General features: G+C 34.4%; 12 protein-coding genes, 4 non-coding genes and 4 pseudogenes across 19 annotated transcripts; 11 read left to right on the top strand and 9 right to left on the bottom strand.

Moving 5' to 3' along the window:
• Positions 1 to 3,219: 3,219 nt before the first annotated feature.
• LOC145624473 (rho GTPase-activating protein 1-like) lies at positions 3,220 to 8,144 on the top strand. The gene is made up of 5 exons (XM_081677515.1): positions 3,220 to 3,954; positions 5,345 to 5,465; positions 5,687 to 5,806; positions 6,297 to 6,527; positions 7,164 to 8,144. The coding sequence occupies exons 1-5, from the start codon at positions 3,509 to 3,511 to the stop codon at positions 7,665 to 7,667; spliced, it is 1,422 nt and encodes a 473-aa protein (XP_081533641.1). The 5' UTR covers positions 3,220 to 3,508; the 3' UTR covers positions 7,668 to 8,144.
• Positions 8,145 to 17,866: 9,722 nt separating this feature from the next.
• Positions 17,867 to 23,076, bottom strand: LOC145624472 (N-carbamoylputrescine amidase-like). The gene is made up of 9 exons (XM_081677514.1): positions 22,921 to 23,076; positions 20,657 to 20,705; positions 20,387 to 20,478; positions 19,974 to 20,125; positions 19,783 to 19,829; positions 19,222 to 19,255; positions 18,910 to 19,076; positions 18,303 to 18,399; positions 17,867 to 18,214 (listed from the first exon to the last, which is right to left on the bottom strand). The coding sequence occupies exons 1-9, from the start codon at positions 23,001 to 23,003 to the stop codon at positions 18,039 to 18,041; spliced, it is 897 nt and encodes a 298-aa protein (XP_081533640.1). The 5' UTR covers positions 23,004 to 23,076; the 3' UTR covers positions 17,867 to 18,038.
• A 1,048-nt stretch (positions 23,077 to 24,124) lies between these two features.
• On the bottom strand, positions 24,125 to 27,924 carry LOC145624471 (uncharacterized protein At2g27730, mitochondrial-like). Its single transcript, XM_081677513.1, has 4 exons — positions 27,781 to 27,924; positions 25,732 to 25,872; positions 25,089 to 25,127; positions 24,125 to 24,579 (listed from the first exon to the last, which is right to left on the bottom strand). The coding sequence occupies exons 2-4, from the start codon at positions 25,831 to 25,833 to the stop codon at positions 24,370 to 24,372; spliced, it is 351 nt and encodes a 116-aa protein (XP_081533639.1). The 5' UTR covers positions 25,834 to 25,872; positions 27,781 to 27,924; the 3' UTR covers positions 24,125 to 24,369.
• Positions 27,925 to 29,917: 1,993 nt separating this feature from the next.
• LOC145626089 (small nucleolar RNA Z159/U59) lies at positions 29,918 to 30,003 on the top strand. Its single transcript, XR_014110956.1, has one exon. It is a non-coding gene; the product is annotated as a small nucleolar RNA Z159/U59 (small nucleolar RNA).
• Positions 30,004 to 30,691: 688 nt separating this feature from the next.
• On the top strand, positions 30,692 to 30,775 carry LOC145626087 (small nucleolar RNA Z159/U59). The gene has a single exon (XR_014110954.1). It is a non-coding gene; the product is annotated as a small nucleolar RNA Z159/U59 (small nucleolar RNA).
• A 234-nt stretch (positions 30,776 to 31,009) lies between these two features.
• On the top strand, positions 31,010 to 31,092 carry LOC145626088 (small nucleolar RNA Z159/U59). Its single transcript, XR_014110955.1, has one exon. It is a non-coding gene; the product is annotated as a small nucleolar RNA Z159/U59 (small nucleolar RNA).
• A 203-nt stretch (positions 31,093 to 31,295) lies between these two features.
• LOC145626090 (small nucleolar RNA Z159/U59) lies at positions 31,296 to 31,371 on the top strand (annotated as a pseudogene).
• Positions 31,372 to 31,685: 314 nt separating this feature from the next.
• Positions 31,686 to 31,765, top strand: LOC145626091 (small nucleolar RNA Z159/U59). Its single transcript, XR_014110957.1, has one exon. It is a non-coding gene; the product is annotated as a small nucleolar RNA Z159/U59 (small nucleolar RNA).
• A 9,638-nt stretch (positions 31,766 to 41,403) lies between these two features.
• Positions 41,404 to 49,456, top strand: LOC145619461 (protein transport protein SEC23 D-like). The gene is made up of 14 exons (XM_081674153.1): positions 41,404 to 41,831; positions 42,902 to 42,967; positions 43,678 to 43,731; positions 43,805 to 43,977; positions 44,104 to 44,290; positions 44,413 to 44,558; positions 44,634 to 44,788; positions 44,947 to 45,028; positions 45,147 to 45,262; positions 45,669 to 45,767; positions 47,132 to 47,255; positions 47,342 to 47,622; positions 48,536 to 48,750; positions 48,835 to 49,456. Exons 1-14 carry the CDS (start codon positions 41,504 to 41,506, stop codon positions 49,044 to 49,046), a joined length of 2,238 nt encoding a protein of 745 aa, XP_081530279.1. The 5' UTR covers positions 41,404 to 41,503; the 3' UTR covers positions 49,047 to 49,456.
• A 2,331-nt stretch (positions 49,457 to 51,787) lies between these two features.
• Positions 51,788 to 54,166, bottom strand: LOC145619451 (uncharacterized). Its single transcript, XM_081674143.1, has 3 exons — positions 53,922 to 54,166; positions 53,218 to 53,336; positions 51,788 to 52,347 (listed from the first exon to the last, which is right to left on the bottom strand). Exons 1-3 carry the CDS (start codon positions 54,149 to 54,151, stop codon positions 52,079 to 52,081), a joined length of 618 nt encoding a protein of 205 aa, XP_081530269.1. The 5' UTR covers positions 54,152 to 54,166; the 3' UTR covers positions 51,788 to 52,078.
• Positions 54,167 to 55,519: 1,353 nt separating this feature from the next.
• On the top strand, positions 55,520 to 57,743 carry LOC145619440 (putative calcium-binding protein CML48). The gene is made up of 5 exons (XM_081674131.1): positions 55,520 to 56,073; positions 56,254 to 56,300; positions 56,945 to 57,120; positions 57,213 to 57,231; positions 57,446 to 57,743. The coding sequence occupies exons 1-5, from the start codon at positions 55,650 to 55,652 to the stop codon at positions 57,554 to 57,556; spliced, it is 777 nt and encodes a 258-aa protein (XP_081530257.1). The 5' UTR covers positions 55,520 to 55,649; the 3' UTR covers positions 57,557 to 57,743.
• A 446-nt stretch (positions 57,744 to 58,189) lies between these two features.
• On the bottom strand, positions 58,190 to 59,471 carry LOC145625501 (aspartyl protease family protein At5g10770-like). The gene is made up of 2 exons (XM_081678524.1): positions 59,069 to 59,471; positions 58,190 to 58,812 (listed from the first exon to the last, which is right to left on the bottom strand). Exons 1-2 carry the CDS (start codon positions 59,469 to 59,471, stop codon positions 58,190 to 58,192), a joined length of 1,026 nt encoding a protein of 341 aa, XP_081534650.1.
• Positions 59,472 to 60,480: 1,009 nt separating this feature from the next.
• On the bottom strand, positions 60,481 to 61,908 carry LOC145625499 (aspartyl protease UND-like). The gene has a single exon (XM_081678523.1). The coding sequence runs from the start codon at positions 61,774 to 61,776 to the stop codon at positions 60,481 to 60,483; it is 1,296 nt and encodes a 431-aa protein (XP_081534649.1). The 5' UTR covers positions 61,777 to 61,908.
• A 1,574-nt stretch (positions 61,909 to 63,482) lies between these two features.
• On the bottom strand, positions 63,483 to 69,548 carry LOC145624470 (glucan endo-1,3-beta-glucosidase 14-like). The gene is made up of 4 exons (XM_081677512.1): positions 69,084 to 69,548; positions 67,003 to 68,051; positions 66,433 to 66,552; positions 63,483 to 63,847 (listed from the first exon to the last, which is right to left on the bottom strand). Exons 1-3 carry the CDS (start codon positions 69,151 to 69,153, stop codon positions 66,493 to 66,495), a joined length of 1,179 nt encoding a protein of 392 aa, XP_081533638.1. The 5' UTR covers positions 69,154 to 69,548; the 3' UTR covers positions 63,483 to 63,847; positions 66,433 to 66,492.
• Positions 69,549 to 76,417: 6,869 nt separating this feature from the next.
• LOC145624469 (ferredoxin, root R-B2 pseudogene) lies at positions 76,418 to 78,877 on the bottom strand (annotated as a pseudogene). The gene is made up of 2 exons (XR_014110434.1): positions 78,719 to 78,877; positions 76,418 to 77,146 (listed from the first exon to the last, which is right to left on the bottom strand). The product of XR_014110434.1 is annotated as a ferredoxin, root R-B2 pseudogene (transcript).
• A 9,184-nt stretch (positions 78,878 to 88,061) lies between these two features.
• LOC145624464 (uncharacterized) lies at positions 88,062 to 101,464 on the top strand (annotated as a pseudogene).
• On the bottom strand, positions 93,049 to 95,891 carry LOC145624468 (large ribosomal subunit protein uL1-like). Its single transcript, XM_081677510.1, has 6 exons — positions 95,784 to 95,891; positions 95,651 to 95,687; positions 94,502 to 94,721; positions 93,890 to 94,055; positions 93,463 to 93,668; positions 93,049 to 93,253 (listed from the first exon to the last, which is right to left on the bottom strand). The coding sequence occupies exons 2-6, from the start codon at positions 95,653 to 95,655 to the stop codon at positions 93,200 to 93,202; spliced, it is 651 nt and encodes a 216-aa protein (XP_081533636.1). The 5' UTR covers positions 95,656 to 95,687; positions 95,784 to 95,891; the 3' UTR covers positions 93,049 to 93,199.
• A 1,520-nt stretch (positions 101,465 to 102,984) lies between the features above and the next one.
• On the top strand, positions 102,985 to 104,429 carry LOC145625498 (UDP-glycosyltransferase 90A1 pseudogene; annotated as a pseudogene).
• A 1,310-nt stretch (positions 104,430 to 105,739) lies between these two features.
• On the top strand, positions 105,740 to 107,293 carry LOC145624467 (uncharacterized). Its single transcript, XM_081677509.1, has one exon. The coding sequence runs from the start codon at positions 105,797 to 105,799 to the stop codon at positions 107,102 to 107,104; it is 1,308 nt and encodes a 435-aa protein (XP_081533635.1). The 5' UTR covers positions 105,740 to 105,796; the 3' UTR covers positions 107,105 to 107,293.
• Positions 107,294 to 109,077: 1,784 nt separating this feature from the next.
• Positions 109,078 to 116,134, bottom strand: LOC145624465 (transmembrane 9 superfamily member 5-like). Of its 3 annotated transcripts, none has more exons than XR_014110432.1 (8): positions 115,856 to 116,134; positions 115,311 to 115,351; positions 113,925 to 114,513; positions 113,679 to 113,807; positions 113,302 to 113,458; positions 112,446 to 112,927; positions 111,693 to 112,061; positions 109,078 to 109,320 (listed from the first exon to the last, which is right to left on the bottom strand). XR_014110432.1 is itself a non-coding variant. In XM_081677508.1 (7 exons), exons 1-7 carry the CDS (start codon positions 115,996 to 115,998, stop codon positions 111,845 to 111,847), a joined length of 1,758 nt encoding a protein of 585 aa, XP_081533634.1. In that variant the 5' UTR covers positions 115,999 to 116,134; the 3' UTR covers positions 111,322 to 111,844. The 3 variants fall into 3 exon arrangements, 1 of the variants encoding a protein (XP_081533634.1); XR_014110433.1 differs by lacking the exon at positions 115,856 to 116,134 and adding an exon at positions 115,495 to 115,581 and having other exon boundaries at positions 109,079 to 109,320; XM_081677508.1 differs by lacking the exon at positions 109,078 to 109,320 and having other exon boundaries at positions 111,322 to 112,061.
• Between the last annotated feature and the right edge of the window lie 614 nt (positions 116,135 to 116,748).

The following is a 116,748-nucleotide window of genomic DNA, read 5'->3' as shown; positions in this document are numbered from 1 at the left end:
ACACATTTTGTTTTTATTTTTGACGGATTACATGAAAGTGACATTTTTAGATCATTATTTACATAATCTTTTGGTACTAATCACAAATTAATAAAGAGGAAATTATAATTATTCTTTAATTTTCTTCTTTATTATGAGTGTAATCTCATGGCAGTGGCAACATAATAATGATGTTCCAAATTTAGCTAAACCATAGCCAATTATAAAACCAGATAGTAGTTGAAAAAACATTATTAATTTTTCTAAGGTGGTATGATTTTTGCTTTTGAATCTTGATGACCTAATTTTCTTTTTATAATTAGATCTTAGTCTCCTCGTGTAATGATAGCATGGTACATGCATGCGTGATGATAGTTTGAAAGTTGAAACTAAGTAGGGTGACATGTTTTCAAGCTCCCTTAGATATATTACTTGACAGACCACCAAGTAACACAAATATAGCACACAACACAGTACATGATTTGTGATAGTATCATGGTATATTTGTATGTGCTTATGTGCTATACTACCAACTAGAAAGACCTACATAATTGTCGGGAGATTAAGGTGTTGTCGATTCATTTTATTTTCACTTATAAAAAATAAAAGAAGTTCATAATAAAAAAAGAAAGTTCAGTAAAATAAATTTCGTTGATGGTTAATAGCAAGTTATGTTAATTTACAGCTAAATTAAGCTATAATAATGTTTAATAAGTTTATTTAATTTTAGACAATGCCTTATTATAAATTATTAGTATGTTCATGGGTAAAACTGTAGTATATTATTTCACTTTGTCTTGTTATTTTGAATATACAATGATGTGGGAGGCAAGAAGGGAGCGGAGATATAGAGTAGACTGCAACAATGGAAAGTAAGATAAAGTTAGGGTTAAGGCATTTGATTGTTAATACAATAAAAAAGTACCAACTTATGGTTTTTAGTATAAAAGTTATGATAATTATTAGAGTTAAGTATAACATTAGGGTCTAAGTTTTTTATTTTTTCACCTTTTGGGACCTTAGTTTTTTTTTTTTTTCACCTTTTGGGACCTATAGTCCAATTTCCGGCCAAAAGTAACTAAAGGTGAGTAAAAAAACATAGTCGCTTAGTTAAAAACTTAGTCCCTTCATTTATTACTCTCTCTCATATGTGGTTAATTACAAGGCTAAAGTTTGCTATTAATTTTTATATTTTCTTTCCTTTAACTTCAACACTAATTATTAAAAGATTTTTCTTCTCTTATAAAATTTAATGTTGTTCATAACGGTAGTGCACGTACAATAACATATTAACAATTAGAGAGATTAGTAGCTTAGTGTGGATTGATGGTGTACAACAAAACTGTAATTAACTCATTATATACAATAATTAGAAAACATTATGAATGATAAACAATTGCAAGCACGCTAACTAAACACACAATAATAAACCAAAATAAGCTTGTAAATATATTGTTAAAACAGTGAATTTCCCGTCAAAAAAAAAAGTATAGTTCAATTTATATACTTGTAATTATACGTAAAAATAAATAAATAAATAAAAACTTATCTCAACTTATGCTTCATATTAAAAGATGACAATTTATATATTTTTAGGAAGTAACCCTTTTTAACTTGATAATAATAGAAAAAGAAAACTTCAACTTATACATACGTAGTATATAGTTTATAGTCAGGTTATCATTTTTTAAATAGGTAATTAATTAGTCACATATCATGACTATCGGTCGCCATCTATAGAGCCACTGATTATTGATAATAGGTTATGCTATGCTTTTCCGTATTTGATATGTATATATTAGATATCAAGTTAAGCGAGGTCTCAATATATTAATGTTGAAGTCACACATAAAAAGTAAGTAATTAGTAGGTAAAAGTATACGAAATCTACACGCATGCCGAATTATATAAATATAGAATTAAGCATGTCACGAGTAGAGAGTATCGTGCCTTGTAAAAAATATAATCCCTTAGTTAAAAACTTAGTCCCTTCATTTATTTTTATTTATTTCAGATTTTTAAGGACTAAGGACCTATGTTTTTTGGGAATTTGGCAAGTAACTAATGGGAAGGACCTATGTTTTTACTCCGATGGGTTTAAGTGTAGTTAGTTGGCCGGAATGTTAACTCTAGGTCCCAAAAGGTGAAAAAAAAACATTGAGGTCCCAAAAGGTGAAAAATCTAAAAACTTAGTCCCCATCTTTATACTTAACTCATAATTATTACTTTAAATGTGAGATGTAAAACCCTAGCTTTGGAGTGATATAGTGACAAGTATTAATTCGAGTCACTAAATGGGGTAAGATCAAGCTTAATTAGTCGAATGTGATTCCTATGTGTCCATGCTCATCAAATCTTGGATAAGATTACATTAGAGTTAGATCAGGTCACATATAAGTCGGATTTTTTTTTTCTAGCTCAAAACTTTATACTTCATATATATAAACTAGCAATAATACCATTTTTTAATAAAAATGTAACATTTTGTGTAGAACTTTTAAATTTGCTCTTGTGACGAAAAACCACTATTTTTAAAAGTCAAGTCTTACTTCAATAGATACTTTTGTATATGTATATGAGAATCTTCAAATTTTACTTATCTAGTTGTCAACATAAATATATATCGTAAATGAAAATTCGATTTAATGCACTGTTGCACATACTATAGTAAGTATCGAGATAAGGGCCTGTTCTCATACGTTTATTTTCAGTCCAGTTCAGCTCCTAATTTCCTTGTCTTATAAAATATCCATTTTAGTTCAGTTCAGTTCAGTTCAGTTCAACTCAACTTAGTTCAGCTCAACTTAGTTCAGTTCAGTTCAGCTCAATTTAGTTCAATTCAGTTCAGTTTAGTTCAGCTGATTTCAATCTATTAGAACATGCTCTAAGAATGACAATTTCAGATAATGTGGTTTAAGTTTTGATTTACTTCTAGCCCTCCAATTTTTAAGGGTCGAAACATAACCGAAAAACTTATCCAAATTTACTTCTATTCTAGTAGATTTCTTTTCCAAACACATGTAAATATGAACCCCAAATTGTCCATATATAGACAACAACACGTTTTGGAGGGAAGACACATACTTGTATTTTTGATTTGAAGAACAAACACATCCCCATAAAATAGGAAAATGGTAGAAAAATTATGAAAAGTGGTCCACCTAAATTATGTATTAATGCAAAACTGCCCAAAAAACTGTCTCAATAAATGATTAATTTAACTCAAATTTAATACTCAAACAACAACAAACAACTCCCTAAAAAAACTTGTTCATCCATCTCTCTCACTTTCTCTCTCCTCTGCTTGTTCAACGCTCTTTTGCAGAGCTGTAGAAATTCACCCAAAATTTTCTTCTTAATGTTTCCCACGTCCTCCATTTTTACTTATTCTTTGAATCCCACTCACAATTTCCATCCTTTTCAAAAACCCCATTAAAAAAATTTGATCTTTGAAAAATTCTGTCAAAATTCTTGATTTTTTTTAAATTTTTTGGGAATATTTTGATACCCATTTGATTTATTGACACAAATGACAGAAGTATTACATTCTCCATCTCATTTTTCATCATCCCCAGGAAGTACCCCTTCTGATACTTTTTTCCAGCCTTATAATCAAAATCAAAACCCTAATTCTAATTCAAGCTCAAGTTCTGTAGATAGAAGAAGAAATAGTGGGGTTGATTGTGATTGTGATAGTGATTCAAATTCAAGTTTTAGAGAGAGAAGTGAAAGTTTGAAGAGGAGAGAGAAAGAAAGGGAAGAGCTTTCCTTCCTGGCTCTTCTTGTAGCTTTGTTTAGGAAGTCTTTGATTGGTTGCAGCACTGAGAGGGAAGATCATCTTTCTTCTGGTATGGATATTGGTTGGCCTACCAATGTCCGCCACGTGGCTCATGTCACATTTGATAGGTTTAATGGCTTCTTAGGTTTGCCTGTTGAATTTGAGCCTGAAGTTCCTAGAAGGGCTCCTAGTGCAAGGTACATTTGCTTTTTTGGTTGCTTTTTTTGGTTAATTTTGATGAATTTGTTGGTATAAGTGCATAATTTGATGTGGGTGTTCGGTAATTATGCATTATGTGAGATAGGATTTTGCTGAACAAAGGTACATTTGTTGTTTTGGTTGATTTTTTGTGATAAATTGATGTGGTTGTTTTGTAATTGATGTATTATGTGAGCCGGGGTTTTGTTAAAGCAAGGTACATTTGTTTTTTTGGGTGATTTTTCGGATTAAATTTTTGTAAGTTTGTTGATATTGAAATTTATATGGATGTTTGTATTTGGTGCATTATGTAAGATGGGATTTTGACCGTTTTGTTAATGGTGATTGTAATTTGGTAAATTCAGGGCATATTGCATTTGGTGCACTATATAAAAATGTGTTTTTGTTGATGATGGATGATGTGAGGGCAAAGTATGTCCAGATTGATTAGCGTCAGGCTCGTTGTTCCTAAAGAGTATCTTTATTCTGGGAGAAATGGGGATTATATCTGTGATTTGATAATTGTAGGGTGTAAAGTAGTAATTTTAATTTTTTATTTTTGGGTGTAATGTGACGAGGGCGGAGGGCATGAGCATTAGATGCATCTGGAGCTGTATTTTTGGCTTCATGAACAAAATCCTGAAGTAAAATCATGCAATTTTTATGCCTAAGATTACACAATACTCCATAGCAAATAATCTGGGACATTTCCTTTGCGTATATGAGGTTGATGGTTTGGCCTTTATGATGTTCTGACTTTGTTCTTGCCATATAGTCATCTGTAGAGGGTCAATGGCAATTTTCTGCACACATTGCTATATACTCCGTAGTCATCTACAGGGGGTCATCGGTAATGTTTGTGTATTGACAGTGTAGAAAATTACATAAAATCTATCTGATGAGTCTATGATATACACTGTGCACTTTGTCGTTAAATTGTGATATTAGATAATAGTCAACCACTTTAAAAACCAAAGAGGAGGGCATTCTAATATTGAAGGATTAGAGATGTTCTGGTTTACATTTGATTGTTTGTCAAATAAAGGTATAAATTTCATATTTTTCCATGATCATACCTGAATCACATCTGAGGCAAATCTAAAGCTATGAATCCATGTTCATAGATGTCTTATACATAATCTTATTTTGAGGTCAGTTATTTGTTTGTTTCTAAAAAACAAGATTATTATGGTCGGAGTACTGGTCTAATATGGCTCCCTTTTCATTTATGCAAGTCTGAGACACTCTCATTTTACATTTCTTTCCAGATATATACATATTTTCTAGTACTTAGCATTATTGTCCTAATCAACAAGTTTTATACTATCGATATTTATGCTGCATTGTAGTTTCAGCCTTCTCTTAATCTGGATTCATTTAAATGTGCAGTACATCAGTTTTTGGTGTTTCCACGGAATCCATGCAACTCTCATATGACTCTAGAGGCAACTGTGTGCCAACAATACTTATATTGATGCAAAGGCGTCTCTATGCTCAAGGAGGCTTGCAGGTACATGCTTATATGCTATCTCTTGTAAATTCTATGGAAATTATAACATCCTTCAACAGTCCTAAATCCTGATGAAATTATTGGATTAATTCTTGCTTTGTGTTGGTTGGACTCTTGAAGATTATCCATTGGGGGGGGGGGGTTGATTTACTCCTTTTAAATGTTTCTTTTAATCTTTTTTTTTGCATTTCAGCATTAACAATGTAATTTTGTGTCTGCAGGAGGAAGGAATATTTAGAATTACCGCGGACAATAGTCAGGAGGAGTTTGTTAGAGACCAATTAAATGGGGGTATTATACCAGAAGACATAGATATTCATTGTCTAGCTGGCCTTATCAAGGTATAACTATGAGTTTGGTATCCATTGACAAGCGATTTTGTTCTTGCTTGGTTAGAATCTTATACAGAGAACTGCTTGAAATTGGAATCTCATACTACCTCCGTTTCTTTTTAGTTGACACGTATTCCTTTTTAGGAAGTTTTTTTTTAGTTGACACATTTCCTTTTTGGGTAACTTTTTTACTTTGCATCTACAAGCTACCCCATTTGCTTTTTCATTCTCTCTCACTCTCTCTCCTCTCCTTAATATATGTGCCTAAATCAAACGCATCAACTAAATAGAAACGGAGGAAGTAATACGTAAAAATCATAGAGCATGGTTTAGAGAAATCCCAAGTCCCAACTGGTGTGGAAATTTTATGCTGTGAAAAATTTTCTCCCAAAAATGGTTGCTATTCACATACTTTCAAAAATGAAAATTTTAAGTATCTTGAATTGTCTCTTTCCAGTAAAGTTCTCCTGCTGACTATAATTTCCATTCTTTTCTCCAGGCATGGTTTAGAGAACTCCCAACTGGTGTTTTGGATCCTTTGGAACCCGAGGATGTGATGCAGTGCCAGACTGAAGATGATTGTGTTGAGCTTGTAAGGCTGCTTCCTCCAACGGAGAGTTCTTTGCTTGACTGGGCCATCAACTTGATGGCGGATGTTGTCGAAGAAGAACAGTACAATAAGATGAATGCTCACAACATTGCTATGGTGTTTGCTCCAAATATGACACAGGTATACCAAATTACCAATCACTACCTGCCCCTTTAGACTTGAAATAGTAGTAAAATGTATTGATTTTGATGTTTATTTGTGCGATAGCTGAAAATTTTAAGTTTTTCAATTCAACTTAGAAGCTTTTATCTGCTTACATTCTGGAACATATGTCAGATAATACTACATCATTTATAGGCGTAACATGTTCATGTGTGGTCATATATCCACCTAAACAAAGGTTTTGTAGAAATGTACACCATTTTTTTATTACTTTGATGAATAATTACATGTGAAATACTTGGTATGTGTGCGGGGAACCACTTGAATATCTTCAGCTAGGTCGTAGCCATTATCACTTAATGTACTGGACGAATTTATCTGCTGTGGAAGTTATTGGAAGCCAAATAGTTTTTCTTACAATTAAATTGGAAGCCAAATAATAGTGTTGTAATGCATCGTTAACCAATAACCATGCTATGGTTTCCTTCTTGTACTCCGTAATCCACAGTTTGTGTCTGATTGCCACGCTTGGGGCTAAATTTACTTAATTCTTTCTTCATTTAATCATGTATGAAATTTTCTAGCATAACACTGGATTGCAAGAGAATCGGCTTTCTTTAAGGCTTTTACCAATGAGTTGCTTTTTATATGTAGATGGCAGATCCTTTAACTGCTTTGATGTACGCTGTCCAAGTGATGAACTTCCTCAAAACCCTAATCACCAAAAGACTGCAAGACAGAGAAGACGCAAGGATAGCCCCTTCTTGTCCTTGTGCAGGACCTTCAGATGAGAGCGGACATCAAAGCCCGTCACAGGCCTGTCTGGGAGATTATCTTGAAGAAACCGAGGTATCAGAGCCTGAGCACTATTCATCTGATGATGAACCTGTTTTTGACAGCCCCCATGATACTAAGCACTCCGAGGATGGAGATGATTCTGATGATTCACCTTTCCATTGGCAATCTTTTAAGGGGTTACAATCCAGTCTAAAGATCCGTACAGGACCTCTTTTTCAATCGAGTGCCTCCATTGTAGTCAGGAAGGACCCTGCAAGTTTAAAAGGGCGGCCTCCTGTGCGACCCATGGACAAACCAAAGACCATGAGCAACTTGGGCTGTGTGAGTTCAAGGATAGAGCACGTTGAAGCTTGGCGGTAAAAGCAGGTCTGCTTAGACGGCTTGTCTAGGCTTTTGCTCTATGATTCAAAATGGTAAATCGGAATTGGGATGACTCTTAATTGCTTGCAATTTTATTTAACTGTCTTTTTTGCCCAGCTTCCTTCTCTCCTGGGTATTCTAGCTTGCTTTCTGATCTCTTGTGACACATAGCATGGATAGCTAACAGGTTCTTGTAAACTAGTGCTAGTCACAGACACGGTAAATCTTCGGAAAATTGTGATTCTTACAGTGATTGCCTCCTGACTGTTTCCATGAGAAATATGGCAGCTTGTATATCTGATCTGGGTGTAGTGAATAACTCTATTGTATCTCTTTCTCAAACTCTAGTTTTTACATAACAGCAGGGGTGGAAGAATTAATTTTTCGTTAATACGATTACTACGATTCAATTAATCATAGTTTTATCTTTGTAAAAGATCAATTATGCTTCTAATATTTTCAGAGATCGTAATTCAATCAAGTGTTCTAAAATTTTGTTTGTTGGATATGGAAAACAGATGAATGTAACATGAAAGTCTTGACAAAATTTGAGAACCATAATCAAGAGATTTTTGTTAAGGGATGTTACAGCGCAGTTGAAAAAGAAATCCTCAATAATTTGAATGTATAAATACTGAATGCTATATTTTTCATAGTTTGACAGTCTAAAATGACTTGAAAAGATATTTGATACTTAGAGTAAGAGCAACCTTGCAAAATGAGTAGTGATTTGATTATGCTATTTTCGTTTGTAATAATAATCTCGTTTCATCTTTATCTACGCATGTATTCATTGTTACATTCGGAGTACTAAAAATAAATCTCAAAAAATTTTTGTTTAAAAAACTTTTCTAAAATGTACGGTTAAGGCCTATAAAACTATTATTTTAGAAACGCAAGTTATGTGTTATTTTCTTAATAGCTGCCATTTCATGAATTAGATTCATAAAATATAAATCAATAATATTACTAGGTAATATGAATCTCTCAATTGTAAAGTAAATACAATCATAGTATATTGCACATCATGCAAAGTTAGAGCATGTTTAGTGGTTATGCAAGTATGAATTTGGAATTACATGACCAATAATTGGGAAAATGATTTAGATGACGCTTTCAACTGCGGTTAACGTCGTATTTTCATTTTATTTTAGGAAAATTTGAATTTTGGTACCTCGAAAATGGAGGTAATTGAATTTTAGTACCCATCTAAAATTTTATTTTAAATTGGTATTGGTACCTCAAAAATGACTAAACTATAGATATCAGTACCTCCGTTAGCATTCTGTCAACTTTGCCGTTAGTGGGTCCCATTATGTAATTATTTAATAATTTAATTTATTAAAAAAAAAAGAAAAAACATTTAATAAAAAAAAACTTAAAAAATCAGAAAAAACCCAAAAAGAATTGCCTAACTTTCTGAAATTCCTCACAAATTTCTAATTTGAACAACAAAAATCAATTAACCATTTAATTTTGTTGATTAATGGGAGATAATTGTGCTACAAAATCAATGGGGTTTCTCCAATTTGAGCAATTAATCCCAGGTTTACCAGATGATTTAGCAATGGAGTGTCTTTTAAGAGTATCCATTATTTCTCATCCTTCACTTAGATTGGTTTCTCATCTATGGAAGTCTACTGTCTCTCATCCTTCTTTCTTCTCCAATCGCTGCTTCGCTCTCATCCTTCACTTAGAGTAGTGAAGACAAAATGGCAATTCATTGGTGGTGCTGGTTGGTGGTTTGTGAGTTTCGGGGTTGTGGGGTGGATCTAAGTTCCTGGGTTGTGCGTTTCGGGGTTGTGGGTGGTGGGTTTCGTGGTTGTGGGTCTGGGTTCGTGGGAATTGGGTTTCGAGGTAGGTGGTGGTGGGTTGTAGTGGGTTCGACGGTTGTGGGTATGGGTTCGTGGTGGCGGGTTTTGGGGTTGTTGGCTGGGTTCTTAGGTTATGGGTTTTGGGGTGGGTGGTGGTGGGTTGTAGTGGGTCTGGCGTTCGTGGGTTGTGGGTTTCGGGGTGGAGGTTGGTGGGTTGTGGGTCTGGGTTTTTGGTGGTGGGTTTCGGGGTGGGTGGTGTTACGTGGGTTTCGAGGTTGTGGGTCTGGGTTCGCAGGTGGTAGTGGTGCTGGGCTCGTTGGTGGTGCGCTGGGTGGTGGTGTGTTGGGTGGTGCTGGGCTCCGTTCGTGGTGCTTGGTGTTTATTTTTTATTTTTTTTTTTTTTTTTTGAGGGAACTTGGTGTTTAATTTTTGTTTGGGTTTTTTCTGATTTTTTTTTCTAATTATTTTTTAAGTTTTTTTTTTTTTATTAAATGTTTTTTCTTTTTTTTAATAAAATAAATTATTAAATAATTACATAATGGGACCCACTAACGGCAAAGTTGACAGAATGCTAACGGAGGTACTGATATCTATAGTTTAGTCATTTTTGAGGTACCAATTTAAAATAAAATTTTAGATGGGTACTAAAATTCAATTACCCCCATTTTCGAGGTACCAAAATTCAAATTTTCCTTTATTTTATTTTTGGTCAATGTACTAGTAAGAAAGATGGAGGAAGAGTCAGTCATTTCCTCGCCAAATAGGAACAAAACTTGTTAGGCATTTTGGTTGGAATATTCTCAATTTTTTTTTTTATTTTTTATTTTTTTTGACAAAAAATATTCTCAAATTGATGAAAACTAAAATTGTAATAATAGATTAAAAAAAAAGGCAACGATATGGAAGCTACCCTTCAACTCCTCAGGGGGAGTGACTTTCTTCCGCACCCAAAGGACAATTGATATATATCGAGTTACAAATTATTGTTACAAACGAACTAATATCTTGTTATGATTTAGTTTAAATTATGTAGCGAATTTACCATATGAATAACTAAAAATAAATTAAAATATGGATATTTGTACAAGGATCTAGCAACATCAAAGTATGTGAAGCTTACTCAAGCCCTTATTAATCCTTATAAGTATTAAAATCTATCTTATTTAAATTTATATAAATTTAATCAAGCTTATAAAATAAGTAAGTAGAGAAAAGAGTTTTCATGTATCAAAATTCAATATGAGTGTTTTTTTTTTTTTTTGGTGTTTAGAGAGCCGGCGGGGGTGATAATCGATCCCAGAATCTCCTAGAGCCGGGAGGGAAGCTCTAACCACTTTAGCTATTCCTCACTCTCATATGAGTTTGTAATTACAAACTCATATTTGTATTTACAAACTCATTACAAATATGAGTTTGTAATTACACCTAACTCTTATTTTACAAATGAATTTCAGCTCACAACTTTCACAAGTGATGAAGTGTTTTAAGTATAGGTAACCGATTTAGGGTTAAATGAGAAGTTCCTTAAAATGAGAAGAATGAGAAGGATTTTTTGTGCATAATTTTTGTACTAAATGTGCATATTTTTTGAACTAAATGTGCAAAAAAAAAAAAAATGACTCAAATTTGATGTGCATATTTTTCGTTTTTCTAGAAAATTAAAATTTTTTATCAGTTTGAAAAACAATTATCACATTCAATATATAAAAAAAAAAAATGCACATTTAGTATAAAATATATGCACATTTGTTCCTTCTCATCCTTCTCATTTTAAGGTCCTTCTCATTAACCCTAGATTGCCTGGTTAATTTTTATATTCCTTCTTGTCCTAATTAGGGAGCATTCTACTGAAATATTTCTACATGGCCCAATAATACAATGTAATTCATTTAAAATTTATAATTGAAGTAGAAACTTGGGAGAAATTCACAAAATACAAAATCCCCTAAAAATAAAAAGAATACAAAATTGTAATTGTAGAAAATATGAAGAAAGAGAAATCAAAGCTTTTTAACCCACGTGTCTCTAAAAGTAGAATCATTGAAGTTCAAAGCAATCTGCGTGCTCCATATTTGGCAAAGACGAAGATGTTTGATTTTTTTTTTATTTTTATTTTTTAAGGATCTTGCTAACGAGTGTCCCGGGGCGTTAGATAAGGATAAATTATATTGTTTGAAATGGTATTAAGTTAAGAATTTATGACAAAATTACGCGTCGTTCGGTGTAATTAATGTTAATTTTACTCTAATATTTGCACTTTAATTCTCTTATCTAACGCCCGGGGGCGCTCATTAGCTTTTGCCTTTTTTAATACTAATTTTTCTAAGACCTGACTTGTTTGGTTGAATATAGGAATTGCAAATTCTTTGAAATTTTGATTTCCCATGAAATTGAACTTCGTAAAAAATTCTAAAAAGTGTTTGGTTAAATAAGGGAAGTGAAAATTCTCATAAAAAGTTCTACTTACCTAGGCCCCTAGGTAATTTAGTTCCTCCATTTTTTGAAAGTGTAAATTTCTACTTCTTATGAATTTATCAACCAAATGCCAAAGAATTTCAAATCTTAAGAATTTCAACTTTTCAGTTCTCATGTTTTATTTTGTCAATCAAACAACACCTTTATATGTGACTAGTCAAATTATTTGATCATCCATCATGGAATCAAATCTTAATGGTAAGTGATAATCTATCAACTAATACTAAAACAGAAAATTGTTGACATCATCCTCTTTCCAAATTGTATATGTATCACTCTCTCATAAAAAAATTTCCCGTCAAATGCACTTATGATTTAAACTTTTTAGGTAACGGGTAACTACACATTTTTTGTTTTTTTAAAGGATTGTGCAAGCAACTTAGCTATGAAGTCATCTACTAATAATGGATGTTTGTTATACAGAAGTAAACTAATGTTGTCGCTAAGTGTTATGTGTTATCGTTGTTTTGTATTTCTAAAGTGCTTCTATTTATTTAAATTAAGATTGATATAGTATAAAAACATAATTTTAGGCTTCTACCATTAACTTAAACTTTTAAATTGAGTTGGTCCTTCAACAAGGATCTTTAAATTACAAGTATTTTTATTTTGTATTTCGGACTCTTAGATGGATTATATAAATTCGTATGCATATGTTTGATTAGATCAGATTGACATTCATTTTTATATTTTGTTACAACTCACGTAATTATAGCGGTTTTTTTCTTTAAAAAAAAAATAAATTTAAGCATGAATAATTGATTTTTTTATTTCTCAAATGGAATATTCTCACTAAAACAAAATAAAGGTAATATTTTCATATTTTGTAAAGAGAATCTAGACGTGATACAACGTAACCGAATCATGCAAATCTATCAATTTGTTATGGAGGTGGAAACAAATGGCTAAAATCAATTGGTAGGAAAAAAATCACTCGTTTTTTCTATCCACCTTAGCTTTCCTCTTCCTTTATTCTCTCAACCTTTTGGCTTTTGCCCCCCCATTTTCTACTTACTTCACCTACAAATAGTGAGCCCATGCAACTACTTAAAGGGTAGATAACTTTCTTCCCCCTCCTCCAAGTTCCAACCAAAACCTCCACACACTAGCTATAATCTTTGCACACCCTTCTCATAGATATCCTTTTTTCTCGGGTAAGCGACAAATTCATCAATACTTCGATATTAATAATAAGAATGACCAATATTTGCCAAAATATCTCCCCGCGTTTTACAGCTCTTGCAATTTGCTAGATCCAATCACGACTATATATATCATCGCTGTATTCATTTCTTGACAAGAGCTTAAAAGACGAGGTTTTTCATTTTGTTTCATATAATCCTCCCTCCACCTCATCCCTCTCAAGAACAAAAAAAGTCCAACCTTGCAACTCAACAATTTCTGATTTTTCCTATCCCAAAAATACATATAGAAAAATAAAAATAATAATAAACAACTAATAAAAGAACAGGCTATTGCCTTGCTATCAGCCCACCTGCCTCTTTATCTTTGAACAGATCAACCCCCCATATTCACATCTATCTCGTGAGACGTAATCTTCTCTACTACTTCCCTTCTTTGCTACCCTTCAATCTCTTCTATCTTTCATCCCTTTTTTTTACTCAAAAAAGGGAAGTTCCTCATTTTTAAGCCACTAATAAATATAGAGTTCCAACAAAATATCAATGGCAGCTTGTAAAAGCCTAAGGCACATCTTTGAGAACACGATAGTACCTGAAAACAGTTCTTCTCCTTCCTCTGCCTCGTCCTTGATTGATTCTCTTTCGCCTTGGAACCATATTAAAGCTCTCAAACCACCCCTTGATCACTCCTTCACCGAGATCTTCGGTGAGCTTCATTTCAAAGAGAATCATTCCAACCCCACATCGTCGTTTTTTCCACCACCAAGGTCGACATCAGTAGCATCAGCATTTCCTATTGACTTAGTTTCAGAAAAATCTGACATAGACAAACAACAGGATGAGAAGAGTGGAGGTGCACTTACCTCGTTTCCGACTAACGATGGGTACTCACGGCCATACCATCGGAAGAGCGACAGTTTCTCATCTCTGAACTCTGACAGCCTGCAGCTGTGTACTGAAGGCCTTGGTTCTGAGAGCTTGGGTGATGTGGAGGATTTGACGTTGGAGGTTCAGAACACAAATTCTAAACTGCATGCCAGAAGACATTCAAGTGACTCTTACTGCAGGAAGATAAAAGTTAATGGAGCAACGATGTTCCCTCCGCCTATAGCTTACATTGGACAGGCAGGAAAACCCTCTGTTTCCTTTCAGTCATACAGAGAAAATGGCAGGTTTGTGTTAAAGGAGGTTAGGATACCTACACAGGAGTGTCTTCAAGCTAGCAGGGAAGAAGGGCGGCTTCGTTTAAGCTTTGTTCAACCAGATGAAGAAGAGGATGATGACAATGACAATGATGCTGAAGATGATGATGGTGGAGAAGAAGGATGGGAAGGAGAAGAAGAGACGTGTGGTGTTGGAAGGATAGAAGATATCGAAGAAGAAGAAGAGGAAGCCAAAGGAGAAGGTGTTGAGGAGGAGGATGAATTTGTAAGAAGTTATTCATGATTTTATTGATTATTGATGTAAGGAGCTGAGTAAAGAGTTGCAGCAGCCTGCAAGAGACGATAGGTTTCGAAATTTGTGTTCTTTCCCTCTGTTCAGAATTCTAAACAAGAGGATAACAGCAAGAATAATTGATCCTCTTCACAAGTAGTTTTGTACATTGAACCTTCATTAGTAGTATTATATTTAAGATGCTAACCTAGCTGAAAATCCTGAAACTGCAAGTACTGAACTACTGCTGGTGCAAAATGCAATATTTTAAGGATAGATGATTGAAGTCATGCCAATATAGCCACAAAATCTACCAGTACTGTAAGAAATATGTGGAAGAAAAGCCTATAAACCTATTGTATTATCGAGACGTGTTAAATGAGCCTGGTTCATTACAAGCATTAATCTGTCTTGAGTATCAGATTATCACAGGCTCACAGCAGGTGAATTAGATACATTGGAGCCTGAGAATAATAGTCCAAGGTCAAAATCAGGATTCAGCTGAGGTTAACTTCATCTTTGTTCTTGCTTTAAGAAAGCCTAAATTGTGCATTATGAACAAGATATAGCAATTTGATCTTGTATGATCAAAATTGTGCAGTTAACAGCTTTTGCAGATTTTTATTCAAGTAATTGAGGTACAGATGCCAAGAAAATATCCTAAGAAATAATGTTAACAGCAAGTAGGTAAACATTGCAACCAATAGAAAAATTTATAACCTTTTCTTTTATATTCTATTTGTATAAATATCCTCCTTATATTTAAATAATTAGTGACAAGGTAACACTAAATCATCCATGTTGCACAAAAAAATAACTTTCTGAGACTGACTACACCTTTCTGTAAGAGCAATTAGTTAATGAATGAAAGAGTGTGTGCATGTGTGCAATTGGACATAATAAAGAAAAACCCAAGTAACATGAATAGATTCAGTGACATATTTGCTGACGACTATATACACATCTTTGTCAACAGACAACTGACAGTAGGAAGTTCATTCGTTGAACAAAGAATTCAACGAATGAACTATATTACTCCGACTCTTCATTTTGCCAAATATTTATGCTAAATTTTCGACTCCGACATAGGTAAAGACACAGTTTTATTTTTTTTTCGAACCAAAAACACTAGAACACCATATCCAAAACAAGCATCCAAATCAGAGTAACATTGGCAATATTTCAACAGATTACTGACAGTAGTTCATACACAGAACAAATACATCATCCTGCTCCTTCAATTATGGATGAAACGAGGAAAAACGAGGTAAAACAAGGATCTGAAAACTCCAAGATTTGCTTGGAAAAGCAGCATCAAGATTCCAAAACTTAAACAATGGATATGATGACTCTCATTACCATTAAAAAACACAAGTCAAATAGTGTGGAACAGACATTAGATAAACATAAAAACAGTACACTTTGACGAACAATGTACGATGGAGAATAACAAATGAAAAGTGGAAACCTTTTTCTTTATTTCTGGATAACAAAAATCTTATTCTACCTATGAAATCTGAGATTGCAACACATAACATAATCTTACAAGCTAAAGAATATCATAAATATGGGCATAAAGTTACGGTCGAAACGAATTCAGATGGAAAAAATAATCCTCAGATTGTAATTAAAAAGCATAGCATCACTTGACCAGAAAAGTCAGAAGAGGTAAGAGTTGATTCCAGCAAAAGCAAAAAATGTATGTTTAAAGTAAGTGGAATTGGAGGCTAAATAGTCACCACAAATTGATATAACAATAAGCAGCAAACAAAAGAAAGGTTGACATCACTGGGCACCTTAAGAATGGAGCATTGCTAAATCACATTACCACATATATCACGTTTTGATTCTTCGTAAAGAAAAGTTAAAAGTGAAAACAATGAGATGCTTCAAGATATGCTTTGAATCCCCCCCATCCCATCCCACCCCACAGGCAAAAATAAAGGGAGAGCGAGAGCGAGCGAGAATCTTTACCCAAACAGCTTTCGTATAGGGTCCAGGATGATGGAAAATTAGTAGTGAGGCAGAGAGCTGAGTGTGGCATAGATACTCTCTTATCTATATCCTACAGGATGATTACTCATTACATAGACCGACATAAACCACAGAAATTGACTCTCTCCGTCGAGAAATAGATGTCACGTACGTAACATTAAAATGTTCGGAAAAAAGCTATCGCCTTATTCACATAGACATAGTAATGCTGTAATGGTTTATTATTAGGCTTCTGAAGATGTCCCTACTTAATCGCATGATGCAACAGATGTAAAAGGTCTTTTAATGAACTTATGCTATAAGGCCTATAACCTTAATTATGAGGGGTTGGAATGTAAATTATTTTTCCGAATGTCATGAGGAAATAGTTTGATGTGTAGAACTATACAAACCTTCTTCTTTTAAACTCATGGGGAAATGTACACAGGCTCACAATTATAGCAAAATTAGGACTGCAACCAAACCACTTTTAGAAGAAGCATTTGAAAAAAGTAAACAGAAGGAAGCACAAAGACAATAACAAGGAAAACATCAAAAAATTTACGAGCCACGCTAACATATGTACGGGAACTATACTAGCAATATGCCAATACATACATTTAACTAAGACTCAGAACAACTCTTTTTATTTCCTCCATTCTTTTTTAATTGCAATATTACTCTAGCCTATTAATGATTCTCTTTCATTCCTCATCACATGGACCCCCTTTTATCTCTCTCTCTCTCCTTTCCTAACACACCAGACATCTTGTTCAATCAATCAATTAATCAATCAACGCTTTAATCCCATAAGTGGGGTCGGCTACATGAACCAAAAGTGATTATTCCGTGTAGCTATCGACAAAAATCTTCCTCTACCTCTTACGATCAAAAGCCTCATCCTCATGCAAATCCACATACTTCACATCTTGTTTATGTTGTGATTAAAAAAAAGAAGTATTATACAACTGCCTTCTTATTATGGTGGGAGCTTAACAGACAAGAGAAACACTTAATCGGATTACTCTAACATGTTGACAAATAGAGCAACAAAGGTGCAATCATCACTAATTTCCCGCATTTCTAAGCGATTGAGTCAGAGCTTGACATGCTCAGTAATAATGTCAACGAAATGGAGTTAAAATAAACAAACAATATAGTAGCAGTATCAAATCGTCTCGGAAATTGTGCATATGAATCAGTCACAGCAGAATTGAGCAAATCTAGACAGCCATTGGGACTCACTCCAATATAATTGGGCCAGTTACAAATAATAGCAAACACTGACATGGAATGGATGGAATGGCAAATCAGTTATTTATAACAAATTTTTATATTATGCATTAGCAAGATGTGAAAATTACTCAAGAATGATAATTTTATTAATTCAGGAAACCCCTTAAAGAGTTAAAAGTATCATCTCTATGTTTATCACATGATGTCACATATGGAACGTTTAATAAACTGTAAATACTACCCGCCTATTTTAAATGGGCTAAGGAAAAAGAAACTTGTTTTTAAAATAAGAAAATTCATGAATAAGTATTGCCACCATCCAATGTAAGGAGCACCTTGTACAACTCTGGACGACGATCACGAAATACTCCCCAGCTACATCTTTTGTACTTTAATTTCTCCAAATCAAACTGGGCAACAAGGACTGCTTCCTCTTTGTCATCAGCAGTAGCAACAATCTCTCCAGTGGGACCTATTAATGAAGATTTCAATTTCAAAGTTTAAGTCATGAAAAAAAAAATATACATAAACATATGATCTCGCTATGAAGGATTAAATACCAGCTATGAAGGAGTTCCCATAAAAGGTGATCTCGCTTTTACCATGCTCAGTCTCAATTGTTTCCTTTCCAATGCGATTAGAAGCTACTAATGGTACCTGAAGCCATAAAATATGTAAGTTACCAATTGTCTCTGTGTATCGGTGAATGTGTGTAGGGAGCGGTAAATGAAATAATAAAATATGTAAGTCCATGTGTGTGTATGGAGCCACAAATGATAGTGATGTAAACAACATTTAATTATAAAATATGAAATTACCATCCCCAAGATTTTTATTAATTAAGCTAGTAGACATCCACTATTCTTATCCACTAAGCTAGTTGGCATCCATACTTCTAATTAGTTTTTGAGAGACATCAGCCTCAAAATAGTCTTTCACAGAGTTCTCTATATCCAAAACCCACTTTACTAGTTTTTACGAACTCTGAATGAACAGCAAATCAGCAATGACAAAAGTATATACAGAAACCAAAACATGACTATCATTACTAAAGCAAAATCATAAATAGCAGGTTGAGACTGGAAATATAGAGTAAATCACACTGGGGTTATAATAACTTGGGAAATCAAAGTAAACTGAAATCGAAAATTGCATAAGTTGACACACCAAATTAGCCCCTGCATGTCCCTGCATCACTCGCTTCCAGTGATCACGAGAATCAAGTCCATCATCTTGGGGTTCAGAACCAATTGCTGTGGGGTAAAACAATATCTCTGCACCTTGAAGTACCATTGCACGGGCTGCCTCTGGAAACCACTGATCCCAACAGATTCCTACAAAACCATAATAGTCGATTATAGGAAAGGTTGCAAAAGTTTCACCTATCCTGAATTTTCATAGTGACCATTAAAGACAGTTTACATATATTCACATCTAAGCTCGAGATATATACAGAAAGTGCTGAAAATTGTGACTTACCAACTCCAATTTTGGCAAATTTAGTTTGGAATGCCTGTAGCCAAAATTTACAAAAGAAATTTATGAGGGTCATCGCATTATAAACACAAGCAAAATCAGATATTCAGATGCAAAATATATTTCTAACAGTTTTGTATCCTCAGTATTTCAGTAATTAGTAGAGTAAAAGGTGATCTAGACAACTAGGCGTTTATAGCCCATGAGTACAGAATTCTAAGCATAGCAACTATGTTTACGATATGAGAAATGTACTATATGCTCTTCTTTCTAAACAATTTCATCATCTTGAATTCTGATCATTACCCAGTGTGACTAAGCAACATATATCTTCCTTACATTCAAAAGGCAATAACAACATAAAAAATACAATTATCCAATAATATCATGTGGCATATCAAACAAACAAATTTCGGGCTCAAGAGCCAAGCCAAAAGACGAAGTTAGATTATAGCTAAGATTCAGACATAACTCAGTCTAGAAGTAGCCTGGGATTCAGATATTTCAAAATTCGAACATGAAAAAACAAGGCATAAAAAACCTAACATGAGAACAAGTGCATACCTTGAAGCCAGTATCACCAGGGTTGAAATAGAATTTCTCCTCATAACCTAAACCATGAGGAAAATGTGATAATTGAAATAATAAGATCAAGCAGTATAGAGAAAACAATATATCATGAAAACTTTCCAACTCCCTAACCAAAAGAGGCAGGAAAGAAGGAAGAAGAAAAAAGCCTTGCACATCCTATATACCTGGCCCATCTGGTATATGAGATTTGCGATAAAGTCCTAGATCAGTCCCATCAGCATCAATGATTGCCACTGAGTTGTAATGAGCATTATTTGCCTCTTCAAAAAAACTAACTGGTATCACTACCCCCAGCTCTTTTGCTAGTTTCTGCAACCTGTCAGTAACCATAAGAAGCACCTTTTAATATCTACAATATAAGTAAAAGGTACCCCCCCCCCCCCCCCCAAAACCACACACACAATTTGCAGCATGAAGAGAAAATCACAATAGAACTCCCCTAAAAGCAGCAGTTGCAAGACAGTTAAAATAAAGTATCTAAAGATATACTAAAGCCTATCCAAATTTATATAAAAAAAATCTCATTTATGTACAAGGTGACTTCATACAAAATCAGTCTTTTAGGCAATGATTTTACCTAACAATTGTTGGATGGCCCTTATACGGTTTGGCTCTCTGGAAGAAATCTTCCTTTTGGGCTTGACAAAAGTAATACCCTTCAAAGAGTTCCTGAAATATGAAATCAGAACTTAAAGCATACCACAAGGTGAAGTTCAAAAGGAAAAACCTGAGGTGGGGAGAGGGGGCAGAACACTTGACAGTGGTAGATAGAGTGAATATCTACATCTATATAAAGCAAGACTCCTACAACTTCAGCAAGAATCATCACATGCTCAAAATTACACACCTGGATGAGGATAATGTTTGCACCCTTCTTATGAGCAGATCTCACAAGCCTGCACAACAGGTGAAACAATATGCAGAATTAAACACAGCAATCCAAATCCATAACTAAGATTACAATACTAATCAAAATGATGGCACTCTTGCTCAAATCTTTTATTACAGTTGAAAGGCTCACAAATGGAGAGGGAAATTAATCAACAGAAGAGAGCTCAAAGTTATGCATCACAGTTGAAAAGTTCAAAAGAACAATAGGCGAATGAAAGATGGAACCAAAAAGAATAGGCCTTTACCATATTTCCAATTCACCATGCAGTAAGGATAAAGCGAGAGGGAAAATGAGCAAACTTCTCAGTATCTGATTTGTCAAGTAAGTAATGACTGGAGAGCTCTCTAATTTTTTATTTAAAAACAGAAAAGAAAAGAAAATTAATGGGTATTGCTATCAATCTTAAACATCTCCTGCATCCAAATAATTTTCATACTACCCATAAGTGAAATTAGCAAGTATGTCAGAAATATACAATTGTCAATGCTAAGAATCTCAGATTCCTTATATCTTTAGGGGGTGTTTGGTATGAAAATTTGTAATGTAGGAAACGTAAACAAATAAGTGTTTCCGTTTCTATTAGTTTGGTATGAGCTACAAGTAACAAAGACCGTTTCCAAAGGGTAACAAAATCCCCCAAATTGTTACCCTAATCCAACTAGTGGAAACAAAATGTGTTTCCCTCCTCAATCATAAACTCCTCAATTTGCTTCCATTTCATAAAGATACCAAACATAAATCAAAGATAACGTGTATCATTACCCTTTCCCTTATATAAATCCTTTCCATTCCGTTTATGGAATTTATACCAAACGCCCCCTTAGTGTTTATAATTTAGAACTTAAGGCATCACTATACAACCTTAAAACCTCCGGCTAGTTGACTTTGTCAATTTTCGTACTCATATTAGTTTATATTAATCAGAAAAGCACTCTTGTTGATAACTGCAAGGTATTACAATACAATTCAAAAGTCACCCACCCAAAAGACCCTTGTATCTATATTGTTCACTTGTTAGGACCATCCTAGTTGCTCATATACTCAAAGGTATAAGAGATCAAAGGAAATTGGAAGCTTGTATAGCATCCTTAACCAAAATCAATCAAAATGGAAGCATTCAAGGGTATAAATTGTTAGTTTAGATTGATTCAATTTTGGGATAATTAGTTGAGTTTTACACTATTAAGTCCAATAAGTTCATAAAAGTTTTAATTAAGAGCTAATAAGTACAAGTGTTCAACTACATTAAGTTGGCAGCTTATAAGTTTAGATTAGTTCAACTCGAGGCCAATAAGTTTATACATGTTAGGTTCAATTAAATACTGCTTAGGGGTAGTTCAAGTGAAATAGAACACACCCTCAATGTTTTCGTAGAGTAATTTGGTGTTTAACCTACAGTACTTGCAGCTTATTTCCAGTTAATATTCAAGATTAAGGCTGAAAACAAGGGACAACATAGAGATCGAATTCCATTTCCCAATTAATATTATTTGTTCACTTAGCTAATTAATTCCATATTCTGTCACTTCAAATATCAATGTAACGCTATCTTAATGTAATTCCGTTAATGAAAACTAATAATTGTACAATACATGCAGAATAACAAGCAAATTCTTCATACATGGTGTATAACAGCTTGTTTGGTGAGTGGTAATAAACAGCATTCATCTTAAGAATGTTTTATTTCATTGTTGTGTTCATCGGTTCATCCCTATATATCACTTATTTATCATTATTATCCTATTGCTTACTAGCGGAACTTGATGAAAAAACAGTTGTTTGGGTTTAAATTCCATTACAATACTCATGGCAAATCAATCAGCAAGCAATTTACGATACATAGCGAATCCATCAGCAAGAAATTACTATACTCATAGCGAACGGAATCCATCAGCAACCAATCACATACATGAAAGCTAAAGCTCTCTCCGTCCTCAATGACAATATATAAAACACTACCATAATCGATCTTCCTGATATTATATTGTTTAATACCAAGCAATTGTAACACATACATCAACCACAAAATCAACCCGAACCACACTAATAATTGCTAATACTGAATTTGCAATTCTAATCAAAATAAATTTTGCTAAACTACACCAAATTTGCTCAAGTAATTGACATGAATTTGCAGAAAATTAAAACAAAAAAATTAAACCTAAAAAAAGTGATTAAATTTGCAGAAAATGGGGGAAAAAATGGAAAGAAAGAAGCACCTTTCAGCAGTGGCAAGATTAGAAGAGATGTCATCGGAGCAAGCGAACTGGAGAGCAGCAACACTCACTTTTCTTCCTTCCATTTTTGCCCTTTTCGAGTGAGTAGAACCCCTCCTCAGTTACAGACTCACTTGGACTAAGGGGTTTAAATCAGGTGAGGGCAGGTGCAGGATAAACAACTGTAGGTCGGTTTTCCGGAGAAAGGGGGGCCCACACCCGGTGAGGATAACCACGTGATGAGGTCAAGCTGGCGACTATTGGACGACGGTGCGGTAAAGCCTCATTAAGGAATCGATACCGTCAATTCAGCTTTTTGCCTTTTCTCATTTCACTTTTCTTATTTTAAGTTATGAGCTTACGACCTACCTCAACCTTTACGGTTTTTTTAGTCCAGTATCTACGGTAAGTTGGTAAGACATTTTGGGAGTGAAGGATAAGGGTAAGGACTAAGGACCCCCTTTCTCAAAGTGTCTCTAATAAGGATTCAACACCCAACCTCAAGGTTTAAGGTTAAAAAGGTAACAATTAGCTAATAGTGTTGGCACATATCCTAGATTATCTCAATTTTAACTAAGAGTTGCAATTTTCACTCTTGATATCTCAATTGGCAATTTGAATTCAATGATAGGAAGTTCAGGGTTATGCACTAAACTAAAGCATACTCCAAGGAAAAATAGAATTATGGGCCAACAGCTTAATATTTGTACGTGGTAAAAGCGGGTTTCACTAGTATGGCAGTATACTATCTTGAGAGTAAGCTATTAATCGTCTTTCATACAAATATCTCATGAACAAGCTGATGGAGGGGAACCCACTTGGGTGAAGGATAGACCCAGTGGGCGATAGCAAGGCACAAAACAAGAATCACAGATACAGCACCAAATGAAGCTGTGAAGGACACAAACTACTGGAGCATTAAATCGGTCAAACGCAGTTTCTGATGAAACCAAAAAGACAACAATGCCAACTTCTTTTGACAAGGCCAAAAAAGGATCCTTAACAAACACTTTGGCACTGAAAACTATCAAATAAAATAACTCAGACCATAAGAAAAAAACGTTTTGCAGTTCATTCATTCATTCTTCAACCTGCAGGATGAAATGTATGTAGATACAGAGATTCCCAGTTAGCTTGTTCACACATCGGAGTAGCATTCACTGAATACAATGAGCAAAGAGGAAGCACAACCAAATGGGAATTGGCATAGGAAAACCATGTTACCCTGTCATATAAACAAAAGAACAGATGATGTTCATGAATCCACCTATTTCCATTTAACAGTGTAATGTATATCACCAACCAGTTTTTCAGTGCATGTGCAAGTAAACATGGGGATTAGAAAATGCCTAACAAAAACGCCAATGTTTTAAGATAAACTCTCATTGATTATTTATCAGACTTGTCCAAGCACTACCCCAGACCAAGGAACCAGATCATTCAGGAAGCTTCTCAGTCTTGGACTTCTTCAGTCTTCTTCGAACCAGACTTATAATACCACCCAGCGGCACCCAAAGCAGTGACAAGTCCAGCCAAGACAGCATAGTTTCGGTGCTTGTCAGTTGAAATCTTGGGAGCTGAAGGTTCTGAGCCACTTGGCTTAACAGATTCAGCTGCTGGAGCCCCTGAGTTAGTCGCTTCTCCCTCTGCTTGTTTAGGACCCTGGACGCATTAAGATGTGAGATAGCTCTCAGTTCAAAAAGAAGGACAGCTATAATAAGATCAGATTAATTTTAGCTCTAATGTATTTAGGGGAATAGTCATGCCTAGTTGTTGGACTAGGCCTAGAGGAATTCAAATCAGGACTTCATAATGTAATTATAAGGGGCCAGGGGGTGTATATATTGCAAAAGTCATCAATGTAACAGATATCAGGATGGCAGATAACATAACAGTAGCAAGAAATAAAATAAATTCCATGCAGATTGCTCAAATTAAAGAAATACTATGCCCAACATAACCCCGTTTATTTTAGTTCCATTTAAGAATTATAATGGGGGAATCATAAACAGAGAGGAGGAACCAGGAGTAAAAGCATGTTATCACATTAAAAAGAGACACTTTCACCAAACGTTTCGTCTCAACCCCAATTACTTAGACTGGGCATTTATATAATACCACATTAGAAATGAAATTGATAATAAACAGATAAAAGGGTGCAATCTACAAACCTGACGAGCAGCCTTTTCCAGCTTTTCCTTTTCCATTTTCTGCAGAGAAAGATAAATTGGTATTAGAATCTAGCTTATCAGCTGATTAGATAAGGACAAGAACAAAAAAAAAATCATAAATTAAACAACCATATTCATTCTAGAGCTCTGATCTCAAATAAACAACCAAATTCATTCTACAGTTCATAAATTACTCCATGTATTAAACAATCATCTCACTTGAGTTTTGAGAACAAACTAACATATATCAATATATGACTTCAACTTTCCACAAAAAATGGTGGAGTGAAGTTTCAAAACTTTAGGGTTTTTTTTTTTTTTTTGGATTGAAGTTTCACAACTTTTAGTTTATGAAGAAATAAACTCTGACCAATCTAAAAGAATATACAAGTCAAATTTGTTTATACAGAGAAACATCAAATAAGAATCTCAAAAATATGAGACTGGCAGGCTATGTTTATGCAGGGGGGAGATGCATGTCATAACAAATTCAATCTACACATCAGATGAAGATACACGGAGTATTTACAAAACCACTGATAGATGATAACAGGTTCTCTCTCCTAATTTTCAATATTCTTAGAAATAATCAACATGATCATCAACTTAACAGTATAAAAATACTTATAAGTAGATGCATCACCTTGATGTAGACGTTCTCTGCAGCCTTTTCCTCCTCGCCTAGCACCTTGCCGCCACTTGAAAACCTCCTAGATATATATCTTGCAACAACTCTTCCTGCCATGTCGATCGCAATTCACAAGTATATGATTCAAGTATAAACCTGCATACAGACAATGTCAGCTCAAATTTGAGAGTTGTATGATACCATTTGTATCACATCAACTTAATATCATAACATAAGAAACTTGTCGATGGTGCAACAAAATGAGTTAAATCCTGCATAAGTGTGTGTATTTGGTAAAAATCTACTTAAATTTTTCAGATTGCAAGCTCTGCCAGGGTGCATTTAATATAAAGCAATCAAGCGTCAAAGGCTCAAATCCATCAAACGGACATCAAAATCATTCACAAATAACACATAACATAGTGGTCTTACAACAAATTTAAACAAGATGATGCAACAGAGATCAGAATACTAAGCGCCATAAAAGACTTCATGTTATACCTCAAGAAACTGTGCACAGGTGCTGCAAGATGAGTTAAATCTTACATATGTTGATATGTGTGTGTGTGCTCGCGCACGTAAAAAACTAGTTAAATCTTAAAGACTGCATGTTCTGTTAACATGTAACTGAATATTTCAAGCAATTGGGCATCAAAGCCATCAGGCAAACTTTAAAAGCATTCACAAGCACCGCATAGCACACAAACAATAGCCATAATACAGAAAGAACCACTGTAGACTTCATTTTATACCACAAGGAAATACTGCAATTACTCTACCTAATTGATCCTATACTCTTCGTATATAACAAAACCTGAAGTGCTTGTTTACCACTATTACAGCGCTTTCTATATAAGAGTTGTGCATTCAAACTTCAACAAGTTTAAAACAGCAATTAATACACTAGATGACTAGACAAACCATTTACAATTCATTGGGGGAAAAAGGGGGCAGGCTGACAAGTGGATGAGAGAAATCACAGGCATAATAGGGGATGATTCCTCAATGGTCCATGTCGCATGTACAAGTGGTACAACCAAACTCTAATGACTCAAAAAGGCTAGAAACAAGTAATACACACGTCATTCATAAAGCATATCTCCATGACCTGCTTCTGTATAAAATTAACACTAAATATCAGTCAAGGTGACACACAAACCACATTATTTAGACTATTCAATTCACCCGAAGTACCCATGTTGGATTCTCAGACACTCCAACATGAGAATACATTTTGACACTTCTTTTTGGACCATAATCACATAACTTTGGCCATGTCTAACACGAGTAACCAAGTCTGGGGACAATAACAAGTCACACTACTATAGCAAATTATCATAAATAAACAAGAAAAATAACTTACAAATAGACAAACTATCTTCCCCAACATTATTGTCACCCCATGATATTGCATCAAAGAATTCAAAACGTCAATAAAATGTGTACAAGCATAAACCACCCAACACAACATACAAATATCAAACAAAACCCTCTCTTCAAGAAATTCATACAATGTATATAAACCCAATTGCAGATTAAGGTAAAAAAAATGATAAAAATGTCAGCAAACCTAACCTTATAACATATCGCATAATCCAAATAAATAGTAGCTTGTTCAAGTAATTTTCAACCAAAAAAAATCAATGTGTTCTATAATCTGAACAGCAAATAACCAAAACGAAAGGCAAACAGATTAAAAAGTGAAGCAAATAACGATCATCTATTCTACTGAGAAAACCCTAACATTACGAAGCAGAAATCCATGAAATTTCAACGAAACTAAAATAATTAAAATAGAACAACAATCGATTAATCATTTAAACTAGTGTAAAATCATCACTAAAATCAAACAAATAGACGATATTACAGATTTACAGGCGATTTTTAGAGACTGAAATCGCAAAATGAGCAAATATTAATACTAATCACACAATCAAGTGTTAGAGACTAAACGAACTAAAATCGCAAACATAGATTAGTGGAAATGACTAAACAAAATGCTCAATAAAATCGACGAGAAATGGAGTGAGCTTGAATATGTAAGAAAAAAAATGAAGAAATTACCTGGTATTTGCGCTGATTTTTGTTGAGAGAGAAAGGGGGGAAGTTAGATGAAGAGCGAAATGGCAATGTTGAGGTTAAGTCAGGTCAGCGGTGTGTTGTGGTGTGGACAGCAAAAATTTTAAAAAAAAAAAAAAAAAAGGAAAATAAAAGGGAAAATGGGGCTTGTGTCTTTGGATGCAAGAAATGGATTTATTCCACAAGAATTGTCTAGTTCTTAATTCTTATCTAGAGTGCGCTATTTACTTCCCCTTTGCATTAGCAACTTAGCATGGACGCATGGTGCCTTGGTGCCTCTTGTGTCGTGCCCGCGTGTTCAAAGGGTTAACCTAGTGCATGTACTAGTTGGGGCTCTCGGGTCTTGGCTAACATTTTGCACTTTTAAATTTTGTGATTTATTGTGTTTTTTTAGCTACTAAAGATATAATACGAGTTGTGACTTTGGGCCTGTTCTCTTACGTTGAAGTTCAGTTCAGTTCAGTTCAGTTCAGTTCAGCTCCTAATTTCCTTCTCTTATAAAATATTTCAGATCAGTTCAGTTCAGCTCCTAATTTCTTTCTCTTATAAAATATTTCAGTTCAGTTCAGTTCAGCTGAGTTCAGTCAATAAGAACAAACCCTTAATGTGTTATAGCACACACACCTTTAACGTAACAATTATGCATATCACATAAAATACAAGTTTCTCACTTTTATGAACCAATTGTGTTTATCTAATGGGAAATATGTAAATATTTTACCTTGATATTTAAGTTTTTGTTATTTTTTTTTTAAAAAAAAACAACCTCATTAATGTACTTGTACAATTGAGCAAAAAAACACCCCTTTTTTGACGTTATTTTGTTACTTATAGCAAGACTCTGTCAAATAAGGAAAAGCATATTAGGACTCCCCTAATTTCTCCATTAAAGTTATTAGTCCCTTAAAGCAAGATTCACACATAATTATGTTTTTTTTCAGATAATAGAGGAAGGGAAATTCACCTACCTTTTTAGATTGATGGAAAACAAAAATGAAGGTTTGTGGAGTTGAAGGATTGGGGAGTTAGTTATTGTTAACTTCAATTGTCAACCCTAATTACAAAAAGTAGCCTCATTTATTAATGCAATGACTATATTTACCCCTTATGATTACCAAGATGAGACATGCTCATTGGAAGATGAGCAGGTGCTAAGTTTTTTTTTTTTTTTTTTTTTTTTTTTTTTTTTTTTTTTGGGTGTGTTTAAAGAGCCCCTTCCCATGACCTCCTAGAATAGGGAGAGAAACTTTAGCTAACTATTTGAGCTATCCATCACTCTTGTCCTAAGTAATTAATAACTTGCCATGTCGAGTATACAAGCAAAACTGCAATTTGAAAGTTTGTTTTCATAATCCAAACCAAACTGTAAGAAATTATCTCATAATACATTTTTAAACATAGAACCTAAACTTGTTACATACAAAATTTATATACTCCGTATTATGACTTTCATGCACATTACTCACATGCTAACTTAGCCATGCTGTATGAAGACAATGAACCATTGAACCCTGTTCCTCTTTTGGAATACCTACTACCTCCGTTACATATTATGTGATACGATTAGACATTTTTCAATCGTTGCACATAATATGTAACGGAGGTATTATAATTTATCGACAATAAAGAATAACTCAATTGATTAGAGCTCTGCTTTGATCGATTTAAAATAATAATAATAATAATAATAATAATAATAATAATAATAATAATAATAATAATAATAAATCTACAACCCAAAACACCTTAAAGGCCCAAACCAATATGAACCCACAGCCCAAATCCTAAAACCCTAAAAATAAACCCTAATTTCTTCATCCTCACTGACTCAACCCTATAACACTCCACCCTTCTCCTTCCGCATTCACCACCTTCCCATTCTCTCTCCTCCATTTCCTTCCCTAAAAATGGCGACCTTTCATTCTCTCACTTCAACTTCTCATATCATCCGTATAATTGAAGCTTCTCCCACCAACGACGTCGTTTCATTTCGCCAAATCCAACAGTGTTCACCAGAAGAAGGTAACTAATACTCCGCCGTTTCTCCTAGAACGTTCTTGAATCTTACCCATTTCCCCGTTTTCATATGAATTTATTGGGTTTTTGTAATTGATATAGTTTGGCCTTTAATGATGATCAAAACAATACTTTCGTTCTTCCGAGATTTTTTCATGCGGAAAAACTATTGGAGACCTGAACTGAAAAGGCCTTTATTGTGTTAAAAAAAAAAAAAAAAATTGGAGATCTGTAATGAGAGGGTCGTAGTTTGTTCATTGTTGCAAAATATTAGCAGATTTAGCTTGTCTTAATATGTTTCGGCTGCTTTTACGATTGTTTTGGGTCGAACTTGAACAACATGTTTTAGAAATTAATAGATTTTTGAATGATTCCCACTCTACAATTGAATTCATAGGAATTAGACTATCGGAAATCTGTATTTGCTGGAATTTTGAAATTAATTAAGATTGGCCTCTAATGATGATCAAAACAATACTTTTGTTCTTCCGAGATAGGGTCTGTTCTGTTCAACTTAATTTCAGTTTAGTTCCTAATTTCCTTCTCTCATAAACTATTCATTTCAGCTCTATTCAGTTCTTCAGTTCAGTTCAGTCTAATCAGTTCAGTTGTTTCCTGTAAATCGGAACAGGCCCATATTCTCATGTGGAAAAACTATTGGAGACCTGAACTGAAGAGGCTTTTTTTTTTTTTTTTTGATTAAATGTTAGAATATTTCATTTGTTTGAGGGTAATAAGTTGGGGGAAATTGTAGTGCATGAATTTTGTTGGTCTTTATTAAGAAGAATGCCTGATATCCTTCTGTTTTCTTTTGATGTATTGCTTTTGTAAGTGGTGTGAATATGGTACATTAAAGGATGTGAACAATTGCTAAATGCTAGCCTCTAATGATGATCAAAACATAACTTTCGTTCTTCCGAGATTTATTATGCGGAATCTATATGGAGACCTGAACTGAAGAGGTATTAGTAGTAGTTTTTTACTGGATTTGTAGTTTGTAATATTATTCAAACTTTCATCAACATCATGGGTATGGCCGTATGGGTGGTAATTACCATTAGGGTTATGAATTGGGCCGCGTTAACATAAAAATATTTAGTGTCAAGCTTGATGGCAAGCGGAAAACTTTCTGATACTGTTTTCTGGATACAAACTGCAGAGGTTGTTAAATTGTACTGTAGTGGAATATATATTAGTAGCCTCTAATGATGATGAAAACATAACTTTCGTTCTTCTGAGAAACTCATGCGGAAACTATATGGAGACCTGAACTGAAGAGGCTTTAGTAACTTTTGTTGATTGGTTTAATCTTTATATTGACTGTGATCTTGAAGTGTATGACGGTGTTGAGATTAATCAAGATATTTTGGTGCACGAGAGTGGTGACTTTGTCAACATATAGATATGGATTTATTTTTTTATTTGTCAATTGAGCGACATGCAAATAGGCAAGGAAAGGCAGGAACTCTGTAATTGAATTAAGTGTCTCCAATGATGATGTAAAGTTAAGTTCTGATATCTTCCCTGTGGAAAAAAATTGGAGACCTGAACTGAGGGGACTTCAGTTTATTTATCTTAAGCGATAGGAAGCGGGGATAGATTGATAGGTAATAAGGTATTATGCGCAAAGGGGTGAATGCATTCGAATTGCAGGCAGGGAGGGGAGGTTGATGGTTTTTAATCGTGTGAAGTTGTGAGGAAAGGTTTTGTTTAGTTTTTGTTGTTAGCCTGTGCCAGGAGGCTTTAGTTGTTCTCCTTATTAGTAGCTGATATTGTTTCAATCCAAGTGACATCTTGCTGATATGAACAGATAGGTGTGAATGGCTGTTTCTGAAACTGAGAATTGTTTATGAGAATTTGTAAGTTATGTTGTTGCCTCTGGTGATGTTAAATATATGACCTTTTATCTCCTGAGATTTTCCATGTTGACGAATTATATGATAACTGAAGAGGCAACAGATCAACAGTTAACAGTCTTGATACAAAAAAAATATTGCAGTGCGAAGTATAGTGTTTATTTGCAGGTGAATGGGTCTTTGGCTAAAAGAGCAATGAGAGGGGCTTGATTTTAAGAGGTTTTGCTAGGATGGTTCACATTCAGCGCGTATTAGTAGAAGATTTGCCTCTTTACCATCCGTAGTATGGTTTATAATGTTAACGAGTGCTTTGAGGAAATGAGTTCTTTTCAAGTGCAGACCTGAAGAGTTATTTCGGCCTCTAATCTTCATCCCAGATGGTTTCTCTGGTGATTATTGAATTTGAGGTGGATCTCTTCCTTGCAAAGTTACTTGCAAGTCATTTAAAGCTTTTGCTAGTTCCTCCAAGGAATGTAAAGCTGTAGGTAGATGGTATGGTACCTTACCTTCGCGGTCTTAAAATACAGATAGGTCTGGGAAAGGGTACAGGTTTGAATTGGGATTACTACAATTGAACTTCTTGTATATAATGATTGTCAAAATGTATTAAATTGGGAAACAATTGTCAAGAAGTATTTTCTTGTTTGCTTTATTAGATTTTGATATCCTTTTTATCAACTCGACAACAATTCTACTTCTTGTAGGAAGTATATATAAATATTGAATAATTTGAGTGGAAGGTTCCCTTGCAAACAATTTTAGTTTGACATTGAAGAATGAGGATAATCAAGAAAAATTAGATATTTGAAAATTATTATAGTAAGGTTCTAAAATATCAAAGTATCAAACTCAATGAATAAGCAATACGGGGTAATATATTTTTCTTCTTGGACCTTTAATTATTCGGTAGAAGTTATACTTCCTCCGTTCTTTTATTATTGTACCATAAGGGTTTGGCACAAATTTTTTGGTAGTGGAAATAAAGATGAGAGAGAAAGATAGAAATACCAAGTTGTCCATGTGATTGTATGCACAAAATAAAAGTAAGGGTTGAAAAGCAAGGGTATATTAGGTATTTATAGTGTGAACTGCAATAAATGTGAAACTTCCTTAAAAAGTAAGTGGTGCAATATTAAAAAAACGGAGTAAGTACTATATTTGAATTTATTGACCTTTTTATGAATGTACTTCCTCCGTTTTATTAATATTACAATAATGGACTTTTTGCACTATTTATCACTCTTATGTGAGCATATTATATGATTTACTCCCTCTGTAATTCTCGGGTTCGGTTCAAGTCAATAATTTGCGGTTTAAAATCAGGTCGGGTCATTCTCGGGCTTGAGTCAGATTCGGTTCAAGTCAATAATTTGCGGATTATAATCAAGTCGAGTCATTTTTAAATCGAGTAATTCTGGGGTTCAAGTCGGGTTCGGTTCAAGTCAATAATTTGCGAGTTATAATCAGGTTAGGTCATTTCCAAGTCGGGTCATCCTCGGATTCAAGTCGAGTTATGTTCAAGTCAATAATTTGCAGGTTACAATCAGGTCGGGTCATTTCCAAGTCAGGTCATATTCAGGTTTAACTAACTATAAATAGATAATTATCATTTTTATCAAGCTAATTATTTCCTTTGATTATAATATATATGACAATATACTAGAGAACTATAGTCTGATGCTCCTTTCTTTTGCTAGCCTGGACCGACTTGGTCTCCTTAGACAAAATGCTTTGATCAACAATAATAAGGTGGTATAAATTGCATTTAAGGTGATTTGAAATCAGGTTAGGAACAATTTGGTTGAATTTAGGTCGGGCCAATAACAAGTCGTGTTAATTTTGAGTCGGGTTAGTAACAGATGGGTCAGGTCAATAACAAGTCGGGTTTGTAACAGGTTGAGTTAAATTCGGGTCGAGTTAGGAACGAGTCGGGTTGAATTCAAGTCAGGTTAGTAACACGTCGGGTTGGTTTGACGGCTTAAAACGGGTTTGGATCAATTTCGGTTCAAGTCGGGTTCGATGCAATTTAATTAAATTGGCTGTTGTAAAACAGTAAATCACTGCAAGTTGTAAACCCGTAAATTAGCCGTGTAAAAGCAAATTGGATGGTTCCACACAACCAATTGGACTCCTGGAAGGTATTAGCGACCACGGTAGACATTTCGGCAATTTTTATTTCCGGGAAAAAAAAAGTCAAAAAATTCCAAAATTGAAGGCTAATATCCACGTCTTTTGAGAAATTTTGGAGGTTTCAGAGCCCGGTGTCAAAAAATCTTGAAATTTTATGGGATACATCTTAGGGTCATATAATGCCGTTTGGAACCATATATGATCATTATTTGTTGTCATAAATGTTCGTGGTAGGCTTAAATTACTGAAATCGGTGCAAATTGTAAACCGGTGAATTGGCCGTTTAAAGGAAAATTGGAAGGTTCCTCCCACCCAATGGGACTCCCGAATAGTATTAGGGATCATGGTAAACATTTCGGAAATTTTTATTTCCGGGCGAAAAAAAGTCAAAAAATTAAAAATTGAAGGTTATATCCACGCTTTTTGAGAAATTTAAGATGTTTCGGGGCACGGCGTCGAATAGCCTAGAGATTTTAAGGTATACATCTTGGGGTCATATAATGACGTTTGGAACCGTATATGATCATTATATATTGTCATAAATGTTCGTGGTAGACTTGAGTTTAAGAATTTCGGTGCAAGTTGTAAATCGGTAATTGACCGTTTAAAGGCAAATTAGATGGTTCCAACCACCCAATTGGACTCCGGGAGGGTATTAGTGACCATGGTAAACATTTCGGCAATTTTTATTTACATGCGAAAAAAAGTCGAAAAATTCCAAAATTGAGTTTGGAACCATATATGATCATGATATGTTGTCATAAATGTTTGTGGTGGACTTGAGTTAATGAAATCGGAGCAAGTTGTAAACCGGTAAATTGACCGTTTAAAGGAAAATTGGATGGTTCCATCAACTCCATTGGACTTCCGGAGGGTATTAGGGACCATGATAAACATTTCGACAATTTTTATTTTCAGGCGAAAAAAAGTCAAAAAATTCAAAAATTGAAGGCTAATCATTTTTGAGAAATTTTGGAGTTTTCGGAGCCCGGTGTCTAAAAGTATTGAAATTCTAGGGAATACATCCCGGGGTCTAAAAGACTTGAAATTCTAGGGAATACATATCAGTGTCATATAATGTCGTTTGGAACCATATGTAATCATTATTTGTTGTCATAAATGTTCGTGTTAAGCTTGATTGATAAAATGGGTTTAAGTTGTAAATAGGTAAATTGGTCGTTTAAAGGCAAAATAGATGGTTCCACCCACCGAATTGAACTCCTGGAGGGTATTAGAGACCATGGTAAACATTTTGTCAATTTTTTTTTCCCGAACGAAAAAAGTCAAAAAATTTCAAAATTGAAGGCTAATATCCACGTTTTTTGAGAAATTTCGAAAGTTTCGAGGCCCGGTGTAGAAAAGTCTTGATATTTTAGGAGATACATCTCAAGGTCATAAACTGCATTTTGGAACTATATATGATCATTATATATTGTCATAAATGTTCGTAGTAGGATTGCGTTAATGAAATCGATGCAAGTTGTAAACCGATAAATTGGCCGTTTAAAGGCAAATTGGATAGTTTAACCCACCCAATTGGACGCCCGTAGGGTATTAAGGACCATGGTAAACATTTCGGAAATTTTTATTTTTGGGCGAAAATAAGTCAAAAAATTCCAAAATTGAAGGCTAATATCCATGTCTAAAAGCTTTAATATTTTAGGGGATACATCTCGGGGTGATCATATAATGCCGTTTAGAACCATATATGAGCATTATATGTTGTCTTAAATGTTCGTGGTAGACTTGAGTTAATGAAATCAGTGTAAGTGGTAAATTGATAAATTGGTCGTTTACAAGTAAATTGGATGATTCCACCCACCTTGTTGGACTTCCGGAGGATATTAGGGACCATGGTAAACATTTCGGCAATTTTTATTTTCGGGTGAAAAAAAAGTCAAAAAATTCCAAAACTGAAGTCTAATTATCCACGATTTTTTAAAAATTTTGGAGGTTTCGGGACTTAGTGTTGAAAAGTCTTGAAACTTTAGGGAATACATCTCGGGGTCATATAATTTCGTTTGGAATTATATATAATCATTATTTGTTGTCATAAATGTTCGTGGTAGGCTTGAGTTAATGAAATCGGTGTAAGTTGTAAACCGCTAAATTGGTCGTTTAAAGGCAAATTAGATGGTTTCACCAATAAAATTGGACTTCCGGAGGGTATTAGGGTCCATGATAAACATTTCAGTAATTCTAATTTCCGGGCGAAGAAAAGTTAAAAAAATCCAAAATTGAATAATCCACGCATTTTCGATATTTTGGAGGTTTTGGTACTGGTGTCGAAAAGTCTTAAAATTCTAAGGGATACATCTTAGGGTCACATAATTCTGTTTGGAACCATTTATAATCATTATATGTTGTCATAAAGTTCGTGGTAGGCTTGAGTTAATATAGTCAGTGCAACTTGTAAACCGGTAAATTGGCCGTTTAAAGGCAAATTGGATAGTTCAACCCACCCAATTGGACTTCGAAGGGTATTAGGGACCGTGGTAAACATTTCGGCAACTTTTATTTGTGTGCGAAAATAAGTCAAAAAATTCCAATATTGAATGCTAATATCCACACTTTTTGAGAAATTTTGGAGGATTTATTTGTATGTGGTAGGCTTGAATTAATGAAGTTGTTGCAAGTTGTAATTCGGTAAATTGGCCGTTTAAAGGTAAATTGGATGGTTCCACCTACTCAATTAGACTCCCAGAGGGTATTAGGGAACATGGTAAACATTTCGGCATTTTTTATTTATGGACGAAAAAAGTCAAAAAATCAAAAATTGAAGGCTAATTATCCACGTTTTTTGAGAAATTTTGGAGTCTTCGGAACCCGGTGTCTAAAAGTTTTTAAATTTTAGGGAATAGATCTTGTGGTCATATAATGTCGTTTGGACCCATATATGATCATTATTTGTTGTCATAAATGTTCGTGGCAGGCTTGAGTTAATTGAATCGGTGCAAGTTTTAAACCGGTAAATTTGCTGGAAAATTTATCGTTTAAATGCAAATTGGATGGTTCAACCCACCCAATTGGACTATCGGGGGATATTAGGGGACATTGTAAACATTTTGACAATTTTTATTTCCGTGCGAAAAAAGTCAAAAATTCCAAAGTTATCCATGCTTTTTGAAAAATTTCGAAGGTTTCGGGGCCCGGTGTCGAAAAGAAATAAGATTATAGGCGATACATCTCGGGGTCATATAATGTCATTTGAACCATAAATGATGATTATATGTTGTCATAAATGTTCGTGTTAGGATTGAGTTAATGAAATCGGTACAAGTTGTAAACTGGTAAATTTGCCGTTTAAAGGCAAATTGGATGGTTCTACCCAACCAATTTTACTCCCGGAGGGTGTTACGGACCATGGTAAACATTTCGGCAATTTTTATTTACGGGCGAAAAAAGGTAAAAAAATTCCAAAATTGAAGGCTAATATCCATGCTATTTGAGAAATTTTAGAGATTTCGGGGCCCGATGTCGAAAAGCCTTTAGATTATAGGGGATACATCTCGGCGCCATATAATGCCATTTGGAACCATATATGATCATTATATGTTGTCATAAATCTTCGTGGTAGGAATGAGTTAATGAAATCGGTGCAAGTAGTAAACTGGTAAATTGGTCGTTTAAAGGCAAATTGGATGGTTTCATTCAACCAATTGGACTCCCGGAGGGTATTATGGAGCACGGTAAACATTTCAGCAATTTTTATTTCTAATAAGTGCAAATAAGTCAAAAAATTTCAAAATTGAAGGCTAATATCAACTTTTTTGAGAAATTTTGGAGGATTCGAGTAGAGCTGTTAATTCGAGTAAACGGGTCGGGTTTAGGTTGGTAAGAGTGGGTTGGGTCAACTCGGGTCGGGTCAATTCGGATTAATTCGATCAATAACCTATGCGGTTTGGGTTTGGTCATGCTTCAGTCGGGTCATACTTCTTATCGGGTTTGGGTTGGGTTTAGGTCGGTTAATAACAGGTCGGCTTTAGGTCGGGTTATATTCGGGTCAGATGAAAAATAGGTCGGGTTTAATTCGGGTTTTCACGGGTTAAAACGGGCTAGGGTAATTCTCGGGTTCAAGTCTGGTTCGGTTCAAGTCAATAGTTTGCGGGTTAAAAACAGGTCGGAATATTCTCGGGTTTGAGTCAGGTTCGGTTCAACTTAATAATTTGCAGGTTATGATTAGGTCAGGTCATTTTCAAGTTGGGTCATTCTCGGGTTCAAGTCGGGTTCGGTTCAAGTCAATAATTTGCGGGTTATAATCAGGTTAGGTCATTTCCAAGTCGGGTCATTCTCGGATTCAAGTCGGGTTATGTTCAAGTCAATAATTTGCAGGTTACAATCAGGTCGGGTCATTTCCAAGTTAGGTCATATTCAGGTTGAACTAAATATAAATAGATAATTATCCTTTTTATCAAGCTAATTATTTCCTTTGACTATAATATATATGGCAATATACTAGGGAACTATAGTCTATAATTTAGGAAGATAATTATCTTCTTTGACCATACAACAAATATAATTTAAGGATGATGCTCCTTTCTTTTGCTGGCCTAGACCGACTTGGTCTTCCTAGACAAAATGCTTTGATCAACAATAATAAGGTGGTCTAAATTGCATTTAAGGTGATTTGAAATTGGGTCAGGACTGAACAATTTGGGTTGAATTTAGGTCGGGTCAATAACAAGTCGTGTTTATTTCGAGTCGGGTTAGTAACAGATCGGTTGAATTTTTGGGTCGGGTTAGTAATAGGTTTGGTAAAATTCGGATAAGGTCAATACACAAGTAGGGTTGAATTTAAGTCAGATCAATAATAAGTCGCGTTGATTTCGGGTCGGGTTTGTAACAGGTTGGGTTAAATTTGGGTCAGGTTAAGAACAAGTCCGGTTGAATTCAGGTCATGTTAATAACAAGTCAGGTTAAATTCGGGTTTTGACGAGTTAAAATGGATTTGGGTCAATTTTTGTTCAAGTCGGGTTCGGTTCAGGTCAATAATTTACGGGTTACATTCGGGTCGGGTCATCTCCAGCTCAATTCGTGTTCGGGTTCGGGTCTCACATACTCGGGTCAACTCGGGTCTAGGGTTGGTTTCAGGTCGGGTTTGGGTCACCATTTTTTCGGGTTTAAATGGATCGGTTAATAATCGGGTTTGAGTCGGTATTTCAGGTCGGGTCAACTTTTGACAGCTCTACTTAGTAGTACAGAATCTGGCTTTGCTTACTTTATTTTGCAAGTTGACGATTCGTGGGATAAGGCGTCTATGAGGGTGGGTATATGCTGGGTTGTCACTGGGTTTGACCTGTTCTACACTTTTGATGATGGAAGCAAACATGGTATTGCTTCCTCGGCTTTACAGTGTGAGGCCTGGGCATGCTTTGAAGCGTTAAAATGGGATGGAACACAAGGAAAGGAGGAAGTTCTCATCCTTTCCGATTATGTGTTATTGCTGGAAAATCTAAAAGGTTCTCGAGGGAAGGAAATATCGATTGCTTGGATGCTTGATAAGATCAAGACAATGGACATTCGATTCAGGATATGTACTATTATCAAGGTAAAGAGGGAACAGGTGCAACGAGCTAATAATATTGTTTCTACTTAACAAAAAAGGTATCGACAGTCTTAGAGTTTATCCATTTGGGTTAAATTGCCAACCAGAAAACCCGTGTAGTCCTGATGATTGCAAGGGGAATTGTCGTTGCTCCAATGATAACAGCGCCTGTTGTTGTAATGTAAATTGATATATAACTTATCCCAATTCCCAACCATACGTAAGGCAATATGTTTCTTATGGTGATGTCTTTATGGTGTCATTGTAATTTCTTATAGTATTATAACCTTCAATAATAAATTTGTACTTCTTACTTATTTTTACTATTGATGTGATTCACTCTCTCTTTATATTTTAAGTTTAATTTCTTTATTTAATTGGTTTACTAATATTGTATACATAATAGTATAGATGGTATATTTAGTACAAATAAACTCTATTGGATACATATTAAGAGAAGTATCCAAATTGATTGATTAATTAACTAACTTTCTTTAACAAAATATAAACAAAATATTATAATTTGGCTCTGACCATAAAATAGTTCTTATGACAATTCACCACCCTTTGACATGTCTCTCGCGAGGTAAAGGCTACACATACAATTGTTGTATGTGGTCCCTACATACAACCTTACTTTCTCATGTTTTTGTTGGCTATAATAATGCCCACGTTCCATTAGAATTCAGTGCATGTTCTCATTTACTGAACTGAACTGAACTGAGTTGAACTGAACTGAAATGAATATTTTATAAGAGAAGGAAATTAGGAGCTGAACTGAACTGAGCTGAACTGAATTTCAACGTATGAGAACAGGCCCTTAATTTATATTTTACTCCTAATTTTCTCCCCTTTTTTGATGATGTGTCAAATTTCTATTGGTGCGCACGATGTTCGTAGGTGCTGTTAGTTAATTGGGGAAGGTTACCGATTATTCAACAAGTGAGCGGTAGATAAATGTTTCTAAATTAAGACACCGATAAAAGTAATTACCCGTGAACACATTTTCAGTCTTATTTCCTAAATGAATATGATATGTATCATCGTGATCCACATGAAAAGCATATAAAATGATTTTGTAGGTAGTTTCAGACAAAAAATCCTAATATGATAGTGGGGTTAAAAGGAAGATTGAGAAATACGAAGTATACGTTAAGCAAAACATAGTCATGTGAGATGTTAGATTTGTCTCAAAATAGTTTCACAATATCAACTTTTTATAATTTTTACTCCTACACAATTATAGATATTTAGCATATAAAATGTGATCGTCTTCTGTTGTGATTGTTAGAAGTTAGATCATAGGTTTTAATCCTCTCACCTCCATTTGTAATTTTGATTGCCTTTAGGGCCCATTTGCACAAATAAAATAAAATATAATAATCCTCTCACTTTTTTTTTTAATCACAGCATCATTTGAATTTTGCACTATTGTTGTGATAATGTCATCATTGAATGGTTTGTTGGTAAAAAATTTAAAATTTTAATGTTTAAGTAAGCTTATGAGATCAAATCTTGTTCAAGTATCAGGAGAGTTTGACGAAGGAAGTTTTAATAACTTCATAAAAAGTTGTAAGAAGGTATGAAGTAGTGAAGTATATAATATTCATTTTGTCTCGTAAAAAAAATATATATCAAATTCGTAATATATAAAATTTTCCAAAAAATAGGACCTTTACAATTAAATTTGGTTAATTATTGTAATTGATCAATGTTTTCCTAATAACTTAATTAGCAATATGCATGTTTTTTTGCTTAGCTTATATTAGTGGTCATACTTAGGGCTTGTTCTCTACAGCTTAATTTCAGTTAGTTCCTAATTTTCTTCTCTCATAAACAATTCAGTTCAGTTCAGCTCAACTCAGTTCAGTTCAATAAATCGAAACAAATCCTTATTATAGTGTGTGAGACCGTCTTTCATAAATTACAAAAATTATTGCCACGTCATCACCAAGTGGCAAACCGTAATTGGTTCATCCGACGTGGACCTCTTTTAGACAATTCAACTCCAAAAAATAAAAAATGCTAACCTACGCTAACATGCACCTCTTTTACCTCTAATCCTACACCCCAACCATCATCAACCTTCAAACACTCTCCCACACTTTCATCACATCAAATCAAATCTCTGCAACCCGAATTTTCTCTCTCCTACCAAACAATGGCGGTTCGGGCCTCGATGACCCGGTTTCCAATGAACCCGGATGAGCAGGAGTCGTCGGGTCTACCATGGGGTGTTACAGTTTCTCCGTTTTCCGGCAGAGATGAGAACGGAATTTCACCGTCGATGGGATCCGACGGTGAGAATTTGCCGAGGTGTGAGAATTGTTGGGCTTACTTCAATTCTTATTGCGAGCTTGATCAATGGGCTTGGACTTGCTCTCTTTGTGGTACTCTTAATGGGCTTTCGGCCCACTCCATTGCCAAGTACTCTCATCCTCAATCTTGCCCTGAGATGTCTTCGTCTTTCATTGATCTTGAATTGCCCTGTAAGTTGCAATTTTGTAATTATTTGATTGATTAATTTTGTTGGTAATTGCATTCCATTGTTAAATTAGAGGGGTTATTGATTATTAATTAATTAGGTTGGAAAATTTGGAGTGATGTTGAATTATTAATTTTATAGTGCATGGTTTTTGTATGATTAGTGAGAAATGAAGCATTAAAATTACAACATTTGATGTTGGATGGCTTATTGTTAGTGAATTTTTTTGGTAATTGAACATAATTGTTAAATTAGAGACATTATTAATCAATTAGGTAAAATTGGAGTGAAATTAAATTAATTTGGATTATTTTTTGTTTTGGTTTGATTAGTGAGAAATGCAGCATTAAGGTTACAACATTTGATGTTGCATGACTTGTTGTTAGTGAAAGGGACTTCAATTTGATTGTTTTGGAAGTTGTAAATATTTTGATTGATGTGAATTATGCCATTGAAGAAAAAATGACGAGATAGAGGAGTACTTGCGGAATTGTGGTTGCCAACTAGCTTAGTTGTTCAAAGTCGTAGAAGGTGGTATCCAAAATCAAATCTTGTATATGTTAGTACACTTTTAAGCTCTCTATACACCCAATATGTACTGCTATTGTTGAAATATCAGATTCCCTGTACCTTCAATACAGCTTAACTTTAGAAAATCTGAGTAAAATGACTCCTCTCAAACAGAATTTTACTATGTTTTAAGTGTTCAAGCTTGTGAAGTATTTGCTTTAAACCGAGAATTCACAAGTTTAATATGATGCTTGCAGTAGTGTCTGATTGTGATGTTTGAGGTGGTCAAAATGGTTTGTGAATTTTAGCATATCACAGTGTAGTATTCTAATTTGTTTCTGAGAATGGTATGAAGGGTTTGATTAGGCAGTTGATTCTTCTTTTTGGGTTTGCAATTTTGCATGTTTTGATGGTATCGCTATTAATTTTGAGCCTATAAGGAACTTTTAATTGTTAGGTTTGGTGAAAGAAACTTGAATTCCGAATGTATTGTTTGAATAATTTGAATTCAGCTCCAGAAGTTTGATTTCTGATGTATTGAGGTCGTTGCATTTATGATTTCAGCGGAAGGATATGAAGATGAATCAATGCAAGCTCGCCCAGTTTATGTGGCAGCAGTTGACCTGTCTTGTAAGTACCCCCTCGGCTTACCTCCTTTAATTTAAATTATTTTCAAAATGTATGCCATTTCAATGAAGAGCCATGAGTAAACTAGAGGAGCTTTGCTTGATATAGTCACTTTAGTTTATCTTCTTTTATTACAAAGTAGTTGAATGTGTTAGAATGTTATTTTTCTCTCTTCTTAGCACAGGCTATCTGTTAGATTCTCTTATGAAGTGTAACTTGTAAGAGCTGTGACGGAAATGGATTCTTATAGATATAGGGGAATTTGCGAACCATTAGTGATACGTATGATACTCTTAGAATTTTTTTTTCTAGCAATGGCCATTGATATTTATGGTAGTGATTTAAACAAGGTGATTAAAAAGTTGTAATATTGTAACTAGTTTATAACAGATGTATTTGGATTTTATTTTTGATATCGTTGGCGTTCTAATCAAAGTTGATAAAGTCTCAAGCAATAAGTTAAACGGCGCTTATCAACAGATTTGGAGTCAGATAGTTGATTGTGTTCATATACTGAAGTATGAACCTGTTTAGACACTTTGTATGAGAGACTACCTTGTGTGTGTGTGTGTGCATGTGCTGTTTAGCATACATACTGCTGTTTGACAATTATAATTGAAAAATTTAAAGCTGGTAGATACTTGGATGTATTTATCTTCTTCTCTTCTCCATGGAAGTTGGCAAAGTTAGCTGACTTCTCCTTCCTTTCGCAGCTTCCGAAGAGTTTCTGGACCTTATCAAGAGTGCATTACTGGCTGCTTTGGAAGGTTAGATTGCAGTAACTACAGTGTGCTTCTTACTTCTGCTGATCTATGATTAATATATCAAAATTCTGTACAGCACTTCCTGCTGGAGCACTCTTTGGGCTTGCTGTGTTCAGCCTCAAATTAGGGTTGTATGATGTGCAAGGCCCTGTTCCACTTGTGAAGAATGTTTTCATCCCACCTGATGCAGATGGCACAATACAAATAGGGCTGGAAGATGTCATGCCCTTGTTTTCATTCTTAGCCCCAGTATGTCCTCAAGTAGTTATTGCTGAATTATTTTGTTTAGTGGAAAGTAACCACTTTTGTCTTCTAACCTTGAAAATTCTATATGATTGTGTACCCTAAGTCTTGGACCCTCCTATCATTACCTAGGTGGAGACTTGTAAAGAGCGGATTGCATCTGCCATTGAAACTCTTAAACCAATGTCATCATGGGAACAATCAGCAGCTGCTAGTCAAGCACTTGATGGTGTACTACTAGGTGGCCGAGGTTTTGGAGCTGCAATGGAGGCCCTTTTTAATTACCTTGGATCAGAATATGGAACCACATTTGCATTAGGTATTCCTGCTTCAAGTTGTAGGGTGGTTTTATGAGCCCTGGTTTTACAGTTATTTGTGCAGTCTTCTCTCTATGATTGAAAAATTACTGAAGTCTTTTTATCTTATCTAACAATGTCACAGCAAGGGTTTTTGCTTTCCTGTCTGGTGTTCCTGATTTTGGAGCTGGGCAACTAGATACAAGACGGTATGGCGAGCAATATGCTAGTAAACGAGAGGATGCTGACCGTGCTTTACTTCCTGAGCAGACCTCATTTTACAAGGAACTGGTAAGTCATATTTAATTTTAATTATTTCATAGTTATCTATGACTAGGTATGTAAGCGTTGTCATATATTTCACAGGCTGCTGTCGCTGTTCAAGCAGGTGTTTGTGTGGACTTATTTGCTGTTACAAATGAGTATACAGATTTGGCATCCCTGAAGTTCCTAAGCATTGAAAGTGGTGGGTCCCTGTTTCTGTATCCAAATACTGAAGATACTACGCTTCCTCAGGACATGTGAGTAACCAAATATTCTCAAAAGCACATTATAATTTTTTACTCGGTTAATGGATCTCACTAATTTAAATTGTGCCATATTATAAGTACTATATATTTATATTCTTATGTTAATAGAATTCCTTCAAGTCTGATTGGTTTCTTTGATGACCTTTCAGGTATCGGATGTTAAGTCGTCCATATGCTTTCAATTGTGTACTACGTTTGAGAACATCTTCTGAATTCAAAGTTGGCCACTCTGTGAGTTGGTGCTACCTATATTATCTAGTCATTTGATATTCAGTTTTTGTTTCTGAGTTGTTAATTTTGTGACCACAAGTTTTTTTTATAATTAATTTTATATATTTTGTTTATGCAGTATGGCCACTTTTTCCCTGATCCAGAATATGAAAATGTTCAGCACATAATTTGTTGTGATTCTTATGCAACCTATGCATATGACTTTGAATTTTCTAAAGTTGAAGGCTTTTCAAGGTACTTTTCAGTTCGCGCCCAACTGTATTTGGTTCATAAAATTAAAGTCTTCAACTAATTCAAAATCAATGTCTCTGTAAACTTTCTTAGCCAATATATCATGGAGAGAATTTTGATTGGTGTATCCACTACAAAAAATAAGTTGTAACATGTCTGCAATTCTGTTCAAAATAATGAAGTCATACCTGCAAATCTTGGTTACAGGATGAGCTTCTTTGAGGCTTCTTTGTCAATTGTTGTCTAATTTGCTGCTAGTTCTGTGGGTGCATTTCTGTCTGCTTAATGTCATTGTTTCAAGTTAAATCATTGTTAACAAATCTTTCTTCATGAGTCAGCTTATTGCTCTGCAGTCCGCACTTCTATGATTTCATTTTGAAATTAAGCTCTCTTCTGTGTTCTTTGATAGACATGCCTCAGAACCTCCTATGCTACAAATTGCTTTCCAGTACTCTGTGGTTGTACCTCCTGAGGAGCTTTCAGGTTCAGGATTGAGTTCTGCAAGTAGGTACGGTTGAGACAACTGTAATTCAGAATGATTTTCTTGCTTTTCATTTTGTGCTCTTTAATTGCATCTCGTCATTGGGTTTGAGGTGTCATAATTACTTTAACTGCAAGTGTTGTTCACTCTCTTCCCCTCTCCCTCTGGGTTGCGAAATGGAAACTGGTTGACCTTCTTGAAAGCTTGGCTCCCATTCAGTGGCGGATCTTGAAAGTTTTTCTTTCGGGGGCCAATAATTTCTAACATAATTTTACGTTTAAAACAACAATATGATAAAATAAGCATACGAAAGTTATTCACAAATTTAATAATACATACCATAGTTATTCATTAATTTAATACTCCGTAATATAGAATAAATCATTAATGTTTGTTTTTAGCCTTTTAATTGTGCTCCCTTAGAAAAAGTGCATATACTTTAGTTCATTAAATTGGAGGTTTGATGGCAGAGTGGAATAGTGGATTGCAAGAGAGAGAGGGTGGGCTTTGTGGGTGGTGGGGTTGTCAGTGTTTTGTTGGGAATTGGGGTAGTACTCCTATTCATTTGAGTTGCTTTCTTAGATAATAGTGTGTATTTTATGGGCCTTTAAGCCTTTCCATATTCAATTTTTTTCCTAAACCCATCAGGGGCCAAGCCCCATTAAGCCTCTTCAATGATCCGCCCCTGCTCCCATTCATCTAACGCAAGCGCCCAACTCATTTTTTTTTTTTAACAGATGAGAACCTTGAAATTTGAATCAGATACTTGAACCCCAAATTAAAATCTGGTTTGTTAAATGCCTTATGCCCGTACATTGGCCATGCTTGTCTATGTAATTGGTCTCTCTGAAGCAATGATTGACAATACCAGACTTGAATTTCTGATATTACATCTCTTTTAATTGATCATTTGCCTAAATCATCCTAAGTGCAAGTCTGCTTAAGACACCCTCTCCAGTGCAGCATTTCTAAGAAAACTCTTTGTAGCTCTGCCTCTAGTTCTATCATAATGGTCTTGGGCTACTCCCGTCCACTTCAGTTGCCATTAATACTTGATGTCATACTGTTTTGCTTCATTTATTTCTAATTACAAAGTATGAATTAGTATAATACCCTATATCCTCACCCATCAGTAGCCTTTCACCCCCTGCCACTTTCCTCTCTGATGACACCACTGATCAGAGTACTCTAAGTGGGCTTTGTTAGGCTGTCAGCAACTGTACTTTTCATTTTCCTCCTTTTTTCATGAGGGTTAAGTTACATTAGGAGGAGAATCTTCTGTGAAAGATGTCTGTTATGTACTTATGTTTGTATTATGGTCATGCCTTTGCTAAGTTTGCTTAGTTGTCTAAGCATTTCCCTCTTTCTCACCATGTGAATATCATCTGCAGGCCCAAATTTTCAATCAAACGGCGGATAAGAATTAGAACTTTACAGTATGGAACTGCTCGTAACATCAATGAGCTTTATGACAGTGTTGATTCTGAGGTGGTTCTTTCAATTCTGGTTCACAAGGTATCTCTTTCCTTCTCTTGTCATCTATATGTACATTTTTATTCCAAACGTAATTCCAGTAATTCTTAGAACCTTATATAATGTAGGTCATTCAAGCTTCTCTGGAGCAAGGTGTTCGAGAGGGTAGAATGCTGCTTCATGATTGGCTAGTAATTCTTACAGCGCAATACAATGATGCCCTTAAACTCGTCCAGTATGGGACAGGAACTTCTAATGCTGTTCAACAAATTGATGTTGCATTTGCACAATGCCCTCAGTTGCAGCCTTTGCCTCGCTTGATCTTTGCTTTGCTTAGAAGTCCTCTGCTTCGTCTGCATGAGGAGGGGGTTCATCCAGATTACCGGATATTCTTGCAATGTCTCTTCAGGTATTTGGTGCACTAACGATTTGACTATGAATGATTAATTTTCTGCCACTAAAATATAGAGTTATGTATCAGTTTTGGAAGTTGGAACTTTTGGACCCTGGCATAGTTTCATGATTATACATAATCTGTAGTCTCTTCCATTACCAATCCTTCTGAGTAGGGCTCATTTGTACACAAACTTACCAATGTGATAATTATATTATAAACCCTCTTTTTGACCCTTGATCTGAACACTCAAGGACTCTCAACCTAAATACTTGGTTCAGTTTAGCAATTTAAATATTTGTGTAGTAGTTCACAACCAACTAAATAATCCATTTTACTGTCTGGTGGGTTACTTGAAAGACTGAAATAATCCTTTTTACTGTCTGGTAGTATTTTATTTAATATAATTGCGTATATCAAGCACAAGAGAAACAATTGCAATTGGCCAGCCTTTTTCTTTTTCTTTTTCTTTTTTTTTTTTTTTTGGGGGGGGGGGGGGGGGGTACTATTGCTAATTGCTATGACAGCATTAGTAAGTTGGGACTTGGGGAGAGCTAGTTACAATTGAGGGAGGGAAGAAAATCAGAAAAAAAAGTGTGCATATAGAGGAGGTTATTGAGAAGGAAGATAATAACAAATTCGTAGACCACTCTACTTTTATTTGCCTGTAGTTGCAATTGCCCAGCCTCTCGAAGGACGTGGATTGCAAACCCCAGTTGATGATTCAAATACATCATATTCATTTATTCATATTATTATCAACTATGGTCTTCCTCCAATTCTCCATCTCCCCCACCCCCTCATTCCTATATTTCTAATTTTCTTTTTTAATTACCCAAAGATGTGCTCTTTTTGGAAGCTGTCCCAATCCCCTTTATATTTGGCAGTTCAACTGAGAACTTAACGTTTTATTTGTCTACTAATGCAGTGCCTTGGACCCAAGTTCTCTTCATCGTGCTGTATATCCTGTGTTGACCTCGTATACAACTCCAGATAAACAAGCATATCCACGCCATTCCCTGAGCCGTGCTGCGTTAATAACCAGCGGTAGTCCGATATTTCTCCTGGATGCATTTACAACACTGATTGTGTTTTATTCCTCAACTGCCGATCCTGGATTGCCTTTCCCACCACCTCATGACTGTAAGCATTGTTCTGAAGATATATGCTTTTTTCATACTTCTGCAAATGCTATGAGTTCTTATAGTTATTTCATTGTTCTCTCAGGCTTACTAAGGACAACTATAAACAAATTGAAACAAGAGAGAAGTATTACACCAAAACTCTTATTTATCCGGGGAGGGCATGATGATGCCACAGCTTTTGAGAACTATCTAATTGAAGAACAAGATGTTGAGGGGTCTGGCTTCACTAGTGTCATGGGATTTGTTTCCTTTTTGGAGGATATAAACCGTAGTGTGTTGGAGTATATGAAGTAGATCAGATATAAGGATAGGTGTGCCACACTATTTATACTTTGCAGAGAAAAGCAGATTTCAATCGTGAAGTCTATGGAAATAAAGGCTCTGAAGAGGGAAAAGACTGATACGATCAAGGTCAGCCAAGCTGGTAATTTAAGAACTTGGTCCCTAGTTGAAAGTTCGTTTAGAGATATCAATTTGCTAGGGCACCACTACTAGATAAGATCAAACGACGACAATTTTCATACATGAAGAGGTTTGAAGCATGAAAGAGTGTATTTGAATGTGGAAAAGCAGGTTTAGACAGATTAAACTTTTTTGTTCGCGGCAATCTTCCTTATTTACATTTGTGAGCTTGACTCATTGTGTAGAACACAATAATATTTTTTTTTCCTGGATAAATGTACATTGTTATTAGCATTTGTTCTTGGCCTTGAATGCATACTACACTTCTGCGTTTCTTAAAATTAGTCATTTTGTCATCGTTAAGAACGACACCTCCCTCTTGCAGTGTATCTACATATGAAAACCGAAACTACCCGTTCTTCCCTTGACGAGCTTTGAACTCGAGACCTCAAGTCAGCCTTAAGTTGGCGAGTGGAATCTCTAACCAGTAACCACCCCATCTTTTAAAGAAAAATAAATACCTTTACATCATTTTTTGCAAGTTTTCTGAGATGCTAAGTTAGTTAAAGATATAACTATGTAATCACGTGATTTGGCTAAATTCTTTTTATACTAATTTTGTAAAATGAGAAAGGAACCCAAACTTAACTTTCAACAACATAAAATACAAATTTATATACTTTAGTGGTTTTATTGCAGAATATCCAAATCAATTCTATTTGATTGATTAAAGAAAACGAATTAGATTGGTGCACCTCTTAGCTTAAACCAACAGAAATATTGATAAAAGTAGTTTGTTTTGTTAGAAGATGCCAAACGTTGAAGATTGAGGAAGAAAGTGTTTTTGGATTTTGACAAGCTAAGAGTATTTGCCAAGAAAAAAAGAGAATTTGATCCCATTTCATTTCTTTTGAAAAATTGCACCAAAGTTACAATTTTAGTGGCTTAGTTTGAAATGCTTACAACAATATTTCCTCTATTTTCCACACTTGATAGTTGGTTCCCACTCCAGGGATGAATTAGCATAGATTCCCCTTCAATCATTAACCTCTTAAGTCTCGCTTTTCGATTAGTTTATCCCAAAAATCAACCTATAATAACAGCCTTACATAAGTAATACCTTGAAGCAAGCAATACTACCTGTGTTATTATCAATAAACACTTGAGTTAGTCGCGTCATTAAACACTTGTGTTAGTCATTTTCATGGATAAGAATGGTTTTGAGTCTGAACAACAGCAGAGTTGCTGTGAAAAGCTCTTCATTGCTATTCGAAAACCTTCTCCTTTCATCCGACCCACTCGTTTTATCTCCCCTGTCACTCTAAGGGATCGTTGTGTTCGAGTCCCTAGAGTTGATAATGTCACCACTGAAACTCCTCCAAATGTTATTATGACAACCACAAATCTTAATGATCGTTGTCCTAGAATCTCCAAGCAAATTGTGACACCACCAGCAGCTGATAGCAGGAAACAAGCAGCAAATAAGGTTGCAGTTATTCAAGATCATAAAAGAAACCATCCACGTGTTTCCTCGCCAACCAACAATCTACCCAGGCCACCAAAGACAACTATGCTTACAATACACGGCCGTGAAGATACAATTCCAGTTATTCCTCATGCAAATGGGGCAAAGTCTTATATAGCAGAGAGTATTAATGGTATGTCCTCTGAATATATTGATCGTGTTGGGAAAAAAATTAGAAGCCCTACAAATGTGGGTGCACGGGATAGTTTTAATGATCGAGTTAATGACTATATAAATCGCACTAAGAACAAGTTCCATACCTCACCTTCCTTCAACGAGGGATCTGAAGGTAAACAGAAGCGACTCAAGTAGCTTTTGACAGTTTTATCAGGGGGGCTGACAAGTACTGAATTACTATTGCATTTTGTATTCTGTGTTGCGCATTTGTGTGGTTTATGCTGTGGTTCAAGCTGGGAATGATTTATATCAAGAAGTCGAAGCTATATAGGGATACGTTTTAGAGATTACATAGAAGAATTGGGCATGAGTAACTACGCTTGACATGATCTTCACATAGGTGCTGTCAGATGATCAGATGGAGAGGATTTACGTTGAGAAGATATCAAATCATTTAGTAATTATAAATTTTCTATAGTTTCTATTGAGTTATTTTGTATGAATGTAAAATTCCAAGTAAATAACATCTAACTATATATCCAGTTGAATTATTATCCAGTTTCTTGAAAAAAATGTCAGCTGTGTTTATAAATATGTGCTCTTTCTCGTTATTACATAGATTGCAGTATATCATGTATGCTAAATGCTAACTAGGATAGGATGCCTCTAAGGATGATGGAAACCTCACTTAATATCTTCGACGTAAGAAATATTTGTAGACCTGGTGAATTGAGGAGCATCAGAGTCAAGATGAAAAACCAGCTGATAGATACATCTGCCACTGCTCTGCTCACCCTGTTATAGCGTTATATAAGCAAACATCAGAGCTAGAAGGCCTCAAAAAAACATGCAATAGATCATATCTACACTTTATTCTTGAAACCATCCTTGCCTAATGTCATCACAAGTTTGCTCCTTACACCCCCATTGTTTCCTATAATTATTTTTATATATTCTAATATCTGAATGAACATAAACACACAGGTGCCTGTAGACATCAATTAACAGCAAACAAAAATTGATTACTGAGGCAATGACAGGTTACAATTTCTATGAAATCTGAATTTCAGTAATAATTCACCCCTAAACAGAGGATACACATTATAAGCTCCCATCAGACTAGTGCCCTTAGTTATACAGGAAAAGTAACATCGAGCACACTAATGTAACATTTCATTCATGCTAGTCAGCTCTGTCTGTAATTCTACCCTAATTATGTCACACCATGTGTTAGCTGGAAGGTCAGCCAGACATGACGTGCTATGGATTACAGAAATTATACTCAACTATCATTAGAATCATCCTTGTTTTCACTAGCTTCCTCCTCGTCTTCGTCTTCATCTTCATTGTCTTCATCTTTTCCGTTTTCCACAACCGCCTCTTCATCTTCGCCATTTTCCACAGCTGTCTCTTCATCATCACCATTTTCCACAACTGTCTCTCCAGCTTTGCCATTTTCCGTAGCTGTCTCTTCATCTGCTTTCCTCTTCTTGTTTTCTTCTTTTGCCTTTGCTGACCCTGCTCTCTTTACAGCAGTTTTTTTCCTAAATTCTGAAATTAAGCTGGTCAGGATCCCCAAAATCTTGTACCCGTAATACATTTTTAAATGCTAAAAGATTGTTCTACATCCTTAATCCACTTCAATATTAGCAGTAGAACTGCAAATGAACATGCAACTTCACAACAAATAGGGCATAGAGCAACAATCTGTAGCTTGGGACTAGAGGGGCTAGTGTTACCCTCTCACAGTAAGCAATTTGATCTAGGATACATTCAGACCTGAGCCGTTACAGAATTCCATTCATATTGTTCAATGTACTTTTTGGGGGTCTGATGGTTGGGTCCTGGGAGGGAAAAGAATTTTGACTCCGAATTGAATTAGTTGAGGCACAAAAAAATACAAAAACTTTTGTTGTATACTATAATCATGCAAATCAATAGCAACCTAAGATGAACAGTCAAGGAACCAGCAAAAAAAGGGCTTATGAATAGAAAAAGAAGCAGGACTTAAGCTTGTCCGATTTCCAGACATATCCAAGCCATATGGCAGTGATAAGGAATACGCACGTAAAAACCCTAAAGTAACACTATAGAGCTTATCATAAAGTTGTCTACTTATCAGTCTTAATTATAATTTCTTTTGTCCACCTGCAGAATAATGAAGCATTAGAATTAAAAAAAAAAAAAAAGCATTAGAATTAATTCTCATACTTCAGGTTATCTGCTACGTTACTATCTAATACATGGATAAACATCTATTTCTCCAATCTGCATCAAATTTTTAGAGATTCCTTGAAAAGCCATATTGAAGTGTAAAGCCAATATGGTGATTCTTAATACAAACTAAATAGCAGATCAATCATGAGAAATTCTCAGTTGAGACGAGCAAAACAGCATCTGAAAGCAGAAAATGCCACTAACCATTAAGGGAGGCCCTCAGTGGTTCAATAAACTCAGAAAACTCAACTTCCTCGAGAGCATTCAACACATCATCAGCATTAATAATCTGCCTGTTTGAATCACTGCATATGTCGTGTGCCCTACACATATTCATATCAAACTATCCATCAGCAAAGCAATCAAATCCCAAATTCGAGAAACAATACCCGGAATAATTTCAACAAGACATACTTTCCACTTCCCACTCTAGACAGATTTACAAAGACCTCTTCCCAAATTTCTGAAAGTGACTCTTTGGATAACAATTCTCAATAGGATCAGCCAACTTACACTTATGAACAACCAAAGAAACCACATACGATTCGAAGACCGATAACAAACACCTCCAGAAAGATAACCAACATGACTACTAACTGCAAATAAAACTAGGTCAAGCTACCCTCTAATAAAACTAGGTCAAATTACCTATATTTTAAACCATATTTTGCATAAATAATCATAAATCTGCAATCTTTATATCATACAATTACATGATTGACAATCAATTAACCAATTCATCTCCCAGAAAGCAATCAATTTCGACATTTTCAATTTTTTCAAAAACCCTAACAAAACCAACATCAGTAACAAGTAATTAAGCAATCAAAACCATCGAATCGAAAGAAATCCATCAACTAGAGAGAGAAAAAAGAAGGAAGAAAGAGTGAAAGAGAGAGAAAGAGTACGTGGCGGATAGATAGTGGATGAAGATGCGAGCACTTTCGGAGAAGGCAATGAGAGCTTCCTTGTGAAGAGTAACATCGCCGCCGTCAGTGGAAATCTCAGAGAGCTTCTCTTTCACGACTCGCCGTACGATCGTTTTGGGCAACTCCTCTGCCTCCGGCGCCGCCGCCGCCACCGCCGCCGTTGCCGCCGCCACCGCCGCCGTTGCCGCCGGCGCTTTCTCTTTTGACATTTTGATTTTCCTTTTTAGTGTTTTGCTCAGTTGATTTACTTACTCGATTGTTCGGTTAATGAAGTATTGGCAATTCCCGCCATTTTTTAGTAGGCTTTTTAAGTTGGGCCAAGTTAGGTTGGTTGAGAACAACAACAACAAAAAAAAAAGTTAGGTTGGTTGAGTTGATAGTGGGTTACTGGGTTGTATACAGTTGGGCAAGGGTCGAGCTGACACAAAAGCCGATCAAGCATGACACATAATTAACTTGACTCATTGTGTGTTATGAGTTAAGTTACTAAGGTTTAACCGTCTAAGAAATTAGCTGACATGACACGAGTCGGCAGTTGATAATGACATGATACAACAAATGGTTTAGTAAGTTTATAAACTTGTTTTTTTATTATTTTTTTTATATTGGTTTAATGAATGACACTAGTTAGACACAACACGACATGACTTTTTCTTGGCTTGTTCTAGGTACGATCCACTTAAGCACAAGACTTGATATCATAACATGTAGGCCTACAATCTACATGACCTAAGTTATGCCCATTTTTAGGGTTTTCCATAGGATGTATTGACCATTAATTTATTTTATGTCTATTTGTGGATCCCATGTCAATTCTCTACACCATAGGATATAAGAAAATATCAACAACAACATACACAATGACATAGATAATGATTGAGGCCTAATATCAAGCTTTTTACTCACAATATCAAATTATTATATTAAATCTATATTTAAATTATAAATTCCAGTTAATTCTTTTCACAAATTATATAATTATTGTATTAAATCATAACACATAATGTAAATGTTCTTAATTTATGTACGAAGTCTAATTTTTAAGTGTTATAATTTGATATTAAAAATAAAAAGTACTAACAAGTGCTCACAAAAAAAGGAGTATAAAGATTACAACCAATGAAATATTTTTAATAATTGGGAAGTCACTAGGAAACGAGTTTCTTCTAATAACATCCATAATTCTTAATGACCAAGTTATATCTATGTCGTATAGAACCTTCTAACCAAATTTATTTTATCACAAGGCTGACCAAATACCCTCAACTCAAATTTGTCACAATCTCTTAAATAAGAAACTAGTTGACAAATTTGACATAGTTTTCTTAAGACCCTTATTTCTTAATTTAGTAAATCACCTTTAAGAGCTTTAATTAACTCGTCTATTATTGAGAAAATACAAATGTATCACTTTATAAAATTACAAATTGTAAATAAATCAATAACTTTTCATTATATATGAACCCTTTAGCTATTGATATAATTACGAAAGTGTTATATCTAGCCAAATATATTGATTTATTTACAGTTTTGGCGCTTCGTTTATCAAGTTGATAAGTCGGGGCTCCCTTTCGATTACAAGCACCTAACCCACCGTCCACTCGCCCACACCAATACAATCAACACAAGGCTCAATTACGCGCTAACTTTTTCTCTCTCCCCTTTATTATCCCTTTCATTTCCATTTTCTTCCCCAAATTGAAATAAATGTCTTCATTCAATCCTTCAGCACCTCCAATGCCAAATTCATCATCTTCTTCATATAATCCCAGTAATTACAACTCTAATCCCAGTAATTATAACCCTAATTACAATTACCCAGAACCAGCTCAAAGCTACCATGTCAACCACCAATCATATCCTACTTCAAATCCCACTTCCACTCTTCTTCCTTACGGCGGTGGAGGCGGCGGAGCACCTGGTTATGGGTCACCGTACAGCCCGTTTCCACCGGGTACTGACCCGGAAATCATTCGAAGTTTCCAGATGGTAGACAGGGATAGTAGCGGTTTTATCGACGATTCTGAGCTTCAAAACGCTCTTTCTTCTAGTTATCATCGCTTCAGACTTAGCACTATTCGCCTTCTTATCTTTTTGTTCAAGAACCCAACTGAATTGTCGATGAAAATTCGTATGTTTTCATTTTTTTTTTATGCCCACCAAGTGTTTGTTGTTTTGCATCAATGAAAAAATGTTTTTTTTTTTTAATACTTTGTTTTGGGTATAAAGATTTCACCTTTTTGAGTTTTTAATTGTGATTAGTTACTAATGATGTATGTTTAGGCTAATGGGTTTTGAATGGCTGATGCAGGTCCTGGTGAATTTGCTGCATTATGGAGTTGTCTAGGTCAATGGCGTGTAAGTATTTTTTTTTCCTTATAATAATTATAAATACATGTGTTTTTTAGCTTAATTAATTGCTTAGGATGCTGACGGATAAATTGCTAAACATGTGGACTAATAATTAAGATATGTGGACCTAATTTGGCCTTTAAAACAATGCTTAGAGCAGCACAATGCAGTTTAATCTCGATTTGAAGTGCTTTTTTTGTTGCAACTGTAGTGTTTGGCCTTTTGAGAACAATGCTTATTTGTTGCAGCGTGTTTGGCCTTTAAGAACAATAGTTAGAGCTGCACAATACAGTTTAATCTTGTTTCGAAATACTTATTTGTTGCAACTGGATTGTTTGGCCTTTAAGAACAATGCTTAGAGCCTTACAATACAGTTTAATCTTGTTTCGATGTACATATTTGTTGCAACTGGATTGTTTGGCCTTTAAGAACAATGCTTAGAGCCTTACAATACAGTTTAATCTTGTTTCGATGTACATATTTGTTGCAACTGGAATGTTTGGCCTTTAAGAACAATGCTTATTTATTACAATTGGATTGTTTGGCCTATGATGTATGAATGCTTATTTGGTTTGTGTCTAGTGTTGTGGATGTCATTGAGATATTGGCAGCAAATTTGAAATGAATGGTATGAATTTTTCTGCTTTCAGGCAATATTTGAGAGATTTGATAGAGATCGAAGTGGGAAAATTGATTTAGAAGAACTAAGGGATGCTCTTTATAGTTTGGGATACGCTGTCCCTCCTTCAGTACTTCAACTTTTGATCTCCCGTTACAACAATGGAGGTGGCCAAAGAGTTCGGCTTGATTTTGACAGCTTTGTTGAGTAAGGCTTCTTGGCACTCACCGCTAGTGTTTTTCCTCTATATATGTTGGCTTCTTTCTAACCTTGAATTTTGTTTGATGTTGGATTTGCAGATGCGGAATGGTAGTAAAGGTAGGAATATAATCCCTTTGCTTTTGTTTCCTTAACTTTCTTAATGAAGGACACAATATCAACAGTTCCGGGAGCTTGAACAGAGTTCTTGCTATGAAAAATGATAATTAAATACCACTAAAACTTTATAATAATGCTGAAAGCTGACGGCGTTTGTGTTGTTTATTCATGGAATTTCTGAATCATCAAGGGCTTACGTTGTTTCTAATTACAGGGTTTGACGGAAAAATTCAAGGAGAAGGATTCAAACTACACTGGTTCTGCTACAATCACCTATGATGATTTCATGATGATGGTTCTTCCATATCTTGTAACATACAATTAATTAAATTTAACTTATGTGCTATATTTAATTTATTGGAGCTTGTGATGTGTATGTATTATTTTCTTACTAAATCTTTGCTGTATATGGGCTTTATGGAGTTAGGTTATTTTAGGCAGATTTTCTTAGGTTTTTTTGTTGTAAAAATGTGAATCTAAATAATAATTTTTTGGGAGACCATCTTGCTGTATCATGCTTATGAAGTACATATTAGATATTACTCATATAAGAATCAATTGATGTATGTACTGCTCGTTGGTTTTCATATAAGAGTTTCCGGTCAGAGTCGCCATTATTCATCAGAATGCAGTTTGCTCTTCAATTGCTTGCTCGGTTAGATTAATTGTTACAGCAGTTGTTTACTTGCCTGTTTAATTTAATCCATTATCTGAAAGAATCAAAGAATTGGAAATTTATCAGACAAGGGAAGTTTCAGAAAATTTTCTTTGGTTGATATAAGGTTTGTCTTTATTAACAGTATTGCTAGCTACCTGATAAGTTACTTCAGATTTCAGAATTTATCAACAACTTACCAAAAATCTCTGTAACATACTCTGGTACAATGGTACTTGTACTTCTATGTTATCCAATTCCTACGCACTACTGATTGCAACGATATTACTACTACATCATCTCTTACTTACAATGTTGGCGATGAAAATACATGGCCAAATCATCTTCTTCAAGAGTATATCCTATGTTTACCTCTCGCATCAGGTTGTTACCAAATATGTTTTCTTTTGGGGCTCCTCTATGGAGGCTCAAGCAAATCAATTGATTCTCGCTTTGTCGTTCCCAAAGATGAAAAGAAAACACATGAATGTCGGTAGTATAATTGAACTCAAAAGTGATCTTAGCAACCTCATCCAAGCTAACAGAATATAGCTGGGTCAAGTCATAGCAAAGCTCAAAGCCCTTAACTTTTCGAGGTTGGTATCTTCCTAGAGCACCCTTAATGGCTTCCACAACTGCGTCCATTATATTCGGGTCTAGAAAACTATGAGTAAATCCTGTGTCGAACATCATTTTAGTTGGCAAGACATCATTTTCCATAGGAATCCACTTTCCTGCCATATATACATTTGTAAGGCGAGCCATGTAGTATCGCGAATTATTTAACAAGGCAATTTTGGCACCCATGATCTTGGCTTCTTCGCCAAAGCTCAATATACCAGTGGCATCCTCTTCGCGGGGGAAGCAATGAGAGAATTTCTTCACATTTAGCCTGTCGATCAAGGTTCCAGGACCACGCATGAGACCTGCAACGAACATGACCAACTAATGACATGTATGCTCAAAATAATGTACAATTTGCAAAGGGGGTAAGTAAACCTAAGGTCTATCTTAGGACTTAGGCACATTGACTTAATAATGCTTAAGGTCGTGTTGTTAGCTGCATCCAAGCCATAGTTGGTGCTGTTGATGTCAATTTTGCCTATAATAAATAAACTTTTTCACGTGTCCAACTTTAAAAATTAGCAAAGGTATACCTAAAATGTTTAAGACGGCTCTAACCTGCAATGCCAGGAGTACTCGTTTTAATCCATCGAGGGATATAATTCGACGTTCCTAACCCAAAAGGCACAAACCGCACAGGCTCATGCCCAAACCCAACATATGGGTCTTGAAAGTAAAAAGTCTCGGTACCAATGACACCACTAGATGTAGTTCCATCACCATATTCGGTATGATACGAGCAAGGCTCCTTTGAGTCCCAAGGTAAGTCGAGACACTCATTGTGTGAAGCTCGAGGGACATCTCTACAAGTATCATCTTTACAATTAATTGCTTCATAGCTTTCAGAATCAAAGTGGTTGTAGTATGAAAATGCGCCTTGTTCGTAGCAGGAGTCACATGGAATAGCTTGTACCCAAGTGAGGCTGCTGCCGGTGTCAATTATGAGCTCGGTTTTAAGCATTGGTGAGGATGTGCTATTACGACCTATCCCAACCGGGATCACTAGTAAGTGTTCATTGGTTGCATATGTATCTGAGATGACTTTGGAGGAGGAGAATGTTGATAGTGTGTTTGATGGTTGTGTGTTGATGTATCGTTGTCGACGTCTATGGTGTACATGGGTGGAAAAGGAAATAGGTGAAGATAGTAATGTTGTTGAAGATAGAGGAGATTGAAGAGTTCGGGAGAAGATGGTGGGGATGAAGATGAGAAAGAAAAGGATGGTGAATAAAGTTGGGAAAGCCATGAAATAAGTTTTTCATAAATTTTTGTGTATCATTAGCTAGGTTAGTTTCTTTGATTTTATACGGTATATATTCATACATGTTAATTATAGCAAGCACATAAAGTTCAAAGCATTTTCTTGGGTGTGCAAGATTATGGTGACAAAATCAAATCTGAAAAGTATATAGAGAATCGATTTTATGATTCTATGTACATCCTCTTTGTTCTGAATCAATAATCATATATATTTTATTGTTATTTTATGATGTAAGAAGTATATAAAACAAGTCTGTTGCACTTCCCATTTGTAATGAGTTGATTTCCTAATATACCTCTAAACTCTAATTGAAATGCCCTTTCAAAAAAAAAAAAAAAAAATTACTCTAATTGAAATGAATCTAGGCATGATCTTTGATTAATTGCATATGAAAAGCATGAATGTTGAGTTGTTGCTTATAGGCTAGGTAGGTATAAAATGTGACCTAAATATGTTTGTTCAGTTGGATTTGGTCAAATTTGGGTTTAATCTAAAACTTGTCATTCTTATTTTGATTCTATACCTTAATCTTAACTAATTTTGAGCATGATTTGAAATTAAGAATGATTTCCGTCTCTGAGTTTGGACACACTTTTTTTCTAAACTTGCCCCATGTTTCTATGTACGGGTTTACAAAAGCTATAATAATAATGTAATGAATTATTTAGAGTTCCGGTGAACTTTCATTTAAACTTATTGTTGTAATAAATCATTTCAAACAATGCTGACGATTGAAATACATAGCAAAGTCATCTTTATCAAGTGTATAACCTATATTCATCTCCCTCATTAAGTTGTTACCAAAAACATTTTCCTCACCTTTAACAAATCCTAAGCAAATCAAACTAATTTCATTGATTCGAAGCCAAAGATTATAGGAGAAGAGATCAATCCTAGTTGCATAGTTAAACTCGAAAGTGACCTTAGCAACCTCATCCAAGCTAACATAACTTAAATCGGTCATGTTGTAGCAAAGCTCATTATCACCCCATTTCCGAGGTTGATACTTTCTTAGTACATTCTTGATGACACCAACAATTGCATCAACTATTTCCGCGGTTAGATAAGTCCAACTAGTTCCCGTGTCAAACACCATGTTCGCGGGCAAGACATAGTCATATTCCACCACAACGCGCTCTCCTGACACGTACAAATTTGTCAAGGGTGCCTCATATCGTTCAGATTCACCATTTAAGGCTAATTTAACCCCCTTGATCATAGCTTCATCACCAAAACTCATTGTGCCATTGTCATCCTCTTCGCGAGGAAAACAATGAGAGAATTTCTTCACTCCTAGCTTGTCGAGTAAGGTTCCATATCCGCGAGCAAATCCTGCCACTCCAGGAGAAGATAATTTTCGGCTAGTAAAATAATTTGACGTACCAACCCCAAATGGTACAAACTCCAAATGCACATTCCCAAGCAAAGATGTGTCTAAGAAGTAAAATGTCTCGGTACCTATGACACCACTCGAGTTAGTCCCATCATAATATTGAACATTGTAGGAACAACGTTCATATAAAGGTTGTGATAAGTCATCACTACACCCGGCATGAGCCTCATAAGGCGCGATTTGACATATTTCATCCGTGCAATAGACAGGATCAAAGGATTTTGAGGCAGAGCTATTGTAGTATGGGAAGTTGCCTTGTTCGTAGCAGGAGTCACAAGGGAAACCTTGTATCCATGTGAAGCCACTCGCGGTGTCAACTATAAGTTCGGTCATGAGCATTGGTGAGGATGTGCTATTTCTGCCTATCCCTACCGCCATCATTATTCCACGGCCAGGGTTTGGGTGTACGTCTAAATGAAGTTTTGAAGAGTAATTTGGTGACTTGTTTGATGAGTGTTGGTTGATATATCGAGGTCTATTATACACTCGGGTGGAAAATGAAATAGACTCTTTGTTATAAGGATTTGATAGGTATGGTTTGAGAGTATGTGACATGGTGGTTATTGGAGAGCAAGTGAGAAAAAGGAGGATGGGAAGAATGTAAAAAGTCATGGATTAATTAAGCTTGAGATGATTTTTTTGTGAAAATTATCAGGAATAACTAATGAATGATCTGTAGCTTAATTATAGCCTCAGATATTAATTTTGCAATTAAGTAGAATTACAACATTTTATTGGTGTGTACAAAATACAGGGGAAATAGTCATATAAAGGACTTAGATATCATGATAGTAGGGTTGTATACCTTAATCTTAACCAATTTTGTGTATGATTTGTAATTATCTTAATTAGGATGAATACTTCATCATCTATTAGAATGGAGTTAGGAGTAAGATCATACATTTTCTTCAGTTACTCCATATTCTAGCTACTTGCGAACAACTTATATTACTCCTTATTTCATAATAGATAGTATATTGAATGTGAAATTGTCTAATTTTCCCTAGTTAGGGTCATTCCAATTAATAGTGTTACAAGAGGAGTCCAAATTGCATTACATATGATACAGCAACTTATTATTTAGACAAAATCTGTTTTGATTATCTTTACATATTTGCTATATATGACTGAAAATTAACATTGGTTTACCCCTTAAAATGGACTTAAAAGATACATAACTAATTCCTCATTTCTCAAGATGCAATCACTGCATAATGAAGGTTTAATTTCAAAATAGTTAGCCCAAGATCATATGAAGAGGCCTACTGTTAGTGTAAACTGTCCTTAATCACTATTCAGTACAGTATATGTCATCAGTTGCAGGTTTTCTTAATTATAGAATCCAAACCAGATTTTTTTTTTTCGCAAGAAACATAATTCCTACCCTGGTTGTCATCAGCTTTTAATGAATTGTTTTTATGTGTTGCATTATCATTGGTGACGCGTGTGATGTAGACCCGTATAAGCTGCATGAATTTTGCTTTCGACTAATCGGACAAAATGATTTGTTGCTATAGTAAGACCATAACATAAGAGGCATTATTGTTATAGAGTAACGCAATCATCTTAGTAGTATAAATGACTATTAATTACCATCGTGCATTATGCATGGTTTAGAACTAGAAGTATATGATGCATGTGACCATTATTCATCCTTAAATACATTGCCTACATTGCACATGCTACATTATTGAAATCCAAAATTCAAGGGAAGTACAGTGAAGACACTTCATATGCTTAGCACGTGCGCTACTTGTCAACCAAAATTATAGCATAATTCAAAGTTCAAACCACATGCTTGTAAATTGTAACTCATCTAAGACTAGACTAGTAACTTGTATAATGGAGTAGTTACCAATTTTGTAGTCAAACTAATTTTAAAATATCAGGTGATTTAGATTTTCCAAGAAATAATTCTCTGTTATTCATTTTACTGATTATCAAACATTATCCCATGATTAAGTTTCACTCAAACTCTTGATTACCTCAAACCTTCAGTAAGATTGCTTAAATTATACTTCATTCGTACTAGTAGGATTGTTGGAAGTAGATTACTCTGCATTTTTTTTATTAAGAAGGAAAACGGGCAAAGCTTACTAATGAAGAAACTCGAACCTAATCATCCTTTCGGTTTTAAATTAGCCGTAAACAGCTGGTTTATATCTGCTTAATTGCCTAAAAAAGCATCATATCCTTTTTCTCATTAATCAAAGAGAAAGCTGGTTATACAAAGTAACTCCCACTAGCAAAAAATGTCCAAAAAAAAAAAAAAAAGAAAATACAGTAAAAAACTTATAGATCAGATAAGAACAACAAAATTGACTTTAACAATAAAAAAACCACTAATTTTTCTCATTAATTAACTTAACTATTACATGTATCAAAAGATGTAAGATTCTAAGCTAAAGGTAAGCCTGGTGTCATAAGATGGCTGCCAAAAGAATTAATCTGCTTATAATACATGTTAATGACACTACTACTACTAATATAAATCCTGCATTTCTAATTAAGGACCTTATTTTAAATGTTTCAGTAAAATAATGTCTGCTAATCTAAGCTTTCTGAGCAATGAATCTGGTGATGAACTTCAAATAAAAAGGAAAAAAAAAAAAAAAAAAAACTGTTCTGCAATTGTTAATTCACATGTATTGGAAATTGTAGCCTTCCTCTGCTGTACTCTCCCCTGCAGATATACAAATAAAGTACAGTTTAATTAATGTTTGACAAAACTTAATGAAAAAAGATTAAAACTTTGTATTAGTATGTTAATCTACTTGAAAGTACATACAGTAATTGATTAATATGATCAAATCGACAATTATTACAATGCATCGAAATCACGAATGATGCTCGAAGAAACAAGAAAATTCAACATTGGCATCATACATCAAGTTGGATGAACGAAAAGGATTAGTACACTAAATATCATTATCACTTATCATGATAATTAAAACTTTTCACTAAAAAGTCTAAAAGAAAAGCATCTATTTTTCTTACTAGGTAGGTGATTCAAGGCTGCTAAGAAAGTTATGTTGCAGCTTTTTTTTTTTTTTTTTTTTTTTTTTTTTTTTTTTTTTTTTTTTTTTTTGGGGTCTGAGAGTCATTATCAATGTAGGGGAGAAAAAACAGAACATATGACAGTGTATACATACACTAAAGATTGGATTTTGATTCTTTTGGGTTTCAGTTTGATATGGCAGCTAGCTGATTAGTTGTTGGTTGCTTTTCATAACTTGGTAAATGCCAATTGACATGTAGACACATAACGTGTAAAGCAAACTAAACCACTACGAGTCTAGGACATCATCACCTGGTGTCCTCTTTAGGTATGTTCGGAATAGGGCTGATAAGTTCAGATAAGGTGACAAAACAAAGGCACAAAAAACCTCATGAGTCATGCCCAATTAAACTAGACTTGGGATATACTCGAAATTAGAGTTGATTTGATCAGAGCCTAGATCGAAAATTACCAAGACTTGTGTAATTAATGAGTCTTTATCATAATAATATAAGTGAATAGACAATTAACCTGTACACATATGAAACCGATAGATCTATTTGCTTTAGGTTTATACTCCGTATGAAGTAAGTTCTATCAACATCTCTTATGATATCATACTTTTTGACGTAGATATTTTTCATAAAAAGTTTTAACTTACTATATTGCCTCGGATCCATATATATTGACCATATAAAAACAGGCAATACAGCCATATATGTGTTAATCTTATCCATCTTGTTAAAGTGATGGAAGGAAAAGGAAACTTTTTTCAATGACAAAATATGGGCTCCCACCCTTAATCCATTTGATGTTGAAATCTAGCTACAACACCACTAATTTTAAGTAGTGGCTCCAGCATAATTTGATGTTACATGTTTATTCACTTGTATAATTAATTAATTAACCTAAGGAAAAGAAAGAAAGGTACATGAACTTCCTAAGGTTGATATTGGTTCATTGAAGATTGTCCTCATTAAGGGTTACATAAGCTTGTGGGTGGTTGGTAATTATCTTCCCTTTTGACAAATTAAACGATAAGATAACGACAATTTTCATTATACGAGTACAAGCTCGAGAAAGATTGTGATAGCAATGACATCTATCTAATGATAAAAGCTATGCTTCCAAATTTTTGTACAGAAATAACACTATTGAAATGACTGGGATTTGCATCATCAGAATATTCTCAATTTATCATAGACTTTTTTGGAAATATGATGATCAAGACTCGGAAATTTAGGATTTTGAACATGATTTTGTCAATCCCAAAACGTGCATAGTAATAAAATATAGCTGAAAAATGATTCGGAATAAGGGTCAAAAACAACTCGAAAAATCAATTTATACTGAACCTGACTTTACCCGACCTAATTCAAGTATTCGAATGATTTGACATATCGACTTTAAGCTATACTCCATAAGAGATAAGAGTAGGTAGCTTAGCTAGAATGAACCACATTATATTCAAAGGGTTGGCATCCACCTAAGGTTGACAAGGCAAATCTCTCTTTTAGGAAAAGAAGCAAAAAGGTCAAGCCAAAAAGGTCAGCTTCTGAAATAGAATATCACACAATCAAAAGCCACAGAAAAAGAAAATTACTCTTAAATCACATTTTTTGTGTTCAAATTTGGCGATTAGGGAAAAATGTATTCATATTAGATTGTGGTTTCAAATTCGGCGAGTTCTTTGAAAATTAATACAAGTATCATGAAATTCAGCAAACGCGACAACAGATAGATAGTGATACAACGGTGTCTCTTTCCATTCACAAGCCATCTTAGACATTAATTTATGTTGAAGACAGGAGAAATTCAATTATAAAAAGAATTCATATGCATGATTGCATATGGTGATCAAGACACGTTTAAATTATTATAGGAATATTTGTGGAAGTTTCATTACTTTGAATTATTAATGATTCCAAACTCTTTATGATAAATGATAATACTCTAATCCCAAATTTTCCAAAAGAACAAAGGAAGAAAAAGATGATAGAATTTTCGTTCTGTACTCAATCATTCATGCAGGTATGTCGTAATTTTCTAAATGAAGCTTACATAATTTCCTAAATCCTAACCGTGTTTTTCTGCATTATAGCGTGTTGCATGAAAAGTCTAATGAACAATAACTTTTAATTACATGATTCATAAAATTAAATGAAACTAACATTAACATTCTTTTAGGAATCCTATGTATGAATGTACCAGTATCACAAAAAGAATAAAAGTCTAAGAAAAATTTTTGTGTCAAGGCTACAAAGTCTTACCTTTCTAATAATGCCATCCTTCCTTCCCCAAATTTAGTATAAACGAAATGTAAATATTCCTCAAGCAAATATAAATAACGCCGTCAATAAGCTCGACAAAATTGTGAATTTACACAAGTCCTGTAAAATCAGGGGAAAAAATAAATTGTGTTAGAAATTGACTTCATAATCTTCATGTGAAATGTGAAATGTACATCAACTTTGTTGTATACATGCCTGTACTGATTTTCACTAAAGTTATTCTTCGTTATCCGAATTAACTATTACAAAGTAATCATCAAACAAAATTTGGCAAAAAAATTGATTTATAACCAATTTGATTGACTAGAAATGAATATTTCATTGTACGACGTTCTCCAGAACACCAACATTACGTAATATGATGTTACTCTGTACCTAAAATCACCAAACCATAAGGTCCGTGTACAAACATATCTAATCACACCGCATTTATTATGTCACATATGAAACAAAATAAAATCTATACATAATATCTAAGCAATGTACAAAAATGTAAGCATATTTATCACAATCTAATAAATTGCATAAGATGAAAGAAAATTAGCTTACCAATAATGATCTCCTTTGATAACCTGAAGAAATGTAAAATTGAGGAAGATAACTTTTTTGCTGCAAACCAATATTATAAACAGGGCTACCATTTGGATAATATAGTCCATAATTTCTTTCAGAAGAAGGTCCAGGCTTCAAATTCTCATTGAAAAGAGCAAAAACATATACTGTAATTGGCACATCAGGCCTACCAGGGGTACCCTCTTGTTTCTCAATCTTTTGCAGCAAATTACCATTATAGGTTGCTGCATTTTGGACTGTGGCCCCCACCTCATTCGGGTCACCCTTCGACGGCCAACCCGTTTCCGATATTTGGACCTCAATATCGGTATGACCCATTTTCTTAATAGCCGCGTAGATTGAATCAAGTTGTGCATATAACATGTTGTCGTAATGTAGATTTGTGACAGGGTCGGTCATACCCTGGTTAGGCCTAAAAAGGACATAATCTAAGGATATTTCGTTCGGGCTGCCCATGTAGGCGAAAAACGGATATACATTGATGAAAAATGGGGAATTGATTTGAGATTGGAAATTCAACATGGGTTGGAGATATTGGGCCAACTCGGGTTTAAACGCCCCGGAAGACGGAGGGAAAGAAGTAGCCAATATGGCTGTAGAATGGGCAGTTGTGACAGTCACTTGGTTAGTTAAACCAAGAGACTTAAGGGCAGAATAGACACCTTTCATAGCAGGGAACAAATATGACATTAATTGTGTGTCACCCCCACCTAAAACTTCGTTACCTACAACAATGCATGTAATTTTGGTTTGGCTAATGTAAGGTTGTACATGAGTTTGGATCCAAGCTTGGGCCTTAGACGGGTCGGTCATGTTTTGTAGGTATTCGCTTCCTAACCCGATTGTGAATTGGACATTCGAGTTAGCGAAGGCCATAAGGACATTCGGGTCAGCATCATATAGCTTGACCCGACTAACTTGAATGGATTGTAGTAGGATTGCTACACGGCTTGGGGAGGGCAAGTTGTTGGCTATTTGCCCATAGTTAATTCCCACTCCTAGGCCATCAATTCTTAAAATTGATCCTGCAATCAAAATACAACCAATAATTAAATTATTATTTTCAAAGGTTCCTTAATATTAAAATTGCTTGATATGATGAATGGGAGGAATAACCTAACGCATTATGTATCTCAATCTTGACAATTAAGCTACAACCAATTTGATTCTCACTCAATCATTACTCAAAACACATATTTTTTGTTAAACCATCTCACAACCGTTATTGTTACAGAAAAAGTAAGGTCCATAAAGGGTGTGAAAAGGCTATTTACGAAGAACTTGTATACGAATATTACACTAATACTTTACATTTAATGTTATATTTTTTTGGTATTGCGTAGAAAAGTGTTTACGTATTTGACTGTATTTTTTCTTTCGTTCTTATTTTTTACCATAGTATAGTGAGAAAATTTTGCATATTTTATTAGTTTGGTCAAATAACCATAATTTTTTTTCCTAAGCAAAAACTTTTTTGCATTTTTTGCATAAATAAGTAAAACCTACAAAATGAGGAAAAAGGGTAGGTACCAATTGGCAAACCGGCAAATAAAACTAGTAACAACTAATATTGAATAAAGTTTGCATATGAAACATTTCTCAAAATTATCAGCTAAATTCCATATTTCATAATCAGAAGAGTCACAATAAATGTGTAATCCATCCAAAAAGATGATTCTGGTTTTCGCCTAGTTTTCTGTCCTAAATAAAAAATTATTGACCGAATTTCCAGGAAAAGGAAAAAAAAAGAGAGAGAGACAGAAACCCAGAAATTTAAAAAATAAACTAGTTTGAATAGATTGCAAATCAAACTAAATGAACAATGACAATAGCAATATTAATTTGTGTTCTAAAAAGAAAATTTCCCATCAATTTGAAATGAAAAAAAAATAATAATAAAAATAGAAGTATGAAGTACCCTGTTTTAATTCATATGGACAAATATGATACTCGAGATTAAATCCCGCCTACATCACTATCATTGAGGTGTCATCAACGCTTAAAAAAAAAAGAATAAAGCTAGAAAGTAATAGTAAAATATAAAGAGTGATTAGTACCTGAAATGAGGAAGAAGAAGATGAAAAATGAGGTATAATTAGCCATTGCAGATCTGATAACAACAATCATAAAAATATGTGCCACCCACTTCAAAATCACTGTTATATCACCGGCCTTATTAATTATCACCTTAATTACAAAGATAATTAAGAAGCTTAGCTTCAACTTCCTCTGTTAATTAAAAATGAATGAGTATAGTAGTGTACGTCTCACATTTATTATCTTTCTTTCTCCTTTGATAATGGGAGAAAGAAAGATGGAAGGAAGGAGAGGAGGAGGAGAGAGTGGGCGCAAGAGGAAGTTGCGCACCCTCTTAAATATATAAATATAAATAAATTATAGTATATGATATATGAAATATGAAATAATGGACCACCAACTGTAAATATGGTAAGTTGTGGATCTTGCAATAATGGGAAATGGAAATGTGTAACGTATACAAGGGAAGAGGGGAAGGTTTCTTCTAGGAGCACAATATTTACTCAAACGTTTTATAACCTCTTTTATTTATAGAGATGCTAAAAGTTTGTTTCTTGCTCATTTTACCGACATATTATGTTCTTTTATTGTTTTTTATTTCCAACTAGATGTTGTACCCCAATTTGCATTTTTGCAACTAGGGACTTGAGTTGTACTCGTAGTGCTTTAGTGTATATGTGTGTGTGCGCTTTTTTTTTTTTTTTTTTTTTTGGTTAATCTTGTTATCTAATGTTTTTGGTCAATCCTTAAAAAAAAAAAAAAAATGGTCAAAAGTTGATTAGTATTGTGATTCTGGATTAGAGTGATTAACTGATGTACATATATATGGATCATATCGAACACTTGAAATTTGAAGATACAAGATTCTAATGAACAATAAATACTAGTCCAAAGCGTGGACGGAATACGAGTGGATTGCTTTTGGACCTTTATCAAATAAATAATTATGAGTACAACAATAATTGTGCAAATGCCTTAAAGGTTTTAATTCACTGTATTAAACCAAAAAAAAAAATTATACTTAATTTTTTTTCAACTTACTAGGGTGATTAACGCGTACGAGACGACTTGCCCTTTCTCAATTGGGTTGTTTTCATGTTCTGTAGTCCAGTTAAGAATACTTGAGTTCATTTTTCAAGTACACACCAGATTTTAAATGCCCCTAATTATGCATGGTGATGGTCAATAAAATAGGTCACGATATTTTCCTCTCTCTCTCTGTCTTTTTTTTTTTTGGTAAAAATCTTTGTTTAGATTTTTTTTTTTAATAATTGTTTATGAGAGATATTCTATTGTGTGCATATGGATGATCGGAGTATCTCATTAATAATATTTGATCAATTAGATTTAAAATTATATACTCTCGATGTATAAATGATCCACAAAATAAGTCGAATGATACGAAATCTTTAAGATTTAAGATAAATATCAGATCAGACAATACCTTAGAATTTGAGTGATCAAAAGCATTATTAATTAGGATCTCACCCAATAATTATTAATGAGGATATATACATGCCACATTGGTTTGTGCAATCGTATCATCACTATCAACATAAAAATATACGGAATACCAACCACCAACCATATAATATCAACACATTAAACACCAAAAATCAGGATTATGTTTTACAAATGCAACGATGTAGGCATGTAGCGCGTTAGTCCTTTGCGCAATTGCACCGGCTACACGAGTACGCGGCTCCACCCCATAAAAATGTATGGCGCGTTATGAACACAATAATGACCCAATTTGTTGTTTCATGCCTTCTAAAATAGGTTACTAGAACATATGATTGCTACAACGAGTGCCCATTTTTTATGGAGAAAGTGACAATTCTAAACTCACCTATCCGTTTTATGTCGTACATACGTTCTTCCACCTACATGTTTACAATTAATAAAGATTAAAGGTGTAATTCAAATCTTGAGATCGAACCCTACTTATATTACTGACACTATAGATTAAGATATAGTTTAGAATTACACGTTTATACTAGTTAAAAAATTACTCTATCATAAGAGTGTGACAAATTTCATGCGAGTTATTGTGATGTATATTCTACGGAGTATCTATATAATATTCTCAGAAGTCACAAAATTGGTGTTCCCTACTATAAACATTTTAATAGACTAAATAAATTATAATTTGAATTGTAAGCATGCATAAGTGTCCTGAAATATTTTTAAAATATAGATGGACATATATATCATCCGTAGACAAAGTATATTAGATTTAAAAAAAAATAAACATGTCTTGGGTACTACCTAGTGTAATCTATATACTACTACGTATGTTGTATTGCATGATATGTGGCGCTTTTAGAATTACAAGTGTCTCATTGCTTTCATGGAGACTAACAAAGTCATAGCCATTTTTCAATAGGGGACACTCGTAAACTAGTATTCTCATTTAAATAACAACAAAATATATCAATCAGAAATTAAGGATGATTCATTTGTTGTTGTCTAATGTAAAAGTTATATATGAAGGTTACAAGAAATTGAGAATTCAATCTAATAAAGATACTCCAAATAATTTATAAAAATATATCTTAAACCTTTATATTCTCTATTATCCACAAACTACTAACACATACATCAAAATTTTATGTATGTGTGTCCCTCTTTAAGTAGGTTCCTCCCAACTTTCAACACTTAGCAATGAGCTTAATAAATCACTAAATTATAAGTAACGATTAACAGTTTAACACATTGGAATATAATAAGCTTTTGCTTCTAATTTTATGATGATAAAGAGTAATCAAGAAGATAGTTGTTGGAACTTTTTTAAAAAAAATTATAGCTAAAACTATAAAAGCTACACCTTCACGGCGCCACCATAAAATCCCTTTAATACAAAAACTTGGGGTGTGTTTGGTTTGAGTCAAAAGGGAGAAAAGTGTAGAGCTTATATGAAGTGGATAATTGAAGCTGACACGAATTTACATCAGATTTTTAAAGTATACGTGTAATTTCACTATTAGTCACGTGTAAATACGTGGCAGCAGTCAGAATAAAAAGCTACCTTTTTGACATTTATTTGACCAATCTACATCCATATCCTAGACAGTAAAAATATAAATCGTATTAGAAAGTCTTATATGTGACTGGTCATACCGTATAACTGGGGTTATTTCGTCAGTGTAATAGGGGTTATTTAGTCAGTGTTAAATACAAGTAGGTTACTTCGTCAATGCTACAAGATTACTCGGTTAGTGTTATAGGGGTTACTCATTTAGTATTATATGAGTAACTTGGTCAATTTTATATGGGTTATTTTGTTCTTTTATAAGTAGTCACACACAAAACGGACTGAAAATACATAATACAGTATTTTGATCATAATATCTATACTGATAAAGGTTATAGTATTTTTTTTTTTAAGAGGATTTTGAGATTTTTTTTTTTATCACTTGTCTTTTGTAGCTATTTTAGAGAAAAAAAAAATATCTATACTGATATTATATACTCTACATTAAAAATCATTTCGAAGTAAGCATATGCACCACTTGCTAGTTTCTCTCACTTGTTGGATATCATTCTTCATTGTCATACATGAATTAAAAGTTGAACCCTTAAATTCAAGTTTAAATCAAAAGTTTCATTATTAAATTAAATCATTGGTACTGTTATTTGTCTTACATTGCAACCAAAATAAATGAATAATATAGAATAAAAATTGAACAAAAGTGTAATTCAATTATGAATTTTATGCACATTATTATTGTTATGTATATCCTTGATATAATTATATTATCCGACTCCAAAAATTAGTCATAGTAATTTAAATTGGATTAATGCATAGCAATTAGCAAATAGCAATACTTTATTATATTTGGCTATTGGCGCGCCATCTTCTAAAGTGGTGCTATTTGGGCAATTGGGCATGATTGCTCATTATATTAATTAGCTAGTGAATAGAGTTGAGTTTTTACTATTTTTTTGGATTTTCCTATGTTCTATCCTAGTTGCAATTCAATTTTGGTTTACCAAGTTCGATTTGGAGGCTTGTTTCTTCTACGGAATACGTAATATAGTCGTAATTAACTACGTATTCTATGTTGAAATAATGAATCATCACAAGGGTGGTCAATTTTATCAACTATAATTATGACGTCCTCATTGAGGTTGATATGAGGTTTTTGATTTTGATTGATACAAGTTCAAATATGGCGGTTGTATATGAGTCATTTATGATCCTCCCTTTTTGCTCGGTTGAAATATATGTTAATTAGATTTTTCTATAAATTGTAATCTATATTTGGAGAAATGATATCATCAATTAGTAGGAGTAGTTAACTAGTGTGTGGCCCAGGCGATACCCCGGGTTGCTAGTTTGTATTTGTTCTTCTTCCTACTCGTGAGAATCTACCCCCTCGAAGTATAATTTGCTAATCAAATTCGACTGTTTAGATAGTAAAAGTGGTTGGTTTCGAGTTTAAGTTTTGTTATAAAAAAAATTTAGTTGTCAAACTCAATCATTACATAATAGAAACAAATAGTAGAATAAGACACAAATTAACTTACCTAAGTTAACTTTAAAAAACACAATTAATAAATAGCTAAGATGGTAAAACTTTGTTGGTCTTAAGTTCAAGTCTTGTTATAAGCATTTTTTAGATGCAAACCTAATACATGTGAAAGTGACATGTCATGTTTATAATGACATGTGGCGCATATTGTTGACATATTGAACTTGAAAAATGTGACACGTGAAACATATTTTGTTTTAGAAACGCTTTTTAATATATAAGTATAGATTCGTGATGAAGGGTTACATGTTTCAACTAATTATACTAATGATACGAATTATGAAAAGTCTTCTTAATTCAAAAAAAAAAATAAAATTTAAATCAATTTAGTTCATAAAATAATAATTTAAGATCAGATTTTCATATAAGTTCAGTTGAAATAAGTTGAATCGGACATAACCTAATTAATTTAAAATCTTGTACCTAATACAAAGTAATTAATAAATATCCCTTATTATTTTTTTATTTTTTATTTTTTGTCTTCTTTCTCCCAAATTTTACTTGTGTTTCATCAATATGAACATAAAACTAAAATAAATCAATAATTAGTAAAAGCCTTGCAAGAAAAGTCTAAATCAATCATTATTTCTTTCCAAGCCTTGAAGAGTAAACAAGTATCCTTTATATAATACTTGATTTATAAGCATTAGTTAATCAAAGATATAACTTTTTAATTAGGAAACTAAATAATTATCTGTGATATGCTCATAAGCATCATCAATCCATCATCATCCATTAAAAAATAGGTAAAAAAATAACAAACTTTAGACTAATTAATCTTCAAATAATAACTTATGAAAGCAAGGAAGTTAAACAAAGCATACATCACAATTTCATCTCCAATTCTTCACGTCCACTAATTGTAATCTTTGCTATGATTCGATATTAATAATAATGAAAAATTGATTTTTACTCAATTAAAAAGAGAGAAAGTGCGACAATCATATGATGAGAGGCTGAAAAGCTATAACCAACCACCATAAAAGGTCAATTTGATTAGATGCTCTTATTTGTACATTAATTTGCTGGCCTTTCGATCGTTTGTTTTCATTTAATTAAAGAGGTACTACTACATACTTCGTATCGTAGTAAGTATAGCTTTCAATATTTTATTCAAAATAATGATGCAATCCTTAATTATTAATACAATAAATAAATATATTAGTATATTAAAGTAGCTAAAATCTAGTTGTACAACTTATATAATTGTGACATTCTTACAATAGGGATATTATTTTATGGTATATCGGCAATTAAATTATTTAAAGTTATAAAATTTTAACTAACTCATCATTAAACGCAAAATAAGCATCCTTCAAAAAAAAAAAAAAAACACGCAAAATTAGCTTATATACTTGTAGAATTGTAATTTAAGAATATATAATTTATACATTGGATTATTTAATAAACCCTATATAAAAATTTACCTTTTCTCCTACGAAAATACTTATGAAATCTATTATTTTGAACTCGTACATTCGTCATCTCATGCTCAAAAGAAAACTTGACACAATTTTTTTTTTTTCTCTTTTGAGACATTGAGAATCAAATCTTCCCATCAAGACACCCTACTTCTTTTGAATTAAGCACTACTAATACACAATGAAAGTTGGATTTCAAAATAGGACACTTTATTCTTATTCCCCCCCAACTCTAATTGTCAAAAGATCATTCACTAAAATAGACTTTTTTAGAATTAGAAATGTGGAATGATTGTAGTTATGATTGAGCTTTCTATTTTCTAATCATCGAGATTAGTAGATTTTTTTTTTTTAAAAATTGGGCCTTAATTATTTGTTTGCTTCGGTTCAAAAGGTTCTGGTCCATTGGGCTAATAAACTTGTCTAGAACTCCAATAATCACTGGGCCTCAATGCACTCCAAGATCCGGCATTATTGTTTTGAGCAAGCACAATTATTGTTTTGAGCAAGCACATCTTTTTTACTCCATTCACCATTGTTGCAAGAAGACGAATATGGCGACGGACTACATGGCAAAGCAGAGGCACCACCATAACACTCTATTTTGGTCCTTTAATCAAAGGGGCTAACCTAGCTTTTCTCACCCAATAAAAAAAAATAAAAAATTGATGGAAAAAAAAAATCATCTTGAATTTATGATTAATATTTTGGTACACAAAAACAAAGTCCAAGCATGTTGAAAATGGAAAATTTTCATCCTATAAATCTGTCCTCGCATCATGCCATTTAAACTCATGTAGCATACGTAGTATAACATTCTGTAAGCCTTTTTTTTTCCAAAAGACTAGTGTGACATAACCTGCTTAATCTCAGTCGAGAATAGAACGTCAAACTGGATGATTAAACTAAGAAAAAACTATACCAATATTCACATTCAAGTGATTCAAATATTGAAAAAAAAAATAATGTTAAGAGAGACGTAAACTTAATTGGGTATAGGAGAGACTCGGAAAGAAGGATGATGAAATTTTTTTCGTCAGTTTTTCAGTATGCTGAAGTGTTAGACGAGGCCAGAGGGATCATTGATGTGCATGCTCTAATACAATTTGACTGAACTGATTATCGCGAGTATTGCCCGAGTTTAGACAGGATAAACAAGGTTTAGGTGCATAATCCTAAATGTTATCTACAATTTACTGATTTAGCTTATTCAATGAATGACATTAAGTTCATAATATTAGTCAGGCCACAGTTACTAGTATAGGGTACGTAAAAGATGGTTAGATGAATGACACAGAATGAGCAAAATCTGAAAACCACTGTCATTGTCATCTGATTACCCGAGGCAATCTAACATAACTGATGATCAGCTATAACACAAAATTTGGAGCAAAACAGTTTAAACAATATAATCCTTCATTCCTTCTCATGATCCAAGTGAGCTATTCAAGTCATTCGAGACTTGAGATATTACATTTAGATAAGACTTCTTTGATCAACAAATGAAAAACTAAAAGAGAGGCAAAATCTCTGAAAAAGTTGAAAAAAACAACCACCTCGAGATTTATTACATCATACAACTAAGATCCATGGCATCTGACCATCGACAACACCCAATATATGATCTCTACTTGATTTGAGGAGTTTCCAAATGACTAATACCTCAGTAAAGATCGCCCTCCTTGTGGGTATGGATTACACAGTCTGATCGCGGGTAAGAAACACACGTGAGCAAATAACCTTTGTCCATTTGATTGTCGTCAAGGAAGGATCCATCGGACTGATCAACTGTTCCACTTACGAGCTGACCAGCACAGGTTGAGCAGGCACCTGCCCTGCATGAGTAAGGCAAGTCAACCCCAGCCTCTTCCGCTGCATCGAGGATGTAAGCATCATCGGCAGCCTCAAATTCATGTTCTGTTCCATCTGGCCCGATCAACTTAACCTTGTACATTGCCATTGCAGTGGTTCTATAGCTGGATGAAGATTTCAAGCCAAATGACTTGGAGATACTTTTCACAGAACCCAGAGATACAGGGCAATTGACCATTGGGATCATTGCTGTTGGCTTCGGAACGGTTTTAAGCAAGCATTGGGTAGGGAGCTTCACAGTCGACATTTTTAAGCCTGAAATTCATTAAAACACATCTTAAGCATGCAAATGATTACAACTTAGTAAAGACAAATTCAAGGGGTAACACGCAGGATAAATCAACTTTATGAGATAACTACAAGTTAAAGTGTAATCACGAGAAGATGAAGCTCAAAAATATATACGTTGTATAGTCAATTAAGTCTTACGAAAATTTGGCTCAAGAGTTGTATGAGCAGCAACAAAATACACACATCTTCATTGTTAACATTCTTAACAAACAATTTCATCCTGATCCAACAGGAGTTCCATTCGAAAAAAATATCAACCTCAATACTTCGTATACATTATCACTAAAATGCCAATCAGACATTTAATTATGTTCAGACTCAACTTCACTACTAGAGTAACTAATTCGATAGCTCTGCACATTAAGCACCAAATAATATACTATATCCTTCACTGGTCGCGGTCATACAGCACCGTTCTACTTAAACTCTATCTCATGGGAAAAAAAAAAGGCATATTCATTCTAAAACTTAACCATAGTATTCTATCAAACTCTATGATCCTTCCATTTTTCCCTTGCCCGTGTTTACGGGCATTTCTATCTCTCTATAAAACCCACCTTCACCCTTTTCCTTAAACCTTCAAACTAACACATTATCTCTTCGTTCTTATCTTCCACATTCAATATTTTTCGTGAATTGCATATTTTGGTACTCTACACTATTCGTGGTCTATTCACTACAACTATATAAAGGCAGTTACTTTATTCATAAATCATTATAAAGCAAAGTTCAAGTTCAAATTTTGTAATTTAAGGTCTGTTCCGAATCACTGAAAACATCTGAATTTCACTGATTGGGCTGAACTGAATTGAATAGAGCTGAAATGAATTGTTTATGAGAGACGGAAATTAAGAACTGAACTGAAATTAAGCAGAAAAGACCCTTAAACTAAATAGCACTAACGAGGCAGAAAAATATAAATTAACAAATGACAATTTTAAGTATAAAACGACCATAAAATTCAATAGTTGTAAGAATGTAGCTTTTTATGTATTCATATAGTGTAAATGATAGTCGACTAATTGGTAAGAGTGGTAAGCCAGTAACAATGATAAAAATCTAAACTTTAAATTCTTATTATGCTCCTAAATAATGTATTTGCTGATTTATAATTGACCTGAAGCCAGAAAACCAAATAATTTTCTTTTAATGGGATTTTTTTTTTTCAAATCGGGTAAAGATGAAGAATTTGAATGAAAACCCAATAAATTTTGCCTGCGATTAAAGAGATGTAATAATTGGTAAAATTGTATTATCAATTTAGGTTTAGATTACAAACCCTTAAATTATTTTGTTTGAAGAGGGTCACTTTCAGATTAAAAATATAAATCCAAAAACCTCACTCTCACAAAAAATCCCAATAAATCAATTCAAAATTATACAAAGAAATGACAACAAAAAGTGAAAAGATTCAAAAGTCAAACACCCAAATAGAATACATAGATCAAACCAAGAGATTTCAAGATTTCGAATAAAAATAACAACATTAAATTTATGGCAAAATAATTAGAGAGAAAAAATGAAGAAGAATTTTACCTGAAAAGAGGAGAGAGAGAAGAACGGAGATTACAAGGAATTTAGATTGTGAATGTGAAGGCTAACCCCCTTTGAAGGTGGCTATGCTTTCTTTTATATGGAAAGGGGGAGAGAAAGGGAAATGAGACTTTGCCGCAACACACTTACAAATTATTTTAGAATTTCTAGAAAGTTTAGGAACAAAATAGTAACATGACTCTTCCTAATGCTAATTAGGCAATTGGAGGAAATTATCTGGGTAGATACATGAACCCTCCCCGGATTATTCAAATCAAGAACCGGAGATTGGACCGATATCACTTGTTATGAGTGGATTGATTCAATTGGATCAAAACTCGTATCAAATATATTTGCATAATTACGGAAAACAAGGAGTCGTATTTTACCATCTTTAATATACTCACATGTCTTATCATTGTTATATAAATATCTCATTGATTATGTATGATTTAATAAAAAAAAATTGTACTTTATTTTAATAACAAAAAAGAAACTTTAAAATAAATGTGGAAAATAATACTACCTTTGATTTTTATTATTTGCAACTTTGAAATATTTTATATCTCACAAATAATACCCAAAGTTGCAAATTAATAAAAATCGGAGGTAGTATGATGATATGATACTATTCCGAAAAAAAAAAAAAAAATTTAAAAAAAAAGTAATGATATACTACTTCATACTTATTTGTTTTTGGAGAAAGAAAACCTCTACACGTGGATTATCCTAACCCATATTAATCTATGAGTGTTCCATCTTAAAATCAATTGGTGATATTCCACGTGAGAATCCGAATTCGAAGAAGGCTAATCATGAGGTTAGATGTTAGCTAGTGAGGTGAAGGTGCCGTGCTAGAAGTAGCTAGCGTTGGTGGTCTCTTGAGGGGCACGGGAAGCCACATTTGTCGGGTCCAACATCGCACGGCCAACGGTTTAGCTATTATAACCCATTATTATAAGTGTATTCTAATTTGTATATAAAAATTAAGTATATGCAATTAGTGCAGTCCTCTAATAATTCATTTTACGTCATTTTTAGTTTCAAAGACTCTACAAGCAACTCTTTTGATTTATTTTAACATTGGGGCTCACATGATAATACGGAGTAATCTGCTACTTTCTGAAAATTACTCCGTAATTAACTTTTGAAACAGTTGGCAAAATTGGCAGTAATTGCATATAGTCCGTTCATGTTTCACAAGGACAATGACCAACTTGGTGAAACAGCATGCCGCAGCCAACGGATGGTTTCATATTTCTTACTCCCTCCGTTTTTAAATACTTGCTCCACTTTTATTTTACGGCCGTTTTTAAATACTTGTTTCATCACTACGAGAAAATTGTCTTTTCGTAGCGATTATTTTGTAGCGATTATACATTCGCTACAATATGCAAGTATGTTTGTGAAATAATTAAAGAAATCATATCATTTTACAATCGCCATTGTTTTCCCATATAAAATCGATACAGAAAACATAATAATACATATCCACACTATTTTTGCACATTTATAAAATTATGAGAAATCGTATCATTTACAATCGCCACTAAATCCCAAAAATCGATAGGAAAAGCATTTTCTACACTAGATATATAAATATTGTGTGAAAAAAAATACATAAATATGTCATAGTTTATTGGTGAAACATTTAATATAAGAGTTTGAGGTTGCATGTTCGAATCTTGTAAAGATCATATGTATGATTTATGGATGTAGTTTTTCGTATCAGCGATATTGAAAACCAATACTAAAGGCTAAGGCAACGGGGGATATTGTATCGAATGATCATTCGTTGGGAAAGTTTTTTGTTGCAATTACAATCGATACTAAAGGTTAAAATAATCGCTACGAAAAGGTTATTTTTTTGTAGTGCATTTCCATATTTGGAAAACTTTTATAATATTTAATTCATTTCTCTCAACTAGCGAGACCCAATTTTATTACTTTTAAATTCTCTCTTTTCTCATTTACCTTACACTAACCCCACTATCTCTATATTTTATTGCTTTCTCCGATTTCTCTTTAAACTCCGCGCATGGAGAAATGGAGCAAGTATTTAAATATCATTATAATGCACTCTTATTTAACTTTTACGAGTACATTATTAATATAACTAGAGCTGTCAAAAGTTGACCCGACCCGAAATACTGACTAAAATCCGATTATTAATCGACCCATCTAAACTTGAAAAAATGGTAACCCAAACCCGACCGGAAACCAACACTAGACCCGAAGTTGACCCGAGTATGTGAGACCCGAACCCGAACATGAACTGACCTGGAGAATACCTGACCCGAATGTAACCCGTAAATTAATGACATGAATCGAACCCGACTTGAACCGAAATTAGCCCAAACCCGTTTTAACCCGTCAAAACCCGAATTTAACCCGACTTGTTACTAACCTAACCTGAATTCAACCCGACTCGTTCCTAACCCGACCCGAATTTAATCCAACCTGTTACAAACCCGACCCGAAATCAACCCGACTTGTTATTGACCTAACCCAAATTAAACCCAACTTGTTATTGACCCGACTCGAATTTTACTAGACCTATTACTAACACGACCCAAAAATTCAACCCGATCTGTTACTAACCCGACTCGAAATAAACACGGCTTGTTATTGACTCGACCTAAATTCAACCCAAATTGTTCCTAGTCCGATTTCAAATCACCTTAAATGCAATTTAGACCACCTTATTATTGTTAATCAAAGCATTTTGTCTAGGAAAACCAAGTCGGTCCAGGCCAGCAAAAGAAAGGAGCATCATCCTCAAATTTTAGAGTTAAATATAGTATATATTTGTTGTATTGTCAAAGAAGATAATTATCTTCCTAAATTATAGACTATGCTTCCCTAGTATATTGCATATATATATAGTCAAAGGAAATAATTAGCTTGATAAAATGATAATTATTTATTTATAATTAATTAAACCCGAATATGACCTGACTTGCAAATGACCCGACCAGATTGTAACATGCAAATTATTGACTTGAACATCACCCGACTTGAATCTGAGAATGACCCGACTTGGAAATGACCTAACCTGATTATAACCTGCAAATTATTGACTTGAACCGAACCCGACTTGAACCCGAGAATGTCCCGACTTAAAAATGACCCAACCTGATTAGAACCCGCAAATTATTGGCTTGAACCGAACCCGACTCAAACCCGAGAATGACCCAACCTGATTCTAACCCGCAAATTATTAACATGAACCGAACAAGCTGACTCGAACCCGAGAATTACCCTAACCCTTTTTATTAACCTGTGAAAACCCGAATTAAACCCAACCTATTGTTTAACCGACCCGAATGTAACCCGACCCAAACCCGATAAAAAGTATGACCTGATGTGTCCCAACTCAAGCATGACCAAACCCAAACCCACTCTTATCGACCAAAACCCACTCTTATCGACCCACTCTTATCTTATCGACCCAAACTCGACTCGTTTACGCGAATTGACAACTCTACCGAAACCTCCAAAATTTCTCAAAAAGCGTGGATATTAGCCTTCAATTTTGGAATTTTTTTTACTTTTTTTCACCCGGAAATAAAAAATTGCCGAAATATTTACCATGTTCCCTAATACCCTCCGGGAGTACAATTGGCTGGGTGGAACCATCCAATTTGCCTTTAAACGACCAATTTACCGGTTTATAACTTGCACCGATTTTATTAACTCAAGCCTACCAAGAAAATTTATGATAACATATAATGATCATATATGGTTCCAAAAGGCATTGTATGACCCCGAGATGTATCCCCTAAAATCTTATTTCTTTTTAACTCCGAGCGTTAAAACCTTCGAAATTTCTCAAAAAGTAGGGATTTTCAATTTTGGAATTTTTTTACCTTGGAAATAAAAATTGCCGAAATGTTTACAAATTACAATGGTTCTTAATACCCCGTGGGAGTCCAATTGGGTGGGTGGAACCATCCACTTTGCCTTTAAACGACCAATTTACCAGTTTAAAACTTGCACTGGTTTCATTAACTCAAGCCTACCACGAACATTTATGACAACAAATAATAATCATATATGCGTCCAAACGACATTATATGACCACGAGATGTATTCCCTAGAATATAAAGACTTTTAGACATCGGCCCCGAAGACTCCAAAATTTCTCAAAAAGCGTGAATATTAGCCTTCAATTTTTGAAATTTTTGACATTTTTTCGTCCGAAAATAAAAAATGCCGAATTGTTTACCATGTTCCCTAATACCCTCAGGGAGTCCAATTGGGTAGGTGAAACCATCCAATTTGCCTTTAAACGACCAATTTACCGATTTACAACTTGCATCGATTTTATTAATTCAAACCTACCACGAACATTTATGATAAGATATATAGATCATATATGGTTTCAAACGACATTATATGACCCCGAGATGTATCACCAAAAATCTAAAGGATTTTCGACACCGGGCCCCGGAACCTCAAAATTTCTCAAAACGCCTGGATATTAGCAATTTAGCATTCACTTTTAGAATTTTTCGACTTTTTTTGCACGGAAATAAAAATTGCCGAAATGTTTACCATGGTCCCTAATACATCCGGGAGTCCAATTGGGTGGATGGAACCATCCTATTTGCCTTTAAAAGGCCAATTTACCGGTTTACAACTTGCACCGATTTAATAATTAACTCAAGCCTACTACGAATATTTATGACAACATATAATGATCATATATGGATCCAAACGGCATTATATGACCCTGAGATGTATCCCCTAAAATCTCAAGCCTTTTCGACACCAGGTCCCGAAAGTTTCAAAATTTCTCAAAAAAGCGTGGATATTAGCCTTCAATTTTTGAATTTTTTTGACTTTTTTTCACCCAAAAATAAAAATTGCCGAAATGTTTACCATGGTCCCTAACATCCTCCGGGAGTCCAATTGTCTTGGTGGAACCATCCAATTTGCCTTTTAACGGAAAATTTACCAGTTTACAACTTTCACCGATTTCATTATCTCACGTCTATCGTGAACATTTATGACAAAGTATAATGATCATATATGATTCCAAACGACATATATGACCCTGAAATGTATTCCCTAAAATCTCAAAGATTTTCGACAACTGGACTCGAAACCTCCAAAATTTCTCAAAAAGCGTGAATATTTTGGAATTTTTTGACATTTTTCGCCTGTAAATAAAAATTGCCGAAATGTTAACCATGTTCCCTAATATCCTCCGGGAGTCTAATTAGGTGAGTGCAACCATCCAATTTGCCTTTAAATGGCGAATTTACCGGTTCACAACTTGCACCGATTTCATTAACTCAAGCCTGCCACGAACATTTTTGACAACATATAATGATCATTTATGGTTTAAAACAGTATTATATGACCCCGAATTGTATTCCTAAAATCTCAAAGCTTTTCGACAGCGGGCCCCGAAACCTCAAAAATTTCTCAAATAGCATGGATATTAGCCTTCAATTTCGAAATTTTTTGACTTTTTTTCGCCTAAAAATAAAAATCACCGAAATGTTTAGCATGTTCTCTAATACCCTCCTGTGGTCCAATTGGGTGGTGGGACCATCCAATTTTCCTTTAAATGGCCAAATTATTGGTTTACAGCTTGCATCGATTTCATTAACTCAAGCTTACCACGAACATTTATGACAACAAATAATGATCATATATGGTTCCAAACGGCATTATATGACCCCGAGATGTATCACCTAGAATTTCAAGACTTTACGACACTGGGCCCCGAAACCTCCAAAATTTCTCAAAAAACGTGGATATTAGTCTTCAATTTTGGTATTTTTTTTAACTTTATTTCGTCAGGAAATAAAAATCGCTGAAATGTTTACCATGGTCCCTAATATCCTCCGGGAGTCCAATTGGGTGGGAGGAACCATCCAATTTGCCTATAAACGACCTATTTACCGGTTTACAACTTGTACCGATTTCATTAATTCAAGCCTACCACGAACATTTATGACAACAAATAATGATTATATATGGTTTCAAACGTCATTATATGACCCCAAGATGTATCCCATAGAATTTCTAGACCTTTCGACACCGGGCCTTGAAACCTCCAAAATTTATCAAAAAGCGTGGATATTAGCCTTCAATTTTGGAAGTTTTTTTACTTTTTTTCGCTAGGAAATAAAAATTGCCGAAATGTTTACCATTTTCTCTAATACCCTCCAGAAATCCAATTGGGTGTGTGGAACCATCCAATTTGCTTTTAAATGGCCAATTTACCGGTTTACAACTTGCACCGATTTACCAGTTTTCAACGGCCAATTTAATTAACTTGCACCGAACCCGACTTGAACCGAAATTGACCATAACCCATTTTAACCCGTCAACACCCGAATTTAACCCGACTTGTTACTAACCTGACCTGAATTCAACCCGACCCGTTCCTAACTCGACTCGAATTTAAATTAACCAAACATGTTACAAACCCGACCCGAAATCAACTCGACTTGTTATTGACGTAACCCAAATTCAACCCGACTTGTTATTGACCCGTCCCGAATTTTACCAGACCTATTACTTATCCGACCCAAAAATTCAACCCGATATGTTACTAACCGACTCGAAATTAACACGACTTGTTATTGACCCGACCTAAGTTCAACCCAAATTGTTCCTGACCCGATCAAATCACCTTAAATGCAATTTAGACCACCTAATTATTATTGATTAAGACGTTTTGTCTAGGGAGACCAAGTCGGTCCAGGCCAGCAAAAGAAAGGAGCATCACCCTCAAATTTAAGAGTTAAATATAGTATAGTTGTATGACCAAAGGAGTTAATTATCTTCCTAAATTATAGACTATAGTTCCCTAGAATATTGTCATATATATTATAGTCAAAGGAAATAATTAGCTTGATAAAAATGATAATTATCTATTTATAGTTAGTTGAACTCGAATATGACCTGATTTGGAAATGACCCGACTTGATTCTAACCTGCAAATTATTGACTTGAACATAACTCGACTTGAATCCGAGAATGACCCGACTTGGAAATGACCCAACCTGATTATAACCTGCAAATTATTGACTTGAACCAAACCCGACATGAACCCGAGAATGACCCGACTGAAAATGACCCGACCTGATTCTAACCCGCAAATTATTGACTTGAACCAAACCCGAATCGAACCCAAGAATTACCCTAACCCGTTTCAACGCGTGAAAACCCGAATTAAACCTGACCTATTGCTCACCCGACCCGAATGTAACCCGACCCAAACCCGATAAGAAGTATGATTCGACGTGACCCAACTCAAGCATAACCCAACCCAAACCCTACCCGCATAGGTTATAGAATTAATCCCAATTCACCCGACCCGAGTTGACCTGACGTACTCTTACCCGACCCGTTTACCGGAATTGATAGCTCTAAATATAACATACTCTACAACTCAAACATTTCTGATACCCTAGGATAGTGGGATGCAAGGTGCACCTATATATATATATATATATATATATATATATATATATATATATATATATATATATATATATATATATATATATATATGTTACTGATGTATGATTACACTAATTCAAACTTGGCCCAATGTACGAATTAGGCATCTAAAGCCCAGATGGAAACATGGAGCTGAATTTAAGTGGGCCACTAGGGTGGGCTTCACCCATATCAAATACTGAACATTGAGCTGATTTGCAAATTTTAAGATGCACCATTATGCACCTGGAAATAGGTGCACCACACCTATACTTTTGAACATTTAGTAAAAAAATCTGAACAATTGCAAATTTTGAACATGTAGTAAAAATATCTGAACATCACAAATTTTGAACATTTAGTTAAAAAATCTGAACAATCGCAATGCATCACACCTATACTTTTGAACATTTAGTAAAAAAATCTGAACAATCACGAATTTTGAACAATTAGTAAAAAAAATATGAACATCGCAAATTTTGAACATTTAGTAAAAAAAATCTGAACAATCGCAATGCACCACACATATACTTTTGAACATTTAGTAAAAAATTATGAACAATAACAAATTTTGAACCTTTAGTAAAAAAATATGAACAATCACAAATTTTGAATTATTGCAAGTCAAACAAATTTTGAAAGAAGTTTGTCTGACTCGTAATAATTCAATAGTTTTGTAATATAAACTGAACATTTACTGTATACAAAATGAACATTTCTTTATAAAATATGAACATAAAAATTGCATGTTTATGTTCATTTTTTGTGACGTGTTCATATTTTTTTTTACTAGATGTTCATATTTTTGTAAAATGTTCAAAAAAATTTCACTAAATGTTCAAAAGTATAGGAGTGGTGCACCTATTTCTAGGTGCACCATGGTGCACATAATACTAATTGTCATTTGATTATTACTTCGTATTAATAATATGACAATATCTCCTCCAAATTAAATCAACATTGTATAATATAATGTTGTACTAATAAGATTTTAGTTTGATGACAAAGATTGTCGCAAGTTCAAATCCTTGAAACAAAAAATATACGAAGTACTTCTATATGTAAGCATAAGACTACAACTAATCCCAAGTTTGTTCAAGAACCTAAAGGATTACATGATATCTAAAGCCAATACTCTTTAAGAACTGTAAAACGGTGTGATTTACAGAGTAATACTAATCATTTTCGAACTTCATAACACATACACAATGGCTAATAGAAACCCTTATCAATTGATTCCTCGTATTGATAAATATTAATACTACCTCCGTTAATTATTATGTGCAACAAAGGAATATTTTATGTCTCACAAATAATACCCCTTTGTTGCACATAATAATTAACGGGGTAGTATATCCAAACCAAAAATATCATTCTTTAGTCATGAAAACATGTTAGTTGGTCCAATTGTTCTTATATTTACCCAAAAAGTTTTTGATTATGTGCTGTCAATATTGCTTAGTAGCCCTGTCAAAAAAAAAAAAAAAAAAAAAATGCTTAGTAGCAGTTGAGTTACATGACTGACTAAACGAAGGGAGTTCTTTTGACAAGTTCATAACTTAAGAAAGTTAAACCTGTACTCTTCCTATCATTAAAACTAACTACTCATATTTAATAATTTGAATGTAATTAGTAAAAGTCTAATTCGAAAATAATGAACAATTCAATTATATGTTTGTCGTTGAATTGAAAAATTCGTGCTGACATAGGTTATATCTAGTAGAACATTTTAAAAATAATTTTATTTAAGACTTGCACAACTTTATTTATTATTTTAGTGATTTTATGTCATGAAATTAATCCAAGCAGTGGCTTATATAAAGGCCGTGAACATATCATTTGCTTCACAACTCATCTTCAATTAGCAATTTCAAATCTTATATCAAAATTCCCCTAGAAAACAATAAAAATCTCTTGTGGGAATCATCTGATCTAAGTACGTCCATCTAACAAAATGGCTCTAAATCATGCTTCACTCATGTCTTTCTTATTCATGACCTTGGTCGCAGTTTCATTTGCTCGCGAATACCCCACCCCGGGGTATATGGCCCCATCGTACTCTCCTGAGTACAAGGCGCCTATTTATAGCCCAGCACCAGTGTACAAACCACCCGTTTACTCACCACCACATGTGTATGAGTCTCCGGAATACACTCCATCACCAGTGTACAAGTCCCCAACTTACCCACCTATGTACAACCCATCACCGGTTTACAACTCTCCAGAGTACAAATCTCCTGAATACTACCCATCACCGGTTTACAAATCCCCCGAGTACAAATCTCCTGAGTACAAATCTCCTAAATACACCCCATCACCAGTTTACAAATCTTCTGAGTACAAATCTCCTGAATACACACCATCACCGGTTTACAAATCCCCCGAGTACAAATCTCCAGAGTACAAATCCCCCGAGTACAAATCACCTGAGTACAAATCTCCTAAGTACACCCCATCACCAGTTTACAAATCTCCTGAATACACACCATCACCGGTTTACAAATCCCCTGAGTACAAATCTCCCGAGTACAAATCCCCTGAGTACAAATCTCCTAAGTACACCCCATCACCAGTTTATGAATCTCCAGAGTACAAGTCTCCAAAATACACCCCATCACCAGAGTACAAGTCTCCACCAGTCTACAGTCCACCAACATACGGATCTCCTTCATACACTCCATCACCAATTTATTGATTATTTATCACCTCATCACAAATGCGCAAAACCTACTAGCAGAATTCTACATGTTTACACCGAGTATTCAATTTAACCATTGTTATTAGGTTTGGTAAATTTTTTATATCTCATGTTTGTTTTATGTTCAATATATATATTTGTCAGCTAATAATGAGCTTGTGTATTGTACAGGCTATTTGTGTAATACAGTATAATTTATATATTTATAAATAAATGTTACGAGTTTTTCTTAATTCTGATGTATCTACCTATTACGTACGTAGTATTATTATTATTTCTTGAGGTGCCATATACATCTAGACGTCTAGTAAATTAATGTCATAATTTGGTCAATGCATATAATCCCTATATATAGGACTTATATCAGGTGGTAACAAAATTTGATTACCAGAAAAATTAAAGTTTCCAATAGCTTTTAGGTTATAATGAGTAAACAATATTAGTTAGACTGCTCATTGTGCTCAAAATTTAACAGATAAGGAGTTGAAACAGCAAGCAGTCAAACACATCATATAAGAAAGTTATTAATGGTTAAAACAAAATATAACGACCTCAAACTTCAAAAAAAAAAAAAAAATAATAATAATAATAAAACTGCCTAATGGTCTAACTTTGTGAGTTGTGACATTTTCGTTGTATGGAAGTTAGTCAAATTTTAAAATGAAAGAAGTAACATTTTTATTTTTGAAGACAAATGAAAGAAGTAACATACTCCGTATTCAATAGTTCTGTAAGAAAAACGTATTCAATAGTGAATCACATTTTTGAAAATTTAATACATAAACTTAAATTATTGTTGAACATATGATTGGTTTTCAACAGTAATAGTTAACGAAAAATAAAATATATCTAACAACAATATATTCAAATTTCTCTTATATGACATTCTGCTCAGCTTAATTTCAGTTTAGTTTAACTTCAATCAGTTGAGTTTAATTCAATTCCTAATTTTCTTCTCTCACTAACAATTCATTTCAGTTCTATTCTGCTGTGATTTTTAAAGAGATGTACCAAGCAGCGTACCACCTGCTGTATGGTAAAATTTTCACTCATAAACTATCGTATAGAGAAACAAAAAATGTTTAAACGCTAACTTAGCACGGAAGCCATATGGTGAGAAAAATGATGAAAATACCTCTACAATTCTGCATAATCCAACTCATTATCCTTAATATCATGGATCCCACGAGGCCACGACACCTTAGGATCGGAGACCATTTTTATGGTTTTTTTTTTTTATTATTATTATTATTATTTTTTAAAAAATACATTTATTTGAAACTTAATATTTAGTGTATTGGTTGAGTTTGATCATTTTTTTTTTTTTGGGTGAAAGTTGAGTTTGATCATTTACTTACCATCCAATGTTTATTTCTATCAAATATCGTCCCACACCAATTGCATCCACATAACTTACGTCACCATCATACTACGAAAGCCTGAGATCTTTGGATCTTTGGGCGTCTATTTGAAAATTCCAGGCGTTGTCACGGTTTGCCTAGAATTCTCGAACAAACCCCCGGGAGATATGAAAATCCCAAGCGTTCATAGCTAGGAGAGATCTCCAGGCGACCGAAAAAAAAAATGTATCTGCTCGCCGGTGTCGATCCCCTTGCCTTTGCAATTTCCCGACATCTTATCCTCCCTTGTAACCTCGACACAAAAATAAAAAATAAAAAAACAATTTTGTTGGTGGTTGAATTTGGGTGCCTTGCTTGGTGGTGGACCTAGTGGTCGCTTTTGGTGGGTGAAATTAAGGATGTTAGGGGTGAAGAAAGAGAAAGGTAAAAGTGAAAATAATATATGTTTGAAGGGTTATTTGAGGAAGGGGTAGATAAGTATGTTCATTTATAAAAACGGGCGTTACCTGGTAAATATCGGGCATTATTTAGAACCATGTTTTTCCCTTGCAAACAAAGCGGAGAATATTTCATTGGTATTGATTTAATATACTTCCTCTTTTTTTATTTAATCACTAGCTACATTTTTCACGCTTGTTATTGCATATTTTTAGTCGTTTATATATTTAATTATGCAACTGTAATAATTATAAAAATTAGGTTTTAATAAATATGTATATGACTATATATTTCTTTAATTGTAAATTAGGAAATATAACTGATGTTTAGAGTGTTAATAATGTACATTTAAAGTTGCAATTTATTACAAAGGAACCACTTCGGGGCAAAATCTTCAAACTCTTTCCTCTCAAAAGATGTAAAGGTATGTGATATGGGTTAAAACCTAAATCACTTTTTAAATTTACGTAGTATTTTTACTTTTTTAAATGATGTGCTTAATCAAAACGCGTTAGACAATTTGTTGGGTCTTTGAAACGTACCACCAAACCTTAGTTTTGGATCATATTCAAACACTTTAAAATAATTTTTTCTTTTTAAACATTGGGAAAAAAATAAAAATATAAAAAATAATAAGAGATGTCTTTTGATTAGTTCTGAACTTGAGAAAGTTAAACGCCTATTGTTCCTAATCTCCCTATCATTATAAATTTAGAATCAAGTGGTACTACTATATAATATAATAAGTCATTTGCATCAAATTACTACTTCCAACTCATATATTGTCAATTTAAATGTTAGTAGTAAAAGTCTACAAGCAACCAATAAAAAAAAGGAACTAACAATTCAAGTAATTTTTGCATTGAATTGAAATAAACATAGACAAAGGTACTTATATGAACTACTCCGTAATTAAAAGATTGAAGACTTGCTCAAATTAGAGTTATTATTTTTAGTGATTTTATGCATGGAATCAATCCAAGCAATGGCTTATATATAGGCCATTAACAAATCATATGCTTCACAAGTCATTCTTCATTCAACAAATTTAATTCTCTAATCAAAATAGTCCTCGTTAAAGCTCTTGTGAGGATAATCTGATCAAAATACTTTCAGCAAAATGGCTCTTAATCACTCCTCACTTGTATCTTCCGTGCTCAATTGCTCATGACCTTGGTGGCAGTTCCATCTGCTCGCGACTACCCCACTTCGGGGTATAAGACACCTACCTACTCTCCTGGGTACAAGGCACCAACTTATTACCCATCACCAGTATACAAATCACCGGTTTATTCATCACCACCAGTGTATGAGTCTCCGAAATACTCATCACCACCACCAATGTACAAGTCTCCAACATACAGCTACCCACCGGTATACTCTCCACCGTCAACATACACCCCACCCACATACAAGTCCCCAATGTACTACATGTCTCCAGGTTACACAGCACCAACATACAAGACCCAACTTACACACCTTCACCAAAGTACACCCCATCACCGGTATACAAATCTCCAGAATATCCATCACCAACATACAATCCTCCAAAATACAACCCTTCACCGGTATACCAATCTCCAGAATATAACCTATCACCAACATACAAATCTCCAGAATACACACCATCACCAGTGTACAAATCCCCAAGCTACTCGCCTTCACCAGTGTACAATTCCCCAACTTACACCCCTTCCCCAGTTTACTCTTCGCCAACTTATGAGCATCCCAAATACACTCCATCGCCAATATACTAACTCTTGTTTCACCCCAGTGAAATCCCAGTGAGTGATAATTAGGTTTGAGGTTTGACAAGTCCTTATCTTATAATGTTTATTTTTTTGCAAAATAAATGACAATGTTGGTCATTAAGGTTGTGATTGTTTATTCTTCATTCTGATCAATGTACGAGTTCTAATCAGTAACAAAAGAGTTTAATTTCTATTTATCCAAGAATTTCTAATATTTCATAAAATAGGCATACAGTTCCTGAATGCAAAAATCACAATTAAATTAGGAAAACTAAACCAAATACAGAGGGAACTGTAAATGTCAAACACAAAACAAAGCATCATTGATATTTAGTGATGATGGGCAAAGGGTGGGTGGTGGGCGAGTTTGAAATTCAACCATCAGTGTAGAATTTCTAACAGTTACGAACTTCTATCATACTAACAAGCAAAAAGCTTTCATTGACATGAGTAAAAGTCACTTTAGTTTTCCATCTTATCACGAGACAATTGTTCTAACTGCCACAAGCAAGCAATAAAAGAAACTAACCTTAATCTTCTACAAGGAGATCAATCCCAAAAAATTCAAACTGCCCATAGGGTAAAAAACATCAAATATGAAAGAGGTCACTGATGATAAAATTAAGCAGAAAATTTTTAGCCATTTCATTCGAGAAAAATATCCCAGTATACTAAAGCTCACAACAATTAAGATTGTACTACTAGTAGAGGGCAGTCAACAAAATTCAAATCCTACAACGCAACTCAGCCAAAAATGGTGATACAGACTGATTTAGAAGATGCGGTATGGCTTGCCCATGGTACTCTTCAGGTATAGGCATCGAACCTGTCAAAAAAAATTAATTCAAAGTTAGATGAACACAATTGCAATATGGATAAGATGCAATCATCTTACAGTAAGAAAATCCCAATAAGCAAAATTTGATGCACACGAATACATGATTGCAGGACTGTGATGTGTTCGTCTTGCAGCAAAAAACATCAATCAGGACTTCTATATTATATGAAATTCATAGGAAAACTAGAATTACTCACGTTTTGCCAGTTCTTCTTCAACAGTGAAACAAGAAAGTTGACGCTCATTTGCACATTTTGGAAAATTTGCTTCTCTTCCATACTCAAGTTGCCAACAGCAACTCCCATGCAGAGAACTTTCTTAAGCTGAAACTTAACAGTTGCCTTGATCTCGTCAACTTTGTTCTCTAGGGGCTCCTGGTGGGTAACAAGTGTTGGGAACTTACCTGTATCAGCAATATAAATAACCAATGAGCAAAACATAAAATGATGAAACAGATTTCACAACTGATGAATAAACATCATACAACAAAATTGTTCATATCAACTGAACCCAATATAAACAGAATCTAAACTAGGAAAAGCTTATGAACGTAAACCATACCACTACCAACAGACATGAAATATACAAACCATTTTATATTTACTGCTATTAAAATATACTTGCCTGCCTTGTTAAGGCCAGGTCCCAGCAAACGGGGAATCTGCTTAATGACTGCTTCAGATGCAAGGAAAGCATGGTACTTCTTTGCAAGCTTCTTCACCAACTTCTTGTTCTTGTTTAGTTTCTTCAATGCTTCTACATCCATCCACTCCAAACCAATTCTCTCAGCCTACAATCACATCAAAATAACACAATGACACAACAATCAGGCAAAGGTATAGCGAGTTTAAACCGAATATTATAATCACCAAAAGTGTGATAAGCACACAAAAACCAAAATTCTAAGAAAGCTTTCAGCATTATATAATCTTTAAGCCGTAAATTAGCTTGAGAGGCATGATTTACTAACAACTGATAGATACAAGTCTAAGCACTTCAGTAAAATGCTATATTCAGGATTTCCATAACAAACATCTTATACAAGTTCCAACTCAAATGCCTAAAGAGATATCTACAAGCATACATGCCATGATCAGCAGCTGAAACTGGTAAAAACCTAGGTTATAAAAATAGCATAGGTGACCATTGCCAGGCTTATTTCAAACAGGGTTTTTCATCCAACTTTCAAAATTGCTCAGATAACCAAATAGAAATCTACAACTAAGAGATAATTACCTCTTCCACATGTTGTGCATCTCCAAGCATGCAGACTTTCATCTTGGGACGAGGGATGTGTGGCAACTTAACAGAGCCACTGAAACGCTTGTCCTTTTGGGGATCATAATTCTTCAAACCAATCTGGAGCTCAACTGTCTCTGTAAACTTGCGATTCTTCTCTTTGGCATCATTTGCAATGCCAGAGATCGCTTCTCTCACAGCTTCACTCTGAAGCTTACTGCACAGAGAATTAAAACACATAAGTTTTAACTGAAGAACGACAATCAAGTTTTAAGTAATATAAACAGAGGATAACAATTTTAATACCCAGTTCATATAATCTCAGTACTTACATTTCAAATTAGAAATGCATTTCTATTAGACTCGTTATCAAAACTTTGCACTTACTAAAAATTAAGTTTAAAAGATCTTCATAACATGTTACTTTAAGCTTTTGCTTCACCATAGTCAACAGTGAAAGATTACTTTTTTAACAAAAAATAATATCAACAACCTTCAAACAATCTAGATTATACAAGATTAACTCACTTTAAGCTTGATTTATAGTAATGTAATGCAACCAGAATACACTGAAAGCAAATAAAGGTCGACATCGAAAAGGATTAACCTAAAATCAAAATGCTAACTGACTTCAAATAATCGGGTTTATTGAACAATAGGGATTATACAAGATGTAAGTTCATATACAACCTTGGTATTGAGTAGACTAATGCAGCCAGAAATAAGTGAATAACAACATTGACATTATAAAGTTAAAAATAATTTGAATTGAAAAATAAACTCACAATATCACTTTATATTTTTAGGGTTAACGCCTTCCAAAATCAATTAATTAAGAATTAAAGGTTTTAATGCACAAATTAAAAAACAAAACAAACTAATCAAGATCAACTAAATAACTTAAACAAATCATCGATTCATGTAATTTTAAAACATATCATATTCTCCCACATATAATTAATATCACATTAACATTTTAAGATTTTCAAATGAAATATCATACATTTCCTAAACTAAATCATACAGAAAGAGTGACTAACAAAAACCTTAATCAAACAAATTTAACCAGAAAATAACATGAAATGAATCGATAAATAGAGTGCATATTGAAAAAAGTAAGATCAGAAATGCAGAAAATAACATTACCTCATAATTACAGCTTAAATCGAGCAAGGTCGAAAACCTGATTGAAAAATAAAAGGAGAATCAAAGTTAAACGAAAATTAGGGATTGAAATAAACGCAGAAATTGCAGAGGAAAATGAGAGAGAAAAGAGTACCAGAGAGAAGTGGCTAGGGTTTACGGCTGCTGCTAAGAGGAGTTAGAAGTAGAGAAGAAGATTTAAATAGGTTAAAGGTTTATTAATTTGGGCCTTTTTATTTGGACTATTGTTCGGGTTATTGATATGGGTTGTTTTTAATGTTAGCCCATTTTTCGATATGAAACTAGGGTAACGGCGTAATATTTTTTTGTGCTTGCAAAGTGTTGGTGTTGTATGACTGTATAATTGTCATGGATAATGTGGGTTATGTTTGGTGAATATCTGATTGTTGAATTTGACTGTGTTAACTGATTTTAACTACTAGTTGATCATATTAGTTGATTTAAATGATTGATTGTATTAAGTAAGACTCTATTCTTTTGAGTTGTTGTGGTCTAAAATTTGTTTTGCTAACATCTACTCTATTGAAATCTGCTATGCTCATAAGCTCAAAAGAACATGACCTAATTGTATAAACAGATTGTATTAAAGTGTTTGTTATATGGAGTAGTTGAATTCTTATAGCTAATTTATTTCTTAAACCAGTATTAGTATGCAAATTGATAAATTAATGAGGACATTGACATATTTTATTGTGGTAGGGTTATGGGGTTTAATGAAAGTATTATTGTTATCAACCTTAATTTACTAATATAAACTAGTGAAAAACCTTTTTCACAGTTTATTGAAAATGAGCTTATTTGATGAAATAAGCTTTTTAAATCAGCTCACCACCAAATAGCGCCCAAATAGTTTATTGTAATGGTTAAATAAGCTATTTTTGCCCCAATAAGCTCCTTAAAAACGCCACCATTGTTTAGGAATTTTACTCACACGAGGTGAACTAGAGTTAATATTTCAAGAAATCTATTAAGAGTGTGTTCAATTTACTTTATTTTTACTTAACTGAACGTATTTAAAATGTAAAATAAAATTATATATCTTTTAAGAGTTCTTAAATTATTTTATATGAACTTATTAATCCTTATCCGAATTTATATTTCTCAAACTGCAACTTTTGTTTGTATCTGGCCACACTGTGTCGCCAACTGACACACACCAAGTAACCCCTAACCGATTAAGTAACCTCAGATCAAATGATTGAGTAACCCGTATAGCACTAACAAAGTAACCCCAATAATGGTTGCCACGTGGTGTGGCCAGCCACATATGAAAGTTTGTGTTTTCCAAGTGTCTTTGTATCTAAAAAGTGCTTTAATTTGACTAACACATGACACATGTGATAATGCACAACCTTGACCATTGATATCTTCAATTTTCTATTAGCAACTTTAATAAAAATTGATATTATGGAAATATACATTGTCACTATTATAGCAAAATAAACTCTACCAACATTTAACCTATATATAAATTATACAAAATCAAGTCAGAGTACGGATCTGGGCTGCACCCGCAAACTGAGAGAGAGAGTCCACTTCATTCACAAATTCTAAGGAGGTTCCATCACAAAATCATATGGCAATAGAAGGAGTATCCTCTTAGCCTTATAAATTGTTTAACTCTCTCCTTTTTTTTCTCAATGTGGGACATTTACATGTGTTATTTAAGTAGGATATACTTCAATACTCCCCCTTGCATGTAAGATCCTTTTAACTCAAGAATCACTTGATCCAAAACAATTTGGCCCATAATACTTAATGGCATTAAAGATCTAAAACCTTGGGCCTGACAATATACTCGAGCCATTACAAGTCTCATATAGTGAACCTGACTTTGATACCATGTAGAAATTGATAAAGGCTCAAAGCTTGTCTCACCATTCATTGATTGAGGGCCTGTTCATATTTACTTATTTTCAGTTCAGTTCAGTTCAGCTCCAATCAGTTCAGTTCAGTTCAGTTCAGTTCAGTTCAGTTCAATTCCAATCAGTTCAGTTCAGCTCCAATCAGTTCAGTTCAGCTCATTTCAGTAAATATGAACAGACCCTGAGTGTATATATAATACGGAGTATAGGATATCTCAAAAGACATGACAAAATCAAAAGATACATACAATATCATTAATACCCAATCAACCCTATAATTAAGGAAACAATATCCCAAAAATATTTTCTAATAATCCTAACACAAACGGATGCATTTAAATGATTTAATTGTATATTGAAGGATTTGGAAATAATGTAAGCAAGTTCATATAAGTTATTATAATACAAATTCACAACTTTCCCAAAAAAATATAAAAGGTCAATTTACAACTAATACCAACAAGTACGAGTATGCATTATCTTAAGCTCACTTGCCTGTTTATACGAGTATGCATTTTCTTAATTTTTCTAGCAATTGCTCTCGATTTCTTAATTTTTCTTACACTCATATACCGTTTTATAGACTCTTTCTCTTAATTATTCTTACACTTACTCTTTTTTTTTTTTTTCAAAGTTTTCTAAAATTAAGTTCCAGTAAGTGAGTTGGAGAAAAAGGCAATACAATTTCTACCATTAATTTTCAACAAATAAAAATTATCTTAAATAAAAAATTATAAAAATAATATATAAAATACATAAGACAATATTTAACTAAATGGCATGTGAATATTTTTTTAAATGAATGTTTTTTTTTTGTTAAATTTTGTCTTAAACTAAAAATATCGGCCATGGCGGATATCCTCATTAATATCCATAATATGCTCATTCATACTTAGATCCAAGGTTAGTTGATTGGATTGAAATGAGGCTATGACTTATGAGGGTTAGTTATACTACTTACACTAATCCCTTACACTACTAGCAACTTAGCAAGTAGCAAGTAGTATGCCTGGATATGCCAAATAACAAATTAATGAGTTATTTAGATCACCATATATACCATGCATAATTGCATATATGCTCCATTATTATTCTAATAAGCTAATAAGTAGCTAACAATTCAACTACTCCCTTAAACAATAATAATGATTAACATTAAACACTGACGACAACACGTTATTATTATCATTAGCAGCCATAGTCCTCTAATCCTCTTAATAAGTCAACACTCTCAATACTTAATATCATAATTAATAATTAATACACTCAAAATAAAATTAGTCTTTGCTCATACTTAGCTTTATATTAATAAGTCAATACTCTCAATACTTATTAATATCATAATTAATACACTCAAAATAAAATTGGTCTCGGGAAAATCTTGTGCCAAATGAGATTGCCCCGCATGTGCTTTTGGATACGCTTACTATGAATTAATGCACTAACCGCTTTCTCTCCCAAAAAAAAAAAAAAAAAAAAAAAAAAAAAAAAAAAAAAAAAAAAAAACTTTATATAAATCATCCATAATAGCTCATTCAAAATAAAATTATGAAAAAAACACGTCAAAGTAAATCATTTGCAATGAGTCTAGAGTAATAAAGAGTTAAAAAGCGTAATATTATTACATATATAAATATTCCGTATTACATATGTACTTAATTAATTCATGCATATCCTTTACCTTAATAACACTATTTTTTTGTTTTTAATAAAAATCTATTATGTTAAGGGCATACTAAACCGAGTGGACATTTACAATTAGCTTAGAATAATAATTTAAATACGCATAATATATCATTGCTTATTACGTATATAGTTGTATAAAAGATGAAATAATATTCAACAAGTAGTTATGGTGGTAAAACATGAACAATTCAGTGTAGACTCATTTCTAATTCAAAGGTAGATCAAGTCGACGTTTATTTGCATCACAATTCACAATGGACAAGCTACCAATCATCAATCAGCTTAAAAAATATCATCTTTTACAAACTGTCATATAAAATGTTATCTAATGATATTCACACTAGACCAAGTCGACGATATTAAACATCACAATTGATAATCATTATTAATTTACCTAACAAATTTATTTTTCATCCACAAATTGCAACTTGTTGAAGTCGGTGATTTTATTTTTGAACTTAAATCGAATAATTTTTGCATAATAAGTTAATAATGTTAAAAAAAAAAAAGGTAAAGTCAATGTGATTGTTATTGACAAAATCACGATCAAAAGTTGGCACCAATCCAAATATTTAAAAATAATTCAAGACTTGATCAATTTATATGTTTTAATGATATTATATCAAGGAATGGACACTAATATGTTCTTATATAAAGCCCTAATGCAAACCATATTATCCTCAACGAACTCTTCCTTTCATTAGCATTCTCATACTTCATTCCTTTGAGTCATCCACCATCAAAATGGCTTTCCATCGTTCCATTTTAATGTCCTTCTTCCTCATGGCTTTGGTGGCGGTTTCATCTGCCACTGATTATTCCTACAACCCTACTCCGTCATACAAGGCACCATCTTATACCCCAGTGTATAAGTCACCTGTTTATACCCCCTCACCAGTTTACAAGTCTCCAGTTTACACCCCATCCCCTGTGTACAAGTCACCGGTTTATACCCCTTCCCCAGTTTACAAGTCTCCAGATTACACCCCATCTCCCGTGTACAAGTCGCCAGTTTATACCCCTTCACCAGTTTACAAGTCACCCGTTTACACCCCATCACCTGTTTACAAGTCACCAGTATACACTCCATCCCCTGTGTACAAGTCACCCGTTTACACCCCATCACCAGTTTACAAGTCTCCAGTTTACACTCCATCCCCCGTGTACAAGTCACCCGTTTACACACCATCGCCGGTTTACAAGTCTCCAGTTTACACTCCATCCCCCGTGTACAAGTCACCCGTTTACACACCATCGCCGGTTTACAAGTCTCCGGTTTACACTCCATCCCCCGTGTACAAGTCACCCGTTTACACACCATCGCCGGTTTACAAGTCTCCGGTTTACACTCCATCCCCCGTGTACAAGTCACCCGTTTACACACCATCGCCGGTTTACAAGTCTCCGGTTTACACTCCATCCCCCGTGTACAAGTCACCCGTTTACACACCATCGCCGGTTTACAAGTCTCCGGTTTACACTCCATCCCCCGTGTACAAGTCACCCGTTTACACACCATCGCCGGTTTACAAGTCTCCGGTTTACACTCCATCCCCCGTGTACAAGTCACCCGTTTACACCCCATCACCGGTTTACAAGTCTCCCGTTTACACTCCATCCCCCGTGTACAAGTCACCCGTTTACACCCCATCACCGGTTTACATGTCTCCCGTTTACACTCCATCCCCCGTGTACAAGTCACCCGTTTACACCCCATCACCGGTTTACAAGTCTCCGGTTTACACTCCATCCCCCGTGTACAAGTCACCCGTTTACACCCCATCACCGGTTTACAAGTCTCCAGTTTACACTCCATCCCCCGTGTACAAGTCACCCGTTTACACCCCATCGCCGGTTTACAAGTCTCCAGTTTACACTCCATCCCCCGTGTACAAGTCACCCGTTTACACCCCATCACCGATTTACAAGTCTCCAGTTTATACTCCATCACCAGTCTATAAGTCACCAATATACACTTCATCCCCGGTATACAAATCTCCAGTTTACACCCCATCCCCTGTATACAAGTCACCTGCTTACTCTCCAGCTCCGGTCTACAAAACCCCTACATACACTCCAAGCCCTTCATACGGCTACTAAGAAGTTAAATTACATAGCTTGATTGTTTTAATTGTTTTTGCTGAATTTTATAATGACTGTACTCCAATTGAGGAGTCGGGTGAAGTTTCTCTATTAATGTATCGTATTGCTCTAAATTGAAATGAATAAATAATTATTCTGTTGACTGCGTGTTTTAATTTTTTTTTTTTTTTTAAATATTAGCCCACTTTTAGTAATGCCCTAATTATATACTTCGTACAAAGTACTAACTAAAATAACATACGACATTATTCAAAGTAAATGGAGTTATCAATAATCAAGTAATAATATAAAATATTGTTAAATTATTTTCATTATTGCTCGTATAATTTGATAAATATGATAATATAACCCTGTATCTTTTTGTTTAATCGTTTTGCTTTAAAAAATAAATATTTCTTAGTTTTTCTATTCATATATAACCAAATAGTTAGCTCCTCTAATTTGTATTCCTAATTTTTCAAATTCCTATAAATATCGTCTCTAAAACAAAATTACATTTTGGAAATAGTTAAAAAGATTTAATTCATCATATGAGTGTATGTTTACTGTGGAATGTGTATGTACAAATATGTGTAAGCAATAACAGCATCATATAGTTCATATCCACGGACCATGGCACATAAATTAGAAGGCAAATATATACATAGTATGATATCGGAGTTTGCGAACATATAAGATGAAAAACTCAAAGTATGTACGTATGAGCTATGCTACATTGCTACTGGCTGCAAGAGAGTTTGGACGCGCCGATGGATTAGGTTAATAATTATTCTTATTCCATTTCAAATGACTGATTAAGACAATATTTTTTTTAAATTAGTGAAACCTACTTAATTAATTGGTTCAAGCTTGGCTGTTTTAGTTGCCAGCAATTAGATCATGAAATAATTAGATTAATTACAACCATTTTGCAGTCAAAATAACAATAGTCAAACGGATTAGTTTTGAATAAAAATAAACATCCAAATTTGCTTAAGATAATGGCTGATTCAATTATTCCTTAAAAACAAGATTGCGCAGATTTTTATACTGTAATATACGTCGTCGTAGTATAGCTATACCTTTTTTTTTTTTTTTGAAATAATAGTATAGCTATACCTAACGCATCTAATTTAAGATCATTTTTTTTAAAAAAGTTTTATTAGTAAAGTAAATCAAGGGAAAAACCCTATGTATTAATTAATACGAAATGAATGCTACGTATAAATCTAAGCAAATAATGATTCTATTGCACAACTTATCCTGGTTTCAACAATTTTAAAGCAAATAATGGATCTATTATTTACATATTTGTATAAGTTATAAATTTTTATTAATAATGTTCATTTCAAAAACTAATACTCCATAAATACATACATGCAGAGACAATAAGTTTTACAAGATTTCAGGTGAACAATGTCAAAAGTTAAAATGCGTTGAACGAAAATAAAGATTGAAATAAAAATTGTACTTCGTATTAACTTTAGTTATCTATTCCTATATTTTGCATTATTGTGTCAACATACAAAACAGATTGAAGATGTGATTGTGTTATTAATCCATTTATTTTGCATTGTTTTCTTTCAAGTATATGGATGGAGCATTCCGTATATTGATCGAACATATGGATCGATCGATTTGAGTAACAACATTAAATGAATTAAGAGAGGAATTATTGATATCATGAAATTAAAGAATAATAATACAAGTTTACACATTGTATTGTTTCCCTTCATGTCTAATGAGGCCATACCATCCCTCTTCTAAGCTTAACCAAGCTCATCCACAACCAACGCCCCGCCGCGACCTTCACCATCTTCACCACCCCGGCTAACGAGCCCTTCATCTCGGCTTCTTTATCCTCGCTTATTCCGAATATTGTCACAATCGTCTCTCTTACTTTATCCACCTTTAACGTCGACATCCCTCTAGGTGTCGAATGCACTGATCAACTCCCTGTCTCCCTTCTATGTCCCTCTTCTACTCTTTTGTTCATTCCACAAATAATCTTCAACCTTTTTTCGAAACCGCCCTCGGAAACCTTCAACAGGGCCATAACCCCGTCTCCGTAATCATCTCCGCTGGTTTCTTTTATTGGACTCAACAATCAGCTTCCAAGTTTGGTATACCAAGATTAGTCTTTTATGGTTTTAACATGTATAACATGGTTATTTCAAGGGTTTTGTCACAAAACGGTCTATTTTCGCTACTCGAATCCGACGATTGTGATGATCCGTCATCGTCGATCCAAGTCCCGAATTTTCCGTGAATTCAAGTGAGTAAAGATGATATCGATAGCCCGTTAAATGGGAGAGATAACATGGAATTAGTTACTAAATGTCGTAGTGCTAGCTACTTCAATGAGCTTTGGTTTGGTGGTTAATAGTTTTTATGAACTTATACAACTTTTTAAAATTACTTCAACTTGAATTTTTCGCCTAAACCTTGGTGTGTTGGGCCGTTATGTTTGGTTGAAAAGTCTAATCGTAAGAAATCAGAGAAAGATGATTATCTTAGGTGGCTCGACACGAAGCACAGTGAAGGAAAGGCCGTCCTAGTGTCCTACACGTAGCGTTTGGTACACAAGTTGAGTTCTCCGATCAACAATTAAAGGAAATCGCGCTAGGGCTAGAGAAGTCATGTGTGAACTTTTTATGGGTTTTAAGGATAAAACCTAACCAAGGAAAAAATGTTATTGGTGGATTTGAAGAGAGAGTAAAAAATAGAGGGTTGGTTGTAAGAAGTTGGGTAGAGCAAAAGGAAATTCTAGAGCATGAAAGTGTGCAAGGGTTTTTGAGTCATTGTGGGTGGAACTCGACATTTGAGAGCATATGTGCTAGTGTACCGGTATTGGGTTGGCATATGATAGCCGAACAACATTTGAACGCGAAAATGGTGGCCGAGGAGATTGGAGTGGGATTGAGAGTTGAGTTTTGTGTGATGATGGGTTGTTACAAAGAAGGAAGAAGGTAAAAGAGGTAAGTGAGATTGCTAAGAAATCATTAGAAGAAGGAGGATCATCTTGGTGTAATCTTGAGACATTGTTGAATGAATTAATGCATAGGGTTTACAATCAAATTAGCTTGATATGCACAATTAATTATAACTGTTATTGTTCGTCTTTTTAGTTTGCAAAGTATTTTGAAGCTCTAATGTTGTCTTTTTGTATAAATAAAAGTTGATAGAATTAGATTGTGACAAATTATGTTGTACTTACAGTAATTAATATAAGTAATATTTGGAATTTCTTTAGAAAAAGTTCAATTTAATTATACTCGTATACAATATATATGTGTAAGCTAAGATATGTAGTAGCAACTTAATTATTGGGTCGGTGAACACGAATCCTTCTTTAAAATCAGATGTCATATTTTATTTAAATTACTGACAAATTATGAATACAAAATGTAGTAAAACGGATAAGAGAAAATTCTATATAATAAAATGAAAAAAATTAAAAGTTATAATTGATTAAATTAAATGACTTTTGATTATTCAAACTCGAATCTTTTTTGGGGTAATTAAGCTATCATTTTAACTCTAAAACAATTATCTACAAGCCTACAACTTTAGGGCATATGCTTTGGAAGAATTTGGGCGACATTTTATTTTCGAACACTTTTGTTTGAAGGAGTTATTATTATTGAATACTTAAATGTCCAATAATCCAATAAAACGCGCCAATATGACTTCATTAGCAGCAAATAAGCAATAATTTTCCTACGCTCCTGCTAGTCTCCTACATGCATGTCGTATTGTCGTACAATTGAGATGAAATACTCGACCACTTCTTGTAAGATACGTAGTCCAATTATTATTTTTTTAATGCCAAGTTTATTTTTTTTTTTTAATTTTATCAACATATCTTCACATCACAATTCAATCAATCTAACGATATATCTTACATTTTGTTATATTTGTGATATTTTGTTTCTTATTATACACATAAATATACTTAATTTTCAACTAGTTTGGTGCAATAATATTGTTTACTAATGGAAAATTTGACCAATTAAAACTACCTAACTATTTTACATATTATAATAATCCCCAATTGCAAATTTTTGTCGGTGTTTTTATTTGAAGTTTTTATGCAAATTATTATGCTATTAGTAATAATTTTTATACGTGATTCTGCTTATAATTTATCAATTACAAGGCTGCTTTCTTGATTGGCAGCTACTGAGCACTAATAATAATAACACCATTTGCATGTAGTCACTGGTAATTTGAACGTCCACATTCACGTATAAAAGAATAAGTCAATCAATATAATTATTGGTTACATACATTCAAACAAGATTGAGATGACAAGGATAAACCTAACAAATCTATTTTTAATTCATTTCATTGATTTTATATCAAGAAATAATTCAAACACAAAATTTATATAAACCCCATCTACTAACAAGGAATTCCACAACTCAAACTTCTTTTAGCGATTCTCTAAACACAAATCTAGTGAGTGAGTGAGTGTCATTGTTCTCATTTTACAATGGCTTTCAATCGTCTTTCTTTCATGTCTTTTCTTCTCATGACCTTAGTGGCAGTTTCATCTGCCAGTGATTCTTATTCATCACCGGTGTACAAGACACCAGTTTATACACCATCCCCAGTGTACAAGTCACCTGTATACACACCATCACCAGTATACAAATCACCTGTCTACACACCCTCGCCCGTTCACAAGTCACCGGTGTACACACCATCGCCAGTATATAAATCCCCAAAGTACACACCATCTCCGGTCTACAAGGCTCCAGTTTATAGCCCAACCCCTGTATATAAGTCACCCGTTTACACTCCGTCTCCAGTATACAAATCACCCGTCTACACTCCATCCCCTGTATACAAGTCACCAGTTTACACCCCATCTCCGGTTCATAAGTCACCAGTCTACACTCCATCCCCTGTATACAAGTCACCAGTTTACACTCCATCTCCAGTATACAAGTCACCAGTTTACACCCCATCCCCTGTATACAAGTCACCAGTTTACACCCCATCGCCTGTATACAAGTCACCAGTTTACACCCCATCTCCAGTTCATAAGTCACCAGTCTACACTCCATCCCCTGTATACAAGTCACCAGTTTACACTCCATCTCCAGTATACAAATCACCAGTTTACACCCCATCCCCTGTATACAAGTCACCAGTTTACACCCCATCCCCTGTATACAAGTCACCAGTTTACACCCCTTCTCCAGTTCATAAGTCACCAGTCTACACTCCATCCCCTGTATACAAGTCACCAGTTTACACTCCATCTCCAGTATACAAGTCACCGGTTTACACCCCATCCCCTGTATACAAGTCACCAGTTTACACCCCATCCCCTGTATACAAGTCACCAGTTTACACCCCATCTCCCGTTCATAAGTCACCAGTCTACACTCCATCCCCTGTATACAAGTCACCAGTGTACACTCCATCTCCAATATACAAATCACCGGTTTACACCCCATCTCCAATTTACAAGTCACCAATCTACACTCCATCCCCTGTATACAAATCACCAGTATACACCCCATCTCCAGTTTACAAGGCTCCAGTCTATACTCCATCCCCAGTGTACAAGTCGCCAGTATACACTCCATCTCCTGTTTACAAGTCTCCTGTATACACACCTTCACCTGTGTATAAATCTCCATCATACACTCCATCTCCAATCTACAAGTCCCCAGTTTACACCCCATCACCAGTGTATAAGTCACCAGTTTACACTCCATCTCCAATCTACAAGTCACCGGTTTATAAGTCTCCCGCATACACCCCAAGCCCTCCTCCATATGGCTACTGAGGAAACATATAACTAAATAATGATTGTTTGCTATGCATTTGTGTTTTTTTTTTTTTTTCCTTCCAACGTGTTTACATGTGTGTTTAAAAGTACCCCAAATAATGAGGGGTATGTTGAGTGAAATTAATTGTTGTTCTTATTTGTTGTTGTAATACTTTCAATTCGAAATAATGAATTCAAAATTCTATACTCTCTTTAATTTTTTGTATTTTTTAATTGTTTTGTTTTGTGGGTTTTGCCATCTGTCATAAAATCTACCGCTATTTCACCAAATGCCATTGAGTACTTTAAAAATTCACCAAATGCCATCGGACTTTTCAGAATTCACCAAATGCCACCGAGTTTTAAAAAAATTCACCGAGTGCCATTAATGACTAACGGTAGCTAACTCCGTTAGTCATTAAGGCTAATTATGCCACGTGGCATATTATAATTGGTTCATTTTATTATTATTTTATTTATCAAAAAAATTATGTATAAAAATTTTTTTTTAAAAAAAAAAAACTGAACCCCAACCACTCTTCCCACCGCACCACCGCCCCTACGCCAGCCCAACCCCTTGCCTCCACCCCCACCGGCTACCAACATCGTCGGCGGCCACCCTTCCCCCTGACCCTATGCCCCCTACCATCTGCATCCACTCCCCCCCTAAACACCCATCCTCGACACCCTAATAACCCCAAAAACGAAATCTCCAAAATCGAAAATCAAATTTGGTTTTCGATTTTATTTAAGCAAGGTGGTTTAGGGGGTGGAGATGGGAGGGAAAGAGGTGGTTTGGGTTCGTCGGAGCAGGAGGGATGGAGTGGAGGGGGTTAAGAATTTAGGGAAATCGATATTGGGGTTTAAGGTGTTGAAACCCTAGATTTCAATTTTTGGGGATTTTAATTTAGGGTTCCGGCGTGGTGGTTGAAAGGGTGGAGCTCGGAGGGGATGAACTGATTTGGGTTCTCCGGCGTGGGGAGGGGGGCTTTAGTCGTCGGTGGTGGTGAGGGGAGGGATTTTCGAGGGAGAAGGAGAGTTTGCGAATCGGCTGGGTGCGTTGTCGGCGCGGGCTGGCTACGCAAGGTCGCCGGCGGCGCGGTTGTTCAAGGCTGGGTCGCCGCCGCGGTGGGGACTGGTTGGAGGTAGGGATATGGTGGTGGCAGTGATAGACGGTGGTCGGGCTGGGTCATGGTGGGTGGGTGTTTTTTTTTTTTTAAAAAAAGTTTTTTATTAAGTAATTAATTTACTAATTTAATAAGCAACCAATCATAAGCCACCACGTGGCATAATTAGCCTTAATGACTAACGGAGTTAACTGCCGTTAGTCATTAATGGCACTCGGTGAATTTTTAAAAAACTTGGTAGCATTTGGTGAATTATGAAAAGTCTGATTTTACATCACCATTATTGTTACGTATTATTTTTTCCCCTCAAAATCAATACGGAGTATGTAAAACAATGTGGTTTCAAAAATAATACGAGTAATAAATATGTAAAACAATATTACTTCTTAGACTTATAAAGTTGATTGTTGATTGAACCCGTGTTTGCTAATTATACATTTATAATGAACAATTAATGATGAAATTAAGAGTAATTGCTCTACTTGGCACAAAAAACTCTAACAAATAATGATCAAATTGAGCAACTAAAATGAGACGAAGGGTTTATAAGAGTAATTGCTTTTTTGCTTTATCTTGTTCAGATTGGGCGTACTTTATGTTGGTTCACAAGTCTAATTGGGGGTTTTAAATAAAATAAAATAAAATAATATGTTGTAATTTTTTTAATGACATTAATCCTCGAGCAGTCTCCTCTATTTTATGTTTTCTTCTTTGTAGTCTATCTCTTCCTTTCATCTTTTGGCATCATAAGCAACAACAGATTCAATACAACTATGACAAGCATAATCAAAATTAATACCAAGCAAATTGCACTAATCATATTCGATTTTGAAAAAATTGGACGAAAAAAGATACGAGGAAGAATGACTAATTGGTGTGAGAGAATTGCAATTGAAGAAATTGCAATTGGAAAAAAAAAGATTGATTGAATTTCCAATAGTAATTCCAATTGAAAGAAAGCATAGTATAGCATAAGAGAAGCTAAGAGAATGGGAAACTTAGTGAACAAGCAGCGTCATTTTGATTCCAGAGTACCGTGCACATGATACTTCAGGAGTATAATAGAAATTGCGCAAAACTCCTCTTCCCCATCTTTAGTCATCCATACTGTAATAAGTGTAAAAAATAAAATGTCAAATTCTCTAAAATCGAAGTATATAGATGATGACAGATTGACAGCTTTCTAAAATACTCCTAAATGGGGGAGAAAAAGAAGACATGAAAAAAATGAGCAAGGATAATATAACAATCATAATAATACTCAAAACAGCAGCTTTGTCTACTATTTCCAGGGCCGATTTTGCAAATCAGCAGCCACAAAAAAAAAACACATTATTAATGTACTTTTGCGCTAAAATGCAGCAAAAATGCCCTTTGTCACAGCAACAAAATGTCAGAGAGAATCTATGATGATTTCCTAATATGTCTGCTTCATTGTAGGAGTGTGAACAATACCACAACCTTGCTGCTGCTGCTGCTGCTACCGTCTTTATCTCCTAGCTATCATGTAATATGTGCTGTTAATGTAGAAGTCGGTCCAAGGGGAGTTGTATATAAAAGAATACAACATGTCATCTACTTAGCTCCATCCAATTTACATTTTTCTCATCCTAAACTAGTCTTACAGCCTCAGAAAGACCAAAATTGATGGCTCGCCATCTTTTTTGCTTCATGTCTTTGATACTTGTGTTCAGAATGGCTGTTGTATCTTCTGCCAGTGAACTTGACAACGGTTATATCCCAAACCCAGAGAATAACATTCCAAATAACCAACCAAAACAACAGGACAACGGCAACCCTGTGGACACTCCAACAAATTTCAACATACCAATTATATCGGAACCCAAACCAAAGGTACCTGTGACTTCACCATCACCAGGGCACAAGAAGCCTAAGTACAACCACCCATTACCAATCTACAAAAAACCATTTCCCACCCCATTGCCTGTACATAAGAAGAAGCCAATGTACAAGAAGCCCATATATATTCCGAAGCCTATCTATATTCCAATTTACAACAATCCAACTAGTGATACTCCTGCCCAAGCTCAAGCTCAAGCTCCAGCTCCAGCTCCAACTGAGGATGATTATCCTGAAAACCCTCCATCTTCACCTCCATCTTCATCTTCATCTCCACCTCCATCTCCATCTCCACCTCCATCTTCATCTTCATCTCCACCTCCACCTCCACCTCCACCAACCCAATCTCCTACAAACGGAGCACCTCCACCATATAAGTCACTAGACTATATTCCAGCTCCAGTATTTGACCCTCCAATTAATGACCCCTCTCGTTAAGACCAGTTAATTTCTCATGCTACATATCTCTGGCGTTTACATAATATCCATTATAGCTCTTCCATTGATACTTCAAATTCGGCTATCAAAATATTTTACTAGGAAGAATATACTAGTGTTTTTTCTCTGAAACTGAGAAGTTACTTCTTTGAGTACAAGGAATGGAAAAAAAATATTCTTTATATTCTAAATTAATTTGTGTAAGGGAATTAGTCAGTGTTATATGTACCTTTTCATATAATGAAAATAAACATCAATAACTATTTTGCAAATTCTGTCTATTATATAACCATAGATAGCACTAAAAACAGGTCATGTTACGTTGCTTTGATCATCTTAAGGTCAGGAAGTTTTCAAAGGGAGCACTTTAAAACATGCACATGTCAGAAGCAATTGCATATTTATCACATAATATTTATTTCAAATCCCTACTTGGAAGGACAAAAATGAGGTAACAATGTAAGAGCTGACTCTTAGAAATTTATAGAGCATTGCAGTGCAAATTTAAGTACTTGAAAGTGGCAAGGTTTCAACACCTTCTCCCCTAAAAGTTCATATTGAATGTATAAAATCCTACATACAGTATGTTAGAAGAGTGATATTAGTGTGCTAAGCACATTAACTATTGCAACTATAAAAACATAAATTTGCAAGTTTAACTCTAAAAAATCATATTGGACAAACACAATGAGACAGAGGAATTACGTGTAAGAGGTTTGAAATAAATACCAAGCCCCTCCACTAGTTTCGCAGTAACTTTAATATTGGTTATTTTATATCCCAAATAATCTTCCTACAAGCATTACATTGCAAACACCCATTATAGAGTTCAAGTGAGAACAAATTAGACTACCATTTTCAGAAATTGTTAGTCTCTCTAAATTTATGCAGTGATTAATTTCAGGAAATTGAATATCTACTTACATGTGATGAAAAAGCTGCTGACACACTGACAGATTCTAAGAAGAAGAAAAAAAAGTCTAGCTGATTTCCATAATAATATCTAAACTATAAGCCATAAAAGTTGGAGAATATTGTTTTCATATATTATGAACTGATAACAGCTAAAAGCCTAAAAACAACCACTTAGAATCAATAGAGACAAAAAAACAGCCTTAATCTCATGCTGTCATGCTATGCATTTACACACATATTACTAATAATCTCAATATGAAACAAACCTGGAACTTTCATCAGCATGGTCTTGCATCTTGTAAGGCCTTCATTTGATTAATGGAGGTAAACGACAGGGATCCCTATTTTTGGGGGTACACATCATGTATTTGTCGAGGATAGTCAGTAAAAGTGGGACAAAAATTAAAAGGCATGAAATTCACTCGCTCTTAACGCCATGATACATGTGCTGGATGAATATTGAAGAAGCACAGAAACCAATTGCACCAAGCATTAAGAAACAAGCATAACAAATGCAAGCGTTGTAGCCCAGGAAGAAGCACAACTGCATGAAACCATCCATATGTGATCTGGCATAGAAGTATATACAATAGACAAACATAAACATAGCTGTTGATCCACCACGTAATACAGACCTGCAGAAATAGAAGAAAAATTTAAGCTTTGGCAATTTGAATGACGAGAAAGTCAGCAGCGACTATAACAGGAGGAAAATACAAAGTTAAGGCATCCTTGAAGAAAATAAGGCTACTTGTAAGAAAAAAATGTTTTCTCTATATTTGTATTTGGTTCAAAGGAAAACAACTTGAGCAAAATTGTTGTTACTAGATGGAAAGCGATATTTCAATGGAATTTAGATTTTGCTCTTAATTGTTCATCGTTTGGCTCATTGTTAGAAGAGGAAAGGACAATGGGAAAGAAAGGTGGAAGAAAATGATTTTCCTCTCAGCCATATAGAGCCTCCATGCTGCATGAATCAACTCCATCAAGTAAGCAACAATGGAATATAAACAGCATACCTCCACCACCATTCAGGATCTTCCACAGAAAGTTGAATGTATGTCAAACCAACACTTAATATAGCAGTCAGTAAGACAAGGATTGAGAAGCTGATGAGCATAATGCTCGGTAGTGTAAATAGTTTGTAGCTCCACATGCTTGCATATAGCAGATGCAGCTCCACGAGAACTGCACTGAAAGGTAAGAGACCACCCAGAAACATCTGAATGTGGATTTTTCTATACCAATTTAATGGTGGTATCTCTCTCACGTACTTCTTGGTAGAAGGCACAACTTTTGTACATCTATAACGACATCCAACAATCCCTCCTAATGCAAGAAGTGGGGCAGTAACAAATGTATGTATGAGAAACATCACAACAATGGTGCCAAAAGGTAGAGCAGCTGTAGACCCATATGATACTGCTACTGTATTAAGGATAGAAAGTACAAGTGCCAATGGACCCATAAAGAGAATCCCTGTCAGAAGGACACTTCTTTCCTGCAAAATTAATTTATATTCATTGAACCATTGAAAATATATTAATACTCCCATCCCTAAACAATCGCCCACATATTTGATCATGTTTTAGAGATGTTATTATAAGTAGCATTTATTTTATGAACTTTTGAATATACACCATATCAATGTTGTGTATTCTGATTAATATTATCTTTGAGGATAGTATGGGAATAAATGGCCTGTTATTTTGACATGGTTTGAAATAGAAAGGTGAACTACTATTTAGGGATGGAGGGAGAACATAGCCGGTCATATTTAAATCACCCAAGCTGCCATACATGCCGCACACAGAAAGAATAGGAAAGAGGGGAACACAACTGTAATTCAGATGCATTTGAAATAGAGATTTTTACCCATCCAGTTTCGGAATATTGGCAATGAAATGAAGCAGCAGTATAACCTGCAACTGCAGACGTTACAGTGTAAATGACAACAACAGCTGTCCATAATGTCCCATGGGTATATGGCACTAGAAGACCGAGGGAGGTTAATACAAACAAACAGCAAAACCTGAAAAGGTTCATATACAGATTAGTAAGTTACACCAGGAGTGCTGCAGCAGACAAGTTATAGCATGTTCATATTCAATATGCTGGAAGCAAACAGGTGCAATAGAACAACACTACCATGCAGAATGCAGATTAGACTTGATAAGTCTACACATAAATGTTTCACATATTTGATGCAAGTAACAAGTATCAGAGCACAATGATCCAATTAGTTTCCTTACACAAGAAAAAGTTGAGTGCCACAGCCAAGCACAGCACAAAAGAGAGACAACAATGTCGGGCATCTGAAAACATCACCCTCAATGCACGCCCATCCAATCTCTCTATCGTCTTCATCTCCGTTTGAATACCTAGAATACAAAATGATTAATTGTCGACCAAGGAGAACTTAGAGCCCTGTCTGAAAAAAAAAATTAAAAAAAATAAAAATTAAGCAACAGTGCAAGTAATGACTGGCTGCTAATTACTTTCTTAAATCATTCTTGATATTCCACCAATATAGCACAGCCAGTATTCCCATTGATAGCAAAATGATGACAGCTGAATTAATGACTGAAAACCAGTGAAGTTGCTGAACTGGTGAGAGCAACGATGCCTTTGAATATCTTTTCATTCTGTTTGCAAATCGGATTGATGTTGCATTCCAATTTGCTGAGTAAGTAAACTTTACATTTATTGTAGCATCTTCTGTTATGTCAACAACATGATTGGGGTCACTGAAAGCGTGCACTTCTATAACATTATTGTCATTATATAAGATATCTAACTGAACATGTGTGAATAGATAGGATCTTGACCCTTTCATATAGGGGTTCAAGCTCTCTCCTTCAACTTTCCCAATGAATCCCCAAAATGGGAGGTCATCAAAGAACATCTGGAAGTAATAATCCCTCTGAATTGCATCACGAAATTTAACAAGTTCCTCCCTTCCAAGTTTAGTGGTGCACCATTCTTCTGCTATTTTCATTTCCTGGAACCTTATATCATATCGTGTATTTGTCAGACGATCACCACTTAAAACTTCGCCAAGTGATTCCTTTCTTCTGATTAAAGGATCTGCAGCCAGGAGATGAAGACAATTCAGCTACAGCAACAGAGCTCTTTTCAATGATTTGTTTTGAAATTGAAGCACTGATTTAGTAGAAAAGTCTTAAAAGACTAATAAGACTACATACTCTGACTGAATATATTTTGCAGACAAGAGGTCATTTCAAACATATCAAGAGATGCACTTATACTAAATAAGACATGAGAATCTGTCATTTTAGGTGCATTAACAGAAAGACTGCAGAGCCACATTTGATACATCACCCAGGAGAGGATAATGAAGCAAGCTGTCTTGCAGATCTCCGGGAAATAGCTCAAGTTTTGAAATGCAGAGGTAAGAACTAAGAAAGGATTGTGTAAACTACATAAGAAAAGTCTCAGTATCTTGAATTACATCCATTGCATAGACAGCTAATTAGCACCATAATATGTGCTACTCAGCCCTTCACCCAGTCTCGCAAGACACAAGAGTACAAGACATTAGTCAGCAGTCATCAAACCCAGCTACTAATGATCATATGCCATATTGCTCTGATTATACTTAACAACTATATTTCCGCTTCTAAAACTGTTTATCCTTCCACACTTAAGATTATCTTATATAGTTACGAATACTTACGATAGCACAAAATTGCAAGGCTATACATCAGTAAACTGACAGCTGAAATTCAACTTACTCTACTAAGTTCGAGTTCACAGTTGCATGATAGTAATTGCAAAAATATATATAACAAATGATGTTAATTCAATCTTCTACCCAATTAATGACAGAAAATGCACTAATTGTTATAAGACTATTAGCCAACCTGGGCGGCAGAATGGTAAATCGAAATATTCATACGCCTCACTGCAAAAAGACAAAGATTCATATCAAAATTCCCTCACAAAAGTATTAACAATGCTAATCCTGCAACACTAAGAACTACAGAACTAAATAATATTTCCAACAGAATTATATAAGAAACTATGAAATCGAACTCGAAATTTTACCAAAGTCAGATGCCACATTGCCAATTGCAATAACAAGTCCAGTAGAAAAGTTTGATAACTGAAGCAAATTTGACTCAAAAATCTTCTACATACAAATTATTACACCAACAAGATCAAAAATTTGAATCCGAGAATGTAGCAATCGCCAAAACACTAAAGAAAAAAAAAATAGTCATATTCTCAAAATTTCTGATTTATTAACCCCATTAATTAATTAAAGAACCTATTACCATTCAAAAATCACTAAAACTTAGGAATACTATATTCTCAAGAAACAATTCTCCAAATAACTCAATAAAATGAAATTTGGGAACAAATTCTAATTTAAATTACAAAATAAAAATTAGAAGATGGTGGGTACCTGGGATTATTCAAAGGGCCAACTTTGTTGGCAAAAATAGGGATTTGATCGCCCACATTGTAGTGGTGATTGAAAGAATAAACTGGAGGAAAAACCCAGAAATTAATCACTAAAATCAGCAACAAATTTGGGATCTTTGACATGGTTAACTAGCTACTTTGATCTGTCTGACAGTGACAGTGTGTTAGATTGAGAGAAATCGTTTGAGGGTCACCGTAGAAATGACGTTCATAGGAGTATATTTTACGGAGTAACTGATTTTTAGCTCAAATGCGTCAATTTTTGTTTTTGCTTTTGGTTGATCACATGAACATTTTTGTGGGCATTTTATTTTATTTTTTATTTTATTTTTAATTATTTTATTTTAAGTAGTATATTTGGTCTTAATTGTACTTCGACTCTGTTTATTTCACCTTATTGAAATTATTTTTGCGTATTCTCTATTATTTCTTCAACTGAATCAAAATTATTTTTACTTAACTAAACTTATTTTTTAGCCTTAGGGCTTGTTCTTATTTACCGAAAATAACTGAACTAAACTGAACCGATTGGGTCCGAACTAAACTTAACTAAATAGAGTTGAAATGAATTGTTTATGAGAGAAAGAAATTAGAAATTGAACTGAACTGATTAGAGCTGAATAGAACTAAACTCTCAGGTTCACATTTACTGAACTGACCTGATCTGAACTAAACTAAACGGATTGGAGCTGAACTGAACTTAACTGATTGGAGGTGAAATGAATTGAACTGAACTAAGGAGGTGAACTGAACTGAACTGAGCTGAAATGAATATTTTATGAGAGAAGGAAATTAGGAGCTGAACTGAACTGAACTGAAATTAAGTAAATGTGAATAGGCCCTGAAATTAAGCTAAGCATAACTAGAGCTGTC

The sequence above is a fragment of the Chenopodium album genome, chromosome 3 (assembly GCF_948465745.1).
Source record: "Chenopodium album chromosome 3, dcCheAlbu1.1, whole genome shotgun sequence".
Classification (NCBI taxonomy): Eukaryota; Viridiplantae; Streptophyta; class Magnoliopsida; order Caryophyllales; family Amaranthaceae; genus Chenopodium; species Chenopodium album.
The sequence above is the reverse complement of the archived record's forward strand: the minus strand, read 5'-3'. Positions and strand labels throughout refer to the sequence as shown.

Bases quoted from the DNA above. Each gene is read 5' to 3' on its own strand.
- LOC145624473 (XM_081677515.1), top strand. From the start codon at position 3,509: ATGACAGAAGTATTACATTCTCCATCTCATTTTTCATCATCCCCAGGA. The intron at 5,466-5,686 runs GTACATGCTTAT...TTGTGTCTGCAG, and splicing joins ATGCTCAAGGAGGCTTGCAG to GAGGAAGGAATATTTAGAAT. The intron at 5,807-6,296 runs GTATAACTATGA...TCTTTTCTCCAG, and splicing joins GTCTAGCTGGCCTTATCAAG to GCATGGTTTAGAGAACTCCC.
- LOC145624470 (XM_081677512.1), bottom strand. From the start codon at position 69,153: ATGATTGTTGTTATCAGATCTGCAATGGCTAATTATACCTCATTTTTC. The intron at 68,052-69,083 runs GTACTAATCACT...TTTTGATTGCAG, and splicing joins CTTCTTCTTCCTCATTTCAG to GATCAATTTTAAGAATTGAT. The intron at 66,553-67,002 runs GTAAGCTAATTT...CTGATTTTACAG, and splicing joins ATCAAAGGAGATCATTATTG to GACTTGTGTAAATTCACAAT.
- LOC145624471 (XM_081677513.1), bottom strand. From the start codon at position 25,833: ATGGCAGGAAGAGTTGTTGCAAGATATATATCTAGGAGGTTTTCAAGT. The intron at 25,128-25,731 runs GTGATGCATCTA...CTTTCTCTGCAG, and splicing joins CAGAGAACGTCTACATCAAG to AAAATGGAAAAGGAAAAGCT. The intron at 24,580-25,088 runs GTTTGTAGATTG...TAATGCGTCCAG, and splicing joins TGGAAAAGGCTGCTCGTCAG to GGTCCTAAACAAGCAGAGGG.
- LOC145624465 (XM_081677508.1), bottom strand. From the start codon at position 115,998: ATGTCAAAGATCCCAAATTTGTTGCTGATTTTAGTGATTAATTTCTGG. The intron at 113,459-113,678 runs GTAAGGAAACTA...GAACCTTTTCAG, and splicing joins GGCACTCAACTTTTTCTTGT to GTTTTGCTGTTTGTTTGTAT. The intron at 112,062-112,445 runs GTATGCTGTTTA...CTATTTCTGCAG, and splicing joins GATCCTGAATGGTGGTGGAG to GTCTGTATTACGTGGTGGAT.
- LOC145619451 (XM_081674143.1), bottom strand. From the start codon at position 54,151: ATGTCAAAAGAGAAAGCGCCGGCGGCAACGGCGGCGGTGGCGGCGGCA. The intron at 53,337-53,921 runs GTACTCTTTCTC...GAATATGTGTAG, and splicing joins ATCCACTATCTATCCGCCAC to GGCACACGACATATGCAGTG. The intron at 52,348-53,217 runs GTTAGTGGCATT...GCTTAATTTCAG, and splicing joins ACTGAGGGCCTCCCTTAATG to AATTTAGGAAAAAAACTGCT.
- LOC145624468 (XM_081677510.1), bottom strand. The intron at 93,669-93,889 runs GCAAGTATATTT...TTGCTGATACAG, and splicing joins ACCTGGCCTTAACAAGGCAG to GTAAGTTCCCAACACTTGTT. The intron at 93,254-93,462 runs GTGAGTAATTCT...TTTTTTTGACAG, and splicing joins TGAAGAAGAACTGGCAAAAC to GTTCGATGCCTATACCTGAA.
- LOC145624467 (XM_081677509.1), top strand. From the start codon at position 105,797: ATGGCTTTCAATCGTCTTTCTTTCATGTCTTTTCTTCTCATGACCTTA.
- LOC145619461 (XM_081674153.1), top strand. From the start codon at position 41,504: ATGGCGGTTCGGGCCTCGATGACCCGGTTTCCAATGAACCCGGATGAG. The intron at 45,029-45,146 runs GTGAGTTGGTGC...TTGTTTATGCAG, and splicing joins AATTCAAAGTTGGCCACTCT to TATGGCCACTTTTTCCCTGA. The intron at 48,751-48,834 runs GTAAGCATTGTT...TTGTTCTCTCAG, and splicing joins TTTCCCACCACCTCATGACT to GCTTACTAAGGACAACTATA.
- LOC145625499 (XM_081678523.1), bottom strand. From the start codon at position 61,776: ATGACTTTTTACATTCTTCCCATCCTCCTTTTTCTCACTTGCTCTCCA.
- LOC145624472 (XM_081677514.1), bottom strand. From the start codon at position 23,003: ATGGAAGGAAGAAAAGTGAGTGTTGCTGCTCTCCAGTTCGCTTGCTCC. The intron at 20,479-20,656 runs GTGTGTAATTTT...TTCATATTTCAG, and splicing joins CAAACATTATCCTCATCCAG to GAACTCTTTGAAGGGTATTA. The intron at 19,256-19,782 runs GTATGCACTTGT...TTTTGGCTACAG, and splicing joins CTGGTGATACTGGCTTCAAG to GCATTCCAAACTAAATTTGC.
- LOC145625501 (XM_081678524.1), bottom strand. From the start codon at position 59,471: ATGCTTAAAACCGAGCTCATAATTGACACCGGCAGCAGCCTCACTTGG. The intron at 58,813-59,068 runs GTTAGAGCCGTC...TGTTCGTTGCAG, and splicing joins GAGTACTCCTGGCATTGCAG to GTCTCATGCGTGGTCCTGGA.
- LOC145619440 (XM_081674131.1), top strand. From the start codon at position 55,650: ATGTCTTCATTCAATCCTTCAGCACCTCCAATGCCAAATTCATCATCT. The intron at 56,074-56,253 runs GTATGTTTTCAT...TGGCTGATGCAG, and splicing joins TGAATTGTCGATGAAAATTC to GTCCTGGTGAATTTGCTGCA. The intron at 56,301-56,944 runs GTAAGTATTTTT...TTCTGCTTTCAG, and splicing joins GTTGTCTAGGTCAATGGCGT to GCAATATTTGAGAGATTTGA.